General features: G+C 33.5%; 1 protein-coding gene across 1 annotated transcript; it reads right to left on the bottom strand.

The window, feature by feature from the left end:
* Positions 1 to 41,018: 41,018 nt before the first annotated feature.
* Positions 41,019 to 126,867, bottom strand: Tecrl (trans-2,3-enoyl-CoA reductase like). Its single transcript, XM_090344060.1, has 12 exons — positions 126,643 to 126,867; positions 103,665 to 103,716; positions 86,105 to 86,149; positions 83,599 to 83,702; positions 73,919 to 74,034; positions 65,068 to 65,173; positions 64,143 to 64,215; positions 61,943 to 61,986; positions 53,347 to 53,404; positions 43,533 to 43,618; positions 41,746 to 41,791; positions 41,019 to 41,146 (listed from the first exon to the last, which is right to left on the bottom strand). Exons 1-12 carry the CDS (start codon positions 126,865 to 126,867, stop codon positions 41,019 to 41,021), a joined length of 1,083 nt encoding a protein of 360 aa, XP_090200186.1.
* Positions 126,868 to 144,179: the final 17,312 nt, after the last annotated feature.

Raw genomic sequence — 144,179 nt, 5'->3', positions numbered from 1 at the left:
GAGTACTTTTAGATTAACTGTGATTGTTTATGTGTATACATTAACAAATTTTCTAGGAATTAGAAATGCAAGTTCTGTAAGCAAGTAGAATATGGAAAGATGAAGGAAGATGAAAATTGGCAATGCTGAACTTAAGAATGAGTAATAGTCCAACATTTCTTAAATTTTTACCGAAAAACTTTTTCTCACTATTAATAGAAACTATGACATTCCTTGAGATTAGTTGATCATTTTTCAATGATATTGATTGCTGATGTGAACATACTATTTATTGGAAGGTTAATTAAATATTAATATGAAATTGGACTCATTTACAAATACATATTTTTCCATTAGTATATGTTTTTCGTAGAACAATGTATTTTCATTTTTTAGGTCAAAAGGCAAAATTAGGTATGAAGCATATAAGAATTAAAATACACATTCACAAAATTTTATTATCCCATTTCGAAAGGAAACTAATCTGAAGAATGTATTTTTATACTGCAGTAATTGTACTAAAAATGATACTACTAAAAGTGATTGGGTGATAAGATTTCACTTAGTTGAAATTCAAAGGGAGTATTCCCTATTATCTAAACTAATGATAGTATTCATCACTTAAGGTTGATGTGTCATGAGAGCTTGCATATTTCATCTTTGAAAATTCTCCTAACGGACACTTAACGTTTTATGTACAAAAGGGTATGATTTGTTGTAAGATATTTATAGAATGCAATTAGGATCTTTTTAGTTATCTCTCTTTCAGTATGTCTTAATTTTAAAGATTAATCACATCCAAGTGAAGGTTACTTAGAAACCCTTAAATTTCACAGTTGAATAAATTTTGAGGTACAGACATTTCCTTCGGATGTATATCAATGTCTGCAAAACTTGCTAGAACTTTGGTGAGTTTTTATGGTATTTCTGTCTAAAATTTGTGATAAGTATTATAGGTAACTTCGTTGTAGGTTTTATACTGATGTGTAGTCAAAGTAATATTTAAATTAAGAGAATTTAAAGCAGCTGTCATATTTGTGTTTCCAGAAATATAAATTTTGCAATTTTTCCTGGAAGATTCACATATAATATATTTTTGCTTGCAATTTTATTAAAAGTTTATCAAAATATTACAAGACCACAGCAAAAGCTGATTTTCAAATGTGTAATATCTTAAAAAATCCTTTTTCAGAGGATAATAATAATTTCTACTATTCCATTTTTCAGTGTTCACACATATGCATATATATATACTGTCATGTAAAAATATCATTAAAACTGTGATTTATAAGTGGTTTGAATCTAAATCTAACATATTAAGAAACAAGAATTATGTGAAGTAATTAATACTCAATGAGATTAATTCCAATAGAACAGAAACTTTATGAGAAAAAAAATGAACTGAAATTAGGACTTTTGGTCTCATAAATTGATTCTTAGTGTTATATTAGAATTTTGTATTCTACTTCTTGAAGAACTTCTTGGTAGAAATAAATGTTTATTCTTTATCTTCAAATCTCTGATCTGAGTGCATCTTTATAACCTGAAAGTCTTAGCAACTAACATAAAAGACTTCGTAATAGTTAAAACAAACTAAGAAAAAAAAATACCAAACAGTATTTTTAATTGTCAGGGTAATGTATTAGAGAGGCTATACAGTTACATTCATCAAGGAGAGGTACGGTACTTCTTGAACATTAATATCCTTTCCCATGTTTTTCTCCCACTTTTCCTCCCCCACCCCTGCTAATCATCTTGTTTTCTCCTTTCCTTCCATATTTCAAATAAACAAATAAATGTAGACACAATATATCAGGTATCAAAGTCAGATACAGTAACAACATGACATAAACCATGATGGGGAATGAAAGAGAAAAGAAATAACTCTGCAAAGTACCTTAAGAACAACAATCACAAAGATATAGAGGGGTTACAGTTACATTCATCAGGTAGTGGATGCATTACTTCTTGAATATTGTTACCCCTTCTCATGCTTTTCTCCAAGTTTCCCTCCCCACACCACCAACCATCTTGTTTTCTGTCTTCCCTTCCCTATTTCAAATAAACAAATAAACAGATATACAATATACCAGATAACAAAGTAAGGTACATTAGCTACATGAGATTAACCATAAAAGGCAAAAAAATAGTAAAGAAGTTACTGCATATATTACATTAAGAACAGCAATCACAAAAATAAAAAAAAAACTCTTTATTTCATATCCTGGAGTTCATTTTGCTTAGCCTCATCCTATATGATCATATGTACGTAGCTTTTGAGCTATTGTGATTCTCTGCTATGAGCATCCTAGACGTATACTGATTATTACAAACATTTAGTAGTTTTCAAGACATGAAACAGTGCTGTTTTCACAAACAATTCATAGTGATGATAAAATATAAGTTCATGAAATAAAACAAAAGTTAATCATTAACACTGCTTATTTAATTATAAGTAACAAAGTAAAATAATTTCCAGAAAGTATATACCCAAGAATAATTCACTGTAAAGCTTACATTTCCCAAAGTTTTCTCAATTTGTAGCATTATGGCTTTTACCCTTTTCCTCATTGAGCTCTAATTCATTATGGCAAATTTCATTTCAAGTAGAAGTTGTATAGTATACTATTGATTTTTCAGTTTTAAAATATTTTAACAATAATGGTTTCAAGAAATCTATCTTAAGAAGGAATTATTTTGTCCGATAAATTTAGCAGTTTACCAAAGTAAATTTATGTTGTAACAGATATTGTGAAATCAACCAGAACCACTGAAAAATTCTTGGAAGTTATTTTTTCATCAAAAATAATATTGACAGGGGCCGGGAGTTTGGCCTAGTGGTAGAGTGCTTGCCTAGCATGCACGAAGACCCGGGTTCGATTCCTCGGTACCACATACATAGATAAAAAGCTGGAAGTGGTGCTGTGGCTCAAGTGGTAGCGCACTAGCCTTGAGAAAGTCCAAGGACAGTGCTCAGGCTCTGAGCTCAAGCCCAGGACTGGCAAAAAAAATAATAATATTGACATTGTTACTAATGTAAACATTTGAAGCAGCTGCAATTCTCACAAATTAATAGTTTTTACATGTCATTTTTCTAGCAATAGTAATCAACTACAATTTAAACAAATCATCAGTAAAAAAATAATAACCTTTCCTGGCAAAACTTATACATCTTTTCTGAAACAGTTTCATTTCAATCCAATTTTCATTTTAAAAAATGAAGAGATTGTGCTAGGCACCTTGACTCACGCCTGTAATCCTAGCTAATCAGGACATTGAGATCTGAGGATCGTGGTTCAAAGCCAGCCTGGGCAATAAGAACATGAGATTCATCTCCAATTAATCACTAGAAAAGGGGAAGTTAGGCTGTGACTAAAGGGGTGGGGAGGTAGACTTGAGGTGAAGAGCTCAGAGACAATTCCCAGGCCAAGAGCTCAAGCCACATGATCCAGAAGAAGAAGAAGAAGAAGAAGGAGAAGAAGAAGGAGAAGGAGAAGGAGAAGGAGAAGGAGAAGGAGAAGGAGAAGGAGAAGGAGAAGGAGAAGGAGAAGAAGAAGAAGAAGAAGAAGAAGAAGAAGAAGAAGAAGAAGAAGAAGAAGAAGAAGAAGAAGAAGAAGAACTAGAAGAGGAAGAGGAAGAAGAAGAGGAAGAAGAGGAGGAAGAAGAGGAGGAGGAAGAGGAAGAGGAAGAGGAAGAGGAGGAAGAGGAAGAGGAGGAAGAGGAAGAAGAGGAAGAGGAAGAAGAGGAAGAGGAAGAAGAGGAAGAGGAAGAGGAGGAAGAGGAAGAGGAGGAGGAGGAAGAGGAAGAGGAGGAAGAGGAAGAGGAGGAAGAGGAAGAGGAGGAAGAGGAAGAGGAGGAAGAGGAAGAGGAGGAAGAGGAAGAGGAGGAAGAGGAAGAGGAAGAAGAGGAAGAGGAAGAAGAAGAGGAAGAAGAAGAAGAGGAAGAAGAAGAGGAAGAAGAAGAAGAAGAAGAAGAAGAAGAAGAAGAAGAAGAAGAAGAAGAAGAAGAAGAAGAAGAAGAAATTCTGAATTCTGACTCTGACTTTTCTTTTGTTTACTCCCTTGTGGTTTAATGCCATCTTGATATTTTATCTGACTTTGGTACCTAGTGTATTATAACATACATTTATTTGTTAATTTGAATTAGAAAAGGAAAGGAGAAAAACAGGATGATGAGATAAAGGACAAAGGGTGAATCATAATTTTTGGCTTACTTCTCAATAAATAAACTCGTATGTGCTTCACTTATGTCAGCTTATTTTATTTGAAGCATACATGTAAAATTCAATTGCAAATCAATATATTGAAAATTTGAGAACTTTTGCCGGGTCACAAAATTATGTATTTTAGACTGCAAGTACAGATTGTGTATTGTCTAGTAGACCATCATGATTGCACTGTGTTAACTTTAAATTTCTCCTACATGTTGAACTATTAGCTAAGTTATTGTAGTGCTAGCACATTGCAAGTGTGTTGTGTGTGGCAAAATTTGAACTGTAGGAATTGAACCTGGACTGAGAATTAAATACAAGAAAATGGACTGGGTTTATAGGACTCATTATATAATTGTGCTTTTAAAACATGCATTGTTATATAAATTGAAATGATGGCCTTGTCAAGGGAAATCTAATGTAATGAATAAAAGCAAGTAGAATCTGCTTAATGAAAGAGTATTAAGAAGTGAAGAATTAAAGCCATCAAAAATCCCAGATAGATTCAGTACAAATAGTACACACTACTGAACTTAGTTTTTAATGAGAAATTTGGCCAAATTGTAAAGGATTCTGATGTCTTTCTGTCATTTAAATGACAAGTAAAGAATTGTTTATTATAAGTGCAGAAATTAAACTTTGAATCTAACATTTCTTCCACAAATACGAGTTCTCATCGCATGATTTTAAGATGCATGTCTAATATGTATGTTTACTGAACTCAACATTCCTTTTGGGTATAAAGGTGAAATTCTGCAGACAAATTGACTGTCACACAGCATTTTAAGCATAGCATTTAAAACGCCAAGAAATGGATTGGCATTTAGCTGTCATTCAGAAAATGTTAATTGTATTTTTCATCTTACATGAGATATTTAAATACAACAAATTTTAACACTCTGTCTTGACAGTGACAATTTAAAATTTTATTTTCAATTGGTGACACTGAATAAGGTAAAAATAATTCCTGTTTTTTCCTCTGGTGCTTGAAATAACTAATGACTAAGTCTTATTCCAATATAGTACACATTTTGTAGTACTTAATGTTGTCCATTATTGACAACATGTTATTTCAAAAAGTTCTGCTTACACTCAAAGAGTGAATGATAGGCATGTGATCCAGACAGCATCAGGGCCAGAAGTTTGGCCTGGAGATAGAGTATTTACCTAGCATGCACGGAGACCGGGGTTCGATTCCTCAGTACCACATACATAGAAAAAAGCCAGAAGTGGTGCTGAGACTCAAGTGGTAGAGTTCTAGCCTTGAGAAAGCCCAAGAACAGTGCTCAGGTCCTGAGCTCAAGGCCCAGGACTTTCAAGACAAAAACAAAAACAACAAAACAACAACAACAACAAAAAAAAAACAGCATCAAGAAAGTGGTTTTGTTTCTTGTTTTATTTTGTTTGTTAGCTTTTCTCTTTAGGTGTTTCTCAAAATTAAAATAAGGGAATAACCTGGGGATTTTCTTGAACTGAAAGATTAATTGAGCTAATTTTTATAAGCATAATAAGGTTCTGAGACAATGGCCCAAGGATGCATTATTAAAATTCTATTCAAAGACAAATATTCCACAGATAATATCACCCTTACATTGTATGTACTAAAACTTATAAATCATTTCACAGATGGATGAAATTAAGGTTCTCTCTTCTCTTTGTTTCATTTTCTCTCTCTTATGTGAGAGTAAAATTATGTCATTAGTCTCCATTTCCTTTCAATACCCAAAAGAGATTGCTCAAATAGTTCAAAGATACATATTTTACTGTGGAGATCATATCTCCAAAGTTTCCTTTGTTTAAAAATAGAGAATTGTATTAATTCATTTCCAATTGCAGTTAGTATAATTTCGATAGTAGATGGCTTGAAAATTAACAACTAAAAGCTGTGAACTTGGGAATGTGCTATATACACGGTTGAAAATAATAACATGGTAAATCATCGGAAACATAGTGATAATAGAAAAGAATCTCTGGAAGAAAAAATTGACAATTGTTTTAAATTGAGTACTGATGTAGATAAAAAATATGCATTATTTTAACTGAGTTCAAATAGATTATGATTGGTGTCATTTATGTCCTTAATTCAACAGACATGTAAAAAAAGTACTAAATTTGCTTATTTTATGACTAGTCAATATTGTTTATTATAAGTAGTTGTAATTTGAATATCATAGAAACATCTGGCCATTATCTCTTTACTGTATGAAGAATGACTAATCAGCATAAATATCTAATGAAAATTTATATATCTTTTGAGCTATTATGATCCTCTGTTAAGAGAATCCTAGATGTCTAATAATTATTACAAATGAGGAAACCATTTAGCCTACGTTCCCTTGGGTTTTGCTGACTTCTCTTAATATGATCTTTTCAAGTCCTTCTGTTTCCTTATGAATGAGGTGATGCCATTCTTTCTGATGGCAGCATAGAATTCCATTGTGTATAAATATCACATCTTTTTGATCCAATCATCTACTGAGGGGCATCTGAGTTGTTTTCACATCTTAGCTATGGTGAATAATACTGCAATATATCCAGGTAGTATGAAGCTAAATGAAATGAACTCCAGGATATGGAAACAGGAGGTTAATTTTCATGATTGTTGTTCTTAATGTACTATGTGAAGCTATTTCTTTTTTCTTCTCCCCTTAATGTTTATCTCATATTGTTATAGTATCTGACTTTGGTGCTTGATATATTGTATATAGCTTTATTAGTATATTTGAAAATGGGAAGGTAAGGGAAAAATAAGACGAGTGGTAGGGGATGGGGGAATGGGGAAAGCGGGGGGAAAATCATGGGAAGGGATAACAGTGTTGAAGTAATGTACCCACTACCCGATGAATGTAAAAGAAACACCTCAGTACACTACCACAATAATAAAATAAAATAAAATAAAAAAGCCTAAGCAAAAGTAAAACAAAAAAAAAAACAAACAAACAAACAGAAAAAAGACAATTATGTAAGGCTATTGTGTTTTCCCCCACGAAGCTATGAGGTATCAGGCATAAAACTGTGGGTATACTATTCACTCAAATAGAACAATTTAAATGGAAATCATGACACTATTATAAAATACATGCCTTAACTCCTGTAATATGATAATTTAAAGTTTAATAATTCAACACTAGTCAGATGGCATATGAGTATGTCGCTTATCAGTGCAGCTTCTTCACATTATAGGACAATGTCACTATTAAATCATCTTGTTCTTGGTGGTATATTGGCCTTCATTTGAACAGTGCTTTACAATTTACAAAAAGCATTTCCTTCATCTAGTATGCTTTCTTCCATGTATTTATTAATTTATTTTTATTTTATCTACTTAATTATTTTTTGGTTGTGGGTCTTGAACTCTTGGCTTGGGCATGCTCTCTAAACTGTTAAGCTCAAGGCTAAGAGCTCTCCCACTTTGAGCAACAGGATCACTTCCCTTTTTCTGATGGTTAATTGGAGATGAGAGTCTCACAGATTTTTTTTTTTTTGCCAGTCCTGGGCTTGAGCTCAGGGCCTGAGCACTGTCCTTGGACTTTCTCAAGACTAGAGCTCTACCACTTGAGCCTCAGCACCACTTCCAGCTTTTTTCTATGTATGTGGTACCAAGGAATCGAACCCGGGTCTTCATGCATACTAGGCAAGCACTTTAACCACTAGGCCAAACTCCCGGCCCCGTCTCACAGATTTTGGTGCAGGAGTTGTCTGTGAATCTCAATCCTCCAATCTCACTACTGATTAGTTAGGATTACAGGCATACGCCATTGGCACCTGGTTCCATTATGCTTTCTGTTGTCCAGAATAATTCTGTAAAGAGGCAGATAACTCATAGTTTTAACAAAATAAAGTAATAATGTGGAAAAAGACTTGTAGCCTAGTCACAACAGCTTAATAACTGTTTGAATTCAATGATTGAACACTCACCCCCATATATGGTGCACTAAATTACATTTAAAGCAAATGTTCTATAAATTAAAAAAAAATCAAACTAACAAGTAGCATAATGTGCTGTTCTTCATTTAACTCACAACAATTTTATGGGTGAAAATGATATCTAATTTAAATTTTAAAGTTACATGTTTGAAAGAGAGCATCAAATAAAACCCCCATTTTTAGAAAGGAAATATAGAACTTTAAGACAATTCACATATTTATAAACCAAATGCCCAAACTCAGTTTTTAGTGAGTAAAACATATTATAGAATTACCCCTCTTTCAAGCCAGGCCTGGTGACTCATGCCTGTAATCCTAACTACTCAGGAAATATGAGGATTAAGGCACAAAGGACGTGAAACTGTTATCTCCAATTAACCTCTAGAAAACGGGAAGTGGGGCTTGGTTCAAGGGTAGGGCAGTAAGCCTTGAGCTGAAGATCTCAGGGAAAGCACCCAGGGCAAGTTCAAGCCCCATCACACACACACCACACACACACACACACACACAAAGAAAGAGAGAGAGAGAGAGAAAAGAAATACCCCAGTATCAAAGACCATACTTTCAAAGTGTAGTTTACTAATGAAGTATTCCAAACTATAAAACTGTAAAGAACATAATTTTCTCAAGGATATTAAATAGCATCTGCAATGTATTATAATTATCGAGATGGTATAGATGTAAATAACACTGTGGCAATGGCAAAATCTCCAGGAAAACAGTATGAGATTCAGGGACATGAATATTTGGATATTATTCAACAGTTTTCTTTTCTGTTTTTACCTGAGGAAAAAATCCCACACCTTATATATCTACTTGAGTTTTCAAGGAAAATTTGTTACCTTATTCAAATCAGTCATTGTAATTTGCTTTTTTTTTTTTTTAGGAGGTTTAAAACTGAATGCTGGTGGCTCATGGCTATAACCCTGTCTACAAAGGAGGCTGGAATCCAGATGATCTAGATTCAAAACTAAGAAAAAGAAAGTCCTTATGGCCACTTAATCTTTGATAAGGGAGCCAAAAAACTAGAATGGAAGAAAGACAGCCTCTATAACAAGTGGTGCTGGCAGAACTGGTTAAGCACCTGTGGAAAACTAAAGTTGGAACCTTCTTGGTCACCTTGCACCAGGATTAACTCCAAATGTATCAAAGACATTGAGGTAAAAGCTGACACTCTGAAAACTTTACAAGAAGGAATAGGAGATACACTAGGCCTCCGTGGCACAGGTTGAAACTTTCTTAATAAGGACCCAGAAACACAACAAATCAGAGAAAGGCTGGATATGTGGGACTGCATTAAACTACAGAGCTTTTGTATGGCAAAGGACATAGATAGTAAATTAATTAGGAAGCCTACAGAGTGGGAGAAGATCTTCACCAACCAAACAACGGACAAAGGCCTCATATCTAAAATATATCAACAGCTCAAAAAATTGAATCACTCCAAAACTAATCTCCAAAGAAACAACCATCCCATTAAAAGATGGGCCAAAGACTTAAAGAGAGTCTTCTCTGAAGAAGAAACAAAAATGTCCTATAGACACATGAAGAAATGCTCAACATCTCTGGTCATAAAAGAAATGCAAATCAAAACAACTCTAAGATTCCACCTCACTCCAGTTAGAATGGCCAGGATTAAGAAAACTAATAACAACAGATGCTGGAGGGGATGTGGCCAGGAGGTATCACTACTACACTGTTGGTGGGAGTGCAAACTCGTTCAATCACTATGGAAAGCAGTATGGCAGTTCCTTAAAAGACTAAACATAGAGCTCCCTTATGACCCAGCAATTCCACTACTTGGCATTTACCTAATCATCCAGAAACAAGGACATACTAAATCCACCAGCACATCAATGTTCATTGCAGCACTATTTACCATAGCAAAGATATGGGACCAACCTAAGATGTCCCTCAGTTGATGAGTGGATCAACAAGATGTGGTATTTGTACACAATGGAAGTCTATGCTGCTGTCAGAAAGAATGACATTGCCCCATTTGTTAGGAAATGGAAAGTCTTAGAGAAAATCGTATTAAGTGATGTAAGCCAGATTCAAAGGAAATTAGGCTGAATGGTTTCCCTCATTTGCCATAATCAGTTGAAACCTTGGGCTCTCCTAGGAGAGATTTGCAATACAGCAAAACCTTGATACAAATGGCCATATAGTATGACGCTAAAAGAAAGGATCTCTAGGATATAGAAACATAAGCCATATAATGAATTATTGTTGTTCTTTTTTGTTTTATTAATTATGTATAGTAATTTATTTTGTAATAGATCTTACCTAGATTATACTTATGCATGTCTTAACTCTTGGAAAAAAAATTAGATTGTAAATGATTTATTAGTTTTTTTCATATATTTTTATTGTAATTAATAGAAGGGTTACATGATATTTGCCACATAGAGGGTGCATTAATTCCCATACATTGATACCCTTTCACATGTCTTGGTCCCCATTTCCCTCCCCCCCACCCCTACCCCTCATCTTGTTTTCCCCCGTTCCCTATCTTATTTGAAATTGGATAGGGAACGGGGGAAAACAAGATGAGGGGTGGAGGTAGGGGGAGGGAAATGGGGACCAAGACATGTGAAAGGGTATCAATGTATGGGAATTAATGCAACATTTATGTGGCAAATATCATGTAACCCTTCTATTAATTACAATAATAAATATATGGAAAAAAAACATAAAAAAAGGAAATGCAAATCAAAACAACTCTAAGATTCCATCTCACTCCAGCTTGAATGGCCAGGATCAGGAAAACTAATAACAACAGATGCTGGAGGAGATGTCGCCAGGAGGGATTACTACTACACTGTTGGTGGGAGTGCAAACTCGTTCACCACTATGGAAAGCAGTATGGCAGTGCCTCAAAAGGCTAAACATAGAGCTCTCCTATGACCCAGCAATTCCACTACTTGGCATTTACCCAACAAAGGCATACTAAATCCACTAGCACAATGATGTTCATTGTAGCACTATTTACCATAACAAAGATATGGACCCAACCCAGATGTCCCTCAGTAAATGAGTGGATCAACAAGATATGGTATTTATACACAATGGAATTCCATGCTCTGTCAGAAAGAATGATATTGACTCATTTGTAAGAAAATGGAAAGACTTAGAAAAAAAATCATATTAATTGAAGTGAAGTAAGCCAGACTCAAAGGAACATAGGCTCAATGGTTTTCCTCATTTGTCATAATCAGTAGGAACCTTGGGCTCTCCTAGCAGAAACTTACAATAGAACAAAATCTAGAGACATTAGGTCAAATAGTACGACACTAAATGTAAGGACCTCCAGCATAAGGAAACAAAAGCCATATAATGAGTCACTGTGATGCTTAAAGTACTATGTTATTGCTCATCTCTTTTGCCATCCCTTGGTTATCTCATATTGTTACAATTTTTCTCCTTGTTACCTGATATATTTTATATGTACTTAATTGGTTATTTAAAATTGGATAGAGAAGGGGGAAAATCAAGATAAGCGGGGGGGAGGGTGGAAGGAAGGTGGGAGGGAAATGCGGACCATGTTATGAGAAAGAGTATCAATGTTTGTGAAGTTATGCGCCTTTTATCTGGTGAATATAATGTAACCCTTCTATTAATCACAATAAAAAAAGAGAAAAACAAAAAAAGAAAGTCTTTTATACTCAATCTCAAAGTACCAGCAGAATGTGGAATGAAGGCAAGTCTCATTTATCAGCATGGGAACTGAGCTAGAGGACCATAAGTTTGTCAGGAAAAGCAGACAACTTGGTATCTTTGCAACCTGTGTGTTTTTCTATTTAAGTTAGAATTTCAAGGCACTTCAATGTAAACATAACTGCGAATATCTCTGAGCATTTGGGTTACTGTGTTATATAGATGGTGTTACAATTTATATAACTACATAAAGACAAATATCACACTCCTAGAGGAAAACTGGCAATGAAGAACAATATTCTGTCACATTCTCAGGTCTAATGTAGTTTCTCATAAATAATCTCAAAGTAAGGTCTAAATAGCTGTGAAGATTTTCACCTTGCTCACAATTTATCTTATATTTACCCAACTACTGTTAGAATTTCTTATAGAATTCATGGCAACTCAATGTTAAACACAAATTCCAATTTTGTGTAGAATAATTGAAATTATTGCTTAATGTATATACACACATAGAATCAATTTAACAGTCTATAATACAGGATACATTTTCATTTTGAGGAGCACATAATATTATGATTATAATAATAATAATAATAATAATTATTATTATTATTATTTGCTGTTATTGTTCCTTAAGCATCTCATGCTGCCTGGCACTGGAAGCTCATGCTGGTAATCCTAGGTATTCAGAAAGCTGAGATCCTGGTTTGGAGCCAGCCTAGGCAGAAAAGTCCCCATGAGACAACTATCTATTAGTAAACCACCCCAAAACTGGCTCAAAAGGTAGATAGCTAGCTTTTGGATGAAAAGCATATAATTTCATACAAAGAAAATAATAGAATCAGCTAGATACCACACATGTTCAAATCAGTTATTTTTATATGAAACATTTTGGATTAATGAAACACTTAATACTGGATCACATGAAAGTTTTATCTAGCACTCAGAATGTTTTACCTCTTCTGGTTAAGCTGCATTACACTGAGACATCTCAATTACTAACAGATGTACTTCCCCAAATATTTAGACTGAAAGTGTTAATCAACTGATGTAAGCTAATTCATTTCATACTTTTACTTTACTAAATGTATATTTTCTAGTCATCGTTTATACCTAGTATCATTTAAAAACTAATGAAAATATCCCCCTAGTTTCAGCTGCTTCAAAGCAAGATAGATAAGTGCACTAGAGGAAACTGTGAATCAGCCAATTTAGTTAATGTTTTTAGCATTTAGAAACATGAAATTTGAGAAGTATTTAGGTTTTAAAAGTTGGGTTTTGTCCTCACATATGAATTGTTGAATATAATTGAAGTCTCTAACTCAAAAACAATACAATGTGATAAATTCTGTGTACATTGATAATTCAATTTAATGATAATGCCACAATAATACCGATGGCTATGGTTGAATAAAACTATTTAATCCTAAAACAAGCAGTAGGAAATGAGAAACATATCTTAAGTATAAAAATTATTAAAATTGATAGTGCCTAACAAGATAAAACAAGATAATGTACTGATTGTATTGATGGATCAGTCAGTATTCCATTAAGTTTTCATTGTCCTACAAATTTGGCTTCCTACAAGCAGTGTAGGAAGAGTTCCTACAAGAGCTCTATTTTGGCCACATTCATGCCAACCTATAGTACTGTTAGTTTTCTTGGTGATGGCCATTCTTACTGTGTAACATGTAAGCCAGATCAGGAGAAACACAGGTTGCACGGTTTCCCTCATGTTTGGCAACTAGAATGGGCCCATTAATGTAGAAGTAAGCTCAGTGGGTGCTGTCTAATGGTTACAAATGAATTAACAGAAATATAATAGAATGTATGGACAAAGAAGATACTATAATTCATTAGAAAGAATAAGTAAAAATCTCCCCCCAAAATAGTACTGGGAAATCAGGACTTACAAGATGGAAGGTGGGCTGGACAAGGAGAAATTGGTAGAAAAATAAATGGGGCTAATGAGAAGGCAATCAAGAATCCCAAGGAAATGAGAAAAATAAGGGAAGGTGAGAGTGAGGATATTGAAATGGTAACACAAGTCAAGAATCATTGTATAAATTACTTTGATAAATTTTAAAAATCAACAAATAGCTTAAAATGAAGCAAACTGAGGAAAGGGGTGGGGTGGAGAACGGGTAAGAATATTAAGAGAGATGATACTGATCGAGGAACTTTATTCATCATCCGTTTGTTGGATTGCAGTTCATTTGCACACATAGTTATTCACAAGACAATATGTTGGAAATGAATTTTACAACTTGGGAAGGGTCTGGGAGAGGAAAAGTGTGAGAAAAACATGGGAAGGGGTAACACAATTCAAGAAGTAATGACAATGTTCAAGGATGATTACCTTATAAATTTAACTGTAACCCTGTATATGTCACCCTGAAAATAAAAAAAAAAAAACAAAAGAATGAACACATCCTCAGAAACTGAAAAAAAAGAAAATGAAAATATAAGTAGAAATAAATTATTTTTATTACTGTTTTAGTTTATGATATTTTCCATTCTCACCAAATATTAGTTTTATTTTATGCAACATTATAGTTATAATATACCATTAATATTTAAAATCTAAATACCTTCTTAATATTCTTTGAATGTTGTTTTACATATTTATTTTTGCCTTTTCTACTTGAAATCTTCTCTTAAGTAAAGTGCATTGGTATTCCTTATTTTTCACAATTGTAATGTGTCACTTTTATAAAGAAACAAAACTACTGAAAACCTATTGAATTTTTAAAGTACCAAATTCCTCCTTTAAAGGGAGAACTATATGTTTCTTACCAATACTGTCTATCACATTATTGTAACAACACTAATACAAATGTTTAAATCACTGTTAATGTCAATATCCAACAATATTTATTTAACTATGTCTTCATAAATAATTTATTAACCTGAAGATGAAACATTGACTCATATCAAATGATAGAAATATAACTTAATAATTTTAATAGTGTCCTAGTTAAATATAATGATTCATACTTACTGGTGAACAGTTGACAAGTAATCATTCATAAATATTATTTAGTTCACATTAGTTTAATCTTGGAAAGTCTATGGCCTCTCTAATTCCTATTCTGAAGTACTATCTCTCCTGTGAATAGTACTAAGTAGAGGCTGTGGAAAATAATTAAATTCTGAAAGAGTACTCTACTACCTGAGGCACAGTGCCACTTCCAGTATTGGGGTGGTTAACTGGAGTCACAAAAGGACTTGTCTGCCTGGGATGTCTTCAAATCACTAACCTAGGATCTCATGCTCGCGAACAGCTAAGATTACAGTAGTGAGCCACAGGCACCCAGAAAGAAAACCTTTTTTTTTTTTTTTTTGCCAGTCCAGGAGATTAAACTGAGGGCTTGGGCACTGCACTTTTGTTGAAGGATAGCGTACTTTCATTTGAGCCATGGCACCATTTCGGCTTTTTTCCGTATGTGTGGTACTAAGGAATGGAGCCTAAAGCTTTGTGCATGCTAAGGAGAGACCACTAAGCTGCTATCCCAGTCTACAAGGAAAGCATTTCATTAACCAATAAGTTACTTTGTAATTTTTTTTTGAAAATTGAATGATAACGTATTAAAGAATAGCAAAAACTGGAAAACAAATGTGATGGCAAAGTCATGCTTAGGATTTGGTAGGAAGCTTATGTTAATAATTGTGATTAGCCAAGTAATTTCCCACGGATATTAATTACCTACGTGTAATTAAACTTAATTTGTTTCTGTACTTATTAGTTGCCACTGAGGCTATGTCACACTCTGCTTTTGATCTGCTGAGTGTGCTTCTATGTTAGCAGTTTTTTTTTAGAATCCTGAGTTACACTTTCCAGAGTGTTCTATGAAATCGCTCAAGTTAAGACTTTATGACAAAGTGATTACGCACTTCTGTAATAAAGGACAGATTTTCCATGTAGGGTACGTGACTGAGAGCATTGGATAGGATGAGAGGAAGTCAGTCTTACTAGTCTGACTACACGTGATAGAGCACTGGTACTTGAAATCCCTCCTCTGAAATCCCTCCTCTGGGTCTCTAGAACCCATTTTATGGACTCGGAAGACTTTTCTTGTGGTAATTGGGATTAGTTGCAGTAAGTCTTCCATGGTTTCTCTTCTGGCAGAGTCTGGTTTGTATAAAGAAACATAAAGGTTTAGGCATATGGGACTTCAGAAAAATTGACTGTTACTGGTCAATTTTATTAAAGCTGTAGGATATAAAGTTTCTCATGTCAAAAGTGCCATTGAATGATCACCAAGTCCTGTGTTGTCTAATCTGTTGTTGCAAATTTTGGAATTCCCTACAATTCAATTTATAAGGACCAGAGAATGTGCCTATGCAATGGGTTGAGAAAGGTAGATACCTGATGAATAACAAAAATGAGATCAGGTACATGTAAAATTCATCATTTTTCTTTTGTCCTTGGTATTATTGACTCACGGAGGGTCAAAGAGATGTCACGCTGGGATTTTATGTCAAGAATGAAAATGCCAGTCATCCAAAAAAAAATGTAGGCCCTGGTATCAGGACATTTGTTCATCAGAAGCTTCACATGTTATATCTGAAGTATTGCTGAAGAAGCTGTGGGATGTGGATCCATCCTTGTTCCCTCTCATGTCTGAGATATCTTACAGTAGCATATAATTTTGTTTAGAGATAGATTGCAAATAAATCTGTAAGCAAATAGTTATGATATTGCTACAAAACATTATTAATAAATGGGAAAAGGTAGGTAGGATGTGCATAGGGTTCATGGAATATAGAATATAATTTTGTCTCCTTGTGTGGCTCTATTTTTGCATTTTAATTTTTTATGATTACATACTCCTACTTTCTTAATTACCTGACCTCTTGTTACTTTTAATTTGTCACATTTTTTTAGATTAATACTAAAGTAATTGCAAGTGTATTGGTTTTTTTTTGCCAGTCCTGGGCTTAAACTCAGAGCTTGAGCACTATCCTTGGACTTTCTCAAAGCTAGAGCTCTACCACTTGAGCCACAGCACCACTTCCAGCATTTTTCTACGTATGTGGTACTGAGGAATCGAACCTGGGTCTTCATGCATGCTAGGCAAGCACTTTACTTCTAGGCCAAACTCCAGGCCCTGCAAGTGTATTCTTGCATGTTCATGCAAATTCCATCTGGTCCCTAACAATCGGCTATATTTTTACATATAATTATTTTTTGTCCAGAAAGATTAATACATATTTTATTTGACCTCAATTAGATATTTCAATTATTTCCTCCAGAAGAATTTTTTCTATGAATTCTGAACTCTCCTTTTTACCAAATAAAAACAATTCTTTCAATAACTCTATTTTAAAGCAGTACTAGCACTTAAAATAGAAGTATAAGTTTAACCTTGACCCTGTCATCCTCACACTGTTTGAAGTTATTGCCTACTCCTCGTGTTCCATCCCCTTGAAGCTGCTGCTTCTTATTTAGTTCTTGAATTTTATTCACATTGTGTTAAATAAATTATACAGGTTGGAAAAATTATTTTACTCTAATGAGGTGTGACGTATTATCTAGAGACGTTAGAGTCATCTATGAATAGGTTGTAACATTAAAGACAATGAGAAACATCATCATTGGCTTCGCTGATGCACAGCCGATTTCTTTAACACACTGATTGTCTTCTTCCATGAGGCTTGTTCAGGAGAAATTTCAATGCTTCCAGTTTCACTTGGTGAGCAGCTAATAACTCAATATAGTGATAAATGGGTTATTTCCCCTGCTGATTTCAAGTGCACCTTGCAATTGTGTTTGTCATATATCTCTAAATAAGGGAATAGAATTTTACCCAATAACCAAACAGTTTAATCTAATTTTTTTCCAAATTCCCATTCACACTGCTTTCTTCCAAAATAAGCACATTCTTCCAAAAACATTTGCCTTCCTATTAATGTGCATTTAATATATTTTACTGTTAGATTCTTGCTTAGTTTTACTATGCAATTCATTCAGATAAGACTCTGCTGTGAGCTACAATAATCGATTTCAAGTACATTAAATTCTTTGGCTATTTTCTTTAAGTCAAACAGAGAATATTTGAGGTTATCTAATAACTCTGAGGCTTAGCATTTACTCATCTCTACTATTTTGATGTCTTGAAGATAAATATTTTTGTCAATAAAAATTACATGATTAATGTCAGTTATTTTCACATAATCAATTCATTAAATGTTCATTAGTCAGTCTTTCTTCATAAAAAAGTCATAGTTTACATTCTGCTTAGATGTTAATAAAAATTTCTTTCAGAATATAAAAAACCTGAAGAATTTTTCTCAGAAACAAAGAAAAACTGATCTGTGTAAGATGGAAAAGAAATAAGATTGATGTTGAAAAGAAAAACATTTGTAAAATTATAGTGTCTAATAATTATAGTAGTCAGAAAAGAAATGTGAATTGGCATGAAATTTGTATTAGAATTTATTTGGTATAATTTAGTGCATTGGGGATGAATTCTTTTATTCCTTCACTAATTGATGTATGTTCTTCCTTCCATTTCATACAAGCTCCCAGCAGAATAAAATATTATATAGCTCAAATTGTGTTGGAAATAAAGTTGCAAAACCACTCAAATATTCATTCCTTTGACTTAAAGATGACAAAAAATCAGATATATTTAACAAGCATATAAGTAGAATCATTTGTGATGAATAAAGATGGGATTTCTATTTTAAAAAATGATGTTCCTAAAAGTCATTCTGGGGCTGGGAATGTGACTTAGTGTCAGAGTACTTGCCTAGCCTGCATGAAGCCCTGGATTTGATTCCTCAGTACCACAGAAGCAAAAAAATGTCAGAAGAGGAGCTGTGGCTCAAGTGGTAGCCTTGAGCAAAAAAAGCTCAGGGATCGTGAGTTCAAGGCCCTGAATTCAAGCCCAAGGACTGGAAAAAAATCCTTCTAATGCCAGGTGCTTCTGTAATGGCTACTCAGGAAGTGGAGATCTAAGGATTAAGGTTAAAAACCAACCCTGGACTAGAGAATCTATGAGATTCTTTTCTCCAATTAACAACCAAGATCCTGAAATGGAGCTGTGGCTCAAGTGGTAGATTTGAGAACTTGAGAGTGAAAAAAAAGCTCAAAGACAGTGTCCAGTTCTGAACTCAAGCTCTAGAATCTACATAAAAAAACAAAACATCAGAATATTTTATATGTACACAGTAAGGTGTGAATTTGTGTGCTTTATTTGCAATTTCTCTCAGGTAAAAGTAAATGTATCCATTGCCACTGACAAGATGGAATATGCTTTTTTCAGAAAAAATGATTTATCGTATGGATTTATGAAGGAAAAAGAAACCCAGCTTCTTCACAATGCTCCTCACCTGGAGTCTAGTATTTCTGCCTGTTCACTCTTAATTACTATGTGATGCAAGGAGGATTGACCATTCTGAATCATTACATCCATATTTTATTGCTTGACCAAAGGTCTAACAAATGTTTTGCCCTTGTTTGTCTTGAACCATGCTCTCCTGGTTTCAGTGTGCTGCATAAGTAGTATTAGGAATTCAAGCCGCAGTGCCAAACATTTTTCAATTGTTAAAATATATTATCATTCTTTAACATTACATAGTGTCATGGACATTTCTTTTTTCCTCTAAATCAGTATGTTGAAACTCTACACCACACACACTTACATAATATTTTAAATCAGACCTTAAAATAATTATGGTTTGACAGGCATGGTGGTACACACCTATATTCACAGCATTTAGGAAGTACAAGATCATGGCTTGAGGCCATGAGCTATACTGTACAGCATTTTCCTGATAAATAAGGTAAAGCCTAGAATGTAAAGCAAATCAAACCAAATGATAATTGATTTAAGATGACATTATGAAGTTTGAGTCTCAACAGTAGAGAGTAACATTCTATTTATCCTGTAAGATAAGACCCAAGGAAAAGGCTTCCACCTTCAAACTAGGAAGAGGAAGAAAGAAGAGGAAGAAGGAGAGAAAAAAAGAAGAGGAAGAAGAAGGAGAAGGAGGAGGAGGAGGAGGAGGAGGAGGAGGAAGAGAAGAAGAAGAAGAAGAAGAAGAAGAAGAAAAAGAAGAAGAAGAAGAAGAAGAAGAAGAAGAAGAAGAAGAAGAAGAAGAAGGAGAAGGAGAAGGAGAAGGAGAAGGAGAAGGAGAAGGAGAAGGAGAAGGAGAAGGAGAAGGAGAAGGAGAAGGAGAAGGAGAAGGAGAAGGAGAAGGAGAAGGAGAAGGAGAAGGAGGAGAAGGAGAAGAAGGAGAAGGAGAAGAAATTCCATTGTTTGCAACAGTTCTATATTAGATATTCAATTTACAAGTTAGCAATTCAGGCTGTTATGGAAAACAAGGTTGTGGTGCCAATTATGTCCTACTGAATCAGAATTAAACACTTAAAAAAGAACAAAACAAACTAATTCCTTTGCTTTTGGCATGAATGATACAATAACAAGTGCCACTTGAAAACAATAGCCCTCAGCAGCCCTTGAATTTTCTGGCACCTTGTTCTTAGACTTCCTACCATCTGGAACAATTGCACATTTCTAACATTTATGTCTTGCTTAGTTTAGGATATTTTGCTATAGCATACTCATACTACTAAAAACCTTCTTTGAAACTTAACTGCTTTAGTATTCAGTTATTGGATGAATCCAGAATCTAAGACAGAAATCTTTGCTGTTTAATTTCAAAGAGTCTACAGGTTTCTTTTCATATCTTCTGTAGAAGACACACATTTCAGAATTGTTGTAAACATACATACACATGACTTTGGTAAGAATTAAAATATGCTAGTATATCTACTGAGAGAGAGTTGAAATACTATATGGAATCCAAACAACTGTGAACATAATAGATTTCTCAGGTCTATAGATCTTTTATTTCTTCCATCAGTGTTTTGTAGTTTTCTGAATAAGGTTACATAAATATCTCATTGAAGTTTTACTGAAGTACTTTGGAGTGATTATAAATCACATTATTGTTTTCCATGTCTACAGTTCAATGATGATGTCAGTTGTGAGTATAATATGTGTAACTAACATCATACTTTCCAAATTTATTGTTTAATTTTTATTTCAAGATTTGGGCAATTATTGACATGCAAGAACTCAAGTCTGTGATTTTATAATTTGATTTATGTTTAGTTATTTTATTCCCAGGTGAATGTGATTATTAGGTGCATATTTTAATATCTAAAACATTACTGATAACATTGTATGTATTATCAACCCTGAAACGTTAAAAATATTAATAGAACCTTCAAAAGTTTTATATGAATCATAGGAAGGCAAGATAAATGAAGCAAAAGGAGAATTTCATGAAGATAGCCTCACGCCCCTAGGTTTTCCTATCAAATACAATCATATTAGTCTTATCATGAAATAAACCATAGGTAAATTCCAATTAATGGGATCTCTACATAATAAAGTGCCAGTTTTCCTCAACAGTATAAAGACAATCAAAATAATCTCTCCTGTAAACAGTAGAATGTATTAAAACAGGTAACAATAAAGATATCTAAGTAAAATGTCTGACCTAGCTATATTTTATGAAGAGTGATGTTTTGTTGCAGGTTAATATGAGATATTAATGCCATGGGAAAGGGAGTATAGAATACATGAGGAAAATTCATATATATATAATATAATATGTATAGTTTTGGTGAATCTAAGGAGTGACTATATTCAGGAGTGGATTAAATTGTGTTTAAGGAAGGAACTGTTAGGATGCTGCTGTAGAAATCCACACCACAGTTGCTATATCCTGCCCTAAGAAGTATCAATAAAAGTAGGAGAAAACAAGGGAGGGGTAACATACTCAAAAAGAAATTAACTCATTACCTTACTTATATAAATGTAACCTCTCTGTACATCACACTTAAAATAAAATAATTTTAAAAAGTATTGATAAAGATAGAAAATTGAAGAATTTTTGAGAGTAAAGAAGATAATTGATGAGGAATAACAGTTGAATATCAAAATGTCAGAGATTAGCTACTGGGTTCAGTAAATATATGAGAAACAAAGCCTTTGGGATGGGGAGATATAATGGGTTGCATTTAAGAATGTTGTACAACTTTCATGAATACTTACATGCATATTTTATTGAGTTATGAATTATGAGAGTGATATAAAAAGAAATGAAATCACACATCTGCATTGGAATGAGGCAAGTAACATTGAATGGATTGATGAACTTGGATAAGGTTACTGGTTTTGTAATATATTTGCATAGTGTTTGTCTTGGTCATAAGCACAGATTCAAATGATAAATAACACTCAAAATATGTTTTCTTCTATGAAAATGAATGTGTGAGAAGTAATGCACTTTCTTCCTGGAAAGTACACATAACCCCAACAATAAAATAATAAAATATATAAAAGATAATGATTGTCATAATTATTCAGGTCATTTCCCATTCAAATGTCTGTGCATGGTCTTAACATTGTAAGCCTTTAAATGATAAATATGACAATATAGTAGGTGAATACAGTTTTTTATAATCCCTGGAGAATGGAAATTTATTATTATCATCATCTTATTTTTGAGTGTCCCATTCAAGTACTTGAACTTGAACTCAAAGTCTAAAACTCTCTTGATTTCTTCCTTTTATTTTGCTTAAAGTTATAGCACTACCACTTGAGTCACAATTTTGCTCCCAGCTTTTTGCTATGTAACTAAGATAAGGATCTGGGGGATTTATCTACCCAAGTTAACTTTGAACCAAAATCTTCAGATCTCAGCCTCCAGACTCACTAGGCTTTATATAAGATCAATTCAATTGAACATTTAAGTTATAAGTGTATTCTACATGCTATCAGATGTAAAATTAGGACAATATAATCTGAAATGAAACCATAGCCTCTAATAACATTAGGATATGTGTCCTGTGCTTTATGAGTTAATAATTTAAATTGTATATTTTTAGTTATGACTGTGATCTATTTAAAAAGGAAAACACCTTAAGAATATTATTGCATGTCATAGATATAATGTACATTTTCTGATCCAAAGTACCACAACTCAATAGAATATGAATTAATTGTAAAAATAAGTGAGTAAACCAATTCATTATTTCAGCCTCAATTAATTCCCATACATTTGCATTTATCATTAAATATCTCTGTCACAAAATTCAGTAATCATTATTATGGAAAATAAGATGCTTCTTGGATTAAAAAGTCATAGAAAACAGGAGTTGGTGGCTCATGGCTATGATTTTAGCTAATCAGGAGGCTGATATTGAAGACAGCAGTTCAAAGCCAGCCTGGACACTAAAGTCCGTGAGACTCTTACCTCCAATTAATCACCAGAAAATATGAAATGGAGCTGTGGCTCAAGTGGTAGAGCACTAGCTGAAGAGCTTAGAGGCAGAGCCCAGGCCCATAGTTCAAGCCCCATGACTGACAATAAGAACAAGAACAACAAAAACAAAACTATATATATATATATATATATATACATATACCATAAAATAAATTGGTAATGCCATTCTCAGTTTCTAAATTATATTATATTTTATTTTATTTTATTTGCCAGTCCTGGGCTTGAGCTCAGGGCCTGAGCACTGTCCTTGGTCTTTCTCAAGGCTAGAGCTCTACCACTTGACCTCAGCATCGCTTCCGGCTTTTTTCTATGTATGTGGTACTGAGGAATCGAACCCGGGTCTTTGTGCATGCTAGGCAAGCACTCTACCACTAGGCCAAACTCCTGGCCCAGTTTCTAAATTTTAAACCATTTTATTAACAGTCTTATTGAAATGGATACATCACCAACTGTACCACATCATTTCTTTCTTTAAGATTCCTTTACGAGAGCTATATTTGTAGATGTGTTTCTTGACAATAGATAATTTTCTCTTGAGAGAGCAGTATGTTCTTAGCTGTGTGGCTGATGTCAGCAAATTCTACCAGGTTGATCTTCATAAGGTTATGCTTTCAAAATTAATGGAACATCTACATATATAATCAAAATCAATTTACCATTGTGTGCAGTGCAGAAAGAATGAATTATCAATAGAACTTGTGGAGTACTATAACAGCTGCAATCTCCTCTCACTTTTCTTATGCTTTTTAATAAACTCTTCATGCCTTATTCTTATAGTTTATGATATCAACTGTATCCCTTTGGTAAAATTACAGCAATAAATTTTACATTATGTTGGATTTTACTTCTGCTTTTTGTGTCTATTTCTCATCTTGTTTTGCAAATAATCAACACATGACAATTGATTAAAGATTTATCTTGCCTTCATAAAACACAATAACTGCCTTACTGGAGGAAAAGAGAAAGTCAATGCAAATGTTGAGCTAAATCCTGAGCAAACTATTATTATTTAACTCCACTCACAGAGACAAACAATATTAAGGGAACCAAGAGAGTTGTCATTATTTTCACTAAATATTTAATTTTTATATTCCCAGTTACAGTGAATTCCATTAATATTATTTGGTAATAACTGTTAAACACTAATAAGAAATTCTTTGTTTACTGTCATATTCTGTCACATCTGGTTTATAATTCATGAGTCCAAAAGAATTTTGGATGAATTCAGTATGTAGCAGATACTTCCTTGTACATTTTTCAAACCCTGAGGGAAAAGAGAGTTTTGAAATATCAGAAAGTGAATTTTATTATTGTTTTAAATGCCAATGTCAACAAATCCCTCTGAAAGACATTTCTTTGACTCTTAGCAATTTCTTGCATTTAAAACAAACAGCAGCATTAAACCAATGATTATGGTTATTTACTTTGGTAAATATTCTGTTCATCATGTAAAATTCCAAGTCTCCTCCAAAGTCCAGTGTTTATAGTTGCTTTTTACCCACTTCAGAAATGGTCACTTCAGTGGATGATTTCAAATTCACATTCCTATGTTTGAGCACCTTTTATCTCATTTTGGGTACCTAGCTACCCTTCTTAGTTTTCCAGATTACTGAAGACTTGCTTAAAATAAAAATGCAGATGGGATGTATTATTTTACCTCTGAATTCAGAAGTATTTTGTATTTGTATTTCATGGTTTAAATTCAGAAGTATTTGTATTTTATGGTTTATAATTAATCATCATTATATTGCCTGTCCCCAAATTATCACACTCCCATTTCTTTATATAAGTATGTGTCTCTATGACTGACTTATCTTATATCATTGTGTCACATTTTCAAAGGCACTGCATCTCATTCCTCTGGATATGTACCTGCCATGTCAAATAGCTCTATGTTTCCCTTTTTCCACCAATATAATAAAATGATTATGATATTTACATTGATACTGTGTTATTTTACATCCTGCCTCAAACTACTGAATTAAAATCCAAGCTTCTTACTTTTGTTTATAGGCTTTCTTGAGTCATGAGTCTCTAGAACTCTCATGTTTGCCCTCTCCTCTGAGTCCTTAAGAATCCTCTTGAACAATACATCCTTAACTGCTATGGTTAGTTTCTTGTCCAAATTCCTCAAAGCATTCCCTTTTAGTTTGAGCTGCTTCTTTGTATGTTCCTTATACATTTTTGCCCTTTGCCAGTGGACACACCTTCAATTTCACCATAGTAAATATTGGCAAAGGTAAGTAACAAAGAGGTAGCCAACATGTAAAATTTTCAAATAATAACAAATCTAACAATTACATAGTGGCTAATAGTATACAAACTAGTAGCAACAAGATTTCAATATTATCACATGCTAATATGCCCTTAGAAAATGGTCTTTGTTTCTGGATGATTGGATAAATGCCAAGTAGTGGAATTGCTGGGTCATAGGGGAGCTCTATGTTTAGTCTTTTGAGGAATTGTCATACTGCTTTCCATAGTGGTTGAACGAGTTTGCACTCCCATCAACAGTGTAGTAGTGATACCTCCTGGCCACATCCCCTCCAGCATCTGTTGTTATTAGTTTTCTTAATTCTGGCCATTCTAACTGGAGTGAGGTGGAATCTTAGAGTTGTTTTGATTTGCGTTTCTTTTATGACCAGAGATGTTGAGCATTTCTTCATGTGTTTATAGGCCATTTTTGTTTCTTCTTCAGAGAAGACTCTCTTTAAGTCTTTGGCCCACCTTTTAATGGGATGGTTGTTACTTTGGAGATTAGTTTTGGATTGATTCAATTTTTTGAGTTGTTGATATATTTTAGATATGAGGCCTTTGTCCATTGTATGGTTGGTGAAGATCTTCTCCCACTCTGTAGGCTTCCTAATTAGTTTACTAGCTATGTCCTTTGCCATACAAAAGCTCTGCAGTTTAATGTAGTCCCACTTATCCAGCCTTTCTCTGATTTGTTGTGATTCTTGGTCCTTATTAAGAAAGTTTCAACTAGACCAAGGAGGTCTAGTGTATCTTCTATTCCTTCTTGTAATCCAGAAACAAAGACATACTAAATCCACCAGCACAACAATGTTCATTGCAGCAGTATTTAGCATAGCAAAGATATGGAACCAACCTAGATGTCCCTCAGTTGATGAGTGGATCAACAAGATGTGGTATTTATACACAATAGAATTCTATGCTGCTGTCAGAAAGAATGACATTGCCCCATTTGTTAGGAAATGGAAAGACTTAGAAAAGATCATATTAAGTGAAGTAAGCCAGACTCAAAGGATCTTAGGCTCAATAGTTTCCCTCATTTGTCATAATCAGTAGACATCTTGGGCTCTCCTAGCAGAGATTTGCAATAGAGCAAAACCATGATACAAAAGGCCATATTGTAGGATGCTAAATGAAAGGCTCTCTAGGACATAGAAACATAAGGCATATAATGAATAATTGTTGTTCTTTAGGTACTATGTTATCTCTCATCTCTTTTGCTGTCCCTTGGTTATCTCATATTGTTACAGTATCTCAATTTGTTACCTGACATATTGGATATATGTGTATTTAGTTATTTGAAATTGGATAGGGAAGGGGGGAAAATAAGATGAGGGGTGGGGGTGGGGGGAGGGAAATGGGGCCAAGACATGTGAAAGGGTATCAGTGTATGGGAATTAATGCACCATCTATCTGGCAAATATCATGTAACCCTTCTATTAGTTGCAATAAAAATATATGAAAAAAAGAAAATAATCTTAGACTTAATAGAAATGGATGATCAGAGTAATAGTTTTGTTTGTCTCAAAATGACCTTTCATGTCTGTGCCCATCAGCAAAGTCTGACAAATAGGAAACCTAAGACCCTCTATGCTCTTGAGGAGGATTATTAAAATTAATCATTATGTAGTACAGCAAACTTTTACAGTGGCAATACATATGTTTGGATGACACTGATGCTTCAACAGAAATGCCATGGTATTTAAAACTTGGATAATTTAAACATTCAGAGGCCCTCATATTAAGGATCAATTTAAAATTTGAAATTGTGTTGAAGGTTTTACTAGCAGGTAGTCTAATGAAACACAGAATATGAATTGGAAAAGCAGATGGGATTTATGTTTGTAAAAGTCATTACTGAAATAAGATCATAAAGTTCCATTAAGAAGCATCACTTACTTTTGTTTAAATCCTACTTTTTAAGTAGACATAACTATTAAGCTACCAATCCAGTAACATATATTTGAATAAAATATGATGCATGAAAACTAAATATGCAAACTTGTCAGTTCTCAAATATTCACTTTTCTATAAAGCTTTGTTATTTTGCAGCAAATAAATCCTTGACATAATGCTGATTACAAATATATTTCAGGAAGCTTTTTTCTTAGAAAGAGACATTACTATTTTCCATCTTCTCTTTTATTTGGAAAATGCTTTGTGAAAATTGAAATCTAAACATCATTTTCTGAAACAATTTGACAGGATTATACTTCACATTAAAGATAGAGAGAAGGAAATGAAAAAGGAAAACAATACAGTAACCCCACTTATATATTTTACAGTTTTTTTTTTCTGGAGTATGTCTACTTGATAAAACCAAACAAGTTAACAAGGCTTGGTTGTCCCTCTTCAAAATTCAGGTATTATTGATTTATAAGATATGTTATCAATATTATTGACAATGCTTCCATGATGTAAAAATGATAGGAGTTCCATTTTTTATTCTTATAAAATGGGACTTGAAATACGTATTCCCACTTGATAGGCAAACAATCTACCACTTTATTTTAGTGTATTGCGTGGGGTTTTTTTGACATATCAAGGAGACCATGTAACTTTTGTTCCTTTGGTCTTGAATTATCTCACTCAACATGATTTGCTCTAGATTCATCCACTTCCCATGAATGCCATTATTTCATCTTGTCTGTTGGTTATGTAGAATTCCATTATATGTATGTATATATATATATATATATATATATATATAACATTTTTTGTATCTATTCATCTGTAGTAGGGCATCTGGGTGAATAGTGCAGAGATGAACATAGCTTAGCAGGTATCCTTATCATATCCTGGGTTATAATGTTCAGGATAAATGCCCAGAAGTGATATCGTGGGATCTTAGGCAAGGTCTATTTTCAGTACTTTAAGAAATCCCCACACTGCTTTCCAGATTGGCTGAACTTGTTTACATTCCCACCAGCAGTACAGTAGGGTTCTTTTTTCTCCACAACCCCGCCAGCATCTGTCATTGTCTGAGTTCAGAATCTTGGCCATTCTAATTGGGGTAAGGTGGTATCTTAGAGTTGTTTTTTATTTGCATTTCCTTTATGACCATGGATGATGACCATTTTCTCACATACTTTTCTGCCATTTTAACCTCTTCTTTTGCTAAGTCTCTCTTTAGTTCCTTTGCCCATTTAATGATTGGTTTGTTGGATTTGGGGAGGATTAATTTCTTGAGTTCCCTGTAGATACTGGATATTAAGCATTTTTGATGTATTATTGGTAAATATATTTTCCCAGTTGGTTGATACCTTCTGTTTATAAAAGCTCTCTGTTTTCATTTAAAGTTGTAAAACATTTTCCCTTTATTGTAGTTTACAGAAATTGTGTTGAGGTTACAGTTGCCTAAGTCAAGTAAAACAGTATGTTTCTTTTTGAGTAATGTCAGCTCTTCCCTTGTCCTTTCCCAGTTTTCCTCTCCTGTCCCTACACACAAGTTGTATATTATATTTTCAACATAGTGTCCAGTAAGTATTACTGTTGCATTTGTTTAGTTTTTGTCACTCCATTTACCTATTCCTCCAACTCTCCCAAAGACAAACAAATAAAACAAACAAACAGAAAATGAAACCGATAAAGAACAATCCTTTTGTTTCACTTTACTAGAGTTTATTTAGATAAATATTATTTTATATGATCAGAGGCACATGGGCATTGTGCCTTTGTGTTCCCCTCGTAAGAGTATCCTCTTTTGGTCTCACTGTATTTGAGAGTGGAGTTCTCTATAATTTACCGTGACCCAGTGTATTTTGGTCTATTTTCTGTGTACGAGGAAAGCATTGTGCCTTCTGTCTCTATGTGCTTGGCTTATCTTACTTAACATGATTTATTCCAGGTTCATTCATTTTCCTGCAAATTCCATAAAAATATTCTTTCTAATGGCTATATAAGATTCCATTACGTATAGCTAGCGTGGTTTGGGGTCCACTCCTTGATTGTAGGGCATCTGGGAAACTGAATAATGCAAGCAATGAATGTGGAAGTTCAAGAGTCCTTATGGGATCCTGGCCCTTGATATTCTGGGTAGATGCCAAAAGGTGGTATGAAGGGGCATGTTAGGTTTCTGAGGAACCTGTGAGGCAATTTTTGAGTATTCTGTCTACAGAATATTTACCTTGCATTTTTCTTGGAAAGATGTACTACAGGAGAAGCTTCACGCTTTGAATAGATTTCTCGGAACTTCTTTGTTTACTCCAAATCTACCTCCCTCCATGAAGTACTCCCCACCCATCAAAATAGAAAGAGAAGTGAAAGGAGATCCTCTCCACCCATGGGAGACTGGCAACAAGCAGCTTCATTCTTTGCCTCACTCGCTGCCATCCACAAGGGCTATTGACCTTGTCCTTGAGCGCAGTGTAACTGTGGGGATGGTTGGTGTGACTTGTTCTGTGTAGTTCTTTCCCTCATTTCTCTCTGTGTTAACGTTTTTGGAGAACACAGTGATGATCACTTCACAATACAAAGTGTCCCTTAAACAACAACAACAAAAAGCTCCTTGTGATCATTGAGGCTTTGAACAAAAAGGACATTTTAAATTTTGTAACTCCTTCCTGGCAGGATTTATGAAAATACCCAGTTATAAAGATTTCATTTCAACAAACAAGCCCGGGGGAGTATAATCCTGCGTTTGGTGAAAAGCAGAGGTAAGCAACTAGCAGTCCAAGTCCAAAACCAGGCCAAATGATACAATAACTGAAAAATAACTAAAGCAAAAGTTAAAAAAAATATATAGGTTAAAGGGGGATGGCTCAAATAGCAGAGCACTTGTCTAACAAGCACCGAAGCAGGAAACCTTGAATTCAAAAACTCAGTACCATCAAAAAGACAAGCTCTGTGAGGTACTACACGCAGTCCCTGCTCTCTGCCTGTGGAGAGATCCACGAACTAGTGAGAATCAAGACTTTAAATCCTGAAGAATAGTAATGTTCTGTGAGTAATATGGGTACTGGGGTTGGTAGTATCCGTGTTGTAAGCTGTTAAAAGTTAATGCTTTTAACGCTCCAACCTCCTCCCCACCCCAGCACCCAGGTATGATGCCTATTGGCTGGAAATGTTTCCTAAGTCAGGTAAAGAGTGCATTTCTTTGTGAACAATGACACTTCTTTCCTAGATCTCGCCCAGTTTTTCCATCCCATCCCCACCCAAAACTTGTACAGTTCATTTTCAGCATATTGTGTAATGAGTATCACTGCTGCATTTACTCACCCTTTGTCCCACCATTTCTTTGCATCCCCCTTGTATTTTTTATTACTATTTTCGCAGTATTATGGCAGTATACACGGCATCATGATAGATAGATTGGTGTTCTACCATTTGAGCCACACCTGTACTTGATCTATTGCATACTACTTTGAACTAGTCTTAAGTTTTCTGTCTATGTTGGCTTCAAACTATGATCCTTTAGATTGCAGCCAGCTAAGTAGGATTACAGGTATGAGCCACTGGTGCCTGTAGTTGAGAATTTTAAATATAATATTTTAGATTGTGCAAAAAGAAAAATTATAATATTCGATATGGAAATCTCACACTCCCAATTCTACCTAGTTTTGAGGTTGCTGCTTTCTTACGGTTTAAATATTTTAATGGTATAAAATAATATTTTCAACTTTACCTAGGAAAAATTACTTTATAGGGTGATATATAATTCAATGAAAAAGCAGTTTATACTTATAAATTTAATACTATAAATGTGTTGTTTACTTCAGTAATAGCTTTTACTATTAGATGATTGTTCATGTGTTCTCAAAGGACAAATTTTAAATAAATTGTATGCAGCAGTGGAGTACTTTTATCAGGCAGTCTCTCTATATACATTCATATTTATACTCAAAGCTCATGAGAAATGTACATTTTTACAGGTTTCTGCCTTTCAATTGCTATAAAGTCTTTCATTCAGATGTACTAGTAAAAAGACTACGCTAAAATAGATGCCTCCAACAATCCATTAATACATTATTTAAAAAATGTTCAGACATGAAGTTGATAAGAAAATGCTATAAAAGATGTATCTCTGAGCAAGAAGGAGAGGAAAAAAAAACTCCTTATCTCTATATAAATAATGGCCAAGCTGTTGTATCCTAGTATTTCTGATAAAGGAGAGGTCATTTTTGTAGATATTTTCTGACAGAATGAGGACATTCATGTTATCCCTGATTAGGTGAATAATGTCCCATGACATTTTCTGCATTGACAAAACTTACAAATGACACCTCATTTGCTGCTCCATCTGACCTTCCTCTCCTCCTCATACTGTTTCTTCAGCTCACAATCACACTGAATGTGATCAGTATGCATAAAGCTCCAAAAATAAAATGCACTTATTTGTTGGACTTGCAAAATAAAAATGAGATAATTATATCATTAATGATTCTGTTTCATTCTTCTATGAATAAGTATATGTATCTAAATTAAAATAATTAATACTTAACATTGCATAAGGTGGTGGTTGGTTTGCGTAAACATAATTTACTTGTCATTGAATTTTTGTAGTACAAAGTATACACATATATAATAGGTTAATATTTATCATATTTATATAATTTGTACATGTTCAACTTTATTTTTATGTATGAATGTAAAACTGTGAGAAATCATTATGGTAAATTATGCATCACCTTAAGTGTTTATTTTTCTATCAGGGGAAAAATTATGAAGGAGGCAAATGAAATTTTGGGAATCTTATTTTTATGGAGAAATAAAAATCTGTGTTTTTCACACACATAAAAGGGACACACATTAAAATAGTCTCATATGCTTAGATAAATAAATAAACATTACATGGAAAGCATGCAAGGAAGAAATCCAATGTAGCCCTGTATATATATAGAGAGAAGGCATAAACAAACCATATTGTACACAAATAAGAAATGCAACAAATAGTTTAAATCTCCAAGATATTTTCTAAATATTGCATAGACAAGCATCAGGATATACAAAATACAAGTGAACAAGAGCTATGATAAATGAATCTGTAATTTCAACACTCAATAGAAGCAGAAGAGCATGTAGCAAATTTACACAGCACAATATTAAAATCTGGTGGAACAAACAGAGAATTGGCACAGAAAACAGTCATAATTATTTTCTTATTCACAAAACAATTTTAAAAATTTCATCAAATTCTGTTTGAATTTTTTTAATCCAAGCTAGATATATAGATTTGAAATCTAAATGAAACCTAACATTATAAAACTAAAATCCTTATGCTAACACAGTGAAGAATACATGCCAAAACATCATGTTGAACACTCTCACTAAAGCTGAAATTAGAAAATCACTTTGTACTTAATGATAATGGCTGTAGTATCCATTGATATTTGAATAATGGAACTATAATCATGAGTATTGGAAAACTTTAGTAGTGAATATATATTATGTAGAATAAAATTTACAATATGTTTCAAAAATCTACCTGATAACTTGAGTAACTATAATAGACACAAGTAGATATTAATAACAGAAAACAGCATTTCCTTTTAGAGAAAAATCATCAATTCAAACAGTAATCCTAAGTACCCTTACAAGGTTTGAAGTCCGGATAAAGGAAAGGAAACAAGGAAAACAGTTAAACATCCTTTTTAGCACTGAAGAAGAAACTTTCTCTAGAACTGTAATTAGGTTTAAAACTCAGGGTCTAGGAACTCCACAGTTTTCCTGCTCAAGCCTGCACTCTATCACTTTGCAACACATCTCTACCTCCAATTTTTCAGTGAATAGTTAGAAATATGAGTCTCATGGACTCTTCTCCCTGGAAATCTCACACTCACAATTCTACCTATTTTTAATGTTGCTGCTTTCTTATAGTTTAAGTATTTTAATTGTACAAAAAAAATTCAAGTTAATGGAAGAAAATTTTCATCATAATATTATATATTATATAATTATGTGCAAAAATATACTTAATAATTTAATACTATACATGTGTTGTTTACTTCAGTGATGGCTTTTATTATTAGGTGATTATTCATGTGTTCTCAAAGGACAAATTTTAAATAAAAGGTATGCAGCAGTGAAGTACTTTCATCAGTCACTTTCTCTGCGTACAATCATATTTATTCTCAAATCTCATGAGAAATGTATATTTTATATAGATTTCTGCCTTTCAGTGGCTATAAAGTCTTCCATTCAGATGTAGTAGTAAAAGAAAGATGCTTCCAAACATCCATTACTACCTTATTCAAAAATTGTTTAGACATGAAGATGATAAGAAAATGCCGTAAAGTATGTGTCTCTGAGCAAGGAAGGAGTCTCATCTACCTGGTCTGACTTTGAATAGTGATCCTCAGATCTCTGTCTCTGAGTAACTATGGTTATAAGTATAAGCCAGCTTATAGCAATATTTTAACTACATAGTATGATGATTACAGAAATGCAGAAAACCAATTGATTTTATAATGATTTGATTCCTAATAATTTTCTAAAATCTTCTTAAATTACAAAAGTATATCATGGGCAAGATTTTTCATTTCTTTAGAAATTTAACTGAATAGAAACACAGCTAGATATTAGGAATAAGAAGGGCAGCGGGAATAACTAAAATAATCTGAACCATTGAAAAAAAATTTAATGCACAGTGAAACTTGTTTGGGTGTGGGGGAATATCAAGCAATAAATACTGACAGTTTCAATAAATTCTTCCAAAAGGAAAAACAAAACTTTTTCTGAGTCATTTATAAAATTATTGTTCACATATCACCCACTGATTTTTAAAGTCCTCATAACAGTCACTTGTGTGCTGTCTCATTAATTTTGATATTTAAAAAAATGTCTCACCAGAATAATTGACTTAATTTATATCTATCTTTGTTTGTGTAGAGTTTAAACTAATTGTTTCACATTTATCTTCTAAACAGGAAGTCTACCACTTGAGACATGTCTTTACCCGTATTTCACATAGGGTCTTTGTTTTGTGCTCCCTGGACTTCAAATCTTTCTGATTTCTAACTTTTAGCAGCTTTGATTGATGAAATCCAAGAAGGAGCAGCCTTGCCAAGTCTTTCCTGTGTTTTCATTGTACGGGCGTGTTTGTGTGTGTGTGTGTGTGTGTGTGTGTGTGTGTGTGTGTGTGTTATAACACTTCTGAGATTATGGTGGGTGGCCTTTCTTCAGCTAACTTTGTGAATAATTAGCTCTTCTTCTCTGTTTTCCTAAGGCCAGAATCAAGGTCATTCTATGTACTTGTTATACAATTCATTCCAACAACAGCTTCATTGGTAACAGACAGAAATTGGTAGTTTCTGGTTCATATGTAGGCTTTTTCACTGGAGCTAGGAAACTAATTAAAATAAGCAAAATCACACCACTCTCATTAACTTTACATCTCCATGTGGATCTCTGCAAGAAAATGAAATTTGAAGAAATGGCTAATTATGACACATTGGTGTAGGAATAACAGATCAGGTGTGCCTCTGCTATAGTTTGTCCCTGGTGAATTTATAGAGCAGGGCAACAGGAAGAAGATGAAGATCTCTTTAATGAGTTTATTTACTCAGATGGATTAAAATTCCAATTCTCAATCTCTGGTGATTAAACCTTTTCTCCCAACATGATGTAGGAGGTAGTTCTTCCCCAAAGAAACCTTACAGCTTATAACACAGGAAAAGACGGGATCAATTACCATTTCCTCAAGTGAATTATGATGCAAATAATGGATACAGAATGTCAGCGTATTTTGAGCTGGTATATCCATAACTCAATATTCATTAATGGTATTTTCAATCATGTTCAAATTCCATCTTTGTTTTCTTCCAGATTATTTAGAAATATGTTATTTTGCTTCTAAATGTTCTTATTTCTTCTTAAATCCACTGTGGTATCAAAATAAACTTTGTATCGCTTAAATCAACTTAAATTTATTTAAACTTATTTCCTTGCTCACAATTCTGATGGGTATTATATATACTATGGATAATTACAGCACAAAAATTCCTTCTAATTGGAGATTCTGTGAAGTTTGGAATATGAATAGAAAGTAAAACATTAATGGAGTAAAAATGAGTTTGAAGAGTTCCTTAGAGAAACCCTGAGAAAGATTGTGTAAAACAATGAAATATTTTGTGATTGTCATGAATATCTCTTATATAAATATATATATAATGTAAATAATTTCCTAGCACTAGACATGAAGATTTCATTCCTTAACTAGACATAAAAATACATTTTCTCATTCTCTACAAAATTATGCAATAATTTTATAAATATTTCTTAGTTTTATTTTATTCTCAGAAATTTCAAGCACTCCAACAGTATTACAGTTTGAAACAAAACTCCTGTTTTAGCAGGAAATTTTTTTTTAGGTTCATTTTTACAATGAAGCTTCCACTAAAGGCAGAGCAATAATAATAGGCTTTTGTATGCACCTGTGTGAAAACTGAATTCGAAGCAGCCTTTAAAGTAAATGCTTTTAAATCATTATAATTATGCAAAATATGCCTTTAATTGTAATTATTGAGCAGCATTTGGTCTAATCACTTCTAATGTTTAGAAATATCCGCATGATTTTCTTTCTCTTTCTGTTTAATAAAAACAAAATACATTTTATTTTGATTAATAAATAGCATTTCATTTTTATTTTGTTTATTAAAGTGCTTGTTATTAATAAAAATAACCATCATCATCATTGTTTCTCAGGTAATTTTTATTCCATGTGAACAAATTTTATAATTGACATCAACTACTAAAAGTGAACATGATCTGAATTTCAGTTACTTAAAATTGAACTTGTATCAAATCTTAAAAGTCTGTTTTAGGGGCCTATGGGTTGAGTACTTGCCCAGCATTCACGAAGATCCGGGTTTGATTCCTTGGTACCACATACATAGAAAAAAGGCAGAAGTAGTGCTGTGATTTAAGTGGTAGAGCTCGAGCCTTGAGAAAGCCCAGGTACAGTGCTCAGGCCTTGAGCTTAAGGCCCAGGACTGGCACACACATACACACAAAAAAATCTGTTTTAATTAGTGAGAGAAAGCTAAATATTCAGAAATTGTATGATTTCCCTTAGATTAATTTTGGAGAGAGAACTTTTACACACAGATATGACAACACATACATGTGAAAATGAGGTTTTAGATTTATATGTTCTATTTTATATTTATTCTTTTATTTATTTTTTTGTCATGGGGCTTGAACTAGTCCTGGTCATTGTTAGTGTGCTCTTCAGCTCAAGGCTACAGTCCTGTCCTTGAGGCAAGCCCCACTTTCCATTTTCTGCATGTTAATTGCAGGTTAGAGTCTCAGGTGCTCCAAAGGAACATAGGTTCAATGCTTTCCCTCATTTATCATAATTAATATAAACCTTGGAATCTACTAGCAGAGGTTTAAAATAGGGCAAAACCTAGATACAAATGGCCATATAGAATGAGGCTAAAGAAAGGACCACCAGGATATAGAAACAAAGAAAGCCTTTTAATGTGTGATTGTTGTTCTTAATGTACTATGTTGCTACTCATCTCTTTTGTTGCTCCTTTGTTATCTCATATTGTTACAGTATCTTACCTTGTGATCTGGTACATTATTTGTTTATTTGAAATAGGGTAGTGAAGGGGGTAAAACAAGATGCGGGGAGGCAGTGAGGGGAGGGAAATGGGGACAAAAACATGAGAAGGCATATCAATGTTTGTGAAGAAATGCACCTTCTATCTGGCGAGTATAATGTAATCTATTAATTACAATTAAAAAAATAAAAATAAAAATCTCAGGTCCTTTTGTGCCAGGGCTGGCTTTGAAACTTGATCCTCAAATCTCAGCCTCCTGAGTAGCTAGGTTTACAGGCGTGAGTCACCGTGACCCGCTATTGCATGTTTTATTTTAACTGTGTATGTATGGGAGTGAATATATATGAATAGATCTCAGTGTATGTCAGGAAATAATTTTCTTTCACAAAGAAAATCTTGATAACATTCAAAATACCCTAGACAATTAAAAGAGAAACAACCCATACGAATTACACTTTGAGAAAGGGTGCAGTTGTGAATAGGCAGTGAGCATCAGGACCCTGTAATGATGTGGCCAACGGGAAAGTTGACTTGTTAAATTTTTTTCTTCAGGCCAACAGTGCTGTATAAGTGCATGAAGTTGAAGACATAGTATTTTAAAACACCATTGCTTTGCAGATTGTTTTCTGGGTACAAGTTAGTATTCAAAAAATTATTCTGAAACCCATTTTTAGAATAATAATTACATTTAATGAAGAATTATGTTGCTCTCTAGAATGTATGTAGCTGACATTTAGTATTAGACAATTTTTATTAATTTACCAAATCGCATAGATTTTATTATCTCAAATACTAAATGTCTGCTTCATAACTTAGAATGTGTTAAGGATTGTAGCTGTACTTTGTTAAGAGTTATGAGAATCATTACTTTACATGATTGGTAGAAATTGATGGAGGATTTTTGTATTTTATTTTTCCGTTCTTAATTGAGACTGTTTACAGGTTGTGTTTGCAATAGGCCTATATTAGTAAACAGTTTTTTTTCTTTATATTTTCTTGCCTTCTTCCTCCCTCCCTCCCTTCCTTCCTTCTTCCCTTTCTTCCTCTCTCTCTCTCTTCATCTTTCTTTCTTCTTCCTTCCTTCCTTCCTTCCTTCCTTCCTTCCTTCCTTCCTTCCTTCCTTTTTCTTTCTTTCTTTTCTCTTTTTCCCTTCTTTTTTATTCATTTTTGTCCTACTAGTGTTTGAATTCAGTACCTGTGCTAGGAAGAATGGCCATGCACCCATTCTTGTTTATTGAGGCAAGGTACTGTGATATTGCTAGGATCTGGCTTTGGATAATGCTTAGATTAGCCTTGCCTTGTGATTAACTTAAAATTACAGGTATAGATCACTATGTCCAGCCTGTTTGTGAGATAAAGCCTCAATAATTGTTGTTCCATGCCAGTTTTGAACGATGATACTCAGGTCTCTGCCTCCTAAACAGACAGCTGAGCTGTGTAAGCAAATTATTTTAGGCTTTAGGTTCATAGGGAAATTCATAGTTTTCTGAATTATCCCCAGCAATTACCCTTCTCTTTGGCACCAAATCCATGGTGATGTAGATATAAACAAGGCACTCTATCTATGCTGTATTAAATGGTACTTCTGCAATGGAAATTTCAGAATTCTGAAATTTACCTGAGGAGCTACTTACAGAATAGATAAATTAAAAGAAATGAGATTATTTTACAGATTTGCTTCATGTAAATATGAAGTGTTCTGTTACACTTTCCTGGTGGTGAGGAGAAACAACAGAGTGGCTTGTGATAATTTTATAACTAAATACAAAAGCTATATAAGGGTCTTACATGTTGATGAATAGTTTCATCCTTGTTTCTAATTCAGTCTTTTAGCAGAAAAAATATGCTAAGATGGGGGAATCCATAAGGAAACACTGCTCCATTTTAACTTCTATTGATAAAGTCTGGAATTTGAAGACAATAAAATTATAAATAAGTAAATACAAGACAGCATTGTCAGGAAACAGCTTTGCAATGATAAAACATATTAAAATTAAATGAAGCACATGTATGTATGTATGCAAATTTCTGAATATATATATATATTCTCATGTAGAGAAACCAGATATCTGTAAGTAAATTTATATTATAAAAGCTTTAAATGTATATATGATTTCTATCAAATTATACCTTCTTTTTAAAATATTTATATATAAATATTATGTTCATCAGACCTATCTTCTTTAGTGTCTTTTCTAAGAACATTCCATCCCATTCTTTTATCCCTCACAACAAAGATTTCCTAGTCATACAACAATGTATGACTGGTTTAGTAGCAAGCAGGATTCAATTGAAAAAGAGAAAGTACATATACTCTATTGGTGATCAAATTGATAACAGTATTAGTTTTATGTGGTTTAATACATTGAGTTCTTTTAACACCATTGAATATCATACAGATAGCCTACATATTGAGCTGATTCTAGGGAATAAAAATTAGGAAGTGGAATTCTATATTTTTAAATATACAGTTAGGAAACATGTTTTTTTTCATTTGTGTGTTTATTCATTTTTTAAAATATTTTTATTGTAATTAATAAAAGGATTACATGATATTTGCCAGATAGAAGGTGCCTTAAATCAAGTAAATTGATACCCTTTCACATGTCTTGGTCCCCATTACACTGCCCCTCACCCACCCATCTTGGTTTTCCCCCCTTCCCTATCCAAGTTAAAATAAATGATACAAATATATCCAATATATTAGATAACAAAGTGAGATACTGTAACAATATGAGATAACCAAGGGAGAGCAAAAGAGATGAGATTATATGTGTATGTGTGTGTCCTTGTGCTTGTATGTTTTTGCGTATGCCAGCAATCTTGAAGCTCTGTCCCTGAGCTTTATAGCCCAAGGCTAGTTCCTTGAGCAACAGCCATATTTCAAGTTTTTGTTTTGTTTTGTTGTTTGAATAAATACAACAGTTGTACTCACTAGATAGTATGTGAAGGTGGTCCAGGAAAGGAGAAGAAAATGGGAGAGTGAAAGGGAAGGGGAAACATGGTTCAAAGTATTTGTACTTTTTACCTTACTGATGTAACTGTAACCCTTCTATATATCACATCCACAATAACAATAACATATTTTGGAAAGATATTATAAAGATCAAAATGAGGAATATGTACAATAAATATAATAGCAAAAAGTGAAAAAATACAAAGTAAATTTGTTTTGAGATTCTCACTATCCTAACCAGGTTGGCTTCAATCCATATTTCACAAGTCTCAGAACCCTTGTACTTAATCTGAAAATTGGAAATGATCTAGAAATTAACAAATCTAAAAAGTGCTAATTTAAAAGTAGATAAACTTAGAAGTGTACCCTTTAATTTTTCCTCAAGTTTATAAGAGTAACCATCTCTATAATGCATATGTATGTGGCCACACAAACACTCAAAAAAATCGGCTGGTTTGGAAAAACTAAATGTTTAAAATATTCTATTCTGATACAAAACTGCAGAATTTTTCAGTACAATCTATTGTGATTTAAACATATATATTTCAATATATATGCATACTTTACATGAGTACATATGTATAATTTATACATGTTTCATAGTGGTATGCATAATTTTATTAGTATAAACAAATAATTTCCAAACACACATTTCAAAATATTTCACATTAAAAATGACTTAACAATCTCAAAATAGGATACAAATTCTTATAATTTTAGAATTGTGACCAATGTAGTTTTTGAATAAATAAGATACAGGAGTATTTATTAAAACACTCACTTTTAATATGTCCAAAATTCACATGAAATTAAATAATAACACAAAAAATGCAATACTCCAATGCATTCAATTATTAAAGACACTGATTATCAAGATACTAAAGGTCATAACTGCCAAAAATATTTACTTCAGTATTCAATTTTTAAAATTATTTTAAGAAATTGTGATGTGAATTACTAATGAGTTATGAAAATTTGTTCAAATTTCCAGAGCTTGAGATAGTCCCCACATTATTTTTCATTGATTTTTAATTGCAAGTTTACTTCTCATTACTTTGTTAACTGTATTAAATTTGGATACATCATACCACTGCATAATTTTTTTCAGTAAAAATATTGTTATTCATGAACTGCCAGAGTATAATAGCGACTCTTGACTGTATCATTGGGGGAAGTCATATCTTGTGTTTCTAGATATGTTGTGAAAAACCTCTTATTTTACTTATAATAAAAATGGAATTATTGCTGATTTCCTGTGCACATATGAGTTGAATTTCTTCAAATAAATCTTATGCTTTTTCTGTGCCCACAGAGACATCTGGATACTCATCAGAAGTGTAAAAATCCCAACTAGAGGGGAAAAAAACAAATAATGACCCTTCTAAATTTATATGAATGATGCAATATATCAAAATAGAACAATATAAAAGCTATAAATATTTCTAACATATTGTATCATTTCTTATCAATTTCTTCTTATTCATTAAGCATCACGATATAATTTGAATAAGTACAAAGCAGGAATAAGAAATTTCCCACAAAATTCTACATTTTTATATCACAATATCACAAAATGGCTTCAAATAAAGAGTGCTTAGAATAACAGTCCTTCATGTATTCACACACGCATTTTCATGTTATACACAATATGTCACATGATGATTAAGATTTGTCATCAAATTATGAGCAAATACTGAATGTAACATATCTCTGAACATACAGAGAGCATATGCAGTTTAACCTTCTATTGTGTATTAAAGTGCCTGTTATTAATGATTGCTTTCTCAATTCTCCCTGGCCCACCCTCTAGGCTCATTGGAACATCACATACTTCCTTTTGAGTTTAAGCAGTAGTTATATAGAAATATATGGTGAACATTATTTCAGTATTTTAATACTGGATGTGAATTTATAACGTCAATAAAGATTATAGTGTCAATAAAACTTACCAGGCAGTGTTTGAGTCATTACTGTAAAACTAATCCATGATCCAATCTATGAAATTAAAATAAACAAATAAATGTATGGAAAACAACCATGAGTTAACATATTTATAGTTCATCAAGTGACTTTCTTCATATAGCCTTAAATAAGCTATTTTAAAGCATACACATTGGAAAAGCTATATGTAGAAATAAATTTTCAAGAAACAATATTTACTAATATTCTAATAAAAATTAAAAAATTAAGGAAATGTATCATATAAGGCAAGGAAGAGTATTATTTTAAAATGTTTGAGAAACATTAAAATTCATAAATATAACTTGGACACTAGAAGGTCAAGGGAGATTGGAATTGGGAGGACAAGGCTTCCCCAGTCCAAGTATATATACAAGGCTTGTCCCAGTGGCTGGATATAGTGGTGAGCCTGTCAACCCAGTTCTGGGAGGCTAAGGTCGGGAGGATCTGGCTTTAAACTGGATGAAGACCTGGGTCAATTCCTCGGTAGCACCTACATCAAAAAGCAGGAAGTGGGGTTGTGCCTCAGGTGGTAGAATTCTAGCCTTAAGAAAGCACAAGACGGGCTGGGAGTTTGGCCTAGTGGTTAAAGTGCTTGCTTAGCATGCATGAAGACCCGGGTTTGATTCCTCGGCACCACATACATAGAAAAAAGCCAGAAGTGGTGCTGAGGCTCAAGTGGTAGAGCTCTAGCCTTGAGAAAGTCCAAGGACAGTGCTCAGGACCTGAGCTCAAGCCCAGGACTGGTAAAAAAAAAAAAAAAAAAAAAAAAAAAAGCACAAGGCCTTTGCTCAGGTATAACTGTGGTGACATACAATTGTCATCCGGGCCACAACAGGAAGAATTATATGGGAAGTTCAAGTAGACCCTGGTAGCTCATGCTTGTAATCCAAGCACTCAAGGAGCTAAAACCTGAAAATTGCAGTATGAATTGAGCCAGGACAGGAAAGTCTGTGAGATTCTTATCTCTAAACCCAAAATATAAGAATAAATAAATAAATACACAAACAACAACAACAAACTGGAAATGAAGCTGTAAGTCAAGTGTTAGAATGCTATCTCTGTGCAAAAAATCTAAGGTTTTGAGGGATGACCACAACAAAAAAGAAAAAGGAAAAAAATGTCTATGTAGGAAAGCAAAACCTCATCTCATAATAACTTCCACAAAAAAGGTAGGAGAAGATGTGGTTTAATGGTAGAATAACTGCCTAGTAAGTGCAAGCCATACTATCACACAACAAACAAAGAAAATATTTCAAAGCTTTTTATGTAAAAGTACTTATGAGTAAATACTCCTTCCTATAGCAAAAACCATGGTTGAAATATATTTTTGTCCATGTCTATGGTATGACTTGAATTTATATTGCTAAATGTTAATTTTTAGTTTAGTTCTCTATATTATTTATTTATCTATTCATTTTTGCCAGTTTGGGGGTTGGAACTCTGGGCCTGGGCACTGTTCTCAAGCTCCATTTTGCTCAAGGTAAGCTTGTGGTTCCACTTGAGCCACAGAACCACTTTGGGCTTTTTGTTTTTGTGATTGATTGAAATTAAGAATCTCATGAACATTTTCATGCCCAGGCTGTCCTTGAACCATCATCAGTTCTCAGCCTCCTGAGTGGCTACAATTACACGCATGAGTCACTGCCACCAGCTAATTTCTCCATATGCATTTTACCTATTAATATGTGATACATGTAGACCATAAGTATCTATACATATATATACATGTATATATTCACTTCATTATCAAACACTTATCTACAGGCTATCATACCTCATAAGTGTAGTTAGGACATGACACCAGGAAAAACATCCATGTTAGAGGGTTATAATTTGGACTTGGAAAACAAGCATTATTTCCTTGTAGAAAAAAATAAAAGAATATTGGTGTTAAACATTGGAAGTTTGCTTATATGCTTATATTACACATCATATGAAATGTTATCAGACATTCATAGCCATATAATTCATAAATTTCTCAAAAGAAACCTACTTCAAACGTTATGACATAGTTTTAGTTTCAAATTTAATAAACTGTTATGAGAATTTCTATTTCTCAACTTTATTAAAACATTTAAAAATTCAAACTGTTTTACTTTTTTCTAATTTTTTATTGCAAAGGTGATGTATGGAAGGGTTACAGTTACATAAACCAGGTAATGAGTACATTTCTTTTTGAACAATATCAACACTGCCTATTTATTTTTCTGTTTTTTCTCTCCCAACATTTCCATTTCTTAGCTTTCATTTCAATAAACATGATTTTATATGATCATATACACATAGCTATTGAGCCCTTGTAAATTCTCAGAATAACCACCTTTGGGCTTGTTGTGTGACTGTATATTATGTACAATTGTAATTTTACTATTCTTTGGGTTACTTGTAGATTTATAAGAATGCTCTAATTTTTAAAAATAAGGAAAGCCGCACAATCTATGTTTCTAAAGATGTGAGGGACCTCTATGATGAAAATATTAAAAACCTGAAAAAAAGAAATTGAAGCAGATTTAAGGAAATGGGAAAACATTCCATACTCCTGGATTGGGAGAACTGACATCATGAAAATGGAAGTAATGCCCAGAGCTACCTACAACTTCAATGCAATATCAATCAAAATCCCAACAACATTCTTCAATGACATAGAAGAAGCAATCCAAAAATGCACATTGAATAACCTAAGACCCCGAATAGCACAAACAATCCTTAGTAGGAAGAACAGTGGAAGAATAATAATACCAATCTTTAAAGTTTAAGAAGGCTTGACTGAAGGCGACCGCTTAGTGTGAGTCTTTCTGAGCTCTCACCAAGATACCAGTTCAGGCATCGTAGGGGAAATTTCTTACATGAAAACATAGTAATAAAAATATCTTGTTGTCTTGTCTCCTATCTCTTCACTCATAGTTCCTTTTGGGGATTGTGTAGGACTTTTTTTAATTTACAAAACACCATGCAAAGACATGATATATGAAGAGATAGGAGACAAGACACCACTCAAAGAGTGGTGATGAAAGAAATAAAAAGAGAACTCTAGGGGCTGGGAGTTTGGCCTAGTGGTAAGAGTGCTTGCCTGGCATGCATGAAGACCCACATACATAGAAAAAGCCAGAAGTGGTGCTGTGGCTCAAGTGGTAGAGTGCTAGCCTTGAGAAAGCCCAAGGACAATGCTCAGCCCCTGAGCTCAAGCCACAGAACTGGCAAAAAAAAAAAAAAAAAAAAAAAAGAGAACTCTAAAAACAAGTCCAGAAATATAAACAGGAAATTGCCAAGGAATTTATCAATTTTAAAAGAGAAATAGAGACAAAACATAGAAACTTTATAATTCTGTAGATGGAATGAAGGGAATGCAACACTTACTCACCGAGATTATAGCAGAAAATTTCCACAGTCTCAAAAGAGAAAAATCTCACCCACAAAACCAAAGCCTATAGAATACCTAATAAACAAGACCCCAGAAGGAACTCTTGGAGACCCATCATAGTAAAAATATTAGACCTGAATAGTAAAGATCAGCATTTATATTTGATGGACAATCAAAAACATTTATAACAAAGAAAATTATATGAATTTATGAACACTAAGCCAGCATTACAGAAATATTAAATAATCAAGAATATAGAGCAGGGGGCCGGGAGTTTGGCCTAGTGGTTAAAGTGCTTGCCTAGCATGCATGAAGACCCGGGTTCGATTCCTTGGTACCACATATATAGAAAAAGCCGGAAGTGGTGCTGAGGCTCAAGTGGTAGAGCTCTACCCTTGAGAAAGTCCAAGGAGAGTGCTCAGGCCCTGAACTCAAGCCCAGGACTGGCAAAAAAAAAAAAAAAGAGCAGAACTTAAATTTAGTTTATAATCCCCTTTCATTCTCAACTGATTAGTGTCAGTCAAACTGACATTTAAGTAAGAATCTATTCACAATTATATATATTTATAAAATAACTCACTTCAGTGATATTTTCTTCAGTATGTTAACAGTATTTAACTCTTTCGAACATAAACAGTTTTAGAATGTAAAATTGGGAAAAACAAAACAAAACAAAATACAGAGCAGAACAGCAGGGAATCACATCAAAATCTATCACCTACAGATCAGATTAGTAAGCTACAAATGAAGAGGAAGAGAGAGAGAGAGAGAGAGAGAGAGAGAGAGAGAGAGAGAGAGAGAGAGAGAACTACAGAAGTAATAAATGAGTAATGACAAAAGGCACAAAATTATTCTCCGATATTACCTTAAATATGAATGTGCTAAACTCTACAGTCAAAAGAAGAACTGCAGAATTGATTAGAAAACTAGATCCATCAATATGCTTCCTCCAAGAGACCCACCTCACTGACAAAGATAGCAACAAACTCCAAATGAAGAGAAGGAAAAGAATTTTCATTCCAATGCACTGTTCAAAAAAGCAGAAGTAGCAATCTTAATCTCTGACAAAAATAACCTCTTGGTTAAGTCAGTACAAAAAGATAAAGATGGACACTAAATATTAATAAATGGGTCAATTCATAATCAGAGTATTACAGGTATTTACATTTACTCTCCCTTTATTGGAGCACAGATATATGCCAAGAGAATTCTCATAGAGCTACAGGAAAAGACAGACTCAAACAGAGTCATAGTGAAAGATTTCAATATGCCTCCCTCACCAAAGGACAGCTTAACCAAGCAAAATATAACAAAAGAAATCTCTGAGTTAAAGGATACCATAGCAAAGCTGCGTTTAGCAGACATCCACAGCAACAGCAAAGCACTATACATTTTTCTCTGTGGCCCAAGGAACAGTCTCTAAAATAGATCATATAATAGTTCACACGAACAAACTAAGCAGATACAAGAGGACTGATATAATCCCCTGCATTCTATCTGACCACAGTGGAATTAGACTAGTTCTGAACTACATAGTACGTTGTAAAATCCACTCAAACACATGAAAGTTGAATAACACACTACTAAATAATACCTATGTTACAGAACAAGTTAAAGAAGAAATTGAAGTTTTTCTACAGTGCAATGAAAATGAAAACACATCGCAAATGAATTTATAGGACACAGTAAAAGCAGTCCTAAGAGACAAATTTATCGTTCTAGGAGACCATATTAAAAAGACAGAAGAAACTCATGTAAATAACTTAAAGAAGCAATAAAAGCACCTAGAGGATCAAGAATAAGTTAACTCAAGCAACTAGAGGGACAAAAAATAGAAAAAACAAAATCAGAAATACCTGAGATTGTAATGAGATCAACTAGTCATAAAATTAATAAATCAAAAAGCTGTTTTTTTGAGTCAACAAAATTGACAGAACCCTGACAAAATTAAAAAAAGGAAAGAGGAGACTCAAATAAACAATATTAGAGATACTATGGGAACAATCACAACCAATTTACAAAAAATCCAGAATATCATGAATTAAGTACTTCTAGGGCTTATATTCAATAAAACCAGAAAATTTAGTAGAAATGGATGCTTTTTTTAAATAGACAAAAACTTCCTAAATTGAACCAATGAGAAATAAGTCAACTGAACAACGCAATTTCATACAATGAGATAACAAAAACAATCAGAAGCCTGCAAAATAGAAAGAGCCCAGGCCCAGATGGTTTCACTGCAGAATTGTATAAGACTTTAAAAGATGAGTTAACACCTATACTCTTGAAACTCTTCTGAGAAATAGAAGCAGAGGGAGCCATCGCAAACTCATTCAATGAAGATCATTTCACACTCATCCCCAAACCAGGGAAGAATCCATCAAAAAAAGAGAACTACGGACCAGTTGCTCTGATGAACACAAACACAAAGTTCATCAATTAAATACTAGACAACAGACTCCAGAGACAAATGTTAAAATATTTAAGGATTAACGTACCTAAGGATGTAAAGGAATTAGCTACAAAAACTATAAAAGAAAGAAATCAAGGAGGATACCAGGAAATGGAAGAAATCCCATGCTCATCCATAGGAAGAATCAACATTTTTGAAAATGGCCATACTGCCAAAATTTATATACAATTTCAATGCAATTCAGATGGAACAACAAAAAACCTATAAATTCTAGGCAAAAAGAACAATGCAGGTGGTATTACTATCAGACTTTAAACTCTACTATAGAGTCAGAATAACAAAAAAAGCTTGGTATTGCCACAAAAATAGACCAAAAGATCAATGGAACAAAATAGAAAAATGAGAAATGAAATCACATACTTATAGTCAACTTACATTCAGCAGAGATATGATGTGGAATAAACATAGCCTCTTCAATTATTGGTGATGGGAAAACTGGGCAGCCACATGTAGAAAATTAAAAATTGGTCCCAGACTGTCACCACACATGGACATTAACTCAAAATGGGTCAAAGACCTCAATATAAGATCTGACACCCTGAAACTGTCACATTACAGAGCAGGAGAGACACTGGAACTCATAGGCACAATCACAAACTTCTTGAATAGAATCCCAGGGTCACAACAGAATGGAGAGAGACTCTGCAAATGGGACTACCTAAAAATAAAAGTTTCTGCACAAATACACAGTTACTAAGAAGAAAGACAGGCAACCAACTAGGAGAAGATATTGACCAACAATACATCGAATACTTAATATACAATATTTACAGGGAACTGAAGAAATAAATCCCTCCAGACCCAAAAAAACCAATTACTAAATGGGCAAGGGAACTAAAGAGAGACTTATCAGAGGAAGAAGTAAAAATGGCAAGATACATAAGAAAAAGCTCATCATCAATGGTCATAAAGGAAATGCAAATAAAAACAACCCTAAGATACCACCTTACCCCAATCACAATGGGCAATATTCTGAACTCAAACAACACTAAATGCTGGTGGGAATGTGGAGAAATAGGAACCCTATTGCGTTGTTGATGTGATTGGGATCTAGCACAACCACTTTGGAAGGCAGTTTGGAGGTTTCTCAAAAAACTGAAAATACATTTTCCCAATGACTTAGCCATACAACTCCTAGGCATCTACCTTCAGCATCATAACCCAGGATATGATAAGGACACCTGCACAGCTGTTGCTTTCAGCCTCCTGAGGAAGTAAGATTATAAGATGGAGCCTGGCAGTTCGTCAACGAGGATGAGTTAGTATTTAATGACCAGGAAATTTCTTTGCATTGGTTGATTTGTTTTCTCCATGCTCGTGGATAGAGCGTGATCGCTAGATTCATGTATGCTTGCTGCGTGTGCATATGACCTTTACTGTGATTGGCTGCTGTATGATATAAATGGTAGAGGATTTCTGGGGGAGGAGAGAAAAGAGAAAGACAGAGAAGAGAGAATAGAGAGAAATAAAAAGACCTCTGTTTACAGCTATTTGAGTCTGTGGTCATTCCCAGTCTGCTTCCGAAGTGACGCGTCGTTGTGGCAGGCAGCGACACACAGCCATGTTCATCGCTGCACTATTCACAATAGCCAGGCGATGGAAACACCCAGATGCCCTACTACAGATTAATATAAAAATGTGGTATATATATATATATATATAATTCTTTATAGCCACCAGAAAAAATAAAATAATTGTATTCACTGGGAAGTAGATGGAACTAGAGCAAATCATGTTGCGTGAGATAAGCCAAGACCAAAGTAACAAAAGGTACATGGTCTCCTTGGTATGTGGATAGTAGATGTAAACAGTACGACAAGAATGATGATTCAATACCTGGGTAATCAGGGTCATTGACATGAGCTTGGAGAAATAAATATAACTATATAGACATATAATGGGATATATATTATATAGACATATTGATATCTACATCAGTATGTATCTATGACATGCAAGGATTCAACTTAATTTTACTTTTGTTCTTAAATTCATATGCTAGTGATTGAATATAGAGATTCCATTCTTAAATGCTTATCTGTTAAACTTGACATTTGAAATATAAGGTAAAAAAACCAGTGTTAATAAAATATTTTAGTAAGGAATGAGAAAAAAATAACTTGGTACTGGCACAAAAATAGGCCTAAGGAACAATGGAATATAATAGAAGACCCAGAATTGAGCCAACAGAGTTATAGGCACCAAAAAATTGATGATGGAGCTAGATAAACAAGATGGACAAAAGCCAGCCTCTTTACCAGACAGAACTGGCTATCCTCAGAAAACTGATTCCAGTTCTTAATATATTGCCTTACACTAGAATCAATTTCAAATGGATCAAATTACTTCAATATAAGGCCTGGTAATCTGAAAGTATTACAAGAAGAGATAAGGAAAACTGTAGGGCTCCTTGGCACAGAACTAAACTTCCTAAGTAAAAATTCAGAATCACAACAAATGAATGATGACTGAATGAATGGTGTTGCATCAAACCGGTGAGTTTTTGCATGGCAGAGCACACATAAAATGTAGAAAATACAACGAATGGGAGATCTTTATTAGCTATACATCAGTCAAGGGCCTCATATATGAAATATACTCAAAAATTTAAACAAAAAATAACAAATCCTTAAGAAAACAACAACCTGATTAATAAATGTACAAGAGACTTAAAGAGAAACTTCTCAGAAGAAGATTGGCAATAAACACATGAAGAGCTAGTCAACATTTCTGGCCATAAAATGCAAACCAAAATAACATTTTCAAGAAAACTAACAATAATAGATGCTAGCAGGAATGTAGTCAAAAGGGAACACTGCTACACTATTGGTGGAAATTTAAATTTGTTCAAAAACTCTCCAAGGGAATGTATAGATTCCTTAACTGCTTAACTATAGAGGCTCCTGATGACCCAGCAATCCCACCCATGGGCATATATTGAACACAAACCAGAGCACACTAAAGCTACCAACACAACCATGTCCACTGAAGTACTGTTTGCCATACCAAAGATACAAAATTAACCTAAATGCCCCTTAGTGAACAAATGCAATCTCCTGTGCTGTCAAAATGCATGTGTTTGATTATTAAATACCTCAACAAAATCTTTGTATTGAAGTAGTCAAAATCCAAAGGGTGTTTTATAAAAATATCATTTAAATCAAGAGTGAAAAATTTGTCACAAGATTAAACTGAATCAATATAGTTAATTCTAAAATGCCACATAAATTATTTCTGCTACTAAATCAGGAGCATTATTTACAGCTTTCATCATGTTCTGCCTATTCTCAGTTGATTTTGTTTTTGTGTTTTCCTCAGGAAACATTTTTGAAAATATACCTAATGATTTCAAGTTGAACTTTGAGCTGCAACATTTGTAACGATAAATATAAATTATCAGACTGCTGTTTTATTCACATATTGAGATGTACTCTGATAACAAAACACCGATTCTCTTTTAGTTAACACAAAAGTCATAATGAAATATGTTGTTCTAATAATAAAGTCAGAAAGGACGTTATTGTTACATTTAAAAAGAAATGGAACAATCTGAAAAAATTATGTTAGTTGAAGTAAGTCAAACTGAGAGAGATTACAGTGCATGTTTTCCTTATATTTGGATGATGTGCTAGTGTATACAAATATATTAATTGAACTGTGATAAATTCACAGTAGACCTCAAGTAATGTAATTTCTTAGAAAATGAAGTTAAAGAACAAGAGGAAATGGATATACAAATGAAGAGAAGGGGTAAATTCAGTCAAGATTAAGAAAATTTAGCGAAGGGATGGGAATGGGTAGGATATGTGAGAATGTTGTAAAGGGTGACCTCAATCAAGATATGTTTTATTAATATATTTATAAACTTCTTTGCCAAATAGCAACTCTTTTGTACCACTACTACAAGATAAGAAAAAACATTTAAAAAATAATAAATAGAAAAGATATTTCAAAGATTTCACTCCAGTGATCTGTAATGGAGTCAGTTGTAGTAAACAGATACATGAATAAAACATTCACCATGGTGAGTTACATGCACTAATGCTGTTTAGATTTCAACCTGCTAAGAACTATATTATGGTCATGGTAAGGCAACATGACTCATGTACATTAATGAGAAACCTCTAGTCCCATAATTAATTACAATCATTTTTTTCTGAAAGAATACATTCATATTTATGAGTAAAGAATCATTTTATGTTTTCTTTACATTTTAGCCTATCAAATACTCATTCATGTCCTGTATTAGCCATTTAAGACATACACATCCTCCATAATGAATGCTCCATTATGTACTAGTATGTACATCTCAGAGCAGGATATCAGAATAAAGAACCAAATCTGTTAAAATGGACTTTTATATCACATATTTTCCCTAGAAGTTGTTAACCTGATAGATGGCTGGACTGTCTTCTTGAGGAAACATCTAAGGTAATGGATCTTAGAGATAATGGGTACCTTTAAATCATTGATATACCGTAGCATATACTGTGTTTCATGGAAGATATTTCCTACTTGGGAATAAAAATATCAAATCCTTAAGACATCAAAATTATGAAAAAACTTTTTTGCAAAATGGGTCTGATTATTGAGGAGACAAAACTGTTCATTATTTAATTGAATGAGAACCATATTTTGTTTCACTGTAATTCACTTGGACATTTGTACATGTTTCTTCAACACCAAGACAATAACTATTCCCACGGATCAATGTTCAGAGAAATGTGTGGAGAAAAAATGACAAATCCCTGAAGCAAACACATTTAAAATTCACCCACTTAATGAAATAAAAAAATATTTCAATACAAGTAAAGTGCGGTAATATGAGTTATATGTATATTATACCAGAATAAAGCTTTCTAAACATTATACATATACATACACACATGTGTACAGTATGTACACACATTTTCAAAATATGGTCTGTGTGTATGTGTGTGTGTGTGTATCCACTTTTAAAATTAAGGCTCTGTCAAATCTCAAAATGTTTACTGACAATCATCATTCATGTAACATTGTAATATTATGCATATTCTTATATTCATATATTAACTGATATTCTATTATAAAATTTCATTTCATAATTCGCCACCTTTAGCTACATGTAACCATTTTGAAAGTATTCAACAGGCTGCTATAAATAAGAGGAGGAAAGAAAAAAGCAAAAACATTCAAGTAAGTTATTTTTAAAGCAACAAATAGCTTTATATATTTAAAATACAATTCCCTAAATATTAATTGCACAAAATAATACATATTAATATGACACTTTCATTCACAAATATTATGATCATATTCACATACTCATTATAACTGTACTAAAAGTCCAAATGTTGACCATTTTTCTTTGAAGTTTGCCAATATTTCTTATGTTGTTGGAAATTGCAACATAAAAATAGAGACCTGAATTTTCAGAATTCTGTTTCATTTGTATATTACATAAATAATAGCAAATGATAGATAAATAATATAGATCTTTACTTTTTCATTCAACTTTATTAATTAATTTCAGATATCTAGAGCAAGATTTTTGCCTAGTATTTTCATGAATACTACAGTGATATCCAACTACACTGCATTTTAGAAAATTACTATGGAATGTGATTTGATTAAAATATTTAGAAAAAAGAAACAGTATGTAAAAATGTTTATGTATTCAATCCAACAGTTGCTATTATTCTTAAAAGCTGTTGTAAAGCTTCTTGAAATAATTATCAACTTTCAGTATGAGAAAAAAAATGTAAGGAAACTCACCTGTGTGATTTGGATGAGCTAAGATCACATTGATGAAATGATTCCCAGCTTCACAAATCTGTAAAAGATATTAACTAATTCAGTGTAATATTTCTGCGCCCATTGAAAGCTATTTCTAAAGAAGTATAAACCCAATTCAATGTATTAACTGAAGAGTTCATATATATGTTTATATGTGTACATATCTGTAATATGTAATACATGTATAAATAATGCATACAGTATATTTATTATTGTAAAAAAATAAATGTTCTGACAATACAAGAGCTGTATGTGCACATAATTAATCTAACATTACTGGTTATGATACGTTAAAATTAAGAAGATATTTTTGGCTCTCTTTGATAACTCATTCTATATATCATATTAATTAGAAGGTGCTGGCAAGACATGCTAGTACAGTCCTTTAATTTCAGCTCCTTAGGAAGAGAAGCAGGAAAATAAAATAATTGAAGCCATCCTGGGCAAAATTTAAGCAGACCTAATTAAAAAAATTAGTATAAAACTATTTGGGGTACATGCTTCAAGTTGTTCAACACAACTCTGTCAGGTCAGAAACCATGGAAGCATCACAAACACTAGGATAAAAGGAGAAGGAAAAGGATCCAAAAAGAAAGAAGAAAGGAAGAAGGTGGGAAGAAGAGAGAAAACAGGGGAAAAAGAGAAAGAAAGTGAAAGAAGAGGAGAGAGAAGTCTTTTATTGTATATGAATTCGAATTTGATGTAATAACACAGACTTCTTAAAGATGTTTTAAAGTGATCTCCTGGTCATGTATGGTTTACTTGTAATCCTTTTCATAGGCAACTATGGTTCTCCAAGATCAATGACTTGCTACACATCCCTGGGATGAATAATTCCCTAATTCAGAATGAATACTATTTGAGGCTAAGACTCTCACTATCCGCAATGTTTACCTTATCTGACTTAACACAACCATTTTGTTCTACACATAGGGCTATTACGGATAACAGATTATGACATTCAATAATCTTTATTGCTTGGACTCACTCAACTTTTATCTATAGTAAATCCCCAAAGTAGGGCATATTATTGACTTAATGTCCAAATAGTCTTTTAAACATGTACTTCTATTACTTTCAGCCATTTCTGTGTGCATGTGTTCAAATATAGTATATTTTATATACTCCTAATGAATAAGAGAATATATTTTGACATATTCTAATAGGAAAAAGAGAGTGAAAGGGATTCAGTACCTCTTCTGTTATATAAAAGAACTTATCAGCTGGGTGTTTGGCTTAGCGATAGAGTGCTTGCACGAGGACTCAGGTACGATTCCTTAGTACCACATACATAGAAAATAGCCAGAAGTGATGCTGAGGCTCAAGTGGTAGAGTTCTAGCCTTGAGAAAATCCAAGGACAGTGCTCATGGCCTGAGCTCAAGCCCAGGACTGGCAAAAAAAAAAGAAGTTGTCATCTTTTCTGTTATATAAAAACAAATATTACCTATTCTGTTATAGAAAAATGCTACTGAACCAGTCACCTTCTGTGAATTATTTTTTATTCTAATATTAATTAAATATACCAAGTATGTTAAATTTACATTTAACAATAAAATTATGAATTTCATACCAAAACCATGTGTAATAGTTGGAGGAGAGGAATTTTATATACTGAATTTTCTTGAAAAAGTAAAGATGAACTTTAGATATTTAGTAATGTACTTTAATTGCTCAAAGTATGATAAAGTGTGCTGTTCTCATATATGCATACAATGTATCCCAATCAAAGTTACCTCCTCCATCACTACCTTCTTCCATCTTATTTTCTTTAAAAATATTCAACAAATTTTCCTTATTTTTGTTTTCATTTATGCAAATAAAATATCTCAACCATGTTCATCTTTATTCATTCTCACTATTAGCCCTTTTCCCTTCTGCTGGAATCCAGATCCTAGCAGAATCTTTATTACTTTATTATCACTGTTCATTTCTCTTTCATTTTGTTTTGTGGGTCACATGAGGCTTGAAGTCTGGGCCTGGAGGCTGTCCCTGAGGTCTTCAGCTCAATGTTACCATCCAACCCCTAGAGCCACAACGGGGTCACTTGCCCTTTTCTACTGATTAACTGGAGATAAGTATCTCAGGGACTTTAGTGCCCAGGCTGGCTTTGAACCCCGATCCTCAGACCTCAGCCTCCTGAGTAGCTACAAATACAGGTGTGGATCACCGGCCCATTTTCATTGTTCATTTTTCAGTGTGTACTAATTATATCAAGGAATTTCACCATAATATTTCAGATGTACATATATTATATATTGATCACAGTACCCCTTTCTACTTCTTTATTTTTCCCCACCGTTACACCTCTACTCACCATTGGTTTCATTGTGATTCTCTAGGCCATCTTTATAAATACTTGAAATATATTTTGAAATGATTTACACACCATCATGCCTTTTCCCTCTGCCATTCTCCTCATTTGTAAACAATCCCATACCTAGAATCAGGCTCTCTATTTGTCTTTCTGTCTATCTGTCTGTCTCTGTCTCTCTCTGTCTCTCTGTGTCTGTTTCTCTGTCTCTCTCTTTCTCTCTCTCTCTACTTCCTTCCCTCCCTTTTTCCCTCTCTCTTCTCCCCTCTTCCCCTGTGTGTATATGTGTCAATGAATGTATGTATCCTATGAGTCTAGTGTCCATAATATATGAATAAAATTATATGCTTATTTCTGGTATTTGAAGAACCTCTCAACTGATATGCCTAGTTGTTACACTAATTTTCATTCCCAACAAGAGCACATGACATCATGGTCAACATTTGTTTTTATTTATATTCTTGGTGATTTCCATTCTAGTTACTTTTGAAATGACATCCTAGTGCAATTTTGATTTTTCTTTACTATAGAGCTAAGTATGATGGTCATTTTTTCCTGTTCCTATAAGCCATTTTGGATTTCTCCTTCTGAAAATGGTTCTCTCTGATCTTTTCCCCTATTTATTTACTGGGCTATATTTTCTCTTTGCAGTCTAATTATTTGGGTTCTCTATACATTCTGTGGGTTATTTCCTGGTCCTAGGGATTCTTTGATTTGATATACAGACATAGTTTAAAGAAGTTCTACTTAACTACTCTTTTGTTCTTGGACAATTCAGAAAAGATAACAAAAGAAGTGTCCTGTGGTATATATAAAATTCTAGGTCTTCAAGTTCTTTGACATAAGGTAAGAAATAGAGGTCATATTTCTAGTCTCTTTAAAGAAGATAACTAGTTTTGCCAATACCATTTATCAAAGAGATTGTCTTTTAAATATATATTTGAGTTCATTGGTCCAAAATGAGATTACTGTGTTGTTTCATTCCTGGATTTTCTATTCTTTGATTTTCATGTCTGTGTGTCTATGATGGCAATTTCACTAATAATTAAAGGAAACTCTTTTCATTATAGGATGTAATATGAACTCTGAATTTGGGAAACTTCTGACATTATATTTTTTCTCCAGATTGTTTTACTCACAGTCTTTTATATTTTCATATGAATTTTAGATTGATGTTTCAATATCTGTGATGAATGATGCTGTGGTTTTGATGTGTGTTGCACTCAATCTATAGATCACTTTTGGGGGTAGGGCCATTTTCATTATATTAATTCTGGAAATTTCAGAGAATAATATATCTTCTGATTAGTTTTTATCATGATGTAATGCCATATGCAGTGCCTTACTGATAAAATTTTTAATTGAAATAATCGATGAAATAATAGTCATTTATTAATTAAATTGAAATAAAGAATCTACAAAATGTTTCATTCTTTGGTTTGATTTGAGGCTAACATATTTTTAACTTATTTTAACAAAATAATATTACCAATAGCAACAATAATCATACATTTTGCTTAATGATTTTTTATATCTGAAAATTTTTAAAGTATTTGATTTGTGAATACATTTTAATTTTAGTATATGGTATGCACTCACAGAGTAGAATATGATTTAATAGGAAAAGCAAACATTACATTCAGGTGCATAAATCTCATTTCTCACAATTCATATTGATGTTAGTAAAATTCCACATAATATTTTCTGTTGTAGAAAATAGAAAAAGTACTTTTTAAAATAATGTAAAAAACTAAAATAAAACTTCAGGCATTGAATTTACATTGTACATGATCAAATATATTTTAATGCAACTATAATTATAAATGTAGTTGTTACAGGTATAAAATATGGTATTTTATTGAATAAAATATACTGCATAAATTATAAATGACAACTTACAGCTGGTTTCAGAAGTTGTTTCATATATAAAACTGTTCTTTTATTGTAGAGCAATTTATAAATTTTAAACAACATAATTGCATTTAGTAAAGTATGAAAGCATGAAAGAATATGTACAACATGAAGGACTAAGTGATAATTAAAATTTGCTTGTGAAACCAGATGCGGTGGCTTATGCCTGTAATCCTAGCTACTCAGGAGGCTGAGATCTGAGGATCAAGGTTCAAAGCCAGCCTGGGCACAAAAAGGACCTGAGACTCATATCTCCAATTAACCTCTAGAAATCAGGAAGTGGGGCATGAATCGAGGGTAGGGCGGTAGCCTTGAGCTAAAGAGCTCAGGGACAGTACCCAGGCAGAGTACAAGCCCCCCCCCCCAAAAAAAAACTGCTTGTGAAATAATTCAAAGATTTTTCATGAGCTTTTATCTGTTTTTAACAGCTATATGTTTATAGGTAATAGTTACTGACTTTAATTTGAATTATTACTATTCCTACCAGCATGTTTTAAGTAAAAATCAGAAATTATATTACAGCATGTATACATGTATTAAGTCAAAATAATAGAATTTCCAATTTAAATTTTTGAAATAAATTTTATTAGATGATAACATCAACCAAATGGTGATTAGAAAGCTTTATTTCTCTGTTATTTTTTTGATAGGTGATTTGAAAGGCTGAGTGGAAAGTAAAGAGAAAATGAGAAAATCATACAAAAGTCTTTGCTTTAATTCTACAATTTTAAAATACTGTAAATCTTTACAAGCAGTCTACCTAGGCACTCAAATTGAGACTATTCCTCATGACCCCCTCAGAGCAGAGGGCTAGAAATTAAGGCTCTTCACTGTAGCCTACCATTTGTCCTTGATTCAACTCATCCATAAATACCACTCTTTCCAAAGCAGTTACATGGCTTTCCTGTGGTTCTTACTGCAGGGTTCCACACTCTACCTACATTAAAGCCTTTAATATATTTTTCCTGTCAAGAACTTCACTAATCAAAAATTACCTTTTACTATCCCCGAGGTTCTTTTCACCTAAATGTTACAAGAGAAGGTATCCTTATTGAGAAGAACAGTTTTTCTTCTCAATGCATACTTGCACATTTCAAATAATAAAAATCTCTGATGAATGGCAACAGTAAAGACAAAAAAAATGGGCAAAGTGTGATTTTCAGGACTTTGAACACTTGCTTAAATATGTTAAATGTGTTCAATTTGGTAAATTACTGAGGAGAGGAAAAGGCAATGAAAACAAATTAAAAAATACTTATTTTGCAAACAAATGGAAAGACATAATTGCTTTATACAGTGTGACAGTAAAATAGATAGGAAACTGATAATGAAAATAGGTATTTGATTATATAAAGCATATCCTATTGGCAACTTCTATTATGGTGCTTATATCCATTCTTTTGTGAGTAGGGCTAGATTAAGAGAATAAGAACTATTAAAATTCAAGAGATGAAAATGTAGTCTCTAGCCACAATCTTGACAGGAGTAAAACAAATTTGCACCTAAAAATTTTAAAGATTAATATTCCACTCTACATTTTTTTCTGTATTTAATCTGCTTATTTTTCCCTGTGAATCTGTGAATCCTGTATATACTAGAATGATCAAAAGTATATTAAAAGTCAGAAAACTATTTTTTAAAAGCACAGGTAAAAAAATTTTTTTTGGTCTGTCATGTGGCTTGAACTCTGAGCCTGGGCACTGTCTCTGAGCTCTTCAGAGGGCTAGCACTCTACCCCTTGGGCCACTGCACCACTTCCAGATTTCTGGTGGTTCATTGGAGATTAGAGGCTCACACTTTCATGCCCTGGCTGGCTTTGAACCTCAATCCTCAGATCTCAGTCTCCTGAGTAGCTAGGATTACAGGTGTGAGTATATTTCGCTTAAAATGTTAGACAATTTAGAATGGTATTAAAATAAATCACAGGGTGGCATAAGAGGAAAATGAAAATTGTTAACAGGTTAACTGAAGTAATTAAAAATAACCAAAAACAGCATTCAATGTAATTCCAAATTGTAATTTTCTACAAGAAGGTGAGCTAATTCCTCAAGACAACAGAAACCTGATCAACATTAAATGAGTAATGTCCTTCGTTTGTCAAAGCAGTGACAAGCTCCATAAATGGAAATAAGAACTTGAGTCAGTATAATATTTTGTGACCAAAAATTAGTTATTTTCAATTGAGATAGTTCTTTGCTTAATTGTGCATTATGCAATATTGATCACTATGCTCACCCTCATTCTTTTTTCTTTATCAATTTATTTCACTTCATGCTATTAAACTTCTAATATTTGGGATGTACAATATGTTGATTATTCTTTTCAAATAATTTATATATACAAATTAAGAATATATACCCACAGGCACTCAGATATCCTGAAGGCATTTGATTATCATTAATTACTTACTATGGAAACGTTGTCTTACATATGTAAGTAAGTCTCTTGAACTAGATGATCTCTACAAGTTTTATTAGCTCATTAGTTATGCTTTAACACTACCCAGTTGTTAAAGAATGTGTCCAAACTTGAGATGTTATTTGTTAAATATTAAATCTCACTTGCATACATATGGTAATTATTATGAAATGCCATGTGTAGTCTATATTTTGTATGTCATTGTTGATTATTTATTTACTTATTTATTTTAGGAAAACCATAGCAGCTCTCAGGTGATCTGTGATTTTCTACTTACTGTGGAATGCAATTACGTTCATTGTTTTCACTTTTACATTTTCTTCATATCCTCAACACTATCTACCTATACCTGGGACCATAAGCTTTTGTTTATTATCTTATCTGTCAAGAACAATAATGAGAGGAGAATTTGAACAAAGAAGGATGAATTCATGATGATATACTATGTACAGAACAAAATAATTATGTGCCTAATGTAGTAATGCATTTCAAAAATAATTTAGTAAAACCACGTTGACTAGTAATGATTCAGTGAAAATGCATGCTTGCTTATAGAATGCTGTGAAGAATCAGATTGAGATTAGTCTGAAAGTGTTGAATTCCTAGATAAAAATCCCCAGAGGAAACAAAGTTGAGGAAGGAAGGAGGGAAGCAAGGAAGAAAGGATAGACACAATGAACGAAAGAGAGAAATACAGAAATTCAGAAAGAAAGAAAGAGAGAGAGAGAGAGAGAGAGAAAGAGAGAGAGGAAGGAAGGAAGGAAGGAAGGAAGGAAGGAAGGAAGGAAGGAAGGAAGGAAGAGAAAGAGAAAAGAAGGAAAGAAGGGAGAAAGGAAGGAAGGAAGAAAGGAAAGAAGGAAGGAAGGAAGGAAGGAAGGAAGGAAGGAAGGGAGGGAGGGAGGGAGGGAGGGAAAGAAATGAAGAATAAAGGGAAAGAAAGAAAAAAGAAAGAACAATAATCATAAAGATAAATCTCTTGTTTCATATCCTAGAGTTCATTTCACTTAGTCACATCCAATATGGCCATATATGCATAGCATTTGAACTATTGTGATCTTCTGCTAGGAGAATCCTAGATGTGTACTAACTGTTTAAAATGAGGGAAACCCTTGACCCTATGTTCCTTTGGCTTACTTCACATAAGATTTTCTCTAATCCCTTCCATTTCCTTACGAATTGGGGCAATGTCATTCTTTCTGATGCGAGCATAAAATTCCATTGTGTATAAATATCACATCTTGTTGATCCATTCATTTACTGAGGGGTATCAGGGTTGGTTCCATATCTTACCTATGGTAAATAGTGCTGCAAAGTGCATTTTTGTGCTAGTGGCTTTAGTATATCCTAGTTTCTGGACATTTGGGTAAATGCCCACCCACGCTTGGGATTGCTGGGTCATAGGGGAACTCTATGTTTAGTCTTTTGAGGAATTTCCATATTGCTTTCCAAAATGGATGAACAAATTTAAACTCCTACCAACAGTGTGGCCTCCTGGCCACAGCCCTGCCAGTATCTGTTGTTATTAAAATTTTTTGATAATTGCCATTCTAATTGGAGTGAGGTGGAATCTCAAAGTTATTTTGATTTGCATTTTTTATGGCCAGAGGTGTGGAACATTTCTTCATGTGTCTACTGGCCATTCTTATTTCCTCTTCAGTGAAGTCTTTCTTTATGTAATTTGTGAAGTCATTTCTTTTCTCCTTTTTTCTTCTTGTGGTTTATCTCATGTTGTTACCATATCTGAATTTGTTACCTGGTATATTGTATATGCATTTATTTGTTTACTTCCAATATTTGGCTTGCTCAACTGTATAGTATCATCACATTTATCACATAAAATAAATCCATCACAGTACAATTATTCAAAAACAATGTGTTTTTTAAGTTAATAATAAACTTGAAGTACAAATATCAAAATTATGTATGAAACTTACCAGAAAATTGATAGCAGACACTGTGATTTGCCTGTTTCCAAATGCTAAATAGTAGAAAGAGAAAGTAGTATGGAAATTAAAAAAAATAAAGTATTTTTCAGAAACACATTTGAAAAATATAGACATATTTCCGACTATTATAAAGTCTCTAACCTATAGTATTGTGCATATTCCATTATCTCTACCATGACTAAAGTGTTTTTAACATCTATGTTAAGTAATAGAACTAATAATATAATAATATGGCCTTGGAAAATTACATATATTAATATATTAGCATATTAATATAATTAATACATATTAACATATAATGATAGAGTTCCTTGGACAGAGCTCTTGCCCTTGAGCTTCAGCACCACTCCCAGCTTTTTTTCTGTGTATGTGGTACCAAGGAATTGAACCCCAGTCTTCATGCATGCTAGACAAGCACTCTTACCACTAGGCCAAACTCTCAGCTCTCTACAGTGACACTTTTGTAGCTCAGATTACAAGCATGACTGACCAACTTTCTCTTCAAGTAGTCAGTGAGACTCTACCTGAACTTAGTTCCTTGCACTTCAGTCTTTCTATATTTACCTTTCAAGATTCTAGAATATAGGCATAAGCTCTGGCAATATGCCTTGTTATCCACTGACTTACACACATGAAGAAAATTCACTGCTATTGCCTTGTATTTGATATGAGACTGTAACCTTTCCACATCTCCTTTTATTAAGCCAATATGAAATAAACATATCTATGTATAAATATTTAATAAGTTTTCCTCATGATAAATTACTTGAAATCAATTCTTTGAAGTCATACATCCTTCAGTATTAATAGTGCAGTGTTAATATTTAAAAGAAAGAAAAATTTGAATATTATGATCATGGACTAAACTGCATTTTGTGAGTTTAGTAAAACTCTTTTTAATCTCTCTATGTCAATGAAAATAATAATATAGTTTTGTTCAATAAATAAATACTTTTTAAAATAACAAGATAAAAATGAACTTTACAACCTGGAAAGAGGTAGGAGGAAAAGAAGTGGGAGAAAAGCATAGGAAGGCATAACAATGTTCAAAACTTAATGTACTCAATCACCCTGACAATAAAATAAAAATTTAAAAAATAGAAAAATATTTAATAAATTTCCACTGTGTGTGTGTGTGTGTGTGTGTGTGTGTGTGTGTGTTTACTTCTTTTTTTGGTTGATTGGGCAGTCCCTGAGCTTCTCTGCACTCAAGGCTAGTGGTCTACCCTGTGACCATCAAAATCACTTCCAGCTCTTAAGTGGTTAATTGGAAAGAAGAGACTTTTCTGCCTCAGCTAGCTTGGAACCATGATCCCCAGATTTCCGCTTCCTGGGTAGCTAGGCTTATTCATAGGCATGAGCCACTGACTCAGGGCTTCACAGAATATAAAATTTAAGACTGTCAGATTTGAACAAAAGTAATTTTCATCTAAATGGAAAAGAATTTAAAGATTTGACTCCTCTTTGTATACTTATTGGTCTGTGGTTTGAGAAAAGCAAAATTAACACTATATCAAAAAATGAAATTCCGTGATCAGAACAAGGCCATGAACTAAAGATTCAGCTTTGCCTCCCTGAGCTTTTCTTCAAATTGCTGATGATCTGAGCCAAGTAATTAGCTAATTCAGTTAAAAGTAGAAAGCAAGGTGTAAGGAAAGCAAAAGCTCTATTTTTCCTCAATTAATAACATTTAAAATAATTATTATATTTATCATTAATATAAAAATATTTAATAGTTAATTAGTAGTAAAAACAATTGAATAAAGGGGGGAAAACCAAGACAGGGTAGGGTGGGGGGAAGGGAGGGTAATGGGTACCAAGACATGTGAAAGGGTATCAATGTATGTGAATTAATGCACCTCCTATCTGGCAAATATCATGTAACCCTTTTATTAATTACAATAAAAAATATTTAAAAATTGAATATAAAATATTATTTTCCAATCTTTCATCTTTCCTATTATTAAGTCTCATAGTGTTCTATCATCTGTTAACTTGTCTAAAGATTGTTTAGTCATTAAAAAAACTTCAAGTCAACATTTTCGCTTTTCAAACCTTCAAATCATTTGGGTGAACTGTGGTATGAAACTTCTAAATAAGTCCTATTGTTTCTGCTCAATGAGATTCAGATTGGACCTCCATTATTGGTAATATAATGTGGGGTTAGGCAAGTAGAAATTTCACCTACATGGTGGTGTATAATGTGGGTGATTAATGTAGTAGGCAATCCAAGAAGTGAATATCCAGTAAAATGCACAGCCCTAAAGGTAAAACAAAGCATAACAAAATTATTAAAACCATTACTTATACTTTAAATTACATACTGCAATATTGAATAATGTGTGCTTTCACAGAAGACAGTAGAATTTTAAACTTCCTTGCTGATATCACTAATAAAATATGTCCCTTTTTATGATCTAATTAATATGTCAAATTTAACCTTTATGTATTAAAAATATTAACATTTTCCTGTCAAAATAAGGATTAATGAACAATCTTTGTAAAAATTACATGATATTAAACAAATAAAATAAAAAGCAGTTAAGCATTTGTACTACCATATTTTTTCTCTAATAAGAAAATACAGGGCCGGGAGTTTGGCCTAGTGGTAGAGTGCTTGCCTAGCATACACGAAGACCCAGGTTCAATTCCTCGGTACCACATACATAGAAAAAAGCCAGAATTGATGCTGAGGTTCAAGTGGTAGAACTCTAGCCTTGAGAAAGTCCAAGGACAGTGCTCAGGCCCTGAGCTCAAGCCCGGGACTGGCAAAAAAAAAAAAAATAGAAAATACATGCTTTCAGTTTAGGAATAGTTGAGTGTAACACACAACTATTATTCTTTTGTAGTGACAAGTTTTCACATCTTCGTACTTCTTTGGGCTATATACTATATAAAATCATGATATATAGTCATGATGAGTCTTTGTTTGCCCGTACCCAGGAACACCCACAAAAATGATCACTCACAACCCTCATTAACAAAGTGCATAATATACAACAATAGCATTGGGCACAGAACTTTAGTCTTATGAAGAAAACACATAATTGAACATTTCACAAAAGATTTGAGCAAAATTCCAATAACAGAATATGAAATGCATTAATCCTCACCTTTATTAAGTTTTTCAAAGGCGTACTTCCTGTAGAAACTTTATGAACAAATAAAGTCTCCAAAAGGAATCGTATATAATGAATACAATGGCAGAAACAAGCCAAACTGGAAGAAAAGAAGAAAAATAAAAAACAGAAAAATACATGGTCATTAAATTCTCTGTACAGTTCTGAGCCTAATTTTTCATAACCTTTTTAATTTTTATTAGTAGACTAAAATATTCAGTTAATTAGGTAATGTTATTTATGTTACTCAAATATAGTTCTGTTCATTTGAACATTTCATTATAGATATTTCCTAAATTTATTCAGTAAGGAAAGTAACTGCTATGAGTCTCCAAAATTACTACTGATTAAACTAGAATTATTTTATATTACCAATTATATTTATGTTCACATCTTCCACAGGAATAACCATAAATATAATTTAAATATATGCACACTAATGTGTCAAAAAGAAAGCAGATACTTTACAAGTTTAAAAATATCCAAATCCTACTTAGAATTCATTTGACATTTTATAATATTCCAAATACCTTTTTAATTATCCAATTGTCCTTTAGCAAGTACTAAGATTGAGAAAATTTGACGTTCATTTTCTCTGCAATTATAATGCACATTTTGTTTTTATTATAATTGTTTGCTATTTTCTCTGTGTTTTTCCTGTCTAATATGTGTATAACATTTTGTTTATTGGTGCACTTGTTTCTATGGTGTTCTAACTTAACACCTCTTGTCATTTTTATAGTCACTATTTCAATAGTAAATGTCAAGTATGATTTGCAAAGATACATATGCCAGAATAGAGAATAAAGTAATATTTTCCATGTTTACGTTGTTATTAATAGTAGTTAAAATCCCCAAAATTGGTTTTTCTTAATAAATAAGTAGGGACAAAAGATAATAAAATTAGACAATAAAAACTGAGCACAGTATAAAATATCACACCCTATGCAAAATTATACTTCAAAGATATTTAATTCATTTTTGAACTCTCTTTTATTTTAACAAAATTGGCAAATTCCTATGTGATCACCAAGAAGTTTGATAAAAGCAAAAACAAACTCGACCTCATTAACTTATTTAAGTAAACAGAGTATCTATCTCTTCATTGACCCATATGAATAAATATACATGAATATCTATTACTAAGATACAAGTTCCATGCTATGTGCATGTTTGTAGTTCTGAGTATTAAGTGATGTAACAACAGCACAGATAAGTGAGGAATCACCTTTTCAGGCATCCAAGGTCATGAAAGAGGTGAATGTCCTGGTTCCATTATAAACATTTCTAATAGAGCTGTCTATTTTGTCAGAAAGAATAAAAATTTAGCCCAACATTTGAGTTGAGTCTTAAACAGTAAACATGGCATCAAGAGCTGGTACTTATAAATTATATCACTGAATTCTTGTACACTACAGTAAAAATCTATAGAAGCAAACGTAATCATGATCTTAAGAGGCTTATTTTCAAAATGTCACATCCATAGCCCTGGTTAGTCACTCAGCAAGCTTAATTTCATTTTAGGGGCATTATTTTTTTCTCATTAATTTTATTTTGCTTCTTGAGAAAAACTAGGATTTTATATATACATTGTTAAATTGACTGTAAGTACAAATTAGATTTGATACCTTTCCCAGTCATAGCATTTGAAAACATATCAGCATTTATCAAATAGGTATTAAGAAGGACTGCATGACTTCAATTTTATCAATCTTCACATAAGGCTATATACCAAACAGGTTGTAGATGAAAAATCCAAAAATGTGGAAAAATTCAGAAAATAGGTAAGTATTCAGAAAATAGTTGATAGGTTGGAGGTTCCCTTTAGTCCCAGTGTGAAAGACCTAAGATGTAAGGAAGTTCATGGTTTTGGATCACACATAGAAATCTGCATCTTTTTGAAATTAGCAAAATTGAAAGTGTGATTGGGTGTTATGATTCGAAGCAATTTTTGTGATTTAATATTTTAATGTATGTTACTAGGTGGTGTGGCATTGCAAAATTACTTATCCTTGTGAAATAAGGCCATCCTGACCTTAAAGTAGTACCTTAAAATTTTTGCCATTATTTTATAAGCCTTTATAAATTTCTAAATTTTGAAAATGCTTTATATTTCTACTCTGAAATTACTCACACAAACTTATCATATTTAATTTTGGGGAGCAATTTCACATAAATATATTTATCACAGAGTTGTTTATTTACAAATGCTGTGCTTGTGTATAAGAATGCTCAGGGGAAGTGGCCAGGAGGGATCATTCCTACACTGTTAGTGGGAGTGTAAACCCATTCAACCACTATGGAAAGCAGTATGGCAGTTCCTCAAAAGACTAAACATAGAACTCCCCTATGACCCAGCAATCCCACTCCTTGGCATTTACCCAAAAGTCCAGAAACAAGGACATACTAAATCCAATAGCACAACGATGTTCATTGCAGCACTATTTACCATAGCAAAGATATGTAACCAACCCAGATGCCCTTCACTTGATGAGTGGATCAACAAAATGTGGTATTTATACACGATGGAAATTTATCCTGCCATCAGAAAGAACATCACCCCATTTGTAAGGAAATGGAAAGATTTAGAAAAAATAATATTAAGTGAAGTAAGCCAAACAAAACGGCACATAGACTCAATGATTTCCCTCATTTGTAATAATCAGTAGAAACTTTGGGCTCTCTTAGCAGAGATTTACATTAGAGCAAAACCTAGATACATAAGGCCATATAGAATGATGCTAAATGAAAGGACCTCCAGGATATGGAAACAAAAGCCATATAATGAGTGATTGTTGTCCTTAATGTACTTTGTTATCTCATCTCTTTTGCTGTCCCTTGGTTCTCTCATATTGTTACAGCATTTTACCTTGTTATTTGATATATTGTATATATGCATATTTGGTTATTTGAAATAGGATAGGGAAGGGGAAAAAACAAGATGAGAGGCGGGGGGTGGAGGGAAATGGGGACTAAACCGTGAGAAAGGGTCTCAATGTGTGTGAAGTAATGCACCTTCTATCTGGTGAATACAATGTAACCCTTCTATTAATTACAATAAAAATGTATGAAAAAAAGAAAAAAGGAAGAAAAAGAATAGTAACAACTGTCAATCCATTTGTTTTGGAATGCTGCTAAAAATATTCTTTCCCCTTGTGCTTTATGTTAGTTTCATGGCACATATTTGCTATAAAGATATGACTGTTTCTATGTATCTGCCATAACTTTGTTAATATATTTGTGTACTATTCTACATAGTATAGTAGTATATTTCTAAATGAATTCTACCTTCCATAACTGTGAGAAAATTCAAACTGTAGAATTCTTAGAAAATATAACAAAATAAACACCTAAGAACATTTACTTGAAAGGGGGAGTGGGACCATGGAACGGAGGGTTGACAATAAAGAAAGGAAGAAAAGGAAATGAAGTTAAACTTCAATTACTATTCTTCAAAATTCGGTAGTTTGAAGGAAATTATGGGAATAAAAAATGATGAAAGTGTTGAAAATGATCAAGATACACTCTATTCATATACTACTTTGCTGAATTGCAAATCCTTTGTAATGTTTGAAGATAAAAATAAAATTTAAGAAGTGGCTGCTACTAAGATGCCCCTCAGTAGATGATTGGATGAATATATGGTACTTATACACAATGGAATTCTATGTATCCATCAGAGAGAATGGTATCTCTCCATTTGCAAGGAAATTAAAAGACTTGGAAAAAAATTGTATTAAGTGAAGTAAGCCAGACCCAAAGGAACAGAGGCTCAATGATTTCCCTCATTTGTAATAATTAGTGCACATCAAGGAATTTCCTAACAGAGAATCACAATGGCTTAAAACCTATATACATAAGGTCATACAGGATGAGGCTAAATGAAAGGATCTCCAGCATATGGAAACAAGAGCTTTCTGTCGTGTGATTGTTGTTCTTAATGTGCTGTTATTTCTCTTCTCTTTTGTTGCCTTTTGGTTAATCTCATATTGTTACTGTATCTGACTTTGTTACCTGGTATATTGCATATACATTTATTTGCTTATTTGAAATAGGAAAGGGAAGATGAAAAACGAGATAATTGGGAGGGGTTGGGGGAAGAGAAATGGGGACAAAACTATATGAAGGAGTATCAATGTGTGAGAAATAATTCACCTACAATCTGGCAAATGTACACATTACCCTCTATACATTACTCTGACAATAAAAAATAAAATAATAAAAATAAAAAAGAAGTGAATGCTACTAAATTGTCATTCAATATTTTCACTCTGCAATTGGATCAGGATTTTTCTTCTTCTCTTAGGTACAGACTGTTCTATTTTCTGTTTTGTTTTGTTTTTGTTCTGAGACCAGGATTCAAACTCTGTATGTCATATTTTGCTTATTAACTGATGCTCTAACAACTGAGGCAAAGATGCATTGCATGCCTAAATTGCTTTGTCAATTGTAATTCATTTGTACAACTTGTTGAAGGCAACCTTCATTTTAGAAAGGAAAGTAATAAAAGTTAATGTTTGTGAGTATTCTCATATCAGTCCATCATCACACAGGACCAACTTCACGTGCCTGGAACCAGTGCTTCTTCTTGTGCCTACAGTGAGTTAACCTAGTCTGCATGTGCAACCACACCCACATAATAATTCCTCAAATTAAACTGAAATGTGATCTATCCCTGGAAAAAGCTTTAAAATACTTAGTGTCACATGATTAGTAACACAATCTCACAACTCCCATTCAGGGAGTTCTGTTTTTTCCTTTCAATGTGTGCAAAGTGAAAAATATATGTACCCATTGCTTCAAAACATTTTATTTCATATCCCTCAAGTCTTTGTCCAGATACTATGTTCAGATCCTATGTCTAGATGTGAAAATGCAATAATGTCTAAATATACCTATTGTAAAATAGATTGAAAATTTTAGAGAGACAGGAAATAGTTGATAATGGTGAATTGGACACATCTCTTGAAAATCATTTTACTAGGAAATTATTTTAGGAAGAAATTTATTATTAAAGGACCAAGCATGGCTATTCTGAATAATAAATATTGACTTTCTATTTAAAATCTGGAAAAATAGAGATGAAAAGGATATAGAAGTTGGGAAAGGGGAAAATATGAAAATATGTGCAAATATGATTGGACCATCATAGGAAATTAGGACAAGAAAGTGATTGGAACATAGTGATTGATGTTAACAGAAATGTTGATTAGGGATGAAAAATTATAAATCAACTTTGTGCTCCTGAATGTAAAGTCTCCCTGACCTAAGTATTTATATTTTGCTCTCTAATCTTCCTAGGGCATTTTAAATTTACAATATTTATTGTTTCTTTATTCGTATAAATTTTTGCCCACACATCCTAATGCATCATGTGAATTGTACTATTTGTCTTTAATTTGCTTTCTGAGAGAAAAGAAAGAAAAAAATTGATTTATCATCAGAAAATATTATCATAATTGTATACTATGATTTGATAATTGTCATAATTTTAAATTTTTATTTTATTGAAAATGTGATTTACAGAGAGTTTAAAGTTACAGAGAGGTTAAGATGACTTATTCTTTACGTAATGAGTACTTTTCTTGTTGAACACTATTACCCCTTCTCTTATTTTCTCCTTCTTTCCCTACCCTGACACCTTCCTCCAAATTGTAAAGTTCATTTCCAACATAGGGTGTTGTGAGTATCTCTGTTGAATTATTTCACCATTTGTTTTTGTTTCACTGTTTTGTCATTTCCCTTTCCTTCCCCAAATCAGATAAATGTAAAAAGACCCAGGGTATCTAAATCAAAAACAGTGACAACAGTGGATGAACCAAAAGAAAAACAACAAAAAAAACCCACCAGAAAGAAAAGAAATAACTTCACACAGTATATTAGAAACTTCATCATCATCATCATCATCATCATCATCATCATCATCATCATCATCAACAACAACAAACTCTTTTTTTCCATATCTTGGAGTTCATTTCAATTAGAATTATTTTATATGGTCATATATATGATCACATATGAGCTATTGCAATCCTCTAGATACCTAATTATTACAAATGAGGAAATCTTGAAGTCTATGCTTTTTGGGTCTGTCTTATTTCAGTTAATAGGATTTTTTTCTAGGTCTTCCTATTCCATACAAATGTGGTGATGTCATTCTGTCTGATGACAGTGTAGAATTCTGTTGTGTATATATACCACATTTTCTTGATCTATTCATCTACTGAGGGGCATCTGGGTTTGGTTCCATATTTTAGCTGTGGCACATAATACTGCAAGGAACATAGATGTGCTAGTAGTTTCAGTGTGGCCTTGTGTGTGATCATTTTGTAAATAGTAGTGGGATAGCTGGATCATAGGGTAGCTCTATGTTTAATGGAGAAACCACCATACTGCTTTCTGGTGTGGTTGAACAAGTTTACACTCCTACCAACCGTGTAGCTATGTTTCCTTTTGGCAATATCACACTAGGTCTGTTGTTGTTAGATTTCTTGAAAATGGCCAATGAAGGTATTTTTGCGAGCTAATACAGTAGCAAAGTGCTGTTGATATGTAGAAAACTGAAGCTAAATCCTACAGCAGAGTCAGTTCCAAGCCGATTAAAATCCTCAACATCAGATATTCTGAAGATACTACAGGAAGGAATAGGGGATATACTAGGGCTCCTTGGTACAGGTCAAAATTTTCTAATTAAAGATCCAGAAACACAACAAATCAAAGAAAGGCTGGATAGATGGAACTGCATTAAACTGCAGAACTTAAGCATGCTAAAAGACATAGATAACAAGATCAATAGAAAGCCCACAGAATTGGAGCTCTTCACTAGCTATAAAACAGACAAGGGCCTCATATTATATATATACCTAGAGCTCAAAAACTTAAAGCAGCAATAACAAATCTTCAAACATACAACCACTCCCATTAATAAGTGGTCTAAAGAATTTTTTTTTAAAAATGCCTTAAGGGCCGGGAGTTTGGCCTAGTGGTAGAGTGCTTGCCTAGCATGCACGAAGACCCAGGTTTGATTCCTTGGTACCACATACATAACAAAAAGCCAGGAGTATTTCTGAGGCTCAAGTGGTAAAGCTCTAGCCTTGAGAAAGTCCAAGGACAGTGCTCAGGCCCTGAGCTCAAGCCTCATGACTGGCAAAAAAAAAAGCCTTAAATTTTGAGGGAAATATTCTAATTTGAAGATGTTCTTCATTTATTCACATACATATATTGAGCCATTGTGATCCTCTCCAGGAACTGAAATGTCTAAATATGTAAGCATGTAAGCAATACTGTTCATTTCTTTTAGTTTATTGTTTTCAGTTCTTTCTTTTTTATTTCCTGTTTGCCCTTTTGTTTATTTCCTGATGTCGCATTATTATTATTATTATTATTATTATTATTATTATTATTATTCCTATACCTTTCATCTTGTGTATAAGATTATCTGATTTAGAGAAGGGAACAGGAATCATAGAAACATTGGAATGAAGAGTAAACCAATTCAACAGTGATAGTCACTAGATGCTATGTTGGAAATGAATTTTATAACTTGTTAGGTAGTGGCTCAGGAAACTGAAAAGCTGGAGAAAATGAGGGAGGGGTCACACTTCAAAAAGAAATATAAAATTAGATGAATAAAATTAAATGAAAGAAAATATGGTAAAGATAATATTCAGAGGGGTTACAGTTACATATGTCAGGTGGTGCATATATTTCTTCTCAAATATTGCTACCCCTTCCCATGTTTTTTGCTCACTTTCCCTCCCCTAGCCCTTCCTCCAAGTTGTAAAGTTCATTTCCAATATATTTTCTCATGAATATTACTGTTGCATTTGTCTTTTATCCACTGTCCTTTGTCTTTTGTCTCTATATTTTGTTTCTCCTTCCCTTCCCTAATTCAGATATGTGTGTATACAATATACAGGATACCAAAATCAAATACAGCTACAACAGGAGTTATAATTGCACATAGTACATTGAAAACAACAATCTTAATAGCTCAGCAGCTTGGTTTATATGCCCATGTAAAATGATCCATGCAAAATGAACTCCAAAATATGGAAACAAGAGGTTTATATTTGTGGTTGATGTTTTTAAAGCACTATGGACAATAAAATTTATTTTAAAATTTTCTTTAAGCATGAATTTGAATTATAAAAGTAAATTTCTATTTTTAATAGGTGGATTAGTTTTGTGTGTACAATTACCTATATTTTATATAGATGCATTTATACTTTGGGTCCTGTAAATGGCACATTTATTCTTTATTCCTTTAAGCTTCTTTTGCAGATGCTTTGAATTTCCTGATTTGTCTTGCTAATTACAATCACCATTTTTATTATTAATATACTGCAATTTGGGGCATACTTAATAGTTTATATTTATAAAATTGCAATCTTATTGTATAAATATTAGTTACCTAAAATAAATTTTCCTCGAATTAAGTCAATCTTAAATGTATTTACATACAATATTAATTAGCAGTAGTAGCTTGCTAAAGGAGATCTGTACTATGTTATGTAAGTCTTATCTATTTAATGTCTGTTATACTGTTATGAATGTGAACATTTATAGTTTCTCAGTCTGGTGATGAATGCCATGATACTCTTTCATGATGCTGATCAGATGATAGTAACCTCATATCACAAGATGATAAAGATGAATTTGCTAATCTTCAGTAGTATGCTGTGAAGTTAACATGATGTTCTGCTCTAAAATTTAGATGTATAACATATATTACTTAAGATGTATTCATTTTTAGATGGGTTTACAAATATGTATATCAGTTTGAAGAGCATGCAGAATCACCTTCACTTTCATATATACAGTATACACTGTATGTATTACTTACTGTACTACAGGGTGGCGTACTCTTCTAGAACTTTCTTTCACATCATATATATAGGAGATTCTCAGATAAAAGAGGAGGTATATCAGCAGAGGCCCTGTATATTCTGCCAAAAATACCTGAAAATGAGAAGGTGGTTTAGACTGAGCAGTAAAGTTTTGGAAATCATTTAGTAAGCTTACCTATGTTCATGAGAATTCAGCTAAACATGAAGTGGTGGAATGGAGAAGTGAGTGTCTGTCTGACAGGTGCACTGTCCTTGCTTGAGTTTAAATGGGTTTACTAAGGTATTGATTCTTTTCCCATACTTGATTCTTTTTTCCTATCTTTTCTTTCTTTAGTTTTTTTCTCTTTATTTGTCATTTCTTAGCCTTCCTCCTTCTCTTTCTTTTCTTTCTTTTATCCGTTCCTTCTTTCTTTCACCCTTTCTTTCTCTTTTCTCTCTATTTTCCATTAGGCAATAGGATTTCAATCAACTGATTGGCAATACTTTATGGGATCTACTAGCAGTACATTATTTGTTTTTTATGCTAATAGGTTAAAATTTCTAGGAAATAGGTAAATTTTGAGAAAATAATATAATTCCTTCTGAATATTCAAGAGAATGGTTAAAGATAACAACAGTGACTACTTTTTCTGCTGTTAACTGTCTGATTTTGTTTTCATGTTTTCCTAATTCTAATTAGAAAATTTAAACCTATGGACATTTTATTCAAATATATGTGTGTATTGTGCATACAATAGTCCATAAAAGGACTATGGACTGTGGACAAGGTGAGTGAATACCATCACTATCTTATATGGGCATTTTTGGGAAAAGAAACATGAAGCTTGTTGAGTTTCAATTGGGAAGTGTGTGAGAGATGAATGGCAGATGACTCTAATAGCATTGTATGCATGCATATGTGGACATGTAAAAATGAAATCCCCTTGTACAACTAGTTGATACTCATAAAAAAGTACTAGAAAAAATTTTGTTCACAACACTGGAGGGAATTCACTATAGCTATATTCTGTGAGTAAATGATACATATGTGTGTATATGTAGCTCACAGACTGGTCACAGTGGTATATACCTAAATTTTTTCAATGAAAAATTTGTCTATTAGTATAAAGTATTTATTCCTATAGCATCCTCTCTAATAAAATGAAATATGAAGCCAGGCACAGATGGCTCATGTTTGTAATTCTATGTACTCAGGAGGATGAGAACTGAGGATCGTAGCTTAAAGCCAGCCCTGGCAGGAAAGTCTCTGAGACTCTTTTTTCAAATTATCCACCAGAAAGCATGAAATGGCACTATTGCTCAAAGTAGTAGAGCACTAATCTTAGGAGAATGAGCTCAGCGACAACACCTAGACCCCAATTTCAGGCCTCAAAACCAACACACACAAAAAAATAAAATTTGGTACATTAAGAACAACAATCACTCATTATATGGCTTTTGCTGTCCCTTGGTTATCTCATATTGTTACAGTATTTTACCTTATTATTTGATATAGCATATATATATATGCTTATTTGGTTATTTGAAATAGGATAGGGAAGGGGGGAAAACAAGATGAGGGGAAGGGGTGGGGGGGAGGGAAATGGGGACCAAGACATGAGAAAAGTATTAATGTTTGTGAAGTAATGCATGTTCTATCTGATTAATATAATGTAACCCTTCTATTAATTACAATAAAAATACATGAAAAAATAAAAAATGGGCAAATGCTATTAGACTATTGGAATAAGCCAGAAATGAACAATTTTATAAATAATAATTATAGTTTAAAGAACCCCAATTATTACATTAATAAAATCCTATCACATATAAGAAGTCAGATACGCGAAGTTTGTTTGGGTCAGAGGAAATTAAATTATATTCTTAGGTGTATCATTTAATTCAGGAAAGTATTTTAGAATAATTGAATATTTATTTTAAACCTCTCAATATTTTATCACAAATACTGATACTGAAACATAAAGGGTAGAACAACAGTAAGACTTGAAGTATGTATCTTGAAGGTTCTAGAGAAAATGCCTAATGCCACTTTCAATATAATTCATTTGATTATAAATGTAAGAAATGGTGAAAGTTGTTTGCATTAAACTTAGAAAGTAATCAGAGTGGTGACAGTATAAAAATGGGTATTTACACAAATATATGAAAGATTCTGTATGTGGAATTTTTCTTATAAAAAAGTAAAAACACTTGGGTCCAAGCTATCATTCCATAGAAAGTTGTATAATATGATAGCTTGGACCCAAGTGTTTCCTCTCCCATATCATAAATTTTATGTGATTTCAAAGAAACCATGAACAAGTTGTGCAAATTTTCAAGATTTTTACCTTTAACTGGTAGCTTATAATTCTTCACTCTCTAAATTCATTGTATTTCATTTGATGCTAATGAGAGTAACAACCAAGAATTCTGTGAAACATGAGGAAGCTTAGAGACTGATGTTTTTACAAAATGACCAATCTACAATATGATTCCAGTTCTATAGGCAGGCATCTGCTATTCTGCCAAGCTACCCTGAAAATATCAATGAAAGCCAGATGTTGTAGCTAATGAAAAGAGTCCTAGCTCCTCTGGGGTCTGAAATTGGAGGCTTGTGCTTCCAATCCGGCCAGGGTGATTCTTATCTCCATTAAAGAGGAAATATCAGCAAGTAGACCTGACTGAAGTGGTGGAGTGTCAGCCTTGAGAGAAATGTAAAAGCAAGGGTGACAGACCCTGAGCTCAAGTTCCAGTATTAGCGTTTTTTACATTAAATTTTGTTCATAGGGTGATGTCAAGAGGGGCTACAGTTACAGTTGTAACATTAATATTTTTCAAAGTGAGTATTCTATGATTGTATCACTAAGAGGAAAGACAACTCTTATCAAAATCAATAGGCAGGGAAAAGTTTACTAAAATTAGACTTTACAGGAATTTCTAAAATTTTGTCTGGAGAGTGGTAAATCTGGAAGAAACAGTAAGGCTGAGAAAATAGTGATTCTGAATCAAATTCTTTAAGCTCTTGGTGAAATTTATACAGATTTTGTAATTGGGTTACTTCCGGGGGGGGGAGAATTTTAATATCAAATCTTAAAATTCCTGGCTATAAACAATAAAAATGGTCAATTTATCAAAAAAAAACTAAAAACAAAGACAAGTTAAATGTAAATAGACAATGTAGATAAAAAAATGAGCTAAGATATATGAATTTTCCTATGACACAAACTCCATTATAAATCAAAAGGATTCTACATTAAGCTGCTATAGGGTATTGTTAATTTGAAGATAAAAATACACTTAAATTATAATTTGCTTCCCTGATCAGATTTGGCTTGTATCATTTATTTACCATGTTCTGTGTATTAAATTACAATATTATTTATTTTAAAAATGAAATTCCAGTGATACCACCAGGCAAGCAGATATTTGGGAGACTTTGGAATCTCTGTAGACTCTTCAAGTTGTGATAGATAGGTAGATAGGTAGGGAAGTAGATAGATAGATAGACAGACAGACATCCTTGTGCCTGTGTAAAAGTAATTTCACAAATCATGTAAATATAGAACCCATTGGGATAAAGTCTTTGTAACAAAATTACATCCCATTTGGATATTATTGAAATATAGTTTCCTGTATTCTCTAAATAATGCCTGTATTTCTAACATTAGACAACATGATGTTTTATGTAATTAATTGGTTTGTTGAATTCTTTAGATTACAAAAGGGTGTATCTGTATATGTTTAGTACAGATACTAGTACTGTAGTATGTGATTCTTGCTGGGTTTAATCTAGGTATACAAGATGCACATATGCAGAAAACCAAAAGTATGTTTTTCTTGATAAGAGAGGGTAATAATCTGTTATAATAACTATGATTTAAGATAGATGTATAAACTTGTGAAATAAATAAATTACAGCTGAATAAATACATAAATCTAAATATAGACAATGAAGGACCTACAAATAGGGACAACTAAGATCTTTTGTATCAGTATTTCTGTAATGAAGGTGGTTAAGGCTGTGATTGTCATGTAAATACTTTTTAGCATTTAATAGAAAAGAAATGCAAATCAAAACAAATCTAAGATTCCACTTCACTCCAGTTAGAATGGCCAGGAACAGGAAAACTAATAACAACAGATGCTAGAGGGGATGTGGCCAGGAGGGATCACTACTACACTGTTGGTGGGAGTGCAAACTCATTCAACCACTATGGAAAGCAGTGTGGCAGTGCCTCCAAAGGCTAAATATAGAGCTCCGCTGTGACCCAGCAATTCCACTACTTGGCATTTACCCAACCATCCAGAAACTAGGGCATACTAAATCCACTAGCCCAACAATGTTTATTGCAGCACTATTTACCACAGCAAAGATATGGAACCAACCTAGATGTCCCTCAGTTGATGAGTGGATCAACAAGTTGTGGTATTTGTACACAATGGAATTCTATGCTGCTGTCAAAAACAAAGACATTGCCCCATGTGTTAGGAAATGGAAAGACTGAGAAAAAAATCATATTAAGTGAAGTAAGCCAGACTCAAAGGAACTTAGGCTCAATGGTTTCCCTCATTTGTCATAATCAGTAGTAATCTTGGGCTCTCCTAGCAGAGATTTGCAATAGAGCAAAACCTTGATACATAAGGCCATATATAGTATGAAGCTAAATGAAAGGACCTGTAGGATATCGAAACAAAAGCCATATAATGAATGATTGTTGTCCTTAAGGTACTATGTTATCTCTCATCTCCTTTGCTGTCCCTTGGGTATCTCATATTGTCAGAGTATCTCACTTTTTTACCTGATATATCGGATATATTTGTATTTGGTTATTTGAAATTGGTTAGGGAAGGGGGGAAAACAAGATGAGGGGTGGGGGTGGGAGGAGGGAAATGGGGACCAAAACATGTGAAGGGGTATCAATGTATGTGAATTAATGCAGCTTCTATCTGGCAAATATTATGTAACCCTTCTATTAATTACAATAAAAATATATGAAAAAATAATAATAAAAAAAGAAAAGACTCATTGGAACAAAAGAATGTATGAAGCAAAAGGCTTGTTTAAAGATATCTAGCCTCTTTCTAGAATTCACATTTTCACTTTCCTCTTAAATAAGATATGATTTTCTAGTACAGTCACCATGAACTCCACATCCACAGAACATCTTAGCAATACTTACTCAAAGAATACAGATAAAAATTTGTAATGAGCTCATAGCTAATACTGGTCTCTCTGAAATAAAATATGTTAAAAATATCTTTTCATCATATAGGTACTCAGAGACTTTTAGAATATCTTAATATTCTAGGTAAAAATCATGATATCTAACATCTTTCAGTATATTTGAGTAAGCTATTAAATCATCATAGAGGTGCTGAATTATTGTTGATGAAATTCATGCACCAGCTGTATTTTTGAAGGATCAGGAGATTGCATATTGTGTTTGTGATATAACAAATTACATTTTCAATCTTAACATGATTTAACACTAACAGATATCCCTTCAAAAATATATCTTGAAAGACAATATTTTATTATGAAATGTAAATTTAATTTTCTATTTTCGAGAATAAAGGAGCAAAGCATGAACTAAATTAAATGTATAATATTTGAAGAAAACTTACTTGTTTAAAGGAATATCTACAGCTTTGTAAATGATAGTGTTAGTTGCTCGTGTTGACACAAATGAAGTTAGCCTTTAATTGTATTAAAAATAGGAACGAGTCAATAATCAGGAAAGTATCTCCTTTCACAATAGCCTCAAAGAAAATAAAGTACCTAGGAATTAGCTTAACTAAGAATGTAAAGGATATTTTTGATGAAAACTTTAATACCCTAAAAAAGGAAATTAAAGCAGAACTAAGGAAATGGAAAAACCTCCCATGCTCCTGGATTGGAAGAATCAACATTGTGAAAATGACAATCTTGCCAAGGGCTATCTACAAATTCAACGCAATACCCATCAATATCCCAATAGCATTCTTTAAAGAAATAGAAGAGGCAATTCAAAATTTCATATGGAATAATAAAAGACCCCGTATAGCAAAAACACTTCTTAGCAGAAAGAACAGCGCTGGAGGAATTTCAGTTCCAAACTTTAGACCCTATTACAGAGCTATAATTCTCAAAACAGCTTGGTACTGGAACAAGAACAGGCCTGAAGACCAATGGAATAGAACTGAGGACCCAGATATTAAACCACAGACCTATGGCCACCTAATCTTTGACAAGGGAGCCAAAAAAATAGAATGGAAGAAAGACAGCCTCTTCAACAAGTTGTGCTGGCAGAACTGGTTAAGCGCCTGCAGAAAACTAAAGTTGGATCCTTCTTTGTCACCCTGCACTAGAATTAACTCCAAATGAATCAAAGACCTGGAGGTAAAAGCTGACACACTGAAAACTTTACAGGAAGGAATAGGTGATACACTAGGCCTCCTTGGCACAGGTCAAAACTTTCTTAATAAGGACCAAGAATCACAACAAATTAGAGAAAGGCTGGATAAGTGGGACTGCATTAAATTGCAGAGCTTCTGTATGGCAAAGGAAATAGCTAGTAAATTAATTAGCCTACAGAGTGGGAGAAGATCTTCACCAACCATATAAAGGACAAAGGCCTCATATCTAAAATATATCAACAACTCAAAAAATTGAATCACTCCAAAACTAATCTCCAAAGTAACAACCATCCCATTAAAAAATGGGCCAAAGAATTAAAGAGAGTCTTCTCTGAAGAAGAAAGAAAAATTGCCTATAGACACATGAAGAAATGCTCAACATCTCTGGTCATAAAAGAAATGCAAATCAAAACAACTCTAAGATTCCACCTCACTCCAGCTAGAATGGCCAGGATCAGGAAAACGAATAACAACAGATGCTGGAGGGGATGTGTCCAGGAGGGATCACTACTACACTGTTGGTGGGAGTGCAAACTCGTTCAACCACTATGGAAAGCAGTGTGGCAGTGCCTCAAAAGGCTAACCATAGAACTCCCCTATGACCCAGCAATTCCACTACTTGGCATTTACCCAACCACCCAGAAAAAAGGACATACTAAACCCACTAGCACAACAATGTTCATTGCAGCACTATTCACCATAGCAAAGATATGGAACCAACCTAGATGTACCTCAGTTGATGAGTGGATCAACAAGTTGTGGTATTTGTACACAATGGAATTCTATGCTGCTGTCAGAAAGAATGACATCGCCCCATTTGTTAGGAAATGGAAAGACTTAGAAAAAATCATATTAAGTGAAGTAAGCCAGACTCAAAGAACTTAGGCTCAATGGTTTACCTCATTCGTCATAATCAGTAGAAACCTTGGGCTCTAATAGCAGAGATTTGCAAGAGAGCAAAATCTTGATACATAAGGACATATAATGTGAAGCTAATTGAAAGGACCTCCAGGATAGTGAAACAAAAGCCATATAATGAATGATTGTTGTCCTTAATGTACTATGTTGTCTCTCATCTCCTTTGTTGTCCCTTGGTTATCTCATATTGGTATAGTATCTCACTTTGTTATCTGATATATTGAATTTATTTGTATTTGGATATTTGAAATTTGATAGGGAAGGGGGGAAAACCAAGACGGGTGGGGGATGTGGGGTGGGAGGGAAACGGGTACCAAGACATGTGAAAGGGTATCAATGTATGTGAATTAATGCACCTTCTATCTGGCAAATATCATGTAACCCTTTTACTAATTACAAAAATAAAAAAAAACAAATGGGAAAAGATAAAAAAAAAGAAATGCAAATCAAAACAACTCTAAGATTCCACCTCACTCCAGCTAGAATGGCCAGGATCAGGAAAACGAATAACAACAGATGCTGGAGGGGATGTGGCCAGGAGGGATCACTACTACACTGTTGGTGGGAGTGCAAACTCATTCAACCACTATGGGAAGCAGTATGGCAGTGCCTCCAAAGGCTAAACATAGAGCTACCTTATGACCCAGCAATTCCACTACTTGGCATTTACCCAACCATCTAGAAACAAGGGCATACTAAATCCACTAGCACAACAATGTTCATTGCAGAACTATTCACCATAGCAAAGATATGGAACCAACCCAGATGTCCCTCAGTTGATGAGTGGATCAACAAGATGTGGTATTTGTACACAATGGAATTCTATGCTGCTGTCAGAAAAAATGACATTGCCCCATTTGATAGGAAATGGAAAGACTTAGAAAAAATCATATTAAGTGAAGTAAGCCAGACTCAAAGGAACTTAGGCTCAATGGTTTCCCTCATTCGTCATAATCAGTAGAAACCTTGGGCTCTACTAGCAGAGATCTGCAATAGAGCAAAATCTTGATACATAAGGCCATATAGTATGAAGCTAATTGAAAGACCTCCAGAATATTGAAACAAAAGCCATATAATGAATGATTGTTGTCCTTAATGTACTATGTTGTCTCTCATCTCCTTTGCTGTCCCTTGGGTATCTCATATTGTTACAGTATCTCACTTAGTTATCTGATATATTGAATTTATTTGTATTTGGTTATTTGAAATTTGATAGGGAAGGGGGGAAAACCAAGACAGGTGGGGGGGTGAGGGGAGGGTAATGGGTACCAAGACATGTGAAAGGGTATCAATGTGTGTGAATTAATACACCTTCTATCTGGCAAATATCATGTAACCCTCTTATTAATTACAATAAAAAATTAAAAAATAGTGATATTATAAATATAACAGAATATAATTGGTAGCAAAACCACTCAAAATTTAAATAATACATCACAAAATATCTTATTTGTGAGGAAAATTGACTTTACTATCCAGCACCCTATTTTTTGTATAACATTGTCAAAATTATTTATCAGATTGACTCATTCACTGACATTGCATCCTATTTTCTTTATGTTTGCTCCTGAAGCATTAGTATTGTTTTATTCCATCACTTGAGAGTCTTTAAATTTTTGTAACTAGTGTCAATTATTTTCACTGTTTCTAAGCCTGTGATCTCCTTTAGTATAGTTCTGCTTCCAGTGGCATTGATTTGACTTAAGACTATTCTGAAAACTTTTGTCATCTGAAAAATATGAAATGAATATTTCCAGAAGTGGAAAGAAGTTTTGCATCTTTATTCTCAGACTCTCTGAAGTGTTTCACTTCTTATGTATGTGCTTGGATTTTTATTTGGGCTTAATTGACTTGTGTGTCAATCCTGCCTCATGTTCTTGCTCTATTTCACTCATGACTAGTACTTAGTCACCCAAGCCACACTTCCACTGCTAGCTTTTCACTGATTAACTGGAGTTTCACATGGATATTTTTTTTCCTGGGCTGGATTCAAACCAATCCTCTAGAAAAATGATACGAATGTTACCTTTGAAATTTCTTTTTAAATGAAATATTCTGTCTTTCCTCTTTCCAATGTCAAGAGGAGTGCTGATATCCTATACTTCTAGAGGCAAAAGGTTCAGACATACTATTCAGTTGTTAAGGGGTAGGAAGAGAAGGTATGGAGCTCTCAGTTATAAGATGGGTTCACAGTTAAAAGGAGAATTATTTATTTTATACAACCATGATATCTAATATTCCAAAATTTAAAAAAAATGTTCATTGATTAGGAATATAGAATTCATAATATCATTCATTATTATATCCTATTTTTCAATGAATTCATTTACTAGAAATTACTTAAAACATGGAACATGCACATTACATTCTAAATTACACTTACTGTGGTCCAACTGACTTGTCGACCCAAGTCTGTAAAATAGAGTGTGACAATTGAGGAGGCTGCAACCTTCTGAATAGAAGTGTAGTCTTTCAGAAAAGGTCCTCCTAATCCATAAACAACAGGAAAATCACATTTTATTATAGTTTGATAGCGATAAAGAATTGCTTCATTTCAGCTGGCACCAGTGGCTCATGACTGTAATCCGAGCTACTCAGAAGGCTGAGATCTGAGGATCAAGGTTCAAACCCAGCCTGGGCATTAAAATCCATGAGATTTTTCTCCACCAGAAACCTGTAAGGGGCACTGTGGGTCAAAGTGGTAGAATAGTATCCTTGAGCCGAATAGCTCAGGGACGGTACATAGGCCCAGAGTTCAAGCCACACAACCAACTATAATAATAATTTCTTCATTTAAAATAAGAATTTTATGTAGAAATTACGTCTTCAAACTAAAATCAACTATGAATAATTCTGTTCTGTAAAATATATGGTAATGTTTGAATAGCACAAAACTTTTCCAGTTCTATTTAACATAAGCACATTTTGTCATTAGATAAAATTGTCTCATGTACAAGTTTAGCTAGCATTTATTTATTATTCAAGCTTATACTTCTTAAAGACACATGCCCTTGGTATAATTTATTAGCTTCTGGATATGAAAGGCTATCATTTTGCAAATGTAAGTATGTTTGATGGCTTTAAAAAGGATATTACCTGACCTGGAGTTTGGCCTAGTGGTAGAGTGCTTGCCTCGCATGAACAAAGACCTGGGTTCTACTCCTCAGTATCACATACATAGAAAAAAAAAAAAAAAAACCTGGAAGTGGTGCTGTGGCTCTACTGGTAAAGCATTAGCCTTGAGAAAGCCCAAGGACAGTGTTAAGGCCCGGCGTTCAAGCCCCAGGACTGACAAAAAAAAATTGTATTACCCAGCTGGATATAATTCAATTATATTAGTTTTTAAATACCTATTTGCAGAGAACAGAAGAAAAAGAATCCAAAGATGCTATTGGTGACTTATAAAGATAACCATATGTCCAGAATGATTGTGGTTTCTGGGATAAAGAAGAGCCTCCGAGAGCAAACTCCAGGAAGGAAATTGGACTTTGGTCACACAGTATAGATAGCAGATAATCAAATAACTAAAGCTGAAAATGAAAGAAAACAATACACCTGACCTCCAACAGCTAGAATGTGGATGGAAAGAAGGGTTACCCAAGGATTTTCAGGTGAGAATTCAGTTCAATAGAAACTTTGATTCTAAATTTTTAATCTCCTGAGCAGAAAATCCAACAGTATTGAAACTTACTCCAAACATCAAAAATTTCATCATCTTTTGCACAAGACTATTGCCTTTTTCTTTTTTGCCAGTTCTGAGGTTTGAACTCAGGGCCTGACATTGTCCATGAGCACTTTAACTCAAAGCTAGCACTCTGGCACTTAAGCCACAGCACCACTTCCAGCTTTATTTATGTATGTGCTACCAAGGAATCAAAACTAGGGCTTTATGCATGATAGGCAAGCACTCTACCACTAGGCCACACACACAGACTATGTCCTTTCCTAAAGGAAAATATGTTTCTTTTTTGTAGATTATGTTGCAGCCATTTAAAGATCCCTAATTGCCTGTCCAAATTATGCTAAATATAAGTTGTACATTTTTCCCCTAGGATGTGCTAGGTATTGAGTATTTATCCAAAACCCAGAATATTGTCAAGACTATAGTATGAGGGTTGAAGATACAGATTTTATGTCCTGGCTACAGCCAGTGCGGTAGAGATAAAGGCCAACTAAATCTAAGCTTTGCACTTATTAGTCACAATTAGAAGTCCATCAACCTCAATTTCAGGTCATTATGAAACACTTTTATTTTTCCAGTCCTGGGGCTTGAAGTTAGGGTCCTTAGGATTTTTCAAGGCTAGAGCTCTACCATTTGAACCACAGCACCATTTCAGGCTTTTTCTATGTATGTAGTACCAAAGAATTAAATCCCATGTCACTCTTACCACTAGGCCAAAATTCCAGATTTATGAAACATTTTTTGAGGTAAAGTAGGAGTAAAAGGTATTTTTTAGTTTTATTTACAAGTTTTATGACAGATCATTGTAAAGGCTGCAATTCTTCATCATTTATATATTCCTATCATTACAACACAATTTGTAGTTGACATTTCCACTGATATTGCCATTTACTGGCCCAACATCTATATATTCAATAATGCATTGATTGTTTTGACTAATGGAATATGGGTCAAATAATAAATACGGATCAAATAATTTTTCAGTTCCAATCCTGGGTATCAAGAATTATTGAATGATTTTGCTCACTGTTTACATCCAAACTTTCCAGACAAACAAAACCTGTCTGTCCTACCAAAGAATGACAGAAAATGTAACACAGAAAAAGTCTTCTGCTTTTGTGTATCTATAATTTATATAATAATAATTGGCTATTATAAGTGGTCCTAAGTTAAAAAAAAAACAGTCTCAGCAAAAGTTGGTTCTCACCACATTCTAGCTGTAAGCCAATCCGAGATGGGCACCACTTTGGACCTATTAAATAAAAACAAAAATATTATCAGTAAAATGAAAACATACATGAAAATAGATTAGTTGTCATCATAAGATTTCTTAAATATTGGGAAATAAATACTATGACTATTCAGTATTAACATGGTGATAACTTCTGGCAGACTCTTCCACTCTGTGAGACATCATGAGAGGAACTTTAATAGTGGGAATTTTTCATTTGCAACTGTATGTCAAATTGATTGGCCTTTTAAACATCCAGTCTCCTTCCTGTAAGTTTAAATTCTTTAAATGTTAAAACATTTACTTATAACTTGAACATTTGATCTCATTTCAAAACTATCTGTTAATGCTTGGAAATGGGCACTTCTCTTTTATTTTTTATTTACTTTTTATTGCTGGGGTAATGTATGGAGGGGTTACAGTTACATTTGCCAGGTAGTAGGTACATTAATTCTCACATATTGATGCCCCTTCTTATGTTCTTGTCCACATTTCCCTCCTCCTGTCTCTTAATAAGGTAGTCTGTTATAATGACCTGAAATGTGGACTTCTTCATTCATGTATTCACAGTAACAAAAATGTCACTTTAGTGTTTCCTATTTGATATATCATTAGAATTAGTAGAAAAATACTTTCTACACTGAAAAAATTCAAATATATTTATCATGATATTGCATTGTAAAACTTTGATTATCAGGTATCAATTGCTTATTTACCAAGTATTATCAAATATAAATACTTAAAATTTTTCTTAAAAATTATAATGAAGTGTCAGTGGCTCATTCTTACAATCTTAGCTACTCAGATCTCTGAGATATAATATTGAGGACTGAAGACTGATGATAGGCCAGGCAGAGAAATTCAAAAGAGAATTACCTCCAATTAACCAGCGAAGGCTAGAACTGGATAAGTGACCAAGTGGGTATGGCACTAGATAACAGAGGGTAGAGTCTGAAGCCCTGAATACAAGAACAAGACATGGAAAGCTTAACTCAAGAAGGCACAGCAGGCAAACAAGGTGGCTCTCACCTGTAATCCTAGTTACTCAGAAGGCTGAGATCTGAGGATCCAGGTTCAAAGCCAGCCTGGGAAGTAATGGCAAGAAAGAAAGAAAGAAAGAAAGAAAGAAAGAAAGAAAGAAAGAAAGAAAGAAAGAAAGAAAGAAAGAGAGAAGGAGAGAGAGAAAGAGAGAAGGAAGGAAGGAAGGAAAGAAGGAAGGAAGGAAGAAAGAAAGAAAGAAAGAAAGAAAGAAAGAAAGAAAGAAAGAAAGAAAGAAAGAAAGAAGAGGCACAGCCAGCAAGTCATGGAGAAAAAACTTGCTGTGGTTTCTTCCTTGGAAATGCATTATTTATTGTTATTGTTATTATTAATATTATTATTATTTTGTCAAAACTTCCAGTGATGCCAACTCTGTGCTAACAAAGGAAGCAATCACCTTGAGAATCAATGAGAAACCAAGCATGGATTCACAAGCACAGATCTACTCGCCAGGAAGATGAAGTCTGAATTCCAGTACAGAAGTAAGCTGAGGATGGATGCATAGTTGGAGCTGCAGCCCTAACTTGAGTAAGATAAGAAGAACCAGCTGCCAGAATTCAAGCTAAATCTGAGCATTGTGGACTGGGTACATGGGATCACCCCAAGCCATGTTCTTTGCCCTTCTAGCAATGATTACTTTGGTCTAATTATTTAAATGCTCTCAAAAGGGCTTCAGAGATTGTGTTGAAAGTAGCTATTACTCTGAAATTTTCTCTACCAAATATGCATGCATAGACAGATTAACACAGGGGTCATTCACCTGGGGCTCTCAGGCTGAGGATTTGGGAACACATCAAGGACAGTTCCTGTTTCTTGCTTTGTCAGGCCTACATACAGTGACAGTGAGTGGAACTTAGTCTGGCAAGAAAGGCAGGGCTGTTTTCTGTCAGCATATTTTTCTTAATCTATTTCACTGGAGAAAAATGTCTATTTCTCACACAAAGTAAAATGAAAGGAAAGCGACTGAGCTAAAAGATAAAATGATAAAGATGCTTTTCCCCTTTGTACAACATTATTTTCTAGATACCCCAACAACCACACACACACGCACACACAAACACACACACCCCAAAACAATTTAACTTCATATAGACACTAAAGCTCAAGAAAAATAGATTTTATCAATAGAAAATTCAATCCAGAAGAAGCCATACAACCTTTTGCAACAATGATGACATTTTAGAAAAAGAAGCAAGAAATCACAAGTTCAAAATCATGGAAATAAGACAGGAGCGGTGGCTAACTCCTGTAATCCTAGCTACTCAGGAGGCTGAGATATGAGGATCACGGTTCAAAGTCAGCCCAGGCACTAAAGTCTGAGAGACTCTTATCTCCAATTAATCACCAGAAAATCAAAGTGGTGCTGTGGGCCCAGAGGTAGGGAAGTAGGCTTGAGCTGAAAAACTCAGGGACAGCGCCCAGGCCCAGAGTTCAAGCCCCACAACCAAAACAAAACGAAGCAAAACAAAAGCATGGAAATAATGTCCTGCAAATGATAAACTCAGAATTAAATATAATTTGAAATCATTTGCAAGAGAAACTAAAGAAAGTATATAGTCAGAGACTGAAGGATATAAGCCAAAGAAGAAACTTGAACATCTGAAAATCCTGAGAATTACACGAAAATGGCAATATACCTTGAAGGACTTTATGATGATGATGATGATGATTGTCTTCAGAAGGTAGTTTATATCTGTGAGAACCAACTCTGAACAGAGAAAAATTGTAATCACCTATAATCTCACTTACTAATTAAATGTAGCACATTCATGAGTCTGCAAAAAGTTAGCAAGACCTTACCTAAGTTAAATAAAGGTGTATTAATGTTGGTCTATTGGTGGAACACTTGCCTTGAAAGCTTAAAGCATTAGGTAACAACCCCAGCACCACCAAAACACATAAATAAGAAGCAAAACCAGTGAAATATCAAATTGATAAATAATGCATCTCGATGTCAGGAAAATAAAAATTAAAGAAATTCAAAACTAGAAAGATCTGATGAAAGAGGTGGCATTGATCAAGATACACTGTGATCATGCACTTACATATTGGATGACTATTTAAAGATGATAATAAGGCAATACAACAAAATCTGGTGTGAAAATAATAAATTGGACATTATGAGGACATTATGAGCAACCAATGAAAGAAAACTGCTTCTGGAAAATAAGAGCAAGATTAATAAATCACAATTGCCTTTCCCCAAAAAGAAGATCAAAATTTAAGTTGTAATAGGACTGTAGGAACATTTTTTTTAAGTTCACTGTGAAAAGATAACATTATAAGAAATTATAAGTGGTGAAAGTAATGTAGTAGGTAAAGTTTGTGGTCAGTAGTTAAATTTTGTCCAGGATTTATTTCTAAGCAAAATTGAGGAGGAGCATGACATGCAAGATACCACAAATATTTATTTTTTTGCATTTTATTGTCTTTTTTGCATTTCACTATCTTTAGAAAATGCATAATAATCATATTAAGTGAAGTAAACCAGATCCAAAGGAATATAGACTCCATGCTTTCCCTCATCTGTAATAATTAGTACCTATCTAGGATTCTTCTAGCAGAGAACCACAATAGTTAAGTTATGTACATGTAGCCATATTGGATAAGGCTAAGTGAAACGAACTCTAGGATATGGAAAAAAAGAGATTTATCAGGCCGGGAGTTTGGCCTAGTGGTAGAGTGCTTGCCTAGCATGCACAACGACCCGGGTTCAATTCCTTGGTACGACATACATAGAAAAAAAAAAGCCAGAAGTGGTGCTGAGGCTCAAGTGGTAGAGCTCAAGCCTTGAGAAAGTCCAAGGACAGTGCTCAGGCGCTGAGCTCAAGCCCAGGACTGGCCAAAAGAAAAAAAAAAAGGAGAGATTTATCTTTGTGAATGTTGTTCCTAATGTAATATGTGAAGTTATTTCTTTTCTCTCTTTTTTTCTATTCTCTTTATGGTTTATCTCATGTTGTTTCTGTGTCTGACTTTGTTACCTCGTGTATTGTATATACATTTATTTGATTATTTCTAATAGGGAAGGGAAGAGGAAATACAAGAAGACTGGGAGAGCATAATGGGAGAGAAACTGGGAGAAAAACATGGGAAGGTTTATCAGTGTTCGACAAGTAATGTACGTACTACCTGATGAATCTACCTGAACCCCTCTATACATCACCCCGAAAATAAAACGTAATTATTAATTCAAAAACATAAAATATAACAGAAAGAAATACAAAGGAACAGGTCAGGAGCCTGGCCTAGTGGTAGACTGATTGCCTAACATGCAGGAAATCTTAGTTTTGATACCGCAGTACCACATACCCAGAAAAACCTGGAACTGGTACTGTGGCTCAAGTGGTAGAGCCTTGAGGAAATCCCAAGGACAGTGCTCAGGACCTGAGTCCAAGCCCCAGAACTGGCAAAAACAAAAACAAAAACAACAAAAAAGAATTACAAAGGAAAATTCTCCTTTTGTATTATTGTCAGATAATTGATGCCTTAAATACACATAGTGATTTTTATTTGTAAATTATATTCATGGGATCAGAACTTTCAAATATATTCATACCAGTAATGATAAAATACCAAAATATAATTATGATTTGAAAAGTCAAATGAACATATTTAAATATGGGTATACTTTTTTTTTTTTTTTTTGCCAGTCCTGGGCTTGAGCTCAGGGCCTGAGCACTGTCCTTGGACTTTCTCAAGGCTAGAGCTTTACCACTTGAGCCGCAGCACCACTTCCGGCTTTTTTCTGTGTATGTGGTACCGCGGAATCGAACCCGAGTCTTCATGCATGCTAGGCAAGCACTTTAACCACTAGGCCAAACTCCCGGCCCCAATATGGGTATACTTTTAAAAACAAATATTGGAATTGTATGTATATTAGCATTCTATAGACAAGTTATGCTGCACAGGGTCCACTCAATTTCTGAAGCAAAATGGAGGTTTCTACTGCACTATACTACAGAATAGTTGACAAACCATGAAGACATAAACAAGGATGTGAAAATAGAAATGAGATAGAAATCTGTCATGTTAAGTTCATGTGCCTAGGTGAATTATTACAATTGGTTTCCAAGCAACACTAGAAGTAGTCTTGAAGAAAGTATTTTTCAAGAGCTTTTTACTGTCTGAAAGTTTTACCAATATTCAGGAATGAAACTTCACTTTCTTTCTTAATACTAAAAACAATGACATTTTGCATCCTGTGTTTCTGTAGGTTGGTTGAGATCTATTGTTTGCAACCTAACATCAGAGACTCATAGGAAAATTATAATCCTCTACACATGTGGCAGAGGACCACATGCAAATCCAATTTAGTGTTTTGATTCAAAATATGAAAGTTGATAACTGTTCAGTTGTCTTAAGAGGAGATAATGGCTAAAATTCCTAAGAGAGAAAACTGCTTTTATTAATGCTAAAAAAATGAATGCCTCTCTTTATCCCAAATAAGCAATAAATAAATGTAAAGCCATAGAAACAGTGGGAGACACATGTAAAATATAATGAAGATATACAATGCATAAAAATAAATGTGAGAACTAAAATGTGAAAGAAAACCAAAATACATGTTGGCTGAGAGATAAATGGCACTGGTAAAATGTGACAATATACATTCTACAAATCACTATAAAAATATACACATATATATAAGTAAAATAAATTATGAAAATTATATGGACAAATTGTCAAACTATAACTACTTCTAAATCACACTAAAGGAAGGTATTGCCCAAATATTTTTAAATACAGCATCCTATAAAGAAAATATAAACTTTCTTAATAAGGACCAAAAATCACAACAAATCAGAGAAAGGCTGGATATATGGGGCTGCATTAAACTGCAGAGCTTCTGTATGGCAAAGGACATAGATAGTAAATTAATTAGGAAGCCTACAGAGTGGGAGAAGATCTTCACCAACCATACAACAGACAAAGGCCTCATATCTAAAATATATCAACAGCTCAAAAAATTGAATCACTCCAAAACTAATCTCCAAAGTAACAACCATCCCATTAAAAAATGGGCCAAAGACTTAAAGAGAGTCTTCTCTGAAGAAGAAACAAAAATGGCCTATAGATACATGAAGAAATGTTCAACATCTCTGGTCATAAAAGAAATGCAAATCAAAACAACACTAAGATTCCACCTCACTCAAGTTAGAATGGCCAGGATCAGGATAACTAATAACAACAGGTGCTGGAGGGGATGTGGCCAGGAGGGATCACTACTACACTGTTGATGGGAGTGCAAACTCATTCAACCACTATGGAAAGCAGTATGGCAGTGCCTCCAAAGGCTAAACATAGAGCTCCCTTATGACCCAGCAATTCCACTACATGGCATTTACCCAACCATCCAGAAACTAGGGCATACTAAATCCACTAGCACAACAATATTCATTGCAGCACTCTTTACCACAGAAAAGATATGGAAACAACCTAGATGTCCCTCAGTTGATGAGTGGATCAACAAGATGTGGTATTTGTACACAATGGAATTCTATGCTGCTGTCAGAAAAAACGACATCGCCCCACTTGTTAGGAAATGGAAAGACTTAGAAAAAAATCATATTAAGTGAAGTAAGACAGACTCAAAGGAACTTAAGTTCAATAGCTTCCCTCATTTGTCATAATCTGTAGAAACCTTGGGCTCTACTAGCAGAGATTTGCAATAGAGCAAAACCTTGATACATAAGGCCATGTAGTATGAAGTTAATTGAAAGGACCTCCAGGATATTGAAACAAAAGCCATATAATGAATGATTGTTGTCCTTAATATTCTAGGTTATCTCTCATCTCTTTTGCTGTCCTTTGGTTATATCATATTGTTACAGTATTTCACTTTGTTACCTGATATATCGGATATATTTGTATTTGGTTATTTGAAATTGGATAGGGAAGGGGGGAAAACAAGATTAGGGGTGGGGTGGGGAGGGTAATGGGTACCAAGACATGTGAAAGGGTATCAATGTATGTGAATTAATGCACCTTCTATCTGGCAAATATCATATAACCCTTTTATTAATTACAATAAAAAATATAAAAAAAGAAAAGATAAAAAGCAACATTTCCCAAAACAGACCACATTTTAGGGCACAAAGCAAACCTGTGCAGATTCAGAAACATTGAAATTATTCCCTGCATTCTCTCAGACCACAAAGGCATCTAATTGGAACTGAACACCAGTCTCCACCAACGAAAACTCTGTAACTCATGGAGATTGCAAAACACATTGTTGAATCACCAATGGGTTATTGAGGAGATCAGAACAGAAATTAAACAACTTATGAAATTTAACAAAAAATAGTACACAAAATACCAGCTCCTGTGGGACACAGCAAAGGCAGTACTCAGGCAAATTTATAGCTCTGAGTACCTACGTTAACAAATTGGAAAAATGGCAAACCAACAATTTAATGTCACACCTTAAGCTCTTGGAAAAAGAGCAACAAACCAACCTTAATCTCAGTAGAAGGAATAAAATTATTAAAATCAAACCATAATTTGTATTTCAAGCGCTGAAATAGAAATGGCAATAAGAGACATTCCATCCAAGAAAAGCCCAGGGCCAGATGGATTCACAGCTGAATTCTATAAGATCTTCAAAGCAGAGCTCACACCAATTCTCCTCAACCTCTTCAAAGAAATTGAAAATGAATGCTCTCTGCCAAAGTCATTCTAAAAAGTCACTATAACCATCATCCCAAAACCAGACAGAGATTCATGAAAGAAAGAGAACTATAGACCCATTTCTGTGATGAATATTGATGCAAAACTTCTCAACCAAATACTGGCCAACCGTCTCCAGCAACTCATTAAAAACATTAAACACTATGATCAAACAGGGTTCATCACAGGGATGCAAAGTTGGTTTAACATACACAAATCAATTAATATAATTCAACACATCAACAGGAGCAAGGAAAAGAATCACATGATTGTCTCAATAGATGCACAAAATGCATTTGAAAAGATCCAACACAGCTTTATGCTACTAGGTCTGGAGAAACTAGGAATCCAGGGAACATACCTCAGTATTATAAAGGTTGTGTATGACAAACCCACAGCTAACATTATACTTAATGGTGAAAAGCTAAAGTCGTTCCCTCTAAAATCAGGAATGAGATAAGGATGCCCACTCTCTCCACTCCTCTTTAACATAGTATTAGAATTCCTAGCCAGAGCAATAAGGCAAGCAGCAAGCATAAAGGGGATCCAAATAGGGAAAGAGTAAGTGAAAATTTCCCTCATTGCAGATGACATGATTCTTTATTTAAAGAACCCTGTGGACTCCACTCCCAAGCTCCTTGAGCTGATTCAAAACTTTGGAAGGGTAGCAGGGTATAAAATTAACCCTCAAAAATCAACTGCCTTCCTATATGCCAACAATGAGAGGAACGAGGCAACAATCAGGAAAGCAGCTGCTTTTGCAATAGCCTCAAAGAAAATAAAATACATAAGAATTAACTAAGAATGTAAAGGATCTTTTTGATGAAAACTTTAAAACTCTGAAAAAGGAAATTAAAGCAGAACTGAAAAACATCCCATGCTCCTGGATTGGAAGAATTAAGGTTGTGAAGATGGCAATTTTGCCAAGGGCTATCTAAAACTTCAATGCAATACCCATCAATATCCCAATGTCATTCTTTAAAGAAATAGAAGAGGCAATCCAAAATAATAAAAGACCCCATACAGCAAAAAACAATTCTTAGCAGAAAGAACAGCACAGGAGGAATTTCAATACCAAACTTGAGACTCTATTACAGAGCTATTGTGACCAAAAGAGCTTGGTTCTGGTAAGAAAACAGGCCTGAAGACCAATAGAATAGAACTGAGGACCCAGATATTAACCCACAGACCTATGGCCAAGTAATCGTTGATAAGGGAACCAAAAAAAATAGAATAGAAGATAGACAGCCTCTTCAACAAGTGGTGCTGGCAGAAGTGGTTAAACACCTGCAGAAAACTAAAGTTGGATCCTTCTTTGTCACCCTACACTAGAATTAACTCCAAATGGATCAAAGACCTGGAGGTAAAAGTCGACACACTGAAAACTTTACAAGAAGGAAGACAAGATACACTAGGCAACCTTGTCACAGGTCGAAACTTTCTTAAAAAGGACCAAGAATCACAAAAAATGAGAGAAAGTCTGGATAAGTGGGACTGCATTAAACTGCAGAGCTTCTGTATGGCAAAGGACATAGCTAGCAAATTAACTAGAAAGCCTGTAGAATGGGTGAAGATCTTCACTAACCATATAAAGGACAAAGGCCTCATATCTAAAATATATCAACAACTCAAAAAATTGAATCACTCCAAAACTAATCTCCAAAGAAACAACCATCCCATTAAAAAATGGGCCAAAGACTTAAAGAGAGTCTTCTCTGAAGAAGAAATAAGAATGCTCTATAGACACATGAAGAAATGCTTGACATTTCTGGCCATAAAAGAAATGCAAATCAAAACAACTCTAAGATTCCACCTCACTCCAGTTAGAATGGCCAGGATCAAGAAATCCAATAACAGATGCTGGATGGGATGTGGCCAGGAGGGATCATTACTACACTTTTGTTGCGAGTGCAAACTTGTTCAAACACAATGGAAAGCAGTATGGCAGTTCCTCAAAAGACTAAACATAGAGCTCCCCTATGACCCAGCAATTCCACTACTTGGCATTTACCCAATCATCCAGAAACAAGAACATACTATATCCACTAGCACAACGATGTTCATTGCAACACTATTTATCATAGCAAATATATGGATCCAACCCAGATGTCCCTTAGTTGATGAGTGGATCAACAAGATGTGGTATTTGTACACAATGGAATTCTATGCTGCTGTCAGAAAGAATAACATGGCCCCATTTGTAAGGAAATAGAAAGACTTAGAAAAAATCATAAGTGAAGTAAGCCAGACTCAAAGGAATATAGGCTGAATGGCTTCCCTCATTTGTCCTAATCTGTAGAAACCCTGAGCTCTCCTAACACAGATTTACAATAGAAGAAAACCTAGATGCATAAGGCCATATAGAATGATGCTAAATGAAAGGACTTCCAGGATATAGAAACAAAAGCCATATAATGAGTGATTGTTGTCCTTAATGTACTATGTTACCTCTCATCTCTTTTGCTCTTCCTTGGTTATCTCATATTGTTACAGTATTTTACCTTGTTTTCTGATATATTGTATATATGCATATTTGGTTATTTGAAGTTGGATTGGGAAGGGATGATAACAGGATGAGGAGTGGGGGTGGGGGGAGGGAAATGGGGACCAAGAGAAGAGAAATATTATCAATGTATGTGAAGTAATGCATTTTCTATCTGGTGAACATAATGTAACCCTTCTATTAATTACAATAAAAATATATGAAAAAATAGAAAATACAAAAGTAGACAATATTAGTTTTACTGACAATGACTTTGGTCCAGAAAGCATTATTTTCTATCCTTAAATGTACTAAGGTTTCCAAACTGAGAACATTACAGAATTAAGAAATTAGATTAACTGTACAATATTTTAAATATATATGAACAAATCTATATAATACTAAAATAGCTGTATATAGGCAATATGTAAAATGTAATAGTAGTAATTATAAAAATCATATTCAGAAATGAACCATACATAAATGGTGGTAGCTTTGCTAAATGACAAATTCTTCATGAGGCTATTTTAATACATTTTTGTAAATGGGTACTATATTTTGATACAATGTATTTGAAAACCTTGAAATGTTTAGAAAGAATGTAGAAGTATTAAAATACAAGTTTATAACAAAAGCATTCCATTTGAATAATTTTATTAGTAATGATATCTTTCCCATCAAATAATTTTCTCAAGAAACTGTTGCATTAATGACTATCTCATTTTGTTAAAGTTATATGCAACACTTCCTTTCCAGACAATAAAAAATGCTGTCACAGTGAAGTGTTTAGTTTAACAAAATGAAATGAAGTTACAGGAGGTGTTTCCCATAAACTGGGATACTACGTGAATGATGCAGTCGCATTAAATGTGTCATGTGTGTTGCATTATTGCTGTTAGTGTGTTGGTTTGTGAGTTAAAATAAAAAATAAAAGTGAATTATTTTCTTTTACATGAGATATTATGTACTGACAAAAATTTATTCTTTTATCTAATGTACTGGATGGTACTAGATGTATTAGTGTTGAGTTCATTGTTTTATTTATTAGAAATGATTCATTTAGTATAGTACATTTCACTAAAACAAAACAAACCATTCCATTCCCTGTATGTTTCTTTGCAGTCATCTAAATGCCACATCAAAAATGAAGCAATCAGCCCAAAATGAAATGCAGGATGCTGTTAAGACATTTACTGCTACATTATTAAATACGTGATAATGTTTATAAATCCCAAAAAATGCGGATCTGTGTCTGCTCTCATCTTCAATGTCAATGCAAAACATTTATTACAAATCTGTATCAATAAAGCACATAGAGTTTTGCTAACCTTAAGACAAATGTGCCTCTGCTAGGAATTTAGCAAAGTGTTCAAGTAAGAATGGGACGTACTATTACCCTGTATAATCAGCAACAGCAAAACCAGAATTCTGTGGTTCTAAAAGTGGAAAAAAATTGTCTGTGTTCAAATATTCAAGATTCTAAAACAAAAAGAGGACACAAAGCTGAGACAAAATAAGCCTTTATTTCAGTATGGTGAAAGACATGATATAAGATTTACATAGGAAATTGAAATGTACAGATCACTACCAAAAGAAAGAAGGAAAAAAAGAAAGAAAGAAAGAAAGAAAGAAAGAAAGAAAGAAAGAAAGAAAGAAGGAATTCTCTTCATCATGTTGACTGAAATTTATGACAGTTTATTCAATGACTCTTATATTCTAAAGAATCATTAAGCCTAATATAAATAAAGTATTGGCATGACAACGTTTCTTCATCAGTTATATGAATTTGTCACCATATCAATTAGCATAACAATACTTTCCCCATTTTTTCCTTGAAAAAAAACACAAATAACATCTGATTGCTGATTAAGCCTATCTTTTCTACTCTGAAATACCCATAATTTCAAAATCTGTGAAAATATGTTTGAATCATCAAACGCCACTAAATATTTTCTTCTCTTTATTTGAATGCAAAATGTCTTTGTATACAAAGTCATGCCCATTCAAGATACTCTGCATCTTCTTGAAAGGTTTTATGAAATTATTATCTGTAAAAATCTAATCAAGTACCTAAAAGAATCCCTGCTACTTACTGAATATTGCTCAAAGGAATCTGTTTTTAATCTGGTCACTGGTGACTCATGCCTGTAATCCTAGCTAGTCAGGAGGGTGAGATCTGAGGACAGTGGTTCAAAGCCAGTCTGGGCACTAAAGACCTAGAGACCTCTATTATTTCCAAAAACCTGAGGTGGTGCAGTGGCTCAAGTAGTAGAGTCCTAGCCTTGAGCTGAACAGCTCAGGGACAGCTCCCAGACCAAGAGTTCAAGCAGAATGACTTAAAAACAAAAACAAAAACAATTATCCTGTAAAATATATGTCATAGGTATTTGCTATGTAATTCACTTTATTTTCACTGTCTATCTTACAAGGTTTCTTTCCATTTCCACTTGTGATAAATAGCCTTCAGAACATCCTTTCTGCCATTACTTACATATCATTGTTATGATTTCATATCATTTTAATTTCCTGTCCTTTTGATACCATGCCCACTCACATCCTCAGACCTTCTATTGTCACTTTCCTAGAGTCTTGCATTAATAAACCCACTAAACACACAATTATCTATAATCACTCTCTCCATCCTGCCTACTCATGTTAACAATCCTTCTCAACTATTTTTTACCCAGAGAATCTTCTAGTATTTTCACAGCAATAAATTCCCCAACTTTTTCTATTTCATAGTTTGAGGACTCATTGGTCACACCATTTTTAGTCGCTATGTAGAACACTCCCTAGCAAACATCCCCTATCTACTTTTTTACTTCACCATCACTGCACTAACTGATGACCTAATACTTATAACCCTAATGCTTATAACCCTTCTTATACTTAGTCTACCTGTTGAATTAATGAACAACATATTCACTGTGGGAAAAAATGATTTGATACAAAACACTAAGCTGGCATTATGGCTATTTTTCCCTCTTAAACTGTTTTAGATTCACTTCTAAAATTATTTTGTATATCTATTTAAGATATTTAGCACTAATTTTCCTTCAAAATTGTACAATTTTATGAGAACAGGCATCTATTATCATTTTGGTCACATAATATATGCAGTGCTTAGAAGATTACTGAATAAAATAATAAATAGTAAGTAAAATAGATAAGTAATTTTATGAGATTAAATAAGAACATGAGCTTTTGGGGGAAAATTAGTAGAAACCACACATTGTTATTATTATTTTTTGTGGGGGACATGGGGCTTGAACTCTGCCTGAGCGTTGTCCCTGAGCTCTACAGGTCAAGGCTACTGCCCTACCCTTGAGCCAAGCCCCACTTCCTGTTTTCTAGAGGATAATTGGAGATAAGAGTCTCGGGTCCTTTTGTGCCAGGGCTGGCTATGAACCTTGATCCTCAGATCTCAGGCTCCTGAGTAGCTAGGATTACAGGTGTGAGCCACCCATACCTGACTGTATTGTGTTTTTAATTAACTATGAAATTCATTCTTTTTATTAAACCACTCACTTCTCTGGAGACTGAACGTTTTATTCAGTTACATTGTTATCAGAGAATATGGATATTTTCTGGATTTAAATATTTGGAATATGATTTCTGTCCTGTCATGTTAAGAATGTTTCTCAGCACCCAGAAATAGGTACTTGAAAGGGGTGGAATAAACTCCAAGAAGGTGGTAGACAAAGGAAGGGGAGAAGAAAACAGTCAAGAATTCAATGTATATCTGACAAAGTTAAGATGTGAAGGACAGGATGCCTTGGGAGGGGTGGATGAGAATTTTGAAAGGAATAAAATTGATCAAGATGCATTGTGTTTATAAAGTTTATTGTTAAATACAAACTTCCTCATACAACTAAATATAATTTTTAAAATTCAAAAATGAACCCTTAGCAATGCTATTAAACAAAATGAAAACAAATATAATTCGGTACTGTAATAATGATACCCAGTAGCCTTTTGTGATCATGATGAAGATAGATTGTTGATATATAAGATAGTGTGAAGGTAGAAAGAATATTGGTTTAAGTTTTCACATAAGGATCTAGAAACTGATATTACTGATATTAAAATTCTGTCCTTATGCAAAGTAATTTAATGTATAACACTTCATATCAATAATGGGAAATCAGAGTTAACTTTGAGTTTAAAATAGACCTAGAAGGGACATATCACACTTGTTAGTGTGCAATCACACAAAATACTTCTAGGACAGGTTAAAAACAGTATTGGCTATGTCAACTGTACTTTCAAACACACTCTTACCTATTATGTAATGCCTGAGAGATTTTGAATACACCTATATAGCAAATGTGCAACGCAATCACAATTGTCAACACAACACAATTGCTAAGAGAATGAAAAGGAAAAGGAATTTTGATCTTAAAAATGTCTCTAAGATGGGGCCTGGAATTTGGCCTAGTGCTAGAGTGCTTGCCTAGCATTCACAAGGATCCGGGTTTCATCCCTCAGTATCACTTTCATAGAAAAAAAGCTGGGAATGGTGCTGTGGCTCAAGTTGTAGAGCTCTGGCCTTGAGAAAGCCCAAAGACATGTCCATTAATTATCTTCGTTCTTAATAGAATTCCAAGAAATGTTTATAAAATTTTCAGAAAATCTGTTAGTCTATAATCCTAGCTACTCAGGAGGCTGAGATCTGAGAGCTATGTTTCAAAACCACCCAAGACAGAAATGTCCTCTCTTAAAATTTCCCACTTACATTTTTGTTCTACAAGGTTAACTGCTGATGCATTTTTATGTCCCCACTATATTTGGCCTGGAAACATACCTCACTGTACAGTTTCATACTATTAGTTATATTTATGGAATGGTACATATTTAATGCCACTGAAAGCTCCTGTTAGAGCTGAATATCCTACTTACCTATGTGATGAATGATTGTTTGCAAAACTATTAGGAGAAATACTGCTAGGATAAGTTGATCATTTCGCCTGTCATGGTCCTTGCAATAAAATTCATAACCAATAATAATTCTTGTACTGCACTCAGTGAGATCTTGTTTTTGAGTGTTTTATTTTCACATCATGCTGAAACATACATGCTGTTGCTGTACAGTATCAAGTGTCATAGCATTGTATAATACCTCCTAAAATTCATAAAAGTTCTCATTTATCTTTCATAACATTGCTAATGCTTCCCAAGCCTGTTAGGATTAAATGATATTTTATAATCTTCAAAATTCTAGTAAGTAGATCAATAATATTTGAACCTTTAGATCATCATTTGCAAAAATTCTTTACATCACCCTTTATTTGCACCAGGAATGGAAATAGGATAGGTTATATACAACAGAAAAGTTTATTTTGAATTTATATTTGGCACTTAATATTCCATAAAGATAGACAAGTAGATTCAGATGTACTCATACATATATGTTCATACATACTCATACACAAACACACATATGTATATATACATACATACATACATACATACATACTATATATATAGTGAGAAAAATTAGTCATCTGTATTCTCAAAAGAACTGCTATGGATAGTAAGAATAAAGCAATTGACAGGGCATAGAAACTTCAGTAACAAAGTCAAAGGTCTTGCCTCAAACATATATTATTTGCTTAAAGTTTTTGCTTATGCAAGCTGCTGTTTCTAATTTAATTGCATTTTTAAGAAGAATTATGGGTTTAAGCAGTAATGCATAACACAAAGTAAAAGAAAAAGAGGTAATGCTTGCTGAAGGAAGAATGTCCCTTATTCATCTTTACAATTATCCTCCTAAAGAAAGAATTAAGAGGGTTTATTTTCCGCACTATTTATATTTTGAATATTAGCCTCTTGTCTATTTCTGAGTGGTAAAAACATGTTCTGTTCTGTATGATCTAGTTGTAGCTTGTTATGTATATCTCTTGCTGTTCAGAAACTTTTAAATTTGATGCAGTGCAATTTATGGAGGATCTTTTTGATGTACTACTTTCTGGATCATTACTTAGATATTCCTACCTGTGCCAAAGATCCTTGTTGTTTCTCTAACTTGTATCATTTTTATGGTTTCTGGAGTTTTATTAACTGGAGCCACCTTTGTGCAATGATGTACAGTTAAGAAAAAATAAGAAAAAATATAACTACAAGTTTCATAATGACGTGGAACGATGCAAGTACATTCAACAAACAAATAATTTGAAGGAGCACATGGACTCTTAAAATGCTTAATTATTTGTTCTGTATTACTGCAATGTGTGACAAATTATGATGTACCTTTTCTCACTAACATAAAAATAAATGACTTTCAAATATTAAAATGTGTCTTATTCAAACAACTTAAATTCTGAAAGCTTAAACTTTCTTGAGAATATACCTAAACTCACAGTTGATTTCCCATGTAGTAAGTGTCATCACAACAGATTCTATGCAACTTTTTTTTGCCAGTCATGGGGCTTAAATTCAGGTCTTGGGTATTATTGTCTTTGAGCTTTCTCAAGGCTAACATCTATTCTTGAATCACAGCACCACTTCTTGCTTTTTCTGTGTACGTGGTAGCAAAGAATCAAACACAGGGCTTTTTACATGCTAGGCAAGCATTCTACCATTAGGCCATACTTCTGGCCACAATAGTTTCTATTGTTGCAAAAATAAAAATGAATTGACATCACTACTTGGGGATTACTTTTTAGTTGAATTGTTAGATTAACATCTGATTCAATATTAGGTGAAAGAAATTTTTGAATCATACATATAAATGGAATAAAATGTTTAACATTTTGCTTAGATAAAAATTTCATTACTTTATTTGTTATCTCACATTCGTAATATTTTCCTTGAGAATGAATGTTTTGAAAACAAATACATTAGAGTGAGAGTGATGGATGAAAATATTGAAAGGATGACTGATGTTTGTCTAGAAATATTGTATTCATAACCTATATTATTAAATGGCAACCCTTTATTCAGTGCCTTAAGATAATATTTTTTTCCAGGCCTGGGGCTTGAATTCAGGGCCTGAGCACTGTCCTTGGGCTTTCTCAATGCTAGAGTTCTATCACTTGAGTCACAGCATCACTTCCGGGTTTTCTATAAGTATGTGATTCCAAGGAATTGAACCCAGGTCTTCGTGCATGCTAGGCAACCACTCTACCGCTAGACCACACTCCCGGCCCTAAAAATAATAATTTTAAGAGAAAAAACTAAAATGACAGCATTGAAGGCTAAAACATCAGTCAGAAACTGAAAATGACCTCCTTAAAATCAATTCCATGAAAATTGATTCCCATACATTTTTCCAGTTATTTTAATGTTTACAGACTATGTTGAGCCTTTGAAGCAATACTAGCAACATTACCATTAGAGCATAAAACTTACATGTTTTGTGAAATTTTTGTTTAACATCATGAATAGTAGATGTTTGTGGCATCTGGAAAGAAAATAGGAGGGACTGTGATTACAAACTGTTATTTTATTATGAATTTGTTAAGTCGAAAATATTCATTCTAAGTATAAAACATAAAAGAATTACAAAAATAGAAATTTTGTTTAGTTTAGTTTTTAAATTACTAGTTTTTCCCAAGCTCCACAATTTATTTTTTAATTTACATTTTATTACATTGGTGATATGCAGAGAGTGTAAAGTTACATAAGCCAGGTAATGAGTACATTTGTTTTTGATCAGTGGTACCTCTTCTCTCATTTTCTCCCAGTTTTTCCTCTCCTCTATTTCCTCCCCAACTCCATGTTGTATAGTTCATTTCTAACATAGTATCTAGTGAGTATCACTGCTGAAATGGTTCACCCTTTGTCTCATATTTCTGTGCTCTTTCCCCTCCCTAAATCAGATAAACTTATATACAAGGCAAATGGTACAGGAAAAAAAAAAGTTACAAAAGGGAATAAACTGAAGGGGCGAACATAACTATAAACAGTTCTTTTCTTTTCAAATTCTCTTATTTCCATTTCTTGCAATTTATTTTGATAATCATCATTTTATATGATTATATGTGCATAAATATGAACATATTATTTTTTCTATGAACCAGCAATTCCACTACTTGGCACTTACCCATTAGTCCAGAAACAAGGACATACTAAATCCACTAGCAAAGGATGTTCATTGCAGCACTATTTACCATAGCAAAGATATGGAACCAACCAGATGCCCCTCAGTTGATGACTGGATCAACAAAATGTGGTAATTATACACAAGGGAATTCTAGGCTGCCACCAGAAAAAACAACATTGCCCCATTTGTAAGGAAAGGGAAAGACTTGGAAAAAATCATATTAAGTGAAGTAAGCCAGACCCAAATGAACATAGGCTCAATGATTTCCCTCATCTGTAATAATTAGTACACATCTAGAACTCTCCTAGTAAAGGATTACAATAGGTAAAACCCTAGATATATAAGGCCATACAGGGCCAAATTAATGAACTTCCAAGACATGGAAACAAGAGCTTAATTATAAGTGACTGTTATTCTTTATGTATTATGTTTTTGCCTCTGTGTTGCCCTTTGGTTAATCTCATATTGTTACAGTATCCCACTTTGTTACCTGGTATATTATATAGATGTTTACTTGTTTAATTGAAATAGGAGGGGAAAAGTGAAGGGAGGGGGTAGGGGAGGGAAATGGGAACATAAAAATAAGAATAGGATATCAATATGTGAGTAGTAATGCACCCTGTATCTGGTGAATATAACTGTAACCCCTCTATATATTGAAAGAAAAAAAGAAAAATAAATAAATTACTCATTTTTAAACAACACACAGATTACAAACAATGAGAATGTGACTTTAAGATTACACTCCTATAGCAATGTTGTTAAATGATTGTGATGATGATGATCGTGTTAATTCAACAAAAACTGAATCACAAAGCATATTTTGCTATATTCTATCAAAAGTATTCTATTTTCAAAGCTCATGAACTAGACTGTAAGTAAATCCACAGAAGTAAGTATGCATGTAGAGGAATAAACCTAAGGAAGAGTAACATATTTATATGTTTATGTATGATAGAAATAGTTTTTTTTACATCATAAGGTCATGACAAAAAATCATCTTTTAAAAATCATGTCTATATTTTAAAAAACCTGAACTAAAAATAAAAACATATAATTACTAAAATGTCTGTAATGTATATTATCTGAATTTATAATGTAACCCTTCTATTACTTACAATAAAATTTATAAAAAACATATATTTTCACTAAATTTTAGACAAAATAGTTGTCATGAATTTGCCATGAAAGTTGTCATGAAAATTGTCATGAAACTACTATTTAGTAGGAATCAAAATTAAGTAGAAAGAAAATAAATAACTTTTAAGTATGTTAAAGGAAAAAAAATAAATCTATTTCCTTATTTATTTTTCTTTCTTTCTTATTGTTTATTGAAGTAATCTACAGAGCATTTACATTTATGTAAGTCAGATAATGAATGTATTTCTTTTTGGACAATCTTATGCCTTCCCTGGTTATATTCTTGTTTTTTTCAAATGTCACCCATAAATGGCTGACAAGTGCAGCAGTGGTGCTCACTAGACACTGTACAAAATGAACTATACAACTTGTGGATGGAGACAGGACATGAAGGATTAATTCTAATATATAAACCACAAACCGATACTAAACATTACAAGTGAGAGAAATATGTATACCAGCAAAGATAGAAGAACAAGCAACAAATGGATTAATTGTAAAATATAAAGATATTCAAACACACTCATATATACACTTCTGCACACCCATGGAAAAAATCCAAAATGCCCAGTGGCATTCGTTTTTGGCATAGGCTCTTTCTGCTGTTTTCAAGAGATTTTACCCTTGGAAATTTTGGTTTAACATTCATTACTTTTGGAAAGTGAAAAACCAGCCAGAGATTTATTTTCTTTAAACAGCTATGGTAGCCAATAGAATATGAATTAAAAAATTTAGTGTACAATGGACAGTGCTTGCTTATGTAAATAAATGCTATTTTGTCAGATTATAATTTTTGTGTTGTAAGTAGCATATAATTAATCAGTCTATGTGAAATACTTTTATTTTTTATTTTATTTTTTTTTCCATTCCTGGGACTTAAACTCAGGGCCTGAGCACTGTCCTTGGACTTTTCTTAAGGCTAGAGTTCTACCACTTGAGCCACAGCATCACTTCCAGGTTTTTTTCTATGTATGTGGTGGTATGGAGAAATTGAAACTAGGCCTTGGCTCTTGCTAGGCAGGCAATCTACAAGTAGGCCAAACTCCTGGCCCCTGAAGTATTTTTCACAATATTTTCATTATCATTAAGTAGTGGCAAAAGGGAGTTACCTTTAACTGATAAAATCATGTACATGGTGCATCTTGATTAAAATCACCCCCGTTTTCTTGTTCTCCCCATCCTTCCCCACTTAGTATTTCCCCTCAATCTTCTTCCAGTTTCATAGGATATGCACTAGAGGGGCTTCAAAGAGAGGAGGCTAAATGAATGAAGTATTTTTATAACCTTAATGTTTATTTTTGATTCAATTGGATTTGATTTGTTTTGATTGATAGAGGTTTTTTTGTTGTTGTTGTTGTTATTGACTTTCTTTTAAAAGTGGTCTTTCTGTGTAAGCCACACTAAAACTGGCTAAGTACTCATATTGTCCAAAAATTCTACTTTATTTTCCTGAATACTAGGTTACAGGAGAACACCACTGCATATGACATATTCACATTGAAAAAAGTGGATGACATATTCTGGAAATAGAGAAATTGTTTTAATAATGTTAAGTTTTAAATCTGGTTACATTTTACTCCAAAAGAAATTTCATCTTGGATCTATGAGTATGGCCTATTGGTACAGTGCTTGCCTAGCATTCACAAATCCCTGAGTTTGATTCCTTGGTACCACATACCCAGATAAAGCCAGAAGTAATGCTCTGGCTCAAGTGGTAGAGTGCTAGCCTTGAGGAAGCTCAAGGACAGTGCCCAGACCCTGAGTTCAAGCTCGAAAATTAAGGAAAAATATTCTCATCTTATCGTTTTTTTCACCAAACAAAAGTGATAGAGGAAAGATTTTTTTCTGTGTCATGGACATGATCTTCTCAGTATTGATTTTATGTACTGTCAACTATTAAAAGACAATTTGTTAAATTTCAAAAACAACTGCTTGTATTTCATGTTCACAAAATAATTCATCTTCAGCAATAAAGAAACTTAGGTAAATTTTATACATTGGAGAATAATAAGCCTCTTTTTATTGAATGTGTTACAAATTCTGAAAAGTGCTTGAGTATTAAATGATGTACAAAGCTTCAACAAATTTATTATGTCACTTTAGCCCAAAGAAATTATGACTTTATAAGATTGGTCTTACTTTTTCTTATGTTTCTGAATGCCAAAAATGTGTTTGAAAATATGTACATCAGCAAATTCTTTTCAAAACAGTATCTTTCTTTGTGTAACTGTATACCTAATGTGCATGTCACATAGCAGACTAAAAATTAATCAATCAGAACAGAATATTATATGTGCCGATTTTGAGCTTGGCCTGAGCATTATCTCTGTGCTCTCCATAGAAAAAATAGGTTAGTTTATTAATGTAGTACTTCATATAAAAGCAGCATAGCTCTAATATGCATGCAAGGATTTAAGAAGAAATATTCAGAAGTCAGATAAGAAACTTCTCTCCTTTTTATTTGTTAAAGATTTGGAGTGATTGAAATATCTTCAATAATAAACTGACAAAAATCTTCAAGGAAAGCTACCTTTAATTCTATTGAATTGAATTTTGATAGAATATGCCTTTTAGAATAGTTGAGGGAGAGCTGTTTAACTCAGCTCTACAAAACCATTGATTCTTATTTGCCAAATTCACATAGACAAGGACATTTTGGTTTATGGTCAGCTCTGCATTTTCCTCACATATCTGCATGGATAAAGTAGACAGCTTTCACTAGAGTGTTTATTTCTAAAGCAGAGTTTTAAAAGGAGTGATATAAGTTGAAGTTCTAAGAGCTTCCCTGTAGTCATAAATACTGTCTTCAGCCTGCATTTTAATGAAATAATGTACATCAGGAACACGGCAACTTTTCCTATATGCAAATCAATTTTAAAATCTTCATTAACCACAAACAGTTGTAAAGCCTACACCTCTGATCATCTATAATTTGGACCAATATAGTTAACATTTTTGAATGCTTTATCCATAGGGAAGCAGTGTAAAATTGCTTCTACTCAGGGAAATAAGCCAAAAGTCCAGTGATGGATGACCTGACATGAAAGTCTCAGATTATCGGCAATCTTATAATTTTCTTCATAGTCCCAGATTGGCTTTTAAAACTGAATTATGGTGCCCAGAGTGTGCCCTACTGGTAAAATGCTTCCTCTGCGTGCATGAAGCTCTTGGTTCTATTTCCTGGTACCAAATAAACTGAAAAAGAATCAAGTGGTGCTGTGGCTCAAGTGGCAGAGCACTAGCCTTGAGCAAACGTGTCCAAGAACAGTGCCTAGGCCCTGAGTTCAAGCCCCAGGCCTGACAAAACAAAACAAAACAAACAAAAAAATCAACAGCAACAACAACAAAAAAAACCCTGAATAAATAATGCCATTTCATTTATTAGCTGATGTGGATAGATATTTTTTAAATAATCCTCAAAGAATACTTTTGCATTTACTTTTTTTCCAGCACTTTGAGCTAGCTTTTCTGAATGTTTATCTCACTGGGAACACATATCTTAAAGCATATATAGCAGCTCTTTTGAAGTGTTCATTATTTTTCTGTTTCTCTTGATAAGTAACTTTATTAGGTCTGTATCAGGGCTTATCAGTTACTCTAAACATACATTTTACCAATTATTTTCCAACTGTATGACTTGAATTTCTAACATTCAGATTAAGATATATTCTTCAGGCCATGTTCGCCACCAGTAGATAATCAAAATTAAGTAATATGGTATATTTAATATGGTATATTTAAACTATTTCCTGCATTGCTGTCCCATTTTGAGAATCATTAGTATCATATGTAATATGCTTGACTCACAAGCTCCAAAATACAGAGTCTCAAAATGAAAAATAGTTGGGCTTTTGGTTTGCCTGTTTGTTTTGTTTCTACATGACCTTCATAAGATTCACTCATTTCCCTTTTTGAAAGTTTGACATAGAAGTTGACTATTTACCAATCACTTCATTGATTTTTTGATAGAAGGGAGAAATAAATATTTCAAATTGTGCTTGATTTTACTCTTGACATAAAATGGCCTCTATCAATTCCTTCATACTTACTTGTGAAAATTTGTCACATTTAAAGCTAAAGATATTCAGAATGATGTTATTGCAAAAGGTGATATATTTTAATCTTATAATGTTCAGTCGGGAAAAAATAGCCAGGTGCTGGTGGCTCTTGCCTGTAATCCTAGCTACTCAGGAGGCTGAGAACTTAAGATCATGGCTCAAAGCACGCGTGAGCAAGAAAGTCCATGAGACTCTTACCTCCAAATAACCACCAAAATAAAAGTAGAAGTGGAGCTGTGGCTCAAGTGGTAGAGCATTAACCTTGAGTTGAAGAACTCAAGGACAGTGTCCATGCCCAGAGTGCAAGCCTAGTAACTGACAAAAAAAAAACCTTTTGAGATATATATATATGTATGTATGTATATGTATATATGTATATACATGTATATATATATATCATTCCTGTTATAAGATTTACAGGCTTGTAATGAGAAATATCTAGATATAGAACTTACCTTATAAATAATTATAAATTAATTTTAGGATATTACTTTATAAGACAAAAGCAATTACTTTGTACTCTAATGGACTTTGAAAATGAACACCTAATATGGGTGAATTTCAGTTTATTAACATCTTTATTAGAATTATTGATGGGTCTAACACTTTCTCTACACACAGTGTTTGTAAATACCCATGAAGAACTGCATGGAACCATTGGAATCTTATTTTATTCTCATATACACAATCCTGATAAAATAGTTCAGTGTGGGGAATTAAAACAATCATGTTTCAAAGAAGATTATTATCAATACTTGGAGTAGCATTAGAGAATCAGGCAAAATTTTATAATGTAAAAATATACACCTTTACTGGAAGAATACTTATGATCAAATGTTATGTGGTCAACCCATAATATTTACAGCTTTTTTTCTGAAATGTGTAAGAATGCCCCCCAAAATATTATCATGCCTTTTACAACTTAAAGACATTATTTTACATTTATTTTACTTTCTTGAAAACATCTTGCTATCTTAGAGAATTTATACTTTTCAAAATTCATGTTCAAATTTCATTCATAGGCATAGGCAAAAGATTCCTGAACAGAATCCCAGGGCCACAACAGATTGGAGAGAGACTCGATAAATAGGACTACCTAAAAATAAAAAGTTTCTGTACAGATAAAAACATAGTTGCAAAAGTAGAGAGACAGCCAACCAACTGGGAAAAGATATTCACCAACAATACATTTGACAAATGCTTAATATCCAGTATCTACAGGAAACTCAAGAAATAATCCCCCCAAAACCAATAAACCATTCACTAAATGGGCAAGGGAACTAAAGAGAGACTTATCAGAAGAAGAGATTAAAATGGCAGAAAAGCATATGAGAAAATGTTCATCATCCATGGTCATAAAGGAAATGCAAATAAAAACAACCCTAAGATACCACCTTACCCCAACAAGAATGGTCAAGATTTTGAACTCAGACAATGACAGTTGCTGGTGGGGTTGTGGAGAAAAAGGAACCCTACTACACTAGTTCAGCTACTCTGGAAAGCAGTGTGGAGGTTTCTTAAAGAACTGAAAATAGACCTTCCCTATGACCCCGCCATACCACTTCTGGGCATCTATCCTGAACATCATGACCCAGGATATTACAAGGACACCTGCTCAGCTATGTTCATCTCTGCACTATTCACAATAGCCAGGCAATGGAAACAATGCAGATGCCCTACTGCCGATGAATGGATACAGAAAATGTGGTATTTATATATACAATGGAATTCTACATAGCCAACGGACAAGATAAAATGATGGCATTCGCAGGGAAATGGATGAACCTAGAGCGAATCATGTTGAGTGAGACAAGTCAAGACTTAAGGAACAAAAGGCGCATGGTTTTCCTAATATGTGGCTATTAAATCCAAATAGTACAAGAGCGAGGACTCAATAACTGCATACCCAAAGCTATGGACACAGTAATGGAAATATAAACATATCTATATAGACATAAAAACCTATGACTCTATAGACATAATGTTTTATTTCTTAAATTAATATGTTTCTATGACATACAAACCCTTAGCCTAATTTTGATTAAGTTCTAAATACTAAGTCCCAGTGATTGTAAATAGAGATTCCCTCCTTGAACATTTGTTTGTTAAACTTGTCATTTAAAATATGATGTAAAAATCAACATTAATAAATTCTTTAAAAAAATGTGATTGCCAGCGAAATGCAATTTGTAGATGTGTCCTTGAAAAGGTAATTTGAGGAAGAGTCTTTCCCATATAAGATGCTTAATATTCGAAAAAAGAGACATCAAAAGTGCCCTCTCCTTTTTAGATCTTCTGTAATTCTTCCATGCAATAATTGTTATTCTTCTTTTCCAGAAGATATAATCTTTGAAGAAGCATTTTTTTTTGCCAGTCCTAAGCTTGAGCTCAGGGCCTGAGCACTGTCATTGGACTTTCTAAAGGCTAGAGCTCTACCACTTGAACTTCAGCACCATTTCTGGCTTTTATCTATGTATGTGGTGCTGAGGAATCGAATCTGGGTCTTTGTGCATGCTAGGCAAGCACGCTACCACTGCCAAACTCTCAGCCCTGAAGAGCCATTTTTGAAGACAGAACACTTACCAGAGACCAAAGAGCCATTATTGAAGACAAAACACTTACCAGAGACCAAATTTTCCATTGTTTTGATCTCCAAACTTCCAAAACTGTGAATATTAAATTTGCTTTTTAAAAGTAAATATTAAGCTATATTTCATAATAGTCACAAAGGATTGTTGGCAGGTATTTGGAATCATATTTCATCCTTATCCTTATTAAATTCATAAAATTTATATTAATTCAGAAAAGAACATAAAATAGCCATCTATAAGCACAGCAGATGCTAAACATTATACACACATATCACAAATATATGTTAACCACATATGTGTTGGTTAGGTGTGTGTTTAGTGCTTATTAGGGAAATTAAACATTTTTCTTTATTCCTTTTTAGAAAAAAAGCTAAAAATATAAAGAAAAACACAGTTCTGTTCTTCAAAAATGCATATGCTTTCCTAATCAAGGCATGTTTTTCTTGAGATAAATGAAAGTAAAATGGACAATGTAAACTGATGTTGAAAGTATATAATCAATTGTTCGTGCAATACAAATTGTGTTATCCCTACTGCTACATGATGACCATAAAATCATAATTGCAAACAATATTAAGAGTCATTCCTTGCTATAGTATTATACCCTCTATTTCCATTCATTTATAATAATTATGAAACACAGGTTCACTCATTGGTCAATTTCCTTTGTATTAAAAATTTTGTCTACTGAAAGTACTAATATTATTGATCTTAGAATGAAATATGTACTCATTTACTGTCTAAAAAAAGAGACATTTGGCTAACTTAACCTTGTGATATAAATCATATTAAGTTCCTTTCAGAGAAGAACAACAAGAACATGATTGGGAATAACTTCTGAAAGGTCTAACTATTGACAGGCTGAGAAGTAAGGACTATGGGTCAAAGCCTGTTGGGGTAGTCATTAAGACTATTGTCTCCAGTTAACTAGAAAATATTCAAAAATGGAAGTATGTCTCTGTTGGGGTCAGCATCTCTGAGGCCTGTTCGTCATTCCAGCTCATCGGCCATTAAAGGGCTTTGGCATTCCTAGCATACCTCTCTTGAGGTATTTCTGTGTACGGAACTCAACTAAACCCCCATAGGGCAGGTCTGTTTTCCTGCACCGGTCCACCCAGCACTTGAAAGTTTGTCCTGACCCTTAGTGATAGCACTTTGGCTGTTCTCCCCTTCTCCATCCCCTATTTCCACCACAGTATATAAAGTGCCCAACGCAATAAACCAGAGATCTGATGCGCTTTCATGGCAGACACAGCTCCTAGCTCAGTGCTCTTTTCTCCCCGGTAATTGGAGGAGGGCTGGGCTATCGATACTTGCCACCTAGCTCGGCTCCGGGGGACTACAGGATGGCCCTGGGTGTCTCTCTCATACCCTTGTTGCTGAAGAGCAGCATGGCTCAAGATAAAGTGGGAAACTCAAATAAAAATGTTAAGCAAGAATGAGAGGATCAAGCCTCGGTACTGGCATATCACACTGTTTTGCATGAATTTAACTAAATATGAATTTGTAAACCCTGAAATTAAGGTAGTTGTTGAATTGTAAATACTTAAGACTAATAAAAAGTTAAGCAACAGAAATCTTCATAAAATTACCACAATTCTTATTGAAAAAGCAAGCTAATTAATATAGCCCTTTTTATTTCTTTTTTTATTATCAAGGTAATGTATAGAGGGGTTACACTTACATTCGCCAGATGGTGGGTGCATTACTTCTCACACATTGATACCATTCTTACGTTTTTGATCCATTTCCCTCGCCTCATCCCTCCCAATCTTCTTATTCCCCCCCATTCCCTTTTTTATTTCAAATAAATATATAAATGTATACACAATATAACAGGTAACAAATTCAGATACAGTAGCAATATAAGATTAACCAAAGGGCAACAAAGGAGAAGAGAAATAACAGTACATTAAGCACAACAATCATTCAAGATAAAGCTCTTGTTTCCATATCCTAGAGTTCCTTGCATTTAGTCTCATCTTATATGACCTAATGTATCAAGGTTTTGTGCTATTGTAATCCTCTGCTAGGAGAATCTTAGATGTCCACTCATTATTACAAATGAGGTAAACCACTGAGTCTATGTTCCTTTGGATCTGGATTACTTCACTTGATAGGATTTTTACAAAGTCTTTCCATTTCCTTATGAATGAGGCAATGTCATTCTTTCTGATGGCAGCATAGAATTCGAATCATTGTTTAGGAGTACCACATCTTCTTGATCCAATAGCTCTGTTTTTATAATTACAGAAATTACATTTGGACTAGGCACCAGTGGCTAACAGCCAGTGACTGTAATCCTGGCTACTCAGGAGGTTGAGATCTGAAGATTGTGTGTCAAAGGCAGTCCAGACACGAAAGTCTATAAGACTTTTATCTCCAATTAACCACCAGTAAACTGGATGTGGCACTGTGGCTCAAGTTATAGACTGCTAGCGTTGAGCTGAAAAAATCAGGAACAGAACCTAGTCCCAGAGTTCAAGCCCAAAGACCTACCAAAAAAAATTTCGTTTTATTTCTCCTTCTCTCTATGATATAAAACATTTTAACTATCAATATCTAGAGCTATAGATCTTCTTTTCCCTTATATTTTTATTGTAATAGAAGGATTACAGTATATTCACCAGATAGAAGGTGCATTACTTCACATTGATACCCTTTCTCATATCTTGGTCTCCATTTCCCTCTCCCCACCCCCGCCCCTCATCTTGTTTTCCCTCCTTACCTATCTGATTTCAAATAACCAAATAAGCATATATACAATATATCAGATAACAAGGTAAAATACTGTAACAATATGAAATAACCAAGGGACAGCAAAAGAGATGAGAGATAACATAGTGCATTAAGGACCACAATCACTCATTATATAGCTTTTGTTTCTATATCATGGAAGTCCTTTCATTTAGTGTAATACTATATGGCCTTATGTATCTAGGTTTTGTTCTATTGTAAATCTCTGCTACGAGAGCCCAAGTTTTCTAATGATTATGACAAATGAGGGAAACCATTGAGCCTATGTTTCTTTGTAGAGCTATAGATCTTCTTACTACTGCTATTCTAGTATCATCCCATGAGTTAAAAGGGAAATCAATGTTTGAGAAGTAATTCACTTACTACATTAGGAATGTAACTGTAACCCCCATATATATTACTCCTACAATAAAGTACAATTAAAAATAATTCTCTATAGAAATAGGTCTAGAATACAATTTATTAAAAGCTTTAGAGAGCCAGAACTTTGGACTAGTGGTAGATTGCTTGCCCAGCATGCAGAAAACCCTGGGTTCAATTCCAGGTACCACATATAGAACAAGGCAGAAGTGGAACAAGGTAGAGTGCTAGCCTTGACCAAAATGTAGTCCATGTTTATCATTAAGTTATGTGTTAAGGTACTAAGTAAATTAAGCTTAGTTGAAACTGATTTTCATTAAACAAATCTATGAAGAAATAATAAATATTTAGCCAATGGCATATATAATAGTATTGACAGATTAAGGACAAATTTAGAAAACTAGTAATTTATCAAATATGTTGCTGTCATTAATTATATTGGATTATGGTTTGACTAAATTCAAATATCCAGTAATTGTGACATCTGTGGCCTCAAAGCACACCATAACAAAGATTTATTTTAGAGACTACAAGTATTTTTAATGAAAAAAGTTTAAGGACAATTAGAAAGAAATTCTATCTTTCCACAAAAGTGCATGGGAATGTGAAAAGTATTTAAAAACAACAGAAGTGTAAATATAGAATTCCCTTATTTAAGAGAGTAAGATCAATTCTAAATTACATTATTTATTATGGAGCCATGATAGAGGTTACAAAGCATTCTACCTGAAATAGAACTCACTTCTGAGAAGTCATCAAGTGAGTGCCATATTCATAGGCTTTATGTAGAAACAGTCTAATGGGCTCAGCTTACTGTCTTAAGTCCCAACAGATCTACATGGATTGCAAATTACTTGAGGATTGTCATTTGAAAATCCTCCAATTAAACACAGTGTAATAATGTTATGGACACTGTGAGGTTTACACACTTGAAGCTCTAAAGTGGGTTAGTAGTTCATCTTGGAATTCTTACCTAAACTCTTCAGTGATTGGTGTCTCTATAACACAACATTCTCATATGAAGTGTAAAAGACCAAGGATGTAAGGCACTTGAAAGGATGATTGCCACTTTAAGAAGCTGCCCTTACTCCCTTGCATATCCCCATAATGACCCTTCTGTGTACTGAGACTCTGGAAAAGATTTCAAGTGCTTCTCTTAATTGTTTCAATAGAAAACTACCATCTGGCTTCTGGAAGATGTTCAGTGTGAAAATTTCCCTTAGAGACTGGCTCTGAGACTCTCAGACACCAAGAAACACCAGTGTCTACTGAAAATGGGTCAGTATTCACATTTCATATACACATCCTCCTGTGAGGTTTACACCATCTCTTCATTTTTGTAATACCTCAAACAATGCAAATGCTACATAAATAATGGGTTCATTATACCTTTTAGGAAATAATTATAAAAGCTATGAGCCAGTAAATGTGCAATGCAGGAAGAATTTTACAGTTTTTAGTTAACTGTTGTTTAAATTACTGGTAAACATACCAGCACAAAGATCTGACAGTATTTTGAAGAGAGAACCATTTAAAAAAGAAGGAAAGTAGAGAAGAATCAAATAGAGAGGATGATGTTATAGGATTATTCCACTGTAAAATCATTTTGTAGATGCAAGATAATCACCAACTTTCAGGGTTAATAATGTATTTGATTCATGGAGATCTATCATGTAACTATGCAAAAAATTTTCACAGCAGAAAGTAAAATCTACATAACTATACGTAAATCTGAGATTATTCACAATTTTGGACAATTCAATGCTCTGTAGTGCATAGGTATTCTCATTATACAAATTCTAACAAACAAGAAATATTTTAAATTGTTCTATGTTTCTAATAATGTAAATGGGACCTCAGGGAACATTATTATTTTTGTTGTTGTTGTTTAGGAGCATATGGTAGAAGAACATTAGCATTTGTAATGTGGTAAAAATATCATTATCTATTACCTGCATGTGTTTGTCCCTTTCAGGCTACTCTGTTTTTAGGTAATTTAACATATTAAATAATATGATATTTATAATTCAATGACACTTAAATTCTTCCTAATTTATTAAAGGCAACTTTATGAGGAATGGCTACTGAAAAGTTACTAAATAACTTGCAGCACAAAGTAAATAAAAATAATTGATTCTAAGAAAGCAAACAAAATCTGTGGAACCCTCTTGAATGGACAGTTTACCCGTATCTTCTGCCATATAAAGCCTGCAGGGAAAAGATATGGAACCAACCCAGATGCCCCTCAGTTGATGATTGGATCAACAAGATGTGATATTTATACACAATGAAATTCTATGCTGCTGTCAGAAAGAATGACATTGTCCCATTTGTTAGGAAATGGAAAGATTGAGAAAATATAGTATTAAATGAAGTAAGCCAGACTCAAAGGGACATAGGCTCATTTGTCATAATCAGTAGAACCTTGGGCTCTCCTAGCAGAGATTTACAATAGAACAAAACCTAGATACATAAGGCCATATAGTGTGACACGAAATGAAAGGACTTCCATGATATAGAAACAAAAGCCATATAATGAATGATTGTGGTCCTTAGTGTACTATGTTATCTCTCATCTCTTTTGCTGTCCCTTGGTTATTTCATATTGTTACAGTATTTTACCTTGTTATCTGATATATTGTATATATGCTTATTTGGTTATTTGAAATCAGATAGGGAAGGAGGGAAAACAAGATGAGAGGCGGGAGTGGGGGGAGGGAAATGGGGATCAAGACATGAGAAAGAGTATCAATGTTTGTGAAGTAATGTACCTCTATCTGGTGAATATAATGTAACCTTTCTTTAATTACAATAAAAATATATGAAAAAAGTCTGCAGGCATAATATGCACATAGAAGACTTAATCAAACACTGAGTTCGATAGTGACTTCATTTGGGACCTCCTGTTCTATAATGCCATAATAAGTAAATGTATTATTGTACTTTTAAATAACCCATTCAGATTATGCTAATTTGCTATAACAAGCCTAACTGACTAAACACATGACTGGTATGCAATTAAGTCTCAATCAAAGAAAGAAGAGGGATAGTTTTATGTGCATATATTTTAAAGGATCTAAAACTATAAATTCATGATCGAAGATGAATATTTATATCAAAATAGATTATATTTAGCCCTATTTACAGACTTATACCTATACAAAATATTTTCTAAAGATTTATCTTTAGTGTTTCTAGGATAATACTGAAAATCTGACTAATCCTTTTGCTATTTTATTATTCTGTACCATGTTTGATGGATGTAAAATTTTCATTATTTATAAATTTATAAATTCCACTTTGTTGCATATGAAGTAATTTATTTAATGCTCAGGGCTACAGCAGTTACTTTGAGAAAATTCTTTTGTTTGGTGTTGCTTTTGTAGTGTTGGCATAAAAACCTGGATCTTGAGTACTCAAACAAATGTTCCACCATTGACTTCTACCCAAATCCTTCTTTGGGAAACATGCTTATGCAAAGCGATATGCTACTTATTCTTCCAGCATGAGAATGTGCCAATGAAATCCAAGAACACAAGCAAGTGAAGATCTGGCCCAGTGTTAGCTGGTTTAATGAGAGGTGGTGGTTGAGTATCTGAAATCTGAAATGCCATAACAGATTCACACAATATCAAGTTTCTTCTTAAATATGGCTCTAAAATGATTTGCTTTTCTCATTTTCCAAAATGTCTTTGCCTATATATTCTATCTTACACATGGCTGCCAAATTTTATTTCCTGGAATTTAGACATTAAATAGTCCAAACTTAATTTGGAAGAAAAGAGTCTTAGTGCCTTCCTAGGGCATGCAAGCTTTTTCTCTCCTCAGTCCCAAACACACTATTCTATTCTCAGTATGTTCCATTCTGTAACATCACATCATACATGTAATTACAGCACTCCAGGAGTGTTGCTTATAACTTCCTTATCTCTTTGCCTTTAATATGCTGATTCTTCTGCCTGGGATGTACTTCCCACAATACCAATCCTAATGTATCACACACTTCAATTTTATTTTTCTTTGTAATATTCTTAAAGTGCTTCTTCAGCTGAATCTTTGTTGTTACTCTTTCCTCCTAATCTTCAATTGGACAAAAGAGTGATGATGCATGCACTCATTTAGTGTTAATCACTGTGTGCCATAACACCAACTTAAAATTTGTGTTTAATGTGTCACTTTCTTTCAAAGTATTTTCAAGTATATTGGGATAAGGAATATATACATGATTTTGAATCTCTGTAGTAGTCTGTCATGGAAAAAATAGCATTTTTAATTTGAGTTAGAGTGGCATGAATCTCTCATCATTCCATGTGTACTTTGCTTATTGTTTCTGTATCAATGCCTGTTTTCTTTAATGTGTTAATAATTCTTATTTCCTTTTATAAACATAAATTTTAAATTATTAATTTTCTTTTATCTTTGTTAAATAAGAAACACGGTTTCCTTTAATAGCATAACATGTCCAACTTAATTTTCTTTCCATAATGAATAAAATGTTTTCTTCACCCCACTTTTGTCAGTTTATTTTCCCTCTTTTGTTTGTTTAAAATTTTGACAGTTGGGTTTCAAGGTTTATTTTAAAATTAATAGGAAAAGCCAATGCCAAGTCCCTGACTGGAGTGTGATCTATTGAATATATACCAAGAGAAGGGTGGCTCTGACATGTTCTAATTTTACAGAAACATTAAGATTATTTTAAAATAACACTTCAATCCCTTTATCTGTTCAAACATAGAATTTGGAAAAAGTCCCTTATCTGTCATCTAATTGAGAATTTCTCAAGTTATGTAAGAAAATGTAGAATATTTCATTTTCTCCATGTATTGATCCATTGTAAAATATAGTGAGACAATTGGAAATAAACTTAATACCAAATAGAAACTTTATTATTATTATTATTATTATTATTATTATAATCATTGTAATTATAATATTGATCAAGCACAAAGATATTCTTTCAAATGGCTGTCATGGTATATAAATGTGTATAAACAATTACTAGGCTATCTAAAAATTATTGAAGTGGCAAGTACATGTGTTTAAAGCAGACATAGTGAGGTACTGTCATCCCACTTGTCATTAGGAATAAAAGGAGTTGTAGGTTACAATGGTAAAGCCCCTGAGTTCAAACAATTGAATTTATTAAATGTTCTCCAGAAATCTCAAGTACTACAGAAAGATAAAACAAAGAATAAACAAACCATTGAAATTTTTTGTCAGACTATGATACACCTATACGAGAGTACATGTTTGAAAATTAAATAGGTCTAGTCAGTTTTGTCAACAGTCTGTTACTACCAAAGAAATATCTTAGAAGAAACTAAAATGTATTTCCCCTTATTGATTTCCCTACCACATTCCAGAATTGTGAGTCCCTCAAATCACAGCCTAAATTAGATTTAAGTTAAACAATGAACACAACATTAACTACAGGAAATACAACAATTCTATGACTTTTATATATTTGGCATTGCTTAAATCCTTCCTCTCATTTGATTTCATTTTCTTTTTTTGTGTGGAATGCAACATTTCTTATTATTCTCCTTTTTTCAAATATTTTAAAATATTTTCTCTATTAAAGATATTTATCCTGAAAATATAATTCTAATATTGTTGTCTTGAAACCTTTGTTTATTCTTTTCTTATTCATCACATTTCTCTTTACATATAATGTACTTGAAGACTGCCATGACTAGCTATAAAATTTTAATTCAAGTAAATTACAAAACTTAATAGTAGAACGCTGGTCTAACATATTCAAGTCTCAATGTCTGGTCTTCATTTTCCCAGAAATGGGGTATGAATGTATATGCATGTGTATCTGTATGTGTGCATCTGTATATATAGATATGCATGCATGTCTATGAAAAAATATATGCACACATATGTACACACACAACTTCAGTCCTGAGCTAAATATATTCACATTCAGATATTTCTTTCTATATACTTTACAAGAATCTTAGGTTTAAGTTGAACAACAATGACTGCTGGTGTCCTCTGTACTTTTCATAATTAATTAATAATATAACACCATAAACAAATGCAAAAAATCACATGAGCATTAGGATCTGGTGTACATTAAAACATTAACTCAACATCATACTTGGATCCTTCTCACCTGTTACCCTTGACAATTAGATTGTATTTTATCCTAGTTCCTAAATATCCATCATCACCCCCTATTTCTATGAATCCTGTTTATTATGCAGGACACTGATATTTCTCAAGGGAAGTGTTTTTTATCCACACAAACTCAATTACTTCCTGCATTTATTTTGTTGGAATTAAGGCATTATCTCAGGTACATAAATAATAGAGCACTCAGGAAAATATTGGAACAAATATCTACATATGCATAAATAAATTAGTATCAAATTTAAATGTGTCAATAGAGAGAACTAGAGAATCATGGAATCTGGCAAATCTAAACTAATCTCTACATGTACATTCTGTTTATGTATAATGACATCACCTATAGTGATGTTTACCAATAATGACATTCTAAATGAATTATCAAGTTTCATATATAAGGAGATAGTAAGGTCATCTTTGTAGGTTAACTATAAACAGACAATTGGATGATTTTACATGTAAGTGAAAAGTGCAGCCATTTTCTTCTAAGTGAATTCACATATTCTGTGAGGGAAGAGGGGAAGAATGAGAAGGAGAAAGATGAACAATAGAAGGAAGAATTAGAAGAGGAGGAAGAGGTGAAGGAAGAGGAGGAAAGAAAGGTGGAGGAAAAGAAAGAGAGGGAGAGAACATTCTTAGGACCATTAATTTCTCTTGTATAGGTTACAAAAGTAGTGAGTTTGCTACGCACCATGTGTGGGAGAATACATTAAGAAATTCAATTTCAAGATTGGAAATGCTCAAAATTTCTGAATAATTGAAGTTACATTTTACCATTTGGTCTATAATGTTTTTAATGCCTTCTGATAGGAGGCCTGGAAATTCTTACTATCAAAGATTGCAAAATTATTGAGTATTGTTTTAATTTTTTTTAATTTAACCATCCTTTAGATTGGTTTTGCTCATAACATAGAATAAAAAAGAAAAGAAAAGAAAAACAAAACAAAACAACACTGAGCTTGAGGTCAGTTTCCTAGGAGAAAAGATCAAAGTGAAGATAAAGGAAGATACTGGAAATATTTACCCAATTCTGCTTTTAGTGTTCTCACCCTGCTCTTGAATCAATGACTTATCACCAGATAAGCTGCTGACATTTTCCAAAACAGAAGTGAAGCAATAATGGCAACAGCTGTAAATAATGGATTGTTAAATTCTAAAATTTAGATTTCCTACTCTCATTATTGCTTTTGGAGCTACAATATACTCTTTGAGGATTGTTAACATGTATTTTAAACCCAGACATTTTATAATCACTTATTAGTTGTATATATTTTTTAATTTCATTCCTGGGATGTAACTAAAATTTAAATAAGTGTCTCCATCTGCCTATACATTGTGTGTTACCTTATTAGCCGAGCATGATTATCTGTTAATAAATTATACAATAATAAAGATAAATTATTTCACACCATGGAAATGGTAGTAGGAAATATATTTTTATGTGAGTATATTTACATTTACTCCAATGATGACTTGTTCTATCATATACTTCACATTATTACTACCACGTCTACACATTAGTATGAAGTATGAAAATCATTTACTCAGGAGACTTTCTTCAACATACACTGATTAAACACTACATGAAGTACTAGGCTGAATGCAGTATTTGTGAAGCAAGTATCTATGAAAATGAATGAGTTAAAGTGAAAGCATGCTAGGTGCCATTGAGTGGAATACAGAATACAAGAAAAGATAATAGAGAATGCTGGCGGACTTTGCAATCTGAATGATAAGGTAAAGCTTTCAGGAAAAGGTGTGGCTTGATTTTTAAGGAGTGTAGGGAGTAGTTTGGAGGATGCAACTTCATAGGCTATTTCTGGTAACCACATAAGAAATATTCAACACATGAAGGACAAAAAAAACCAGGGTAAAGGTTTACAAGTGTTGGCAGGAGAATTGAGAATTTCTGAGTGTGCATACACTTAGAAGGTATCATTAAGCATAGGACTGGTATGTGTGGCATGGCATTCAGATGAACCCTGGCTCCTCCACATGCTTGACTTAAGCATTTAAAGGATGCTGTTGACACTTTATTTACTTGGAGATTTTATGCCAGGTGCGATGAAGTGCTCAGTTGCAGATACCATGAGATATCTGCAGAAGGTACAGATAGGCAAAGGATAGAAAGATACAAACAGTATCAATTCATGGATACAAAGGTGGAGATTTCATTATGGAAAGACAAGACTATGTTATAAAAATGCAAGCCACAAATAGATTGGCAATAGTTAGAAATGTGATATTTACTATGGTAAGGAATTTTAGGTAGGAAAAGTTTTACAATCGGTTTTGTGGAAAATTTGTACAATCAATTTTTGTTAAAAGTCAAATGATTAAAAAATAGAAATAATGGGAAATAAATAAAAGGCCAACAAGTAATATGGGATAAGAAAATATGTGTGCATATTCACCATAGCAAAGATATGGAACCAACCTAGATGTCCCTCAGTTGATGAGTGGATCAACAAGTTGTGGTATTTGTACACAATGGAATTCTATGCTGCTGTCAGAAAGAATGACATCGCCCCATTTGTTAGGAAATGGAAAGACTTAGAAAAAATCATATTAAGTGAAGTAAGCCAGACTCAAAGGAACTTAGGCTCAATGGTTTCCCTCATTCGTCATAATCAGTAGAAACCTTGGGCTCTACTAGCAGAGATTTGCAATAGAGCAAAATCTTGATACATAAGGACATATAATGTGAAGCTAATTGAAAGGACCTCCAGGATAGTGAAACAAAAGCCATATAATGAATGATTGTTGTCCTTAATGTACTATGTTGTCTCTCATCTCCTTTGCTGTCCCTTGGTTATCTCATATTGGTATAGTATCTCACTTTGTTATCTAATATATTGAATTTATTTGTATTTGGATATTTGAAATTTGATAGGGAAGGGGGAAAACCAAGATGGGTGGGGGGTGTGGGGGGGAGGGAAACCGGTACCAAGACATGTGAAAGGGTATCAATGTATGTGAATTAATGCACCTTCTATCTGGCAAATATCATGTAACCCTTTTACTAATTACAATAAAAAAATAAATAAATTTTAAAAAAAGAAAATATGTGTGCACATGTACATATATAAACATTTTATACATGTATTATTGTCTTAATGAGGGTGTCAACAAATGTATATGAAAGAGAAGCATTTGAATAATAGTGAAAATATAGCTGATATACTCATACAGTCTAAGAGTATGAGCCGTTGCATTTAGGTCCTGCCTCCATATTTACCTCAGCAAGCTCTGGTTCTGAGAAGAGCCAGAGGAGGCTGATTTCTAAGGGGAGTAGGCATAGAAAGGAAAAAAAAAGATAAAAAAACAGGAAAAAACAGGGTAGATAATATCATCAAGGCTTGAAGAAAAGAATGAAAAATAGAAGCTGTAGGAGGCAGTTTATAGTTATAGGTTTTTTTAATGTGAGGGTAGAAGAATGGAAGGGAAAGAGGAGAAAAGAAGAGAGGGGATGGAAAGAGAAAGAGGGAAAAGATGGTATGGAAGAGCTGGAGCTAGAAGAGGAGGGAGGCGGTGAGAAGCGATAAAAGGAGAAGAGAGGAGAAGGAAAAGAATGAAAATAATATAAAACCGCTTTGGAGAGAATTGCCAGTCATCTCAATACTCAAATGTAATGAAAGGGGTGATACTGAAAAATTGTATTCATGAGCTTCTTTGTTGAATGACAACTCCTTTGTTCCACTACTTAAACATAAATTTATTTTTATTGTTGTTTTTTACTGTTATTGTAAAGACGATATACAATTGGGTTACAGTGATATAAGTTCATAAGTACATTTCTTACTGAAAAATGCTAACCCTTCCCTCTCTTTCTCCTAGTTTTTCACTGCCATCCTCACACACAGGATGCACATGATTTTGAACACAGTGTCCATGAGTATTATTGTTAAAGATAATTTTTAAACAGATTCACATATGAAACTTCCTATGAAAAATCCCTATGTCTGAAGAATGTGCTTATGCATGCTTGTTAGTGAAATGGAGTAAACTTTCCAGAAACCAAACATTTCTTGACTTACTCTCAACTAAAATTTCAAGTATGAGTGAAATAATTAGGACCTGATTAGTTTTCTAGTTTTTTTTTTATTTATTCTTGCTCTTTTGGAAGTTTTGAGTGAGATTTATCTAAAAGTCAATTTAAGAGTATTATAAAGATGTTAAATAAAAACATGTCACAAGGAAACCCATATATCAAAAAACATATATTCATTAGTTACCTCTAGCCCCTGGAGAAATAAACAAAATCATACAATTTCAAATTATATAGAAAGAAATGGTTTTGAATATATTAGTATTTACTTGTAACTTGTAAATTTTCTGAATATTTTCCATTCTTGGAAATAAATGATATACCCAATAACAGGTGAGTCAAACCGTTGAAATTAAAAACATGAAAATATGAACCATCTTCTTAGATATTATAATGATTAAACTATCTATTTACCTTCTTTTTCTTGACTAGCATCCTAGCTAGAGCATAGTTAAATGTCGCTGTGAATTTTTTCTTTAGAATAAGAACCACAACATTTCTGTAATGGCAAGTAAATGAAATAGTCACTAAAATGATCAAGATTTCTCAGAGCAAGCAACTTTTCTTTTTAGCTGATGAAAAAGCAGAATGTTTGAATTGTTAACCTATGAACCTCTACAAGGAACACATGTGCTCTTACTTTAATTTTATATACTTTGGTTATACATATTTTATCATTCCTTTTTGAAACAGCAATGATTATGAATATAGATACTAGTCTTTTCAAGAACTAAAGACTCGTTTGAAACAATGTTTCATTGTGAGAGGATTACTTTTGAGAAAGGTACATATCTCAAAGTATTGCTATTAAAAGCTTTTGTGATTTTCCATTCCTACAATAAAATTAAAATTCTATGCTAATTCAAAAATAAAATGCAGTATGATAAGAGAGACTATTTTACTTAGGCTTAACAGATGAACATTTATTAGTTTTTGATTGGGTAATGGTCATCAAAAGAATGAAAAACAGAACTTCTTTGATACCATTCAATTACTTTAAACTGAGAGTGAGCAATGAAGTAGTCACTTTCTCCTGAAACACTTCATGAGCCGGTTTCCTGTTCATATTAAAATTAAGGCTAAAAAGCAGAGAAGGGTTTAAATATAATCCTATTGCCATTTAAACACCTGATCTATAATCTGTGGGTTCAAGCTGAAACATTTAAACAAATAAATGATAATTAAAAATACTCACCTTATCCAGAACACATATCTGTCTCCTTGTATGAGCATCAAGTATTTCGATCTCAAAGTGAGGAGTTTTTGAATGTCTGGCTGCCTGATTTGACTTCAGAGGGCCTGCTGAGAGCACAAGTTGTGACAAAGAGTGGAAATTTCTCATATTCTTCATCATGGGCCGTGAAACTCCTTGAAAGACTAATTCTCTCTTGCGTTCAAGGGACTTGTTCCTTCTGAACATTGTGTGAACTTGCAGGCAAAATGTGTCATGTAAACAGAAGCCACTTGCAAGAGTGTTCCCTCTACAGCAGCTAATTCCTGCAGTGAGCCCCTGTGAGGGCGAGTGGCATGCCTTTCCTGCAGTCCAGTTTTATTTAGCAGGCTCCAAAACAATGACTGATCTTATTTCTATATATAACACTATTGAGAACTGCTGCAATGTAGATATTACTATACCAGCCTTTGATTTATTTCTTGCTTTCTCCTTTTTATCTCTGCTTCTTATTATGGAACACTCTTATCTGAAATTCCAAAGCAAGAAAAAAATAGCATTCTTATTATCTCTGAACTCTAGATACACTAATCCTCATATATACATATATTAGTATATGCTTATTGACATTTAGAGATATATTTATCACATTGTCAACTTGCATTTTGAATGATAACAGCACACATTATTGTACAACACATTTTAAATGTCTTTAGGATATTAAAAGACATATGTTTTTCATTATGTATGTGTATATACACATATATGTATGTATAAAGGTATATATATAAATATATTTTAATGATATATGGTGCATATACATGTAAATATATCTATATTTGTGAGTGTGAGTGTTTGTGTGTGTGTGTGTGGAGAGAGAGAGAAGATATTTTCTTTAGTAAACTTGAGCTTTGAACCTCTTTGACTAAGCTGCATATGTACCAAGATATGATAGAGCATACCTGTATATACTTGGTCCAACACCAAACAAAATAATAAAGTGTTATAATATGTGAAAATCTATTTTGTAACTTAGGGCACAGTAGCTAATTTTTAACATTTCCACCCATTTTCTGTCATTAGAATATTGTTTTGTTGATAGACAAAACCTGGACTAACCATTTGGTCTGACAAGCTCAAATTACATAGGATTAAGTATGAAATCTGATAACTTGCAAGAATTTCTTGAGAGAAGCAGAGCACATTTTTATCTGGCCAAGAAATATGTAAAACTTTTATTTATTATTTAGTCATTAAATTTTATTTTAAAGGTGTGGTACAAAGGGGTTACAGGTTAAATAAGCCAAGTAATTAGTGCATTTCTTTCTTTTTTCTTTTCTTTCTTTTCTTTTTTTGTAGGTACTGGGGCTTAAACTCAGGAGCCTCTTTATGCGTAGGTCTATTGCTCTACCACTTGAGCCACAGCCCCACTTCCAGTTTTTTCAGAGTACTTTATTAGAGATAAGTATATCAGGGGCTCTTTGGCCTGAGATGCCTCCAAAGTTTTACTGATTTCAACCACACTCTTCTCATTGCTGGCATACATAAAATCTATTTGTTTTTGTGAGTTAACTTTATAGCTTACGACTTTGCCAAAGTTTTGTATCATGATATACAGGATCAATCATGTCATCTATAAAGCAAATATAGTTTACTTAAAGAATAAAAACTATATTTTAGGTTACAATGCATGGCTTTATTTCCTTAACACTCTGAAAATTTTAAATACATCAGAAAGATAACAGTAAGAAATGAAAGGGTGTCAGCAATTCCACTTCTTGGCATTTACCCAACCATCCAGAAACAAGGGCATACTAAATCCACTAGCACAACAATGTTCATTGCAGCACTATTCACCATAGCAAAGATATGGAACCAACCTAGATGTCCCTCAGTTGATGAGTGGATCAACAAGTTGTGGTATTTGTACACAATGCAATTCTATGCTGATGTCAGAAAGAATGACATTGCCCCATTTGTTAGGAAATGGAAAGACTTAGAAAAAATCATATTAAGTGAAGTAAGCCTGACTCAAAGGAACTTAGGCTCAATGGTTTCCCTCATTTGTCATAATCAGTAGAAACCTTGGGCTCTACTAGCAGAGATCTGCAATAGAGCAAAATCTTAATACATAAGGCCATATAGTGAAGCTAACTGAAAGGACCTCCAGGATATTGAAACAAAAGCCATATAACGAATGATTGTTGTCCTTAATGTACTATGTTGTCTCTCATCTCCTTTGCTGTCCCTTGGTTATCTCATATTGGTATAGTATCTCACTTTGTTATCTGATATATTGAATTTATTTGTATTTGGTTATTTGAAATTTGATACGGAAGGCAGGAAAACCAAGATGGGTGGGGGGTGTGGGGGGGAGGGTAATGGGTACCAAGACATGTGAAAGGGTATCAATGTATATGAATTAATGCACCTTCTATCTGGCAAATATCATGTAACCCTTTTACTAATTACAATAAAAAAATTAAATAATAAAAAAAGAAATGAAAGGGTGTATACTTAAATTCTTCATATCCATTGTTTAAAACCAAATAATGCTATGTTCATTCAAATCTATTGTACACCTTTCTAAAATTTTCAATTTTTTCTTTTCCTTTCTTTTCATTGATTTCTCCCTCCTACCTTTCTTTCCTTCTTTCCTTTCTTTCTTTCTTTCTTTCTTTCTTTCTTTCTTTCTTTCTTTCTCTCTTTCTCTCCTTTTCTCCTTTCTTTTTCTCTTTCAAAACACTTGATTAAGAGAAATCTAAGTTCCTCTTAAACTTATTGCTTAATCATTGCACTTAGTTGTATATAGATTTGGGTTTATCTGGGAACAGACTTTTTTCTCATTTTTCCACCTGATATGAGTGTGTGTGTGTGTGTGTGTGTGTGTGTGTGTATGTTTGTGTTTACTTTAATTGAAGAAATATTATCAAAATAAATGAGGGGTCTATGGATCACACTTGTAATTCTACCTAATCATAAGAATAAGATCTGAGGATTGTGGTTGGAAGTCAACCCTTGCAAGAAAAATACTAAACGTCTTAACTCTAATTAGCCACCAAAATCCTGTAAATAGAATTGTATGTAGCTCAAGTGGTAGAGCCTTGAGCACAAAAGCTCAGTAATAACACCTAGACCTTGAGAACAAGTATGAGGACTGTCAGAAAAAAAGGAAGGAAGGAAGGAAGGAAGGAAGGAAGGATTGATTTTATGATCCTTGTTCAGTTTCATTAGTCATAACCTTAAATGATCTATATTGAAATTTTGAATTTCCATTGTGTAGAAACACCAGTGTTCTGTCTGTAAGAAACGATGAAAGCACAGTTCTTTGGGTGAGTCAAGTTGGGTCCTAGAGGTTTCACAACTGTCTTATATAGTGGGATGCACCCTGTCCAAAGACAGGTTTGGCAGAGATTTTTTTTTTATCTCTAGAGCAGTATTAATTCAAACAGCTCCTTGGACTGGCAGGTAGACAATGCCAGTCCTTACTGTACAGATTCCAGGTTAATTCCCTAAATTGGGTATAAATCTATGTCAAGTGTTAGAACTGTTTCTATTTGCATTACTGCAGCTTTCTAATTTTTTCTCATTCCTTTAACATCTTTGTGGAGTAGCTAGTATCACAGTAAATCTTCCTGTGGTGTTGTTTCTGGTCTCTAAGTGGTAATTGATGGATTGCTTCTAGTGTTGATGGAATTTAATACAGTAGAGACTCTCACTTTAATCTTATGTATAGTGAAACTATTTTTTCACAGAAAGAATTATATAACTGATGTGTTTGTTTGCATGTGTGTGTGTGTGTGTGTGTGTGTGTGTGTGTGTGTGTGTGTCCATGAGGCAAACAAATACACACAGTAAGATGGAGAGAGAGTATTGGGGATGGCACTCAGCAACTTGGTGCTTTGCTTTAGGTTTTATCCTCAAAAGTAGTGTTCTAGCCAGGCGTGGTGGCTCATACCTGTGATCCTAGCTACTCAGGAGGCTGAGATCTGAGGATGAAGGTTCAAAGCCTGCCCGGGCACTAAAAAGTCTGGTTGATTCCTGTCTCCAATTAACCGCTAGAAAACCTGAAGAGGCCCTGTGTCTCAAGGGGTATGGTGGTAGCCTGGAGCGAAAGAGCTCAGGGACAGTGCCCAAGCCCAGAATTTCTGTCCCACAACAACAAAAAAACATGATCCTCTGATCTAAGCATTCTGAGTAACTGGGATTAAAGCAAGAGCCAAGGACACCCATTCATTATTTTTTTCCTATTAAAATTTCAAAAGTTAATTCAGTGAGGAGTTTTTTTTCATATATTTTTATTGTAATTAATAGAAGGGTTACATTATATGCACCAGATAGAAGGTGCATTAATTCACATACATTGATACCCTTTCTCATGTTTTGGTCCCCATTTCCCTCCCCCCACCCCCACCCCTCATCTTGTTTTCCCCCCTTCCCTATCCAATTTCAAATAACCAAATGCAAATATATTCAGTATATCAGATAACAAAGTGAGATACTGTAACAATATGAGATAACCAAGGGACAGAAAAAGAGATGTCATTGAGGAGTTTTATGGGAATTATTTTATTTGGCTTGAACAAAAGCACTAAAAATATAGCAATACAGATTTACTAAATTACACACAAATTTTAAAAATCACAGCTGAGTTATACTACTCATGTTTATTTTGTGGTTACTAATGGATTTTTCATTGTCCCCTCAATTTTGCTTTTGTTATAATTGTTTTAAGTTATAAGGACTCCCTTTACTGTAATAGAACATTTGTCATTTTGCCTTTATGAACAAAATTTGTTTCTGCATTGGACTCAAATTGAATCTTACATGTATGTTAACAAATTATTTAAATTATTTTAATATAATTTTTTTATCCATCATGGGGCTTAAATTCTGGGCCTGGGTTCTGTCCATGACCTCTTCAGGTCAAGTCTAGTGATTTACCACTTGAACCACAGCTCCACTTCCAGTTTTCTGGCAGTTAATTGGAGATAGCAATCTCATGGACTTTGGTGTGGAGGGTGTCTTTGAACCAGGTTCCTCAGATCTCAGCCTCTTGAGTAGTTAGGATTACAGGAGTGAGCCACCAAAGGCCAGCTTCATACAACATTGGAAAAACTGGGCAATTATATACAGTACAGGTTGTACATTTATTCAAACTACTAAAAGAACAGAAGGGTATGGAAATTGATAAGGTTACCACTTAGAAGTCATTGTGCCGGGGCGGGGAGTTTGGCCTAGTGGTTAAAGTGCTTGCCTAGCATGCATGAAGACCCAGGTTCGATTCCTCAGCACGACATGCATAGAAAAAAGCCAGAAATGGTGCTGAGGCTCAAGTGGTAGAGCTCTAGCCTTGAGAAAGTCCAAGGACAGTGCTCAGGCCCTGAGCTCAAGCCCAGGACTGGGAAAAAAAAAAAAAAAGAAGTCATTGTGCCTTTACAAATATTGCATCTTCCTTTTGAAATGGAAACAGTATAATCTGGCAAAACAGCGAGACTACTTTGCTTATTCATATGCACCGTTTTTTGGGTATTCAAGTATTACTATAGTTTTCAATTGATATATTTCAGTGTTGGTAAGAAAAAAAAATGAGGGGCCAGGAATGTTGCCTAGTGATAAACTGCTTGCCTAGCATCTGCAAAGCCCTGGGCTCAATTCCTTGGTACTACATACACAGAAAAAGGCAGAAGTGGTGCTGTGACTCAAGGGTAGGGTGTTAGCCTTGAGAAAGCTCAAGAACAGTGCCTAGGCGCTGAGTTCAAGCCCCAGGACAGGCAAAAGGAAAAAAGAAAACTATTGAGCCCAGCACTGTTATCCAGTGGTGCTGTGACTCAAGGGTAGGGTGTTAGCCTTGAGAAAGCTCAAGAACAGTGCCTAGGCGCTGAGTTCAAGCCCCAGGACAGGCAAAAAGGAAAAAAGAAAACTATTGAGCCCAGCACTGTTATCCCAGCTACTCAGGAGGCTAACATCTGAGGATCTGGGTTCATAGCCAGCCCTAACACAAAATTTCACAAGACTCATATATCCTATTAACCACTAGAAAACCATATGTGGCACTGAAGCTTAAAGAGTAGAGCAATAGCTTAAGAGTTCATGGGGGGTGCCAGGACCAGACTTCAAGCCCTAGACAGAAAAAAAAAAATAAAGAATGAGGAAATACTCCCACAAAAACATGAACCTTATTTGCAATTATGCTAAAACAAAACAACTTTAAAATCTAGTAGATATAATTTTTCAAAATGACAGATATTTTTAAAGATAATATAAATAACTTGAAAAGGATAAGTGGACTTTTTAAGTATACTATTCTCAACATTATCAGTAACTATTTTTGCATATTTGTTTTCTCAGATTTATAAAATGACTAAGAATAAAAACACATAAGAACAATAAATATTCTTATCTGTCGAGAAATGCTCAGATAGTGGCATGAGAGCTGGTCCAAAAGCCCAAAACTTCATTACATGATAAGGTGAAAGGTGTTTCTCAATGAGAGTAGAGAAAAATTAATAATGCTTCATTTATACAATGGTAATTATAGATCCATAAAAATTAATGGACTGGAGCATCACAAATAGACAAAGACGAGCATCACAAATATGTGAAACAAAATAACAATAACAACCACATATCAAGCAGTACAAAAGAAAACAATCAACCAGTGTAATAGATTCTTATAAAATGTGAACCAAACCTATTTTAAAAGGTACACACATATACAATAAAGCATGATAGACAAATACTAGAGAATATAAGTTGACCCTTTGGGAAGGGTATATTACAAGCAAGATTCACAGCACATTTTATATCTACTGTAAACATTTACTTCTCAAGCTTATTTATAATTTTATTTACTTATCTATTTATCTCTTTATTAATTTGTGTGTGTGCCAGTCTGGTGCTTGTACATATGACTTAGATTCTGTATCCCCGAGCATTTGTGCTCAAGGCTAGCACTCCACCATGTGAACTACAAATCCACTGTAAATTTTTAGTTGCTCATTGCAAAACCATAGACTTTCTTGTCTATACTGATTTCAACCACCATTTTCTGATCTCAATGCCTCAAGTAGCTAAGATTTCAGGTAGGATGCTCTAGTGCTTAATGTTTACTTGTATTTATATCAATGTCAGGTTAATTATAATATTTGTATATAAAACATGAAGTACAAAGACAAAATATTCTAGATCATACTCAACATGTACTATAAACTTTTAAATAAACTATTATCAAATAAGAAAACAAGTGTATCTGACAAACTATACAAAAATATATTAAATATATAAAAATATATTGCATTTAAATAATTGGCATTAGTAATTATCATTAAGTTAGGACTTAATGACAAATCCAAACATTGCCAAATCTAAGTGTCCTGAAATTTGTTATTTTAAAAATAGTGCTCAATTAGAAAATAGGCTCAAGTAGAAAATAGGCTCAAGGGTTTTCCTCATTTGTAATAATTAGTACACATCTAGGACTCTCCTAGCATAGGACTACAATATCTCAAAACCTAGGTACATAAGGTCATGTAGGATGAGACTAAATGAAAGATCTTTAGGATATGGAGACAAGAGCTTTACCTTGACTAATTGTTGTTCTTAATGTACTATGATATTTCTCTTCTCTTGTTGCCCTTTGGTCAATCTCTTATTGTTACTTTTTCTGAATTTGTTATCTGGTATATTGTATATGCGTTTATTTTTTTATTTGAAATAGGAAAGAAGGGAAACAAGATGATTGGGAGGGGGTGGGGGGCAAATGGAAACAAAAAATGAGAAGGGGTATCAATGTCTATGAAATAATGTACCTACTATCTGGCAAATGTGTGCCTCTCTATACATTATCCTGACAATAAAAAATAAAATAATTTTTTTAAAAAAAGAAAGAAAGGAAGGAAAAGGAAAAAGAAAAACTTCTAACAAAAAAAAATAAAATAGTGGAATCTACTAGATGAGGATTCAATTAGAAATGCACATTAAATATTGTGATCAATGTCCAAATCACAGTTTCTGATAAAAATATTTTTGTTACTAATATCAGAGCATATATACAAATGTATAAATATGAATTTGTAGTAATGAATGATGTCCCCTAGTGATAAGAACATGAATTTAATATACCAGAAAAATAGGAATTAAAATGGTATTTGAAGAATCTAGCACACCTAAAATGTAAATATGAGTTTGGTAGAAAACTTTCACTTTCAATTTTCTTGAAGTGTTTAAGTATTGGTGTGAAATCTGCTTTGAAGGCATATAATTCAGCTGTGAATTCATCAGGTCCTCGGCTTTTCTTCTATGGGAAGTCTCATTACCATTTCTATTTCATTACTTGAAATGGGTCTGGTTAGTTGTTTTTCATCTTCTTGGTTTAGTTTGGGTATGTCAATATTTGTTAGTACTTCATCCATCTTTTCCAGATTCTCAAATTTATTGGCATAAATGTTTGAAAAGTATTCTTTATGATGTTCTGGAGCTTGGTAATTTCTGTCATGGTATTTCCATTCTTGTCTCTCATTTTGTTTGTTTGGGTATGCTCTCTTTTTTAAGAATAGATACTGTTAGGAAGGTGGTCAAAAAGGATCCTTATAACACTGTTGCTGGGAGTGTAAACTCAACACTCTGGAAAGCAGTATGGAAATACCTGAAAACATAACTAAACATAGAGCATCCTTATAACTCAGCAATCCCACTCCTTGGCATTTTCTTAAATGTCCAGAAAAAAAGGACATGCTAAAACTGCTAGTACAAAGATGTTCATTGCAACATTGTTTACCATAGCTAAGATATGGAACGAACCCAAATGCCCCTCAGTAGATGAATGGATCAAGAAGATGTATCCATACATAAAGGAACATAGGCGCCATGGTTTCACTCATCTATAATAATTAGAACACAACTTGGATTGTCCTAGCAGAGGACCACAATAGTTCAAAAGTACATAGGTACTCTGTATTTATTGCCATGTAGGATGAGGCTAAATGAATGAATTACAGTATATGGAAACAAGAAGTTTGTCTTTGTGATTGTTGTTCTTAATGTAGTATAAGGTATGTTTTTTCTGTCATTTCCCCTTATGGTTTATCTCATGTTGTTACTCTAGTGATTTTGGTACCTAGTATATTGTATATACATTCATTTGTTTATCTGAAATAGGGAAGTGAAGGGGAAAAATAGGATGGTTGAGAGGGGATGGGAGAAGGAAAGTTGGAGAAAAATATGGAAAGGAGTATCAATGTTCAAGAAGTAATGTGCACCTGACCAATGTAACTCTAACAACTCTATACATCACCCTGACAATAAAATATAAATATATCGGGCCGGGAGTTTGGCCTAGTGCTTAAAGTGCTTGCCTAGCATGCATGAAGACCTGGGTTCGATTCCTCGGTACCACATATAGAAAAAAAAAAAGCCAGAAGTGGTGCTGAGGCTCAAGTGGTAGAGCTCTAGCCTTGAGAAAGTCCAAGGACAGTGCTCAGGCCCTGAGCTCAAGCCCAGAACTGGTAAAAAAAAAATATATATATATATATATATAAATATATCAAGAAGAAAAAAATGTATCCCACGTTTAGTCAATTTCTCTTTAGTATTTAAATTTAGTGCTACTAATTTTGAAAACAATTCAGAATATTGATTGTGTTTATAAAAAATCAATTATTTGTAACAATAAATTGCTTGTAACTTTAACTCTGTTATAAATTTGTTTTTTTTTTTGTTTTTTTTTTCCTCTTTATTTTACTTTTTTGATTATGGGGATTGAAATGATGGCTTCGGCACTTTTCCTAAGCTAGTGCTCTATCACTTTGAGCCACATTTCTACTTCTGGTTTTCTTTTTTTTATTGTAATTAGTAAAAGGGTTACATGATATTTGCCAGATAGAAGGTGCATTAATTCACATACATTGATACCCTTTCACATGTCTTGGTACCCATTACCCTCCCCTCCACACCCCCCACCCGTCTTGGTTTTCCCGCCTTCCCTATCAAATTTCAAATAACCAAATACAAATAAATTCAATATATCAGATAACAAAGTGAGATACTATAACAATATGAGATTGAAACAAAAGCCATATAATGAATGATTGTTGTCCTTAATGTACTATGTTGTCTCTCATCTCCTTTGCTGTCCCTTGGTTATCTCTGTTATAAATTTGTAAACAAATTATTTAACACCAGGAAAAAAATTAAGTTACCTGCATCAATGTCATGGATAGATGTGACTACATATCCTTCTGAGATCAATACATCCCATGTCAGATAATATTTCTGTATTATGATGACAGTTGATACCACCACAAAATATTTTTCTTTTCCCACAGTCTTTATTTTAATTTTTTGTACTGGTTCTGGGTCTTGAACTCAGGGAGCTCTTCTGGGCTTTTCTGCCAAAGAATACCATTGTACAATTTGAGACATAGCTCTACTTACAGATTTTTGGTGGCTAATTGGAAAAAAGGTCTCATGAACTTTCCTGTTCAGGTTGAGTGATATCTACAGTCCTTGGTTCTCAATGTCCAGAATAGGTAGAATTACAGGCAAGAGGATTCTTTGGTGACTGGCCTTAAATATATTTATTGATGTATTGGATAGCATTTTTTGACTACCCATTTAAATTTTACTATGTTCTTAGATTGTTTAAGTATCAACACAATGCATTTCCAAGTATTTTCATTATCCAAGAAATAAATTCCCTGGCCATTAGCAGTTTCTCTCATTTTCTTTCCCCACATTTCCTTATATTTTCTACTCGCAATTTCAACCACAGGCAATCACTTGTTTCTCATTCTTATACATTAACGTGTTGTTCAAGTAATTGTGAATTATGTGACTGACATAAATTTTTCCTTCTAAACTTACACAATCCTCTTACAAATTTCATCCTTTCCTTGAATGAAATCAATTTCCTTTTTACACTTTATATACAATTTGTGTGGTATTTCTGTTTCTCTGCCTTAGTTTATATACCATAATGTTTTTCAGGCTATTCCATTGTGGCAAAAGTGAAGGATTATGTGCTTTTTTTTCCTTGCCATTCCTAGGACTTGAACTCAGATTCTGGGCACTGTCATTGATCCCTTTTTGCTCAAGGCTAATGCTATGCCACTTGAGATACACAGTATGATTTTCAGCTTTTTCTGAGTAAATGGTACCAAGAATCGAACCGAGGTCATTGTGCATGCTAGGCAAACACTATAACACTAGTCTAGGTTCCTGGTGCAGAATTACGTGCTTTATATACGTAAATCCTTGATATGTTCCCAGAAAGTTTATATTGCATTGTATCATGATCTCAGAGTATACATGACATTTGGCAAATGTAAAGACCTTAGAATGTGGTAGTATTTTAGTAGCCTTAGTGGTTGAGTTAGTTATCTCAAGTGCTTCAGGAAAATTTTATTTCACAGTACATTCTATAATATCATGTAAAAATAATTATTACACATAATTTTATTTGAAGTTATTTAAGGCATATATTATTGTTTGTAATATGTTATTGTACTTAATAGAAGGATTATATTATATTCACCAGATAGAAGGTGCATTACTTCACAAATATTACTACGCTTTCTGTTGTTTTTGTCCCCATTTCCCTCCCCCACCCCTGCCCCTCATTTTGTTTTCCCCCTTCCCTATGCTATTTCAAATAAACAAATATATGTATATATACAATATATCAAATAACAAGGTAAGATACTGTAACAATATGAGATAACCAAGGGACAAAAAAAGAGATAAAAAATAACATAATACATTAAGAAAAACAATCACACATTATATACCTCTTGTTTCTATATCCTGGAGGTCCTATCATTTAGCCTCATCCTATATGGCCTAATGTATCTAGGTTTTATTCTATTATAAATCTTTGCTAGGAGAGCCCAAGGTTTCTACTGATTATGACAAATGAAGGAAACTATCAAGCCTATGTTCCTTTGAGTCTGGCTTACTTCACTTAATATATTTTCTTCTAAATCTTCCCATTTCCTTACAAATAGGGCAATGTTGTTCCTTCTGACAACAGCATAGAATTCCAATATGTGTAAATATCACATCTTGTTGATCCACTCATCAACTGAGGGGCATCTGGGTTGGTTCCATATAATCACTTTGGTAAATAATGCTGCAAAGAACAGCTTTAGTATGTCCTTGTTTTGGGATAAGTGGGTAAATGCCAACTAGTGGAATTTCTGGGTCCTAGGGGAGCCCTATGTTTAGTCTTTTGAGGAACTGCCATACTTCTTTCCACAGTGGTTGAATGAGTTTACACAGTGTAGTAGTGATCCCTCATGGGCACATCCCCTCCAGCATCTGTTGTTATTAGATTTCTTGATCATGGTCACTGTAATTGGAGTGAGGTGGAATCACCGAGATTTTTTTGATTTGCATTTCTTTTATGGCCAGAGATGTCAAGCATTTTTTCATGTAGCTACAGGTCATTCTTTTTTCCTCTTCAGACAAGACTCTCTTTAAGTCTTTGACCCATCTTTTAATGGGATGGTTGTTTCCTTGGAGATTAGTTTTGGAGTGATTCAATTTTTTGAGCTGTTGATAAATTTTAGATATGAGGCCTTTGTCTGCTATATGGTTAATGAAGATCTTCTCCCACTCTGTGGGCTTTCTATTCAACTTGCTAGCTATGTCCTTTGCCATACAGAATCTCTGCAGTTTAATGCAGTCCCATTTGCCCAAACTTTCTTTAATTTGGTGAATTTCTGGGTGTTTATTAAGAAATTTTCAACCTGTGCCAAGGATACCTAGTGTATCTCCTATTCCTTCTTGTAAAGTTTTCAGTGTATCGGCTTTTACCTCGAGGTCTTTGATCCATTTGGAGTTAATCAGGGCGCAGAGTGACATAGAAGGATCCACCTTCAGCTTTCTGCAGATGCTTAACTAATTTTCCCAGCACGACTTGTTGAAAAGGCTGCCTTTCTTCCATTCTAGTTTTTGGCTCCATTATCAAAGATAAGGTGGCCATAGGTATGTGGGTTGATTTCTGGGTCTTCTGTTCTATTTCATTGGTCTTCAGGCCTGTTCTTGTGCCAGTACCAAGCTGTTTTACTTACTATAGCTATATAATAGGATCTAAAGTTTGGTATTGAAATTCTTCCTGCACTGTTGTTTCTGCTAAGAATTGTTTTTGCTCTATGGGGTCTTTTATTATTTCATATGAAGTTCTGCTTGAATTTCCTTTTTCAGGATTGTAAAGTTTTCATCATAAAGGTCTTTTACTATTCTTAGTTAAGTTAATTCATAGGTACTTTATTTTCTTTGAGGCTATTGCAATAGGAGTTGCTTTTCTGATTGTTGCCTTGATCCTCCCTTTGTTGTCATAGAGAAAGGTGACTGATTTTGTTTTTTGCCAGTCCTGGGCTTGAGCTTAGGGCCTGAGCACTGTCTTTGGACTTTCTCAAGGCTAGAGCTCTACCACTTGATCCTCAGCATCACTTCTGGCTTTTTTCTATGTATGTGGTACTGAGGAATCAAACCCATGTCTTCATGCATGCCAGACAAACATTCTACCACTAGGCCAAACTCCCAGCCACGAAAGGTGGTTGATTTTTGCAGGTTAATCTGATACTCTGCTACCTTATTAAGGCATTTATTTTATATAACTATATAATATATAACATAATAATCTATATTATATAACATACTCTGTTACATATATAATACAATATGTGGCATTATATATAAAATTCTTACATGTATAATATCATATCATTATATATTTGTTGCCACATTTTACATTATCATTGTTTATTATATTATATAATGGCATATTGTATATTGCATTGCAATATATATATACAAATATATTACAATGTAATAGAGTTCATATGCATAATTAACAGTGTTAGAACTTCAGTACTGAGTTTGGCACCCTTTTACCTGAGCAGTACTCCAGTTGAGCTTTTTCTCTAATTATTCTGAATATAGCATTTCATGGACTTTTCTTCACTAACTGGCTTTGTACTGGGGACCTTAGTATTTCAGCCTTTTCTGTATTAGAACTACAAGTGCTTGCCTTAAGAGATTAATTTTATTTCTAGGAGGTTAAATGTCTTTGAAATTTGAATGGTGTTCTAAATACCTTGAAATAAAGTTACCTTCAACTTTCTAGGTTCAACAAACCAAAAAAGGGAAAATATGCTAGTGAAAAATATGTATCTCTTGTAAATAAGTACAGACATTATAAAGTCTTATCACTGTTTCCTAATACGAAGGATATGACAACTATTTGTATAATGTTCACACTGTATTATTATAATTAACATAGAGGTGACTAAAAGTATGAAGGAAATATGTTCAGGAGCCATACAAATATAAAGCCCTCTTACTTTAAATACTTGCTCATGCCATCCAGTATTTTGGTTACTTCAGAGGTTCTACAACCAATATCCAAGAACAGCAAATGGTCTAAATGCATATGTTAATCTAAGGACATAATAAGTAGTAAATCATTGTTATTTCTTTAAAAAATTGTGATTATATAAATATATACATTGTAAGTACATTTTAAAAGTTATCAAATTAATAGAATAAACCTTAGCACATATTTATGGCTTTCCCAGAATTAAAAGTTTTTCCTAAAATACATAATTTTATATCAATTTTGACTTAATAATTTAACAAGTATCCCAATGTGAAAAAATAACTTAAAGACTTGTTTAAGGTATGACACTGGGATGATAATGTAAATAGAAATTTAGAACATATAGTTTTCACTTAAAAATAAATATCTTTAACAGCATTTGTTCTAAAACTATTTGTTCTAAATAGTCAATTATGCAGACAAGAGTCATTGCTCACCACCTGATAGCTGGTAAGCTTTCAAATTATACATTTTATTTGTCACACTCCACCTATCATATCTATAACATTCTGTCAAGAACTGTTTCAACTAATTATCTTAATGAGGGAAGGATTAAACTCTTAAAAAAAGATGCAAAGCCAATTATATCTTAGCTCCCAAAACAGAAATACATTGTACCTGGAGGTATTTACTTTATTACTTTAAGACTTTAATATAACCAGAACAATAAACAAACAAACAAATCCCCAAACAGAAATAGTGTTTTACCAATGCAATTGATTTCATAGGTATTTGCAGATAAGGTTTATGATAGGGGATTAATATCATACAGCATAAAGAGACCAAAATGATGATTGTTAAGATCCCTTCAAGCAAACGTACAGTCTGTGGGTAAGTAGGACTGTTATTAGACAACCGCACTGAAACCAATCTGTTGAAATTCTTCACTCACAATAAATTTCGCTTTGTTTATATTCAGCAGAAATATTGTTGTAATTGTTGAGTTGATATACATACTCTCTGAGCAATTTTGCTATTCATTGGATAATGTGAATGGGACAGAAATAAACCACACTTCAGAGCAAAAGAAAAAAAAAACAAAAAGAAAAGGAAGAGACATGCTTAAACATTAATTGTACACTGTACTAAAAGGCTAGTGCAATCCTTTTGAATTGTTATACTGGGACAAAGTTATCATCTAGTGTTAAAATAATTTATAGGGAATAATTCAATTCTAATGACACTATATTAGACTTAATAATATTTTTTTCAATCTGTTGTGGGGCTTGAACTATGATCCTGTGTGCTATCTGTCCCTGAGCTCTGCAGCTAGTGTTCTAGCACTTTGAGCTAGAGCACTACTTCTGGTAGTAATGAGTACTGCTCTAGAAAAGGAAAGATGGGATACTATATTTTATTGTAAAAGTGATGTACAGAGGGATTACAATCATATTAAGGTAATGAGTGCTTTTCTAATCAAATAGTGTCACACCGGCCCTCTTTTTCTCCCACTTTCCCTAACATATATCACCTCCCCTTCCTCCAAGTTGGAAAGAAATATTACACTTTTGGGGACTATGTTAAACTGATCTTGAAATACTAGTGGTCTCTTTTCACCAAGTATTCCACTGCTTTCACAGTTTATAATCACTAACAAGATGCCAACTTTCTGATAATCTGATATCTTGCTTTTAATTGTTTGAATATAATGTGTTTTCAAAACTCTTATATCTATAATCTTTCCATAAAATTCCAATAGATGGTGTTTATTTTACAAGACATAGTCAATACCTAAAAATCATTGGACAAAATAAGGCATCTTTTATTCAAAGACCATTACCTAAAGACAGAGAAATCATTACCGAATAAAACTATTATCATGTCCTTTTAAGGGTTTTATCCTGTTAATTACACAAGGAAAACTAATGTCTCCACATGAAATAATAATAAGGAAAAAAAGGACTGATGTAATGAATAATATCATGAATGAGTAAAAGTGACTATTTTCTTATTTCTTTTTAGTGTCTGCTGAAAGATAAACAATGTTCCTGAGAACAAGAGCAAATAAACACAATTAGGCACAAACAACTTTGGAGGAAATTGAAGCTATCATTTGTCATCAAAATGAATGAAGCAACGTTTGAAAATGAATCAATTATGTACATATAGTCACATATATTTGCATATATTTGTTTATATGTCTGTATATATATATATCTAGATGAACTATTAGAATTACACAGAAATAAAGAAGAATGAAATTAAGGTTGGTTTCACTTTAGGAGACAGAACAATTTAGTGGAAATAAGTTAGAATTAGGAGAACAAAATTCCAACGCTTTGTTTCCCTCTTGTTTAGAGGAATATACCTAAAAGTGTTTACTTAGAACATAAGGTTTTTGTTACTTTCTGAAACTTGTTTCTATACCTATTTTGTTCTCTAAAATTTCTCTCTAAATGTAAGTTATTGTTTTTTCAAATCTCCAGATGTAGGCCCACCTACTAACAACTGATAATTTTAAATGGGAAAAAGGAAAATAACTGAGTCTCTTAGTTTTATGTGTTTCCATGCAGTACCTCAAGAGCTTAAATTGCTATAGACTTAATATTTTGATAGGAATTTACAATAAAACTGTATTAAAGTTACATCCCAGCGCCCTTTCCCATATTTTAGTTATTATTTGAATAACTGCTTAAACATTTTTTGGCCTGGAGTTAGCCTTGTAATTTGATCTACCTCCAAAATAGCTAGACACCACATTCAACGTTGCACCTTCTCTAAAACAAATCTTCAATGTGAGTCCTATCCTTTCACCTATTTCCCTACAAGGCCAAGAAATGCTCCAAATCAATAATACCTACTCATAATTCAAAGATGTTTTACTTTGAATAATCAAAGAACCATACATTAAAGAATATTGCCACATATCTCAAGAGGCAAATGAGTATTTAGATTGAGTTCTTAGAATAAACATGGAAGCAATGTAAGCTGAGAGGAAATTTACTATCATACAATTATAAGAATGACAGTTGACCATAGTATGTGGTTTATCATTTATCAGCATGTGAATTCTGTAATAATACCAAGTAAAAGTATGGAATGAAATGCTTCCATATAATTTAAATTGGAATTTATCCCAGATACTACTTGTTATCAGTTAATCTTTATAAAGTACATAATAGAGGAATGCCTATAAAACCTAGGGTACCATGATGCAATTCAGCAGGGTAGCACTACGGTG

Source organism: Megascapheus bottae, chromosome 13, assembly GCF_031878675.1.
Source record: "Megascapheus bottae isolate mThoBot1 chromosome 13, mThoBot2.hap1, whole genome shotgun sequence".
NCBI lineage: Eukaryota > Metazoa > Chordata > Mammalia > Rodentia > Geomyidae > Megascapheus > Megascapheus bottae.
Note: the sequence above shows the minus strand (reverse complement) of the source record. Positions and strands in the feature narration are given on the sequence as shown.

Excerpts from the sequence above, each read along its gene's own strand:
- Tecrl (XM_090344060.1), bottom strand. The coding sequence starts at position 126,867 with ATGTTCAGAAGGAACAAGTCCCTTGAACGCAAGAGAGAATTAGTCTTT. Across the intron at positions 83,703-86,104 it reads TGGCTTACAGCTAGAATGTG|GAGGACCTTTTCTGAAAGAC; the intron begins GTGAGAACCAAC and ends TTTATGGATTAG. Across the intron at positions 74,035-83,598 it reads GACAAGTCAGTTGGACCACA|GTATTTTTGGCAGAATATAC; the intron begins GTAAGTGTAATT and ends TCTCATTTTCAG.